Genomic DNA, 144,179 nt, shown 5'->3' on the forward strand with positions numbered 1-144,179 from the left:
CGGGTACTCTGATGTGAGTGTCCCAAGTCTCCCCTTAACTGCTAGGCCCAATGCCTCACCCCAAATATGTATTTCTTATTACACCTCACACTGTCTCAGAAGGCTTCCTGCTTTGGGAACCATTCAATGACTACTTTGAAGCGATGTGTCTGAATTTACTACTTTGTGGAAGGGACTTCAGTTGGTTTGAGCTGGAGTGTGATTCAATTTTTTAAAAAACAAGCAGTCCTTTATCCTCCTGCCCATGCCCCACCCCCGACCAAGGAAAACACTATGTCTTTTATTAGTCATTCCCCAAATGTAAATTACTATGGGATGTGCTGGGGTACATGAGAGATCCCCTCTTCTGTGCTGAGGCCAGCATGTCCCCAGCTGCTGGAGTGGGAACTGTGACTGAACCAGGCAGGCTCAACGCTCAGTGTGCGGAAGACCCAGCTGTGACACTAAGCTTTTGGGAAAAGAAGAGCTTTATCTGCAGGGCCACCAACACGGGAGACAGGTAAAACTCAAACCTGCCTCTCTGCTCAGAGGTCTGGGGGCAGTTTCAAGAGGTCAGGAAATCATATCACGGAGCATTTTCTGGTGGGTGGGGCCCATGGCAGGACCATGTATGGATTGGTATGAGGAAGAATCCAATCAGCAGTGTATGTTGTCATCTTCCTAAAGCTGTCTGGTTCTTCTGTCTCTGTTCCGTCTCCAAGTTTTGGCGTGGGGTGGGGTGGGGGGACAGAGTGCCTTTAGTTCTGGGTGTCATCTGTAGGTCATAATCCTCCTTTTCTGGACATGTGCAGCTCAGCTATTCTGTCTTGATCTAGCTGAGATGGATTTAGGCCAGGTTGGTGGTAAAGCTGGTCAAAACAATGTAACTAGTGATAGAATAACTGGAGTTGGATGCCTGGCAACTGTTGTTAAGCAATTAGGGTGGGGAGGTTTTGAGAGAAGCAACAGGGAGACACAGCAGGAGGCTTTTGAATTTTGGGGCTGTCAAGAGGAGACTCAATTAAGAAGGTAACAACCGGTTACTAAGTTACACCTTTACCTGGGGGTGTGTATGTACAGGCTGCATTCAATGACTAGTCAAGGCCTGGCCAACATGCTTTAGTCTGGGAAAACTCTGAGGGCCCATCTGAGCTCCAGAGCTGAGGTCTTGAGAAACTTTGTAAGCCAGAACTGATGGTAGGAGATGCTGTTACAGAACTGCTTCCTGATAGAGGCCGGCAGGTGCTGCTTACCCCTGGGAAACAAAATGGATATGATCACACAGTAATAAGCAGCAGGGTTGGGATGATAGCCAAGTGGGCTTGAATTCAGGGAGATATGGAATAGTTTAATGGCACACAATGTTACTAAGGTCAAGATAGTTGGCCGTGGACAAGAGTATTGCTTTATTTAGATGCAGGCATACATCAGAGGGATTGTAGGTTCAAACGCAGACCCCCAGGACAAAGTTAATGAATTTGCACAAATACTTTTTGGTTTCTTAGAGCATATAGGAATTATATTTACACCAACTATATTCTATTCAATGTGGATAGATTTTGTCTAAAAAACACTACATGAGTAATAAGACTTTAAAGTCAAAATTACTCTTTTTTCATTTTTAAAGATTTATTTATTTTATTTGAAAGGCAGAGAGAGAGAGAGAGAGAGAGAGCGAGCTGGTCATTTGGGGTTCACTCCTCAAATGGCTGCAATGGCTGGAGCTCTGCCAGACTGAAGCCAGGAGCCAGAAACTCCACCCTGGTGGTCTACCACATGGATGACGGGAGCCCAAGTACTTGGGCCATCTTCTGCTGATTTGTGTTAGCAGAAAGCTGGATGGGAAGTGGAGCAGCCAGGACTTGAACAGGGACGCTGACATGGGATGTTGGCATTGCAGGTGGTGGCTTAACCCACTGCACCACAACACCAGCCCCCCAAATTATTCCTTAATCCATGGGTTGTAGGATGGATGCATTAGCAGACATGAAGACAACATTAATTTCATTGTACACTTCCATCAGAGCTCTCAGTGACCAAGGGCATTGTTAATGAGCAGTAATATTTTCCTTTTTTCTGAGCAGTAGGTCTCAACAGTGGGCTTACAGTGTTTAGTAAACCATGCTGTAAACACATGTGCTGTCATCCAGGCTTTGTGGCTCCATCCATAGAGCACAGGCAGAGAAAAATTAGTAAAATTTGTAAGGGTATTTGGGTTTCTAGAATGGTAAATTAGCACTGGCTTCCACTTAAAGCACCAGCTGCATGAACCTCTAACTAGAGAGTTGACTGTCCTTTGAAGCCAGGCGTTAACTTCTCCTCTCTAGCCATGGAAGTCGGAGATAGCATCTTCTTCTTCCAATAGAAGGTTGTTTCATCTACAATGGAAAAATCTTGTTGAGTGGAGCCATCTTTGTCGCTATCTTGGCTACACTTTCTGAGTAACGTGCTGCCGTTTCTACATCAGCACTCGCTGCTCCACGTGGCATTTTCCTGGTATGGAGATGGTTTCTTCCCTTACACTGCGTGAACCAGCCTTGGCTAGCTTCCAGCTTTCTTTCTGTAGCACTCTCACCTCTCTTGGCCCTTACAGAATTGAAGAGAATTAGGGCTTTGCTGTGGATTAGAATTTGGATTCAGGGAATGTTTTGGCAGGTTTGGTCTTCAAGTCAGATCATTGAAACTTTTCCGGTATCAGCAATAAGCCCGTTTTACTTTCTTCCTTGTGTTCACTAAAGTAGCACATTTAATTTTTTTCAAGAGCTTTTACTTTGCATTCAGCACTTGACTGGTGCAAAGAGATCTAACTTTCAACCTATCTTAGCTTTTGACATATCTTTCTCATTAGGCTTAATCATTCCTGGCTTTAGATTTAGAGTGAGAGATGTGTGACTTTTCTTTCATTTGGACACTTTGAGGCCAGTGTAGAGTTATTTACTGACCTAATTTAATATTGTTGTGTTTCAAGGCATAGGCAAGCCCAAGGATGGGAGAGAGATTTGGGAACTAAAGTTGGGGGAGAAATCAGAATAGATTTTTCTTTTTTGAAAAGTCATTTATTTTTTTTTGAAAGAGTTGCAGGAGTGAGGGAGAAATGAGGAGAGAGAGAGAGAGAGAGAGTGAGAGAGAGAGAGAGAGAGAGAGAGAGAGAAATCCTCCATCTGCTAGTTCATTCTCTAAGTGGCTGCAACAGCCAGGGCTTCATCTAGTTCTCCCATGTGTGTGGCAGAGACTCAAGCACTTGGTCCTTCTGCTGCTGCTTTGGAAGTGGAGTAGCTGGGTCTTGAACCAGTGCCAATATGGGATGCCAGTATCACAGGCAGTGGCTTTACCTGCTATGCCACATACTGCCCCGAAATATATTTTTTCAGTTTAGCTTGCTGTGATATGGGCAAAATTTGTAATGCCCCCAAATAATTGCAGTAGGTACATTAAAGATCACTGATCACAGATCACCATATCCGTGTAATTATAATGAAAAATTATGAAATATTGAAAGAATTGCTAAAATGTGATACAGAGACTTGGAAGGAACCCATGCCATTAGAAAAATTGCATAAATAGCCTTGCTCAATGTGGGGTTGTCAGAAAGCTTCAATTTGTGAGAAAAACAGTACCTGTGAAGCACAATAAAGTGAGATGCAATAAAATGAAGTATGCTATCATCAAAAGAAATCAGGGTGGATGATCAGTTACTATTTTTTCTCAAGTTTCAGACTGAATCACTTCTCAGACATTACATTGAGTGAATGATAAAATGATCCCCATCAGGAAAAATGAAGAAACACCAGAGCCAAGGATATGCATGAATGAACTTTCAAGTTCTTTTTCAGAGGGATCATAGTTATTTAGTTAATAGCTGTGTGCTGAAAAATCCTGTTCTGAGGATACGTCAAGATATTGAAGACTATTGGACATAGGGTCCAAGCTGACATTGATTTCTGTGGACCAAAAGCATTATGGAGCCTCTCAGAATGGTGCTGTTTGAGGTCCAGCTGATAAGTGGGGTCCTGACTGAGTGCAGCTCACACAGGGTCATGAAGCCACTCATTGGTCATTTCCCCATCTCCAAATTATTTCATTAGAATGCAGTCACTTCTAAGTAATACAGGAGACAAAAATGAGATCACAAGGGAATGCTAATGAAAATAAAATAAAACATATAAAAGTTATTAAGATGCAAATAAAGCATTGCTTAGAGGGAAATTTCCATGTTTACATGTTTGTATTAGAAAAGAAAAAGTCTTGTTTGAATGGCCATACTTGGAAGTTGGTAGCATTTGCACATTTTTAAAAAAGAGTTATTTTTATTTTTTTGAAAGACAGAGTTAGAGAGAGAGAGAGCGAGAGATCTTCCATCTGCTGGTTCATTCTCCAAATGGCCACAATGACTGAGGCTGGACCAGGCCAAGACCTGGGCCAGGAGTTTCTTCCAGATCTCCCTTTTGAGTATAGAGGCCCAAGTACTTGGGCCATCTTCCTCTGCTTTGCCAGGCCATTAGCAGGGAACCCGATTGTAAATGGAGCAGCCAGTACTCAACTGGTGACCAGATAGAATGCCAGAGTTGCAGATGGTGGCTTAACCTGCTGCGCCACAATGCTGGCCCCCCACATTGGTTTCTTGGCCTATTGATTAATGGTTATCATATGGGGAGGCCAAGTGGAAGCCTCAGAAAATGTCCTACATCCTTGCCAAGATAGTAAATGAAAACACATCATTGGAAGCTACAGTTATTCTAGATATTAATGTCTCCCGCCTTCCCCAAAAGACATAAAAGAAGGTTTAAGTGGTCAGCTCAATCCTATCCCCATTTAGCTCACCAGTTTTGATCCCACAAAAACTAGGTTTCTGGCGGATGATAGTGGACTACCACAGATGGAATCACGTAGAATGGCAGTAAGTATGCCAGATATATTTTTGTTAGAACAGATAAACACAGCCATGGATGGATGATACACAGGTATCAATACGGTGAATGCCTTCTCTCTATTCTTGTCAAGTGAAAGGTTTAGACCCAGTTTTCATACTCATGTGGATGGACAACAGAATACATTTCTGGTCTTGCACTTGGAGTATCCTCACTCTTTCCCCCTCTGGCATAATCTGAAGGGACTTGGATAATCTGGACCTTCTGCAGAATTTCACTTTGGTGTATTAATGAGATCCTGATAATCAGCAAGAGAATGGGGAATACGTGGCAAATACACAGGAGGAGACATGAGTTCCAGGGTTAGAGATAAACTAGTGGTCTTCATTAGAGGATGAAGCCAATAAGGAAAGACAAGCCCAGAAAGGCAGAACCGAAAGGAAGAATTAGCAGGCAGATGAAGAAGGTGGAGGAAGACGGAGACCTTGAGTGTGCCTTATCTTCTTTTGGAATTTCCAGTTATGTGAATCAAGAAATTGCTTTATTTTTCATCTCAAACTACTTTAAATTTTAGTTACATACAGCTATTGATGGTCAGCGACACCTGCCAGGTTAACTCATTTCCTAGAAAATGTTCCTATGTTCTGGCCTTTCTTCTTTGTGGCTTGTGTGTCTTCCAGACTTCATATGATTTTCATCTGAGGTGGACAAATGCCCCCTTCCCTCCATTCCACTCTGTTACAGAGAAAAGAGTTAAACATTCTTGTTTATGCAGATCATGTGACTTTATCATTACAGGCCAAGATAAATATTAGAGAAATGTGGCTTTGTTTTCTCATTATTGGCAAAAATTCTGATCTCAGATCAACCATTCCAGTTAACTGTGGCAGTTTTAGTAAATATTATCCTGAATCTAAAACTTTATAGCTTAAGCAGTTGAACGAATCCTCTATATAGAGGTTATTTTAGAAGGTTCACCAGAAAAATACAACTCTTAATGTTAGATACGTTTTCAGTACTTTACAGTGATTTCTCTCTCTTTTACATAAGTGAACACTTGTAATACTTGCTTTAAAAGTTTCCTGGCTTAAAATTATTATGACTAATCTCCATGACAGTAACCAGTTAGCAGTTACAAAAGGGATTCTATTCAAAATAGTAACAAAAAGAGAAATATGTCTATGAATAACACTAGAAAGAAATCTGAATCTTTGTGAAGAAAATTACAAAATTCAGCTGAGACCTATAAAAGAATTTGAATAACATAGCCCACTAAAATGTTGCTGAGAATAAGCATGATCGATGGGAAAATGTCAGCTTTTCATAAATTAATCTTATTGCATGTGCTACAAATTATATTAGTATTAACATTTAAATATACTATATACTCAGAATTAATATAAACATTTAAATACAAAGATACTTCAAAAGTTCATAGAAAGAGTGAAATTTAAGTTTATTTTGACACAAACATTTGAAATCTATGCATACTTTTTTATAATGTGCATTTCTGTGACCTTTTTGACCCCTTCCCCATTCTGCTTGTCCTCAAGGTCAAGGGGACAGCATGGCCTTGCACTCAAGGGGAGTACAGCACTCGAGGGGGTCTGCCACTCTTCCTCCCGTGCCATTCACTTCTTCCTCAGGTCTCGCCATTCCTTCCCCACCCCCACACTCCATGTCAGTTCTTCTAGCCTCTCCTTCAGTTGTGACCTGAAAACTCACTTTTGTTGTTGCTGCTGGTTTTTGGTTGTTTTAAACCAAAGTTTTAAAAATTTACCCTAAGGTCATAAAAGCCTAGATCTCCAAAACAGAAAACCCTAGGTATCTCTATGACATTCTTGATGAGTCTACAGTGAAGAAAACAAAACAGAGTTAATTTCTGAATCAGGTCCTCATGGTATATATAGGTGAAAGAATGTTTAAAAGTCATTGCTAGGGCTCATTTGTTCTAGAGTTTAAAGCACCCATGTCTCATATTGGAGTGCCTGTCTTCCGTGCCTATCCCAGCTGCTGTTAATGAGCACCCCCGGGAAGTAGCAGTGATGGCTTGAGTAGTTGGTTCCTGCCACCTACACAGGAGATCTGGGCTAGGTTTTTGGCTTCCAATTTCAGTCTGGCCCAGTTCTGGTCATTGTGGGCATTTGGAGGAGTGAACCAGTAGATGGGAGCTCTCAAACAAACAAACAAACAAACAAATCATCCATAACTCAATAATGAAAATATTATCAGAACTAACATTTGGTGCAGTGGGTCTTGGTTTTGATTGTGCTAAGACCATCAAAGTAGACATGCAGCTAATAGACCATCAAGTAGAGATGCAGAGTACACAATGGTATATACACATATTGAGGCAGAACTTGAAAAATACGTGTGTGAGCACCAGCAGGGAGATGGTATTTAAGGCTGTAGCTGGGTGAGAACACCTGGGGAGTGAGTGTGGCGAGAGAAGATATGTATAATTATAGGTATTAGATAGTATATGTGTCCAAAGAAACATTTGAAAATTCAAGATTGATATAGGATGAGATTAGTACAATGTCCCAAAGCAGAAAGAAACTTCAGTGATAATGACAGAAAATTTGCAAACTTCAGCAAATGGCTAAAATGGAAAAAAGATGTGAGAACCATAGAAATAGTTACCATAGAGACCTCAACATTCCAGGACTGATCATGAATTGTAGATCTGTAGAGCCAACCAAATTGTGACATAGGAGCCATATATGAGGTGCGGATGCACCCCAAACAGATGTACCCTCTAGGACCTGGAGTAGAGAAACAATGTGTCCTCAGGGGAAGGAGCCCCAAGACTTTTCAAAGAACCACCACCAAATCCAAACACACACAGCTTTCCTTTGTTTCGTCTGTTCTAATCAGAATCTGGTGTTGAGGACGTTGTCCACAGAGAAAGGTTAATAGGTCACGATCAGCAGGGTGAGGGAGGAATGGATGCGGGGAGTTGGCTGTGTGGGCTGACAGGAGAACGAACAGGTACATGGGTAGCTGGGAAGAGAATCGTATGGAAGAAAAGTAACTGGTAGAAGGAGATGACGTAAAGGCTAAGGGTGTGGGTGCTCTTACATGGTGGATTGAATACATTGATTTCTCTTTCTGCCCTTCCCAATTCCCACACAATTGATAGCAAAATAAAATAAGCAGAACCATATGACTTTAGAGAATGAGGGAAAAGGCACCAAAGGATGGGAGATGTCAACACATTTTTGCAAGATTGAAAGCAGAATGGAAGGCGATGGAAACCAACAGCTCCGATGAGACTTTAGAATGCTCGGAATGTGGCAGCAGCAGCTTCCATGGAGGACAAGGTTGCGTCTTGGTGCTAACAATGGTGGGGGGAGGTCCCTTGAATGTTTCCTGTTACACAGTCTGGCCCTATCCACTCCCCAACCTGAGCAGCCAGACCACTACCAGGGTCCCATCAGGAGACCATTCTCTGAATGTGGAATGGAGAGGATCCAGCCTACAGCACATGGAGACACAGACTGTCTGATGCATTTGACCACATACGGAATAGTTTTGAGGAACATTTATAAATGTGTGAGAGTCTTTGAGAATTACTGATTAGAAAAGAAATAAGAGGCATTAATGATGTCATGGAAACCCAGAAAACTGCACAAGCAATGTGACTACCATACCTTGCTTTAGGCACTCCTAATGATGGAAAGGGTAGATCTTGATTTAATTTATAGCTGTGCTAGATCTAGTCTAGGGGTAGAAGCAGAGTTCAGCGTGGAGCAGAGATGGCTATTTTCATGGTATGTATTTGCTCCTTAAATCCTGTTCATGGTTTGTTTTGATGACAACAAAATTAGAAACGATGGCCAAACAGCAAATAAAAACAAAACACTCCTGGATAATTAGGGCTTTCAAAATGGCAAAGAGAAGAATTTCATGTGAACTCTGGCCCACGGCACACCCATCTCATGTCTGTATGCTTACTTAGCAGTGTAGCCTTTTTTATTTATTTATTTATTTATTTTTATTTTTTTGCTGTGTAATGAATTACAAAAAACTCAGGGGCATAAACAATAACTTTTTTCAATTTGTTTGTTTGTTTATTTAACAGATAGAGTTAGACAGTGAGAGAGAGAGAAACGTCTTTCCTCCGTTGGTTCACCCCCAAAATGGCCTCCACGGCTGGTGTGCTGCGCTGATCCGAAGCCAGGAGCAGGTGCTTCCTCCTGGTCTCCCATGTGGGTGCAGGGGCCCAAGCACTTGGGCCATCCTCCACTGACTTCCTGGGTCACAGCAGAGAGCTGGACTGGAAGAGGGGCAACCGGGACTACAACTGGTGCCCATATAGGATGCCGGTGCCACAGGTGGAGGATTAGCCAAGTGAGCCACAATGCCGGCCCCTATTGCAGCCTTTTTAAAAAATGAGTACACCGTGTCTTGAGGAACTTCAGGATCTAAAGGCAGGTAGAAAAGGATGAGCCTGAGAAGGAGGAACAGAAGAGAGAAGTTAAAGATGAAACCAGGAGAGCATTTGCAATTGAGAAGGAGGCCATTGTCCACAGAGCTGCCTTCTCCAAATCTTGCTTCTTCGTAAAGACGCTTTGCCAAAGCTTGCTTACTGCTCAGCTCCTCCCATCCCAACCACGGGATGGCCTCACACCGCTTCCTTTCACGTACCTCTGGCTACTTCCATCACAGCACTTACCACATTATTGCTTTAGTCTTACGCCGTCTGCTGCTACAACAATTTTAAGCTTTTTGAGAAAAGAGACTGTATCTTTATACATTGATAGATATTTTTTCATAGTTGATTATTCTGTATATTCAGCTTTGCTCTCCACTTTTTCTATTTAAAAACAGTACGGGGCAGGTGCTATGGTGCAGTATGTTAAGGAACCGCTTGGGATGCCTCATCTCATATCAGAGTTCCTGAGTTTCAGTCCTGCCCCGGCTGAAGATCTAACTTCCTGCTGATTTGCATCTTGGAAGGCAGCAGGTGATGGCTCAAGTGTTTGGGTCCCTGCCACCCACGTGGGAGATGCAGATGGAGTCTCTGGCTGGCGCAGCTGGTGCAGTTGTTGTGGGTGTTTGGAGAGTGAATCAATAGATACAAGATCTCTCACCATATGTCTCTAACTCTCTCTGCTCTGTCTCTCTCTACCACTCAGCTTTTCAAATAAATAAATTTTAAAAAGTAATACTTCATTTTGAAATTGAAATGTTATAGAAATATAACTACAAAAGATCAAAATTACAGTCCTACTCTCTGCATTTAACTATTGTTAGAAATTGATCTTTATTTTCAATTAATCTTAGATATAATATTTATAATAGTATTTCTTCATAAACATTTTAATGTTGTTATTCTATTTATATGATTGTAATACCTAAAATGTATTGTTATTAGAAATTTGGGTTGTATTCATGTATCATGTTATAAATGAAGCTGGATGAATATTTTGTTTATAGGTTTGTTCATGTTTCTGATTTTTTACTTCAAATTCATAGAAATGAAATTATTTGATCAAAATGTGTTCTTTTAATACTTTCAATTCATAATACTAAATTGCTTTCTGGAAGGCTAAACTAAATTTTATAATCATGAACAACAAAAAGCTCTTATTTTCAAAATATTGAATAATCTAAATAACTATTTAATAAGGGAAATATTGTCTCCTTGTTGTTTGTATTTCCTGGATTATCATAGAAGTTGTGTGATTTTTGCATTATTATATTTTCATTATGTTTTATGAATTTTTTTACTCATATATTGAGCAGTTTCTAACTTTGCCATTTTTCACAAAAACTCTTTGTCTTCAGAGTGGAAAAATTTCTCCTAGTTTATCATTCATTTGTCCTTTTATTTTTTCCATGCCATAGTTTGATTTTTTTATTAAATCAACTTGAGATGTGTTATCAACAATAAAATGGAGTATAATTTACATATGGTAAAATGGAGCTAATTTTAGTTTGATGAGTTTTGACAAATGTTTCCATCTGTGTAACTTCCAAAACAATTAAGATGTGAACATTTCCACCTCCCCAGTGTGCTATCTGGGGCCTCTTTGTAGTGGTAGTCATTAGTCCCCAACACCCACTTCCTCTGTACCCCAAGAAACCTTTCATCTGGTTTTTTATCTTTTAAAAATATTTTATATTTTATTTTAGAGGAAGAGTTACAAACAGTGAGATTGAGAGACAGAGAAAAAGGTCTTCCATATGCTGGTTCACTTCCCAAATGTCCGCAAAGGCCTTAGCTGTGCTGACCCTAAGCCAGGAGCTAGGAACTTCTTTCAGGTCTCCCAATGTGGGTTCAGGGACCCAAAAACTTGGGCCATCTTCCATTGCTTTCCCAGGCCAAAGGAGAGAGCTGGATCAGAAGAGGAGCAGCTGGGACTTGAACTGGTGCCCATATGAGATGCTGACGCTGTAAGCGGAGAGGCTTAGCCCACCGTACCAAAGCACCGGCCCCACTTGGTCTGCTTTGTCATTGTAGGTTGCTTTCTGAGTTCTTTCCTTCCTTCCTTCCTTCCTTCCTTCCTTTTAAAGATCTTTCATCTGCTAATTTTTTTTTAAGATTTTATTTGTTTGAGAGGTAGAGTTACAGTGAGAGGAAGAGACAGAGACAAAGGTCTTCCGTCCATTGGTTCACTCCCCAAATGGCTGCAACAGCTGGAGCTGCACTGATCTGAAGCCAGGAGCCAGGACCTTATTCCCAGTCTCCTTCACGGTGCAGGGGCCCAAGCACTTGGGCCATCTTCTCCTGCTTTCCCAGGCCACAGCAGAGAGCTGAACTGGAAGAGGAGCAGCCAGGACTAGAACCGGCGCCCATATGGGATGCAGGCGGAGGATTAACCTACTGCGCCACGGCGCTGGCCCCTCTGAGTTTCTTATAAACAGAATTTTGTAATATGTATTCTTAGGTGGCTTCTTGTATACTATTCCTGAGTTCATTCAGGTTGTTACATGTTGTCAGTAATTGATTCATCTTTATTACCAAATAGTTTTCCACTGTGAAGGTTTATCAGCTATTGTTTATCTGTTCACCTGCTGCGGGACATTTTGGCTATTTTCAGTTATCACCAATTATGAATAAAGCTGTTCCGAACATTTTTGTGCCAGTCTTTTTGTGACCATATGTTTTTGGTGAGTCACTGGGTGAGTGTATGTTTAACTTTGTGAGAAACTGACAAACACTTGTCCAAGTGCCTGTACCCTTCTGCATTCCTGCCGCCAGGCCGTGAGGATTCCAGTTGCCGCACATTCTCACGTACACTTAGTACAGTCAGTTTACCATCATTGATAGTGAGTACACCATTGATAGTGGTGTCTTCTCATGGATTTACTTTGAATTTTCCTAGTGACAGTGATTGAGGAAATCTGGACTTCATTTTTCTTTGTCTAGTTTGTTAGTTTAGAAGCTTGGTTAACATATTTTTGACCTTTCTTTAAAATCTACTGTAAGTATTTTGGTACTATAAATTTCCCTGTAATCACTGCTTTATCCCCATCCTAAAAGTTTGACAAAGTCTTCAAAAAATTCATCAAAAATGTGTATTCTGAAAAAGCTATGCATAGGTTTTAAAAAAATTGCACCACACTAAGCTTATCTTTTAATGCCATTTTTATTAACTTTTTGAAGTACCCTCATATTATGTCTTAATTATTCAAATAATTTTGTAATTAATTTTTGTACTTTCTTCCTTGATCCATAGATAACCAATAGTATATCATTTAATTTTCAAATATTTAGGCCGTTCTAGTTTTCTAATTTTTTTTATACTTTATAATTTAATTTTCAGGGTTTCAATCTTTTTTCATTTATAGAGCTTGTGGAACAATAGGTGGTCTATCCTGGTGAATGTTCTATATTCCCCCCAAAAGAATGCAGTTGTTGGGTGTCTATCAATTAGATTAATGTGGTTGTTAGTGTCTTTCAAATCTTTTATATCTTTCTTGATATTTTGCATAGTCATTTGATCAGTTACTATGAGAAGGGTGTTGAAATAATTTGATATTGTTTTACATTGTCCATTTTTCTCATTTTTGCTTTTCTTTTCCTTTATGTATATTTAAGCTCTGAATTGCTTGCATGTACATTTGCTTTTTAAAATTTTTTTTTAAGTTATACAAGTTTCATGTACTTCATATATACAGATTTAAGAACAGCAATTTGAAAGGCAGACAGAGAAAGAGTGACAGAGTGCCAACATCCTGGCTTACTCCCCAAATGACAGCTATGAATGGTGGGGGTAGGAGGCTATGTACTGAATCCAGGAGCCAGGAACTCAATCCAGGTCTCCCATGTGGATGGCAGGAGCCCAGTCATTTGAGCCTTCCTCCCTGGGTTTGCATTATCAGGAAGCTGGAGTCAGGAGGCAGAGGTGGGTATCCAACCCAGGCCTCTGGTATGGAACATGGGCCTCTTAACTGCTATGTCAGAGGTTCACCTCATGGGTACATATTCACTTAAAATTCTTATATATTTATGAATTATTATGAAATTTTCTTTTTTTTCTTTTTCTTTTTGACAGGCAGAGTTAAACAGAGAGAGAGAGACAAAGAGAAAGGTCTTCCTTTTTGCCGTTGGTTCACCCTCCAATGGCCGCCGCGGCTGGCACGCTGCAGCCGGTGCACCGCGCTGATCCGAAGGCAGGAGCCAGGTGCTTCTCCTGGTCTCCCATGGGGTGCAGGGCCCAAGCACTTGGGCCATCCTCCACTGCACTCCCAGGCCACAACAGAGAGCTGGCCTGGAAGAGGAGCAGCCGGGACAGAATCTGGTGCTCTGACCGGGACTAGAACCCGGTGTGCCGGCACCGCAAGGCGGAGGATTAGCCTAGTGAGCCGCGGCTCTGGCCAAGGATCTTCCTTTTTAAAAACTAACCCGGAAATCTCTGTCATTAGGAACATCTACATTTACACTTGATGTATTTACAAATACTTGAAGTAATAAATACTATAGTTATAAATACTTGATGTATTATTTAGTTCTACAGTTTTGGATTTTTTCTGTTTGTCATCTCTTTTATGTCTTTCTGTTTTGTGTTCTCAGATAGTATTTTATCTTCATTCCTCCTTTAGCCTTTTGGTATTCACAGTAGTTGCCACTTATCCGTGGCTTAACTTTCAACGGTTTGTTACCTTGGGTAAACCATCATTTGAAAAGCTTGAATGGAGAATTCCAGAAATTAACAATTAATAAGTTTTAAATCATACGCTGTTCTGAGTAGTGTGACGAAATCTCAGACCATCCCCTGCCAGCCCAGGACATAAACCACTCCTTTGTTCAGCATGGATACCTGCGCGTTAGCACTTTGTGGCCCTCAGTCGTCGCGGAATCTCAGTGCTTGTTCTGAAGTGCTTGGTACTAGCTGCCGCTTCAGGTTTCCCCTGGGGGTCTTGGAACACATCCTCCCTGGACAAGAAGGGACTACTCTTTGTGTGTCTATAATGGAGAAGCCGTTAGTTCTTTCCCAAGAATTGAGCAAGAGTTATACTTCAGGTTGGGGTTCCTGCTCAACAAATGGGCAACTGCATGTTTTTGGACATTCTCATTTACTCACACATAATCCAGTGCTATATAAAAACCAGGGAATAATAGTTTACTTCTCAGTCAACTTAATGTAGTGAGCTCTTTGCGAGGTCAAAAATTGTGTTGATGGCAATATGACATTGCAGTATAAATATGCATGTTGGAATTGGAAACTCAGGTATTTTTGGTCTTAGTATTTGTTTTTATTCAATCTCATTACCTCTTCCACTTGCTAATGGAGCCCTGCTGGACACTAGTCTTTCTGGATTAGTGGCTCAGCTACCCCCCAATCCAGCATGGGTAGTTCCACTTGCATTTTAATTTGGTGTCCCTTGGTCAAGCACTGACATCCCTCATGGTCTAGTGGCCTCCAAAAATCTTAATTGAAAGAATAATTGTAACAGTGTATACTGAAATCCTACATAATTTTGCTGTAATTATTTTCCTGAGATTTCCAGAATATTTACAGAGAATCTTTATTGACTATGCACTCCTGAGAACTGTTGAGTTTACTGGGTCATAAGTTTCAAATGACAGAGTTGCCTGTCATTGCACAACTAGAGAGCCCTCTCTTACTCTCAGCCACATTTGACATCCTTTTGGGCTGTTTAATGAATAGGTCCACATAGCCCATCCAAATATGGTACATGTTTTCCAGAAAACCTACGTGCACCACAAATATTGATCAATGCTTCATCATTGAGATTAATGTGCAGCAACTTGCTTTAAACATTGAAGGAGCTATTTTAGTATGGTGCCGATCAGAAGACCCCTAAAAACATCCCTGAACTTGCCCCCAAATCAAATTTATTTCTCTTCTGCATGTGTCTGGGTACCTACTGCTTTCTGCTCACCAGATCCTGTTAGCATGAGGTAGTCAGTATAGCAACCAGGACAGTGGGATGGTGAAGCCATCAGATTTCAGAAGTGAAATATTGTGTCCAAATTTTGAAAAACACTTTTGACCTTGCCAAATGAAAACAAAATGTTTCTGGTACTTTTTTGTTTTAGGGGCTAGATAAAAAGCTTTTCCCAGAATTTCTGCCACTAGATGACAGGGCTTTGCTGCTTTTAAAATTGTGATTTGATTACAATAAAGAGAACACATCTGGAAAAGCATTTCCAATTAAAGTTGTCACCTGATTGAGTTATCAATGATTTAATACTGTATTTCAAGCTTTGATTGACTTTTGGCATAGACCAAATTGATTCAAATGGCCATGTGTTAGGGATTGCCACTCCTCTGTCTTTCAATTTATTCATGGTAGTATTAAATTCAAAATTTTTCATAAATTATATTTAGTTTAATATTTTGATAAAGGGAGATTCAGGAGCCTTAAGCTGATCCTTATTTGTGTAATGGTCCGTACTAAATGGGTTAGGAACCCAGCGTAGGTGTCTTTTTGGTTGCTAAGTATTTATTCCTACTGCAAGCACAGAAACTAGGAAAATATAACCAGAACAGGTTTAGCATTCAGGTTTCACTGCATTTGCCATGTGGACCCCATAAATTTCCACCTTGATCTAAAAATTGTACTAAGTGTGTCTTGGGTCCACAGAGGTTATTCTTAGGTCAGAACCAGTAGAATGGAAGACTCAGTTTTACAAAAATGTCAATTATGCCCCACACATATTTGCTTGTTTGGTAGGTAATCATATTGATGGTCAAAGAGTCTTACTGCCAATAAATAGTGTTGGTTCAGTTGGATATTAATACAGAAAATGGATCTTTACCTTTACCTAACAAGATGCATAATGCCAGATGAATTTTAGGTCTTGATATGCAAGGTAAAATAATAAAACTCAAGAAAGGAGATGATTTTCATAATATGGGAAAGAGAAAAAGACTTTCTAAGAAATTTGTCTAAGAAATCTAAGCAACAGTTTATTCAATAGCACACAAAATGGAATACAAAAGGCCCACTGAATTGATAAATTGGATCATGTTAAAATGCATTAAAAGAATTATTAACTGAATTATTAGGCAAGTGGGACTTACATTCATTATATATAAAGAACTCCTACAAATTAATAAAAAGAAAGGCAAAATATCCTATTGGAAAGGTACCAAATAAATGAGTTATCAGTACACCTCAAGGATCAGGAAAAACAACAGCAAACCAAGCCCAAAACTAGTAGGAGAAAAAAAAAATTAAAATTAGAGACTAAATCAACAAATTGAAACAAAAAATATAAAAGATCAGCAAAACAAAGAGCTGGTTTTTTAATAAATAAAACTTATATACCATTGGCCCAACTAGCCAAAAAAAGTAGAGAAAAGACCCAAATCAATAAAATTAGAGATGAAAAAGGAAATGTTACAACAGACTCCACAGAAATAAAAAGAATCATCAGAAATAACTACAAAGGGCTGTATGCCAACAAACTGGGAAACCTAGAAGAAAGGCATAGATTCCTGGACATGTACAACCTACCTAAATTGAGCCATGAAGACACAGAAAACCTAAACAGACCCATAACCAAGAAGGAAATTGAATCAGTAATAAAGGCCCTCCCAACAAAGAAAAGCCTAGGACCGGATGGCTCTACTGCTGAATTCTACCAGACATTTAAAGAAGAACTAACTCTAATTCTTCTCAAGTTATTTAAAACAATTTAAAGGATGGGAATACTTCCAAATTCTTTTTTTTTTTTTTTTTTTTTTTTTTTTTTTTTTACAGGCAGAGTGGACAGTGAGAGAGAGAGACAGAGAAAGGTCTTCCTTTGCTGTTGGTTCACCCTCCAATGGCCGCCGCCGCCAGTGCACAGCGCTGATCCGAAGCCAGGAGCCAGGTGCTTATCCTGGTCTCCCATGGGGTGCAGGGCCCAAGCACTTGGGCCATCCTCCACTGCACTCCCGGGCCACAGCAGAGAGCTGGCCTGGAAGAGGAGCAACCGGGACAGAATCCAGCACCCCAACCAGGACTAGAACCCAGTGTGCCGGTGCTGCTAGGTGGAGGATTAGCCTATTGAGCTGCGGCACTGGCCCCAAATTTTTTCTAGAAGCCAGCATCACCTTAATTCCTAAACCTGAAAAAGGTGCAACAGAGAAAGAGAATTATACACCAGTTTCCCTGTTGAACATAGATGCAAAAAATCCTCAACAAAATTCTAGGCAATAGAATCCAACAACATATCAGAAAGATCATCCACCCAGACCAAGTGGGATTTATCCCTGGTATACAGGGATGGTTTAACATTCACAAATCAATCTATGTGATATTCCACATTAACAAACTGCTCAACAAAAACTGTATGATTATCTCAATAGATGCAGAGAAAGCATTTGATAAAAAAGAACACACCCTTTCACGATGAAAACTCTAAGCAAATTGGGTATAGAAGGAGCATTGCTCAACACAATCAAGGCAATTTATGACAAACCCATGGCCAGCATCATACTGAATGGGGAAAAATTGGAAGCTTTCCCACTGAGATCCGATTCCAGACAGGGATGCTCACTCTCACCATTGCCATTCAATATAGTCCTGGAAGTTTTAGCCAGAGGCATTAGGCAAGAAAAAGTAATCCAAGGGATACAAATTGGGAAGGAGGAAGTCAAACTATCCCTATTTGCAGATGACATGATTCTAAATATAGGGGATCCAAAAGACTTCACTAAGAGACTATTGGAACTCATAAAAGAGTTTGGTAAAGTAGCAGGATATAAAGTCAATACAAAAAATCAACAGCCTTTATATATACAGACAATGCCATGGCTAAGAAAGAACTTCTAAGATCAATCCCATTCACAATAGCTACAAAAAAATCAAATACATTGGAATAAACTTTACCAAGGATGTCAAAGAGCTGTATAATGAGAATTACAAAACAGTAAAGAAAGAAATAGAAGATAAAAAATGGAAAAATCTTCTGCATTCATGGATTGGAAGAATCAATATCATCAAAATGTCCATTCTTCCAAAAGCTATTTACAGATTCAATGGGATACCAATCAAAATACCAAAGACATTCTCAGCTCTAGAAAAAATAATGCCAAAATTCATATGGAAACACAGGAGACCTCAAATAGCTAAAGCAATTTTATACAACAAAAACAAAAAAAGCCGGAGGCATCACAATACCAGATTTCATGACATACTACAAGGCAGTTATAACCAAAATAGCCTGGTACTGGTACAAAAACAGATGGATAGACCAGTGTAACAGAATAAAAACACCAGAAATCAATCCAAGCATCTACAACCAACTTATAATTGACCAAGGAGCATTCAACAAATGGTGCCTGGAAAACTGGATTTCCACATGCAGGAATATGAAGCAGGACCCCAACCTTACACCTTACATGAAAATCCATTCAAAATGGATTAAAGACCTAAATATATGACCTGATACCATCAAATTACCAGAGAACACTTGGGAAACCCTGCAAGACATTGGCACAGGCAAAGAGTTCTTGGAAAAGACCCCAGAGGCACAGGCAATCAAAGCCAAAATCAACAAATTGGATTACATCAAATTGGGAAGCTTCTGTACTGGGAAAGAAACAGGAAAGTGAAGAGACAACCAAAAGAATGGGAGAAATTATTTGTAAACTATGCAACTGATAGAGGATTAATAACCAGAATATATAAAGAGATCAAGAAATTCCACAACAAAAAAACAACCTAGTTAAGAAATGGGCCAAGGACTTAAACAGACATTTTTCAAAAGAAGTGATCCAAATGGCCAACAGACACATGAAAAAATGTTCAGGATCACTATTCGTCTGGGAAATGCAAATCAACAACACAATGAGGTTTCACCTCACCCTGGTTAGAATGGCTTTCATTCAGAAATCAACAAACAGGGCCGGCGCCTCGGCTCAATAGGCTAATCCACTGGGGTCTAGTCCCGGTCAGGGCGCCGGATTCTGTCCCGGTTGCCCCTCTTCCAGGCCAGCTCTCTGCTGTGGCCAGGGAGTGCAGTGGAGGATGGCCCAAGTGCTTGGGCCCTGCACCCCATGGGAGACCAGGAAAAGCACCTGGCTCCTGGCTTCGGATCAGCGCGGTGCAACGGCCGCAGCACGCTGGCCGCGGCGGCCATTGGAGGGTGAACCAACGGCAAAGGAAGACCTTTCTCTCCGTCTCTCTCTCTCACTGTCCACTCTGCCTGTCAAATAAAAAAAAAAAATGAAATCTGGTCATTTGCAACAAAATGGATAAATCTGGAAAACATCATACTTACTGAAATAAGCCAGTCCCACAGGGACAAATACCATATGTTTTCTCTGATCTGTGATAACAGAGCATCTAAAAGGAAAACTGTAGAATGAAATTGACGCTTTGAGAAACAATGACTTGAATAGCCCTTGTTTTGGCTGTTGAGGAACAGTTTTTTTTTTCCTTTTTTTTTTTTTTTCTTAATGGAGAATGGGACTGGGAATGGGAGAGGGAGGAGGAGGTGAGGTGGGAGTGGTAGTGGGAGGAGCAGGTGTGATGAGAAGTATCACTATATTCCTAAAGTTATACTTATGAAATTTGTATTCACGAAATAAATGATTTATTTGGGAAAAAAAAGAAAATGGGTCAAAGATATAACCTGGCAGTTTTTATATACCATAAAATGTACATGTTTTCAGCAAAAACATGAAAGTAATAAACATAATGAAAACTAGTGAGTATATAACATATTTTTTAAAATTCTCAGGGTAGAATTCCAAACCCCACTTTTCCATCCCATTACATTTTTCATCTTATCTAATTTTTACATGTTTTTGCCACATTAGTCATTTTAAATTTCTCATTTTGACCTGTTCTTGTTTTATAATAGAATTTTTTGAAATAGCGAGAATTCTACATGGCTGTCCACAGTTTCCTGCTGGATCCTGTAATGGAGAATTTCTAGGTATTTGTTCTTCATTTGGAGGGAAAATCTCTTTGTTTTGCTTAATTTTCCCCCAGAGCCTCCATGCTATTTTTTTCTTTTTTATTGACAAATTAATCCTTTCAATGTCACTGCATGACAACATAACAGCGTGCAGAGATTGCACTTGGTTTATGGTTAAATTCCCCTGCAGAATCTAACATAATCACATTTAAGTGCTCTTTAAAAAGTTCACAGAATATATATACCATAAAAAAGCTGGATGAATTTCAATGTTTTCGCAACAACGTCTTATCTTTTAATTCCATTTCCCCACACACTTTTGGTTCTCCTCTACCAAGGAGACATCCAAAACCCACTGCTAAACTCTGATACATTGGGCCAGTGTATACAGGATGCACAGCAAGTCCCAGAACGTATAGAATCACCACTGGATTTCTTGTCTTTTATCCATCTTGCCCCTCCTCCTGAAGCAATGCGAGCATGAAATATAGCTAGTAGAACTTCTGTAAAACTCACACTCATGACTATCACTCTGTAGCTTGTAACCATAAGCCTTTTTATTTTGTGGTTGTAGAATAGGTATCATTTTCTTGGCCTTCTTTTTTTTCTTCTACCAGTAGCACTAGCAGGTGGCTTTCCTTGGGGCGTCATTTTTATAATCACTTTTCAGGTGAACAGAACTACAAAGCTATTTTGGGAGAGGAGCACTGGGCTGTCAGCTCATTGTGTAAGTGACTCATTTCAGTTCACCAACTTTGCAGAGCACGCAGTACCGATTTGTGCTTCAGTAAATTTTTAATGTTGATAATTTTAAGAGTAATGTTTTGAAGTCAAAACATTAATTCAATTTTTTTTTTTTACTTTATTGTCTGTTAACCTGAGTTGGTAATTCTCAGTGGAATCCCAAGAACATTCAGGAATAAAAAGGATCAAAGTATTTTGAAATAAAGGAACTCAAAGGAGGAATGCTTGGTAGAAAATTATAACCATTATAACAATGGTTTCTTTAAAATTTTCTTTCTTTGTTTTCATTTTATTTAAAGGGAGAGACACAGAGAGGTCTCCTATCCACTGGTTCACTCCTCAAATGCCCACAACAGCCAGGGTTAGGCCAGGCTGAAGCCAGGACCTCAGAACTCCCATGGGTTTCCCATGTGGTGGCAGGGACCCTAGTACTTGAACCATCATCTGTTGCCTCCCAGGGTGTGCATCAGCGGGAAGCTAGATTGGAAGCAGAGCCGGGACTTGAATCAGGCACTCCACTACGGGATGCAGACATCTCAAGTGGCGCAACTTAACTGCTGTGCCAAGTGCCTACCCATAACAGCAACTTCATTTTTTAAAAATGTTTATTTATTTGAAAAGTGGAGTTACAGAGAGAGAGAGGCAGAGGCAGAGAGAGAGAAGTTTTCCATCTGCTGGTTAACTCCCCAAATGGCTGCAACAGCCGAAGCTGGGCCAATCCGAAACCAGGAGCCAGGAGCTTCCTCCAGGTCTCCCACATGGGTGCAGGGGCCCAAGCTCTTGAGCCATCTTCTGCTGCTTTCCCAGGCCATAGCAGAGCGCTGGATCAGAAGAGGAGAAGCCAGGACACGAATGGATGCCCACTTGGGATGCCAGCGCCACAGGCAGATGCTTAGCCCACTATGGCACAGTGCTGGCCCCTGACATTGCAAATTTTAAAATGAGATAAAATAGGTAAACTGGCCTAAGCACTTCTGCATTTTCATTTGAAATTATAGTTTTACAAGAAACTTCCAAAGAGGTAAGTACATTAAGGCTTCCAATTTACCATGTGCTAAGGCAGTGGCCTAGAGCATCAGACCATAAATATTTGACCATACAATCTTTATTGTTCTTGTAAAAATCTGCTACAGGCAAAATATGCAAATAAGTAGGTGTGGCTTAAAACTTTATTTACAAAAGCAGGTGGCAGGCAGATAGGTCCATAGTCTGTAGTGTACCAATTCCTGACTAAGCCTAAGATTAGCTATACGTTTTGGGCTGTTGCAGTTTCTTATCTCCCGTGTGCTCTAGTTCCTTTAAAATGAAACACTATAAAAATATGAATGTTCTACAGTGTAGGGATGTAACAAAGTTTAACTCTGTGAAATTTTAGGCCCCTTAGGAAATTATTCTCCAGCTATTGAGTTGAAAGCTTCACTTCTGAATGATTTAAAGTTATTTCTAGGCTGCATTTCTAGTCTCTGCATACGACTTCCCGGAACTGCAGACAAGACATTCTCCAGGGGGAACAGATGCCCCCAAATTGTACTCACCATCTGGTCAGGCAGAGTGGGAATCAATTGTCTTGGAGAGCAAGGTGTGAACACCTGTTCTTTCTTGCCCACCGAGGGTTTAGTGTTTCGGGTATAAGGAGGTATATTTGCCCACAGCTATGGAAGTGAAACCTATTTTTAAAGCGTGAGCAAACACATCCTCAAGTTGGGCCATGGTCCTTTGATTTATGACTCAAGAATGCTGAATTCCCACGTTGGACTCTAACCAACAGTTCTATTGTTCTGTACACTGCCTGCTGCTTCCTACACAGATAATTACCAGAGGCTAATTTACAGATGCCAGCGGGAACGGAAATGGAGTGAATGGCTGCCCACAGAGCTAGGAATTGGATTTTATCAGGAGTCAGAGACAAGCATGTTTGTGCTCAGGAAAAAAAAAAAAGTCCAGAAAAGTGACTAGTTAAGAAACAGGAAAGCAGAGTGAGTGAGGAGTTATCTCAAGGGCAGTGCAGTATTGAAGTCATTGCTTTACAGTTAAACAACCTGCGTTAAAATCTTTATTGCTCCACTTAATTGGGGGAATCCTTGAAGGAGTTCCACAGCCACCTTAAGTCTCAAGTTCTCACCTGCAGGGTGATCGTGAGGATAGACTGTACCTCAAAGCTATAAGGAATAAATTAAAAAAAATCCTGTAGACCATTTATCTCAGTATCTGGGACATACAGTGAAAGTTAGCTTCTGTTGTATCCTAATTCCTGCCTCCAATCGTGTTTATGGTGTTTTGTTCTCACATTCTTGTGCACGAATGTGTTACTTTCCTCATTTGTTTAAGGCTGAGGGAGCATATGGTTGCTTATTTTTTAGAAGAGAAACCTGAGATCCATGAATTCAAGTGAGTCACCCAAGGTTAGACGTCAGTGGACCTGGAGTTGAGATCTGCCCAAGGGTCCTCCTATTGGCATAGAACTTCCGGACTTCTCCAGCAGGCTGCCCTCATCCGCCTTGGCCCAGCTTGGTTCCACCAGCCTCAGCACCCGCCCTCAAAGCCATGAACAGAGTGCCCTTTGGCAGAGTATACCCCCTGCTCTCAGTTTTTCATTCATAAAACAGGAAGATTAGCATTTGTGGGTGATCCCCTGGGATTTCTTCCAGTCTTGGAATTCTAAACTTAAATTTTTCATGGATAAGCCGATCATTGAGGTGAACAACTAGCATCATGCAGCTAGGTAGGCTGTGGTTGGGCAGTGCCATCAGGACATGGGAGATTAGAATTAATGGTGGGTGATGGGAATTTGGTGTAGTAGTTAAAATGCCATTTGGAATGCATGTATCGCACATCAGAGTGCCTGAGTGCCTGGGTTTGATGCCAAGATCCAGGTCCTGCTTCCAACTTCCTGCTAATGCAGATCCTGGGAGGTAGCAGTTGATGGTTCAAGTAATTGGGTCCCTGCCACCCGGCAGGGAGACCTGGATTGAGTTCCTGGCTTCCGGTGTTGGCTGTTGTGGCATATGGGTAATGTATCAGTAGATGGGAAATCTCTTAGTTTTTGCCTCTCTAAATAAACAAATATTTTAAAAAGAATCGAAGATGGAATCATGACTACAGCTATTTACCTGCACCTGCAAAATGCCCTTACTAGTTGTATTTGATGGCCAGCCCACACTGCTGCTGGAATTTGCATCATGCTGCCAGGGGAGAGACCAGGATTTAGAATTTGAAGAAAAATTGAAGTTTATAATGAATCAGCTATGCAGATAGCACAGAATGTCAGGTAAGTGCCCTTTTCCCCATTGAACAACCACTAAGGCAAATTTATTTTTATATTAGAAATCGTTAGTCACAATGGTTCTTAAATTAAAAATATGAATTATGTTTTTTTAGAATTTAATTAAATACACACAACATGCACACAGACTAGGTATTTGCTAATTACATTTTTTAGTGTTCAAGACATTTAAATTGAACTATGTTATGCTTTAGAAGGAATTTAGTAATGGATCTAAAAAGGGTTACTTAGTTTCCTAAATTCCAGTATGATACTCAAGCTTCCAAAGACAATAAAATAGCTTGGTGGGGGAGGACCATACAAATAGTTAGCAAGCCTCTTACTACAGAACTCTGTAGAGTTGTTAATTAGAGCTGAGTATTGTTCATGAACTCAAAGCAACACTAGTTTAATGTATAAGTAGTGCTAGTACTGCATATAAGAGAGATCAACATTTATATTTGGAATAGACATTATCCTCAATATGCCAAACTCAAAATCAACAGATTTTCAGAGATTCGTATTTTTTCTCTGTAAAAAAGATGAGCAATTAATTCAAAATATGAGTAATTCTCTTTAATGTGGGATACATTGTTCTAGAAAAGAAAATATCTGAAGAGCCTGAATTAGGCCCAAATTACAGTTTTCTGTATTGGAACTCATCCCATTTAGACAATATAGTGTCGTGATTAAGATAGGAGGCTGTGGCATCAGAGGGACTTTCCTTTGATTTTGTTCACTGCCCTGCGGGGAAAGTCCTTGACCCATCTCAGCCTCAGTCGTCCCAGTGTGAATGCAGAGAGTAACTGTAGCGATTTCATAGCTGGTGGTGAAGGACTGAGATGGTTCCACGTAACTCACTAAGCAGGGTGCTTACTACCTGCCTTAGGCCTTTCTTCCTGGCCGCTTACCTTCCGAGGAAACTTGCACAGTTCCCTCTTAATAGCAGCCTTGGTGCAGTGAGGGCAAGACAGGCTCTCGCATGCTCCTCTCTTCTCAGTTGTCTTTTGTTCCAGATTTTATTTAAGGTCTACAAATTTCCTGTATTTCCTATATACAGATTCAGGAACATAGTGATACTTTCTACCCTAGCCTCCCACCCACCCATGCTCCAACCCTTCTTCCTCCTCCCTCTCCTATTCCCACTCTTAGTTTTTACAAAAATTGATTTTCAGTTTACTTAATGATTGTAAGGTTAACTTCACACCAAGTAAAGAGTTCAAAAAATAGCATGAAGAAAAGGAAACAAAACACTGTTCCTCAATAGAAGAGACAAGGGCTGTGAACAATCATCAAATCTTAAAATATTAATTTTGCTCTAATACTTTACATTTTAGATACTCTATTTGCTACCCCATATCAGGGAAAGCATATGATATCTGTCTTTTTTTGGGACTGGCTTATTTCACTAAGTATAATGGCTTCCAGTTGGATCCATTTTGACGGTCGGAAGCCTAGGGGGTAGTGAGCAAGGGATCCTCATAAGCACACTGTTGCAGTGAGTCCTTTAAAAATGCACAGACCTGAGGTTGGTGCTATGGCGCAGCTGGGTTAACACCCTGGCCTGGGGCGCCGGCATCCCATAGGGGTGCCGGTTCAAGTCCCCGCTGCTCCACTTCCCATCCAGCTCTCTCCTGTGGCCTGGGAAAGCAGTAGAAGATGGCCCAAGTCCTTGGACCCCTGCACCCTCACGAGAGACCCAGAAGAAGCTCCTGGCTCCTGGCTTCAGATCGGCGCAGCTCCGGCCATTTCGGCCAATTGAGGAGTGAACCAGCGGATGGAGGACCTCTCTCTCTCTCTGCCTCTCCTATCTCTGTGTAACCCTGACTTTCAAATGCATAAATAAATCTTTAAAAAATATGCACAGATCTGAGCTTTTCAAGGTTGTGTCTTGATAGGCAATGCTTTCACTTGGGGTGTAGAGAATTCCTTATAGAGTTTCAACATTCTAATGTGAGCCATTAATTAGACACATGCATTTTTGTCTGTTGATATAAAGATACAGCTTTTCCTCGTCACAATCATGCCTTTCTAAGTGGTTTGGGATGAGGAGTTTGTGATGGGGCTGCTAAGAAGTGGTCCCATTCTAGATGTGTTTTCAATGGAGCGCCACTTGGGTTAGCTTGTGGGCTGGGTGTGGTGGTAGAGATGAGTGAAATGTTCAGGGCTAAAGCAGCTGAGTAAAGTTGGTACCATTTGTTGAGACAATGAAAACAAATGAAAGATGAGAGGGAACTTTGATGCTGTGAGGTCAGGCACATGGCAGGGATTTGAAAACTTAGACCGGGAATGCAGAAGAGTCAGGCCCAGAGGTGAGGATTTCAAAGGCAATGATTTAGGATCAGTTTCCAAAAATAGAGTTGCAAGATTATTTCTTGGGGCTGGGAACTGCCCCTCTAACACATCCATGAAGAACGACAGAGGAAAGAAGAGAAAGATGACAAAAAACCCGTTTCCCACCCTCAGTATTGGCTCTTGCTTCTTGTTCCAGCGGGAGTGTTGCTTGGAGAAGTCAGACCAGATAAGATAGAGGCACTGTCTGTCCAGTGGCTTCCTGAAAAGGCCGTCAATGAGGAAACCCCAGCAAGGAGGGAGATAGGGCCAGCACTGCCACAGAAGAGGAATTACTTTTGACTGAGGTTTGGATACACAACAATCTCTGGTCATTTGTGAGATTAAATGCATGTCCTGTGTTTCAGAAAATGCTTGCAAGTTGAACCTAGAAAAGCTTCCACTACCTGCAAAGGTCTCTTGTTCAAGAAAGAAAAAAATTGGCTGGCGCCGTGGCTCACTAGGCTAATCCTCCGCCTTGCGGCACTTGAACCCCGGGTTCTAGTCCCAGTTGGGGCACCAGATTCTGTCCCGGTTGCTCCTCTTCCAGTCCAGCTCTCTGCTGTGGCCCAGGAGGGCAGTGGAGGATGGCCCAAGTACATGGGAGACCGGGAGGAAGCACCTGGCTCCTGGCTTCAAATTGACGCAGTGCACCGGCTGCAGCACACTGGCCGTAGCGGCCACTTGGGGGGTGAACCAACGGAAAAAGGAAGACCTTTCTCTCTCTCTCTCTCTCTCTCTCACTAACTCTGCCTGTCAAAAAAAAAAAAAAAAAAAAAAAAAAAGAAGAAGAAGAAGAAAAAAAAGAAAAAAATTAAGGAATTGAATCATGCAGATGGGGTATCTACATGGAGTTTGTTCACATAATGTGTGACATTGCTAATATTTTGTATTAACTGTCATAATTTTAATGTTTAATATTTTATATTTCAAGTGTTTGTAGGATTCTCTGAGAAAGGGTTGTATGAGTGTGTGTGTGTGTGTGTGAGAGAGACCTATAAAACTAATCACCCAAAAATTAATGAAAAATGGCAAGTGTTTTAATGTCACACATCATAAGCAACATTTGCAGTCCAAGGTTAGATGACAGCATATAGAGAAAAGGACAGAAAGTAAAATTTGCAGTAATGTCCATAGCTGCAGGGCTGACTGAGAAGGAGAGCAAGAGGTGGGATTGAGTAAGCAGTTTCAGGCACATATACTACTTTTTTATTTTTATTTTTATTTTATTTTATTTATTTATTTTTTATTTGACAGGTAGAGTTACAGACAGTGAGAGAGACAGAGAGAAAGGTCTTCCCTCCATTGGTTCACTCCCCAAATGGCCGCTATGGCCAGTGTGCTGCGCCGATTCGAAGCCAGGAGCCAGGTGCTTCCTCCCGGTCTCCCATGCGGGTGCAGGGCCCAAGCACTTGGGCCATCCTCCACTGCACTCCCGGGCCACAGCAGAGAGCCGGACTGGAAGAGGAGCAACTGGGACTAGAACTTGGCGCCCATATGGGATGCCAGAGCCACAGGGGGAGGATTAGCTAAGTGAGCCACAGTGCCAGCCCCCATGCACATACACCACTAGGAGTCATGCCAGTAAAATGTGACATTACAATTGTCATCCCAAATGTTTTCATTCTTCACAGAATTCCTGATTTTGATATGTCTCAAGCACTTCAAATCCAAAATCAACATGAAGAAATTAAATTCGTGATTTTCCTCATCAATGCCTTCCAATTCTGTTTTCTCCTCTTACTCCTCAGTTTAGTAGATGGTGCCATGCAGTTGATCATATTGCAAAGCTCCTGGTCAACTTTACCTCCTTTTTTTCTTGATCCATCTCTCCCCTCAGTCTATCAGTCAGCAACCCAGGCACTCTTTCCTCTCAGCTCCTGCTCTGCCCATTCCTGCTGTCACTGACCCAGTCTGAGCCATCAGGGCCACCTGGCAGGATTGGAAGACCAGTTTTGATTGTTGCAACTGAGGTGGGTGTTCGTAGGTAGTGTCCTGGGTTCCTGCTAACCATCCTTTCTGGCCCAAATTGTCAATAACCTGACTATTGAGAAACTCTGGCCAAAGTATGTTCATTTTCACCATCTGCCTTTTCCCTCTGCTAAAACTTCCACAAAGCAGTGCACACATCTCAAAATAAAGAGATCATTGTCATTATTCATATATGAGAGAGGTTTCTATGCACCTGGAAATCCAAAATGGACATTTGTTTTATACCATCACGACAAACCCTATTGAATTAGCACAATTATTCCTGTAGTTAATGATTGTTTTAATAGCTAACATTGGTTATCATAACATACACTAGTAAATAGTTTCTCTGCATTAGCAACCTGGGTTGTGGTTATGTATCTGTTTTTCTGAATTTCCTTTATGATTATGTTCTTCACGTTGAAGGATATGCTCACTACCACAAATCATGTCTGATACTCAATGCTTAAAAAATCCCAACAAAGCAGTAAATACCAAGGAAACACAGACAATGCTAACAATATCATGTTCACCAAATAAACTGACATCATGGAGGCAAAGCCAAATGAAGTTGTCAGTGTTATAAATCACTTAAATCAGGTTCACACGAACACACTCAACACACAACTGAAAATAACAGGGCCAATTGTGTGATGGGGAAGTTGGGGCAGGGTGGCTCTCCTCTCCTGATGAGAAGGTGTGCACTCCCACCCTGGTGGGCAGGGAAAATGCCACTTAAGCTGAAGAGGGATCGCAAATGGGACTCCAAGCACAGTTGCTCCTAATGATGATGGATTCTGTTAGTGGGTGACTATTTTATATTAAGCAACAGTGTAACATTGAACCTAATCCTGCTGTAGGTCTGTTTAACATTCTTCAGTGGTTGTCTTTGCCATTTGAACTAAGGCTAAATTCTTATCTAAAATTTATTTGAGATGGTGGGAGGAAGGGAGAGAAAAAGAGAGAGAGAGAGAGGGAGAGGGAATAGGAGGAGAGGGAGAGGGAGAGGGAGAGGAGAGAGAAATATGCCCATTTGCTGGTTCACTCTCCAAATGCCCACACCAGCCAGAGCTGGCTAGGCTGAAGCTGGGAGCTGAGAGCTGGGAACTCAATCTAGGTCTTCCAAGTAAGTGACTGGGCTCAGACTCCTGGAACAGTCCATATGATATTTACATTTTTTTATTTGAAAGAGAGGAACAGAGATCTCCCATCCAATAGTTTACTCTCGAATGCCTGCAACCGTGGGGGCTGGGCCAGACCAGAGTTGGGAGTTAGGAACTCAACCCAGGGTCCCCATGGGGGAGGCAGGGACCCCACTACTTGAGCCATCACCTCTGCCTCCTGGGATGTACAGTGGCTGGAAGCAGGAAATAGGAGCAGGGCTGGGACTTGAACCCAGGCACGGTTACTTGGGATGTGGGAATCTTAACTGCTACACCAAATACCTGCCCCCATATTGTATTCTTGATTATATCATCCAAGACTTGCATAAAGTTACTGAGGGCTGATCACTTTCTATATGTGATACCAGTCCCCTGATGGAACAAATTCACGTTATCATCTCCAAGTTAATTATTGCTAGAAGAATCACTTTAACACTAGCTTTTCAGAGGTGAAGTTCATTCTCCTCCCTAGGATAATGCTTTGACCTTTTCTTTAGAAGAAATAAAACGCAGAGATCATCTTAGCGCTTCGTGGTTGGTAGGCTGCTGCAGACTCACTCTGTGATACAGGAAGTCCATTTGGCTCTTTTGAATTCTGATTTCCGGCAGGCCTGTGCCCTTGCTTTGTAAGTCCTCTGAATTTTTAGCTGATCTTCGTAGGGATGAAATATGCTAATACGTCAAACTGTCAATGGACGCTTTCTTTAAATACGATAGGAGTTTTGTGACCAAATACCAACAGTGCTTTTTAAATTTTATTTTATTTGAACAGCAAGACTGCACTTATGCATAAAACATTATGCTGCATATATAAATTATGGTGTCCAAAAAGGGCCAGAAGCTTCTAGAGGTTAGTACTTTAGGAAGTGAATCCTTTATGTGTTAGAGAGGAATATCTTAACTGAGGATTCTGAAGGATGTAGATATTTGAAAGGGTAAAATACACAGTATCAGAGACAATGTATCTAACTTCATGTAGAAGCTATTTTTTAAAAAAATTATTTATAGAAAAAGATATAGACATACACACACATGCACATACACCCCAAATGTCTCCAATAGCTGGGCTGCACTAGGCTCAAGCCAGGAGGCTGGATCTCATTTCGGGTCTCCCACACGAGTGACAGGGACCTACATGTTTGTGCCATCACCTGCTGCCTCCCAGGGTGTGCATGAACAGGAAGTAGGAATTGGAAGCAGAGGACTCAGGACTTGATCCCGGTATCTCAACTGCCCTGCCAAACTCCTGCCCTGTAGCAGCTCATATTAACTGGAAAATGACCCTAGTCACTGAGGGTGTTCACTAATAATTCTGCCTGCCTTCCAGGCACACTCCAGACCCTGAAGTTAGCCGTAGATATTGCTTTCCCTTTGCCTATAGAAGGAGAATTGGGATGATGAAGGCCTTTCTAGGCAGAAGAGTGCTAGAGCCATGGTAGGATTGTCCAGGGGCCTTCATCTGTTCCCCACTGAGTGGTGATGTTCCAGATGACAGCGGCTCTATGAGCCTGCATCCCTAGTGAGGGTGAGGAGGGTCAGTCCGAATAAGAATCTCTCTGCCAGAGTTGTGTGATTTGGGGACTGTTTGTCACAATGGCATCAAGTAGACTATTGGAATGATGGAGTAGGCTATTGCTACCAACAGAATGTCAGAGTACATCTGGTTCTCTGCAATTGTTACCATCTTCCTAGGAGGCCCTGGGGAGCGTGCAGGAGGAGACAAGTGGTCAAATGTCACAGCTATGCTTTTATGTGTGACACTTCAAAAAGATTTATTTCTGGCCGGCGCCGTGGCTCACTTGGCTAATCCTCCGCCCGTGGCACCGGCACCCTGGGTTCTAGTCCCAGTTGGGGCGCTGGTACTAGTCCCGGTTGCTCCTCTTCCAGTCCAGCTCTCTGCTGTGGCACGGGAGGGCAGTGGAGGGTGGCCCAAGTGCTTGGGCCCTGCACCCGCATGGGAGACTGGGAGGAAGCACCTGGCTCCTGGCTCGGATTGGCACAGTGCTGGCCTTAGCAGCCATTTGGGGGGTGAACCAACAGAAAAAGGAAGACCTTTCCCTCTGTTTCTCTCTCTCACTGTCTAACTCTGCCTGTCAAAAAATAAAAAATAAAATAAAAGATTTATTTCTTTGAAAGGCAGAGTGATAGGCTGGCGCCACGGCTCAATAGGCTAATCCTCCGCCTGCGGCACTGGCACCCCGGGTTCTAGTCCCAGTTGGGGCACTGGATTCTGTCCCAGTTGCTCCTCTTCCTGTCCAGCTCTCTGCTGTGGCACGGGAGAGCAGTGGAGGATGGCCCGAGTGCTTGGGCCCTGTACCCGCATGGGAGACCGGGAGGAAGCACCTGGCTCCTGGCTTCGGATTGGCGCAGTGCTGGCTGTAGCAGCCGTTTGTGGGGTGAACCAATGGAAAAGGAAGACCTTTCTCTCTGTCTCTCTCTCTGTCTAATTATGCCTGCCAAAAAATAAAGAAAGGCAGAGTGACAGAGACAGAGAGACAGAGAAATGGATCCTCCATTCATTAGATCACTCTGCAAATGGCCACACCAGCCAGGACTGGACCAGGCTGAAGCCAGGAGCCAAGAACTGCATTCGGGTCTCCCACATGGGTGGCAGGGGCTGAAGTACTTGAGCCATGTTCTGTTGCTTTCCCAGAAGCATTATCATGGAGCTGATCAGAAGTAGAATCACTGGGACCCGAACCAGTGTCCATATGGGATTCTGGCATTGAAAGCAGTGGCTTAACCTGCTGTACCTCAACTCCGGCCCCATATATGACACTTTTAACTGATTAAGTTGAATAAAAACAGAGTTAAGGTTAGTTTTTGCAATTTGTTCTACTAGATGATTATGTTTGATTTAATGATTGCTTAGCATAATGAATTATACATTTACTATTTACTCACAATTTGCAAATGTCAGACCTCCCTATGTGTTTGACTCCTAATAAATTTTGAAATGCCCTGGGTTTTGGTTAGAAATATCCATATTCCTGGAATATTTTCATACCTGGAGGTGCCGTACAGAATGACTATGGCCAAAATCTCTAAAAAACGAATTGAGAATCACAAATTTCTCTCTAATATCAAAGTTTAAAGACTTTTCACATTCTTATATGACAGATTAAAAAATATGCCTGGCTGCTCAACTAAATTATGTATGTTTTTGAGGTCGAATGCTTGTCTTTAGGTAACTACAATAGTTTTTGGTCCGTAGAGTGTGCTCCAAGATGTTTTGAATATTATTGAGAATTAAATGAATTGGCAAGTGATAACAATCACATCTTCTGAAAGGTGATCCACCAAGTGCAGTAAAATTAAGTTGTCAAAGAACTAATCATTTTTCTTTCTGGAATACAGAAAGGGACAGCATAAATCCAGAGCTAGAGAGACAGCTAGTTGTTGGGAACTCATTTGGAACAAGTTCTCATTTAATCACAGAGAACACAATTCTATTTAATACTGTGATTTCGTAAACTCAGAGGACTTTTTGCCAGCCAAGAGAGTTGGAGGGGTGTCAGAATGGAACTTACCAGGATAATTGTCTCTCTGCGATGGCAGTTCCCTAACTCAAAGAGAAAAGAGTGCTCCATCTGGAACAAGAACCGTCATGTCATTAGCATTAGACAGATGGCCAGCCTGAGAGACTGCCCAGAACTTAGGCCTTTTGCCTCGTGAGAAAAACCAAAGTGAATGCTGCGCTAATGTATTTGCTCACAAATAGTGTTGGTTTAGTTTAGGCTGCAGGTCAACACAGAGTTTGGTACCTTATTTATTTATGCTCTATTTTTTCCAGCTTTATTATAGTTGACAAACAGGAATTGTATACATTTAAGGCAAACAGTTTAATGTTTGGGTGTATGGATACATTGTGAAATGATCACCTTGTATAGATACTATTGTCTGTGTGTGTGTGTGTGTGTGTGTGTGTGGAGAATACTTCTGATCATCTCTTTTGGCAAATTTCAAATATACAATAGCCTATCATTGACTGCAGTAACCGCGCAGTACTTGGAAACTCCAAAACACATTCATCTTGCACAACTGACATTTTGTACCCTTGGACCAACACTTCTCCATTCCTGTGCCCCTGGCAGCCAGCATGCTACTCTCTATATCAGCGAGTTTGACTATTTTAGATTGTTCATATATGTGAGATCATACAGTATTTATCTTTCTGTGTCTGGCTTATTTAATTTACCATGGTCTTCTCCAGATTCATTCATCTAATGGAGAAAATTGGCAGGATTTTCCTTGCTGCTTTTTTTTTTTTAAGGCTGAGTAATATTCTATTGTGTGTATCACATTTTCTTTTTCTGTTCATCCATCAGCTGGCAATTAGGTTTCTGCGTCTTGACTGTTGTGAATAATGCTGCAGCAAACATGGGGGTGTAGGTATCTCTTCCAGATCTGATTTCATCTCCTGTAGATATATGTCCAGAACTGAGATTGCTGGATCGTATGATAGTTCCGGCCTATTTTCAGTTTTTTGAGTAATCTCCATACTGTTTTCCATAATGGTTGTACTAATTTCCATTCCTACCAATAGTGTGAATGGGTTCCCTTTTGTGCATATCCTCACCAGCACTTGTCTTTTTTATTTTTTTTTGACAGCTAGAGTGGACAGTGAGAGAGAGATACAGAGAGAAAGGTCTTCCTTTTTCCATTGGTTCACCCTTAAGTGGCTGTTATGGCTGGCACGCTGTGTGGATCTGAAGCCAGGAGCCAGGTGCTTCCTCTTTGTCTCCCATGTGGGTGCAGGGCCCAAGGACCTGGGCCATCCTCCACTGCCTTCCCAGGCCACAGCAGAGAGCTGGACTGGAAGAGGAGCAACTGGGACAGAATCTGGTGCCCCGACTGGGACTAGAACCCAGGGTTCCAGTGCTGCAGGTGGAGGATTAGCCTAGTGAGCTGCGACACCAGCCCCCCCACCTTTTTATTTTGTAATAACTGTTGTAGTAGCTGTGAAGTGATAACTCACTATCGCTTTGATGTACATTTCTCTGATTAGTGAGGTTGAGTACATTTTCACATAACTGGTGCCCATTTGTGTGTCTTCTTTGGAGAAATGTCAATACAGTCCTTTGTCCAGCTTTATTCAGTGTGGCATTTTGCAACTGATTTGTATGAGTTCATTATTTATCTTGAATATTAACCCTTTATCCGATATTTAGTTTGCAAATATTTTCTCCCATCTGATAGGTTGACTTTTTACTCTACTGATTGTTTTCTTTTGTGATCAGAAGCTTTTTTATTTTTTATTTTTTTTTAAAGATTTATTTACTTATTTGAAAGAGTACACAGAGAGAGAAGGAGAGGCAGAGAGAGAGAGAAGTCTTCCATCTGCTGGTTCACTCCCCAGTTGACTGCAATGGCTAGAGTTGCGCCAATCTGAAGCCAGGAGCCAGGAGCTTCCTCCGGGTCTCCCACATGGGTACAGGGGCCCAAAGACCTGGGCCATGTTCTACTGCTTTCCCAGGCCATAGCAGAGAGCTTAATCAGAAGTGGAGCAGCCAGCACTTGAACTAGTGCTCATATGGGATGCTGCCACTGCAGGCGGCGGCTTTACCCACTATGCCACAGTGCCAACCCCTATTTTTATTGATATTTTAAGAAAAATTTATTTATTTTTATTTTATTTGAAAATAAATTCACGCACATGCACATAGAGGAAGAGAAAGAAAATGAGAGAGATCTCTCTACTGGTTCACTCCCCAAATACCCATGACAGCCAGGGCTGGGCCAGACTAAAGCTGGGAGGCTGAAACTCAGCCTGGGTTTTTCATGTGAGCATCGGGGTCCCAAGTACTCAAGCCATCACGTGCTGCCTCCCAGGGAGTGCAGGAAACTGGATTGGAAGGAGATGAACAAGGACATGAACCAGGCACTCTGATATGGGATGCAGGCTTCCTAGGTGGCAACCTAACATTGTGCTAAAGCCTGACTCTGATCAGGATCTCATTGAAAAAGAGTCTATAATATTAAAAGAAAAGATATTCTTTTTAAAAGCACCCAATTGCATAAAAACAGGCATATAGACCATTGGAACAGAATAGAGAGCCCAGAACTAAATCCACTCATTTATAGTAAATTGATCTTCAACGGGGTGTCAAGAACACAAAAGGATCATCTCTTCAACAATTGTTGGGAAAACTGGATATTCATACACAGAATGAAATGGAGTCCGTATCTTAGACTGTACACAAAAATGAACTGAAAATTGATTAAACACTTGAATACAAGACTTAAAACTATAATACAACTAGAGGAAAATGTAAGAGGAAATCTCCTTGACACTGTTTTTTGGCAATGGTATTTTGATCATGACACCAAAAGCACAGGCAATAAAGCAAAAATAGTCAAAGATCTCTGACCCACAGAACTTCAAGAGAATACATTTGTGTTGTTTTAAGCCATTCATATGGTAACTTGTTATGGCAGCAATTGAAAACTAAAATATTCACAGAGCGCTACAGCCAGCATTTTATACCAGATCTGTCTGGAAGATGCATTTATTTTATTATGTGTTTATAAGAAAGTGTCTTTCGCTCTTTGTTTTGACTGAGTGCCTCCATTCCCCCTTCCTCTGGTTGCGACTGCTGACACTGTTTTGAATATCTACCCCTTCCCTGTTGAATAGGGTAGGGCTGTTGATGAAGGGACCCCACTTTGAACCATTCAAGGAGTGATTGTGATGCACCAAGTAGGACAATGGCAGACTTTTTCCTGGGCATTTCAATCTTTGCTGGCATGTTAGATCAAGTACTGTTATATCAGCAGATTAGATGCCCATAGAACCCTTTAGTGACGTAAACTTACAGTAGTTAAAAGTAAAGGCATAACTGTGTTGTCATGCCAGGAACTAAAGGACTTACTATAAGGCATTGTTAGTGCTCTAGAATGTATGTTTCATGGACATATTTGTGGAAAACCAAAGGGAAAGCTCAAGACCAGTGTACGAGGTCTAGGTGGAGACCCCCTTCTCTCCTTCACAACACACTCACAAGAAAGCTGATTTTCTAAAAGTGACACCATTAGTTCATAAAGCAGAAAAACAAAACTCACTCCATGGAGTAGATAGTGGGTATATATGAGGGTACTTCAGAAAGTGTATGGAAAATGGAATGAAAAGCTGAGTTTATTTTGGTGCAAAAATTTTGAAAGCCATGCATATTGTTTTAAAATACACATCTCTCATGAATTTCTTGAAGATCTCCTAATATGCATGGATTTCAGGTTTTTTTTGTACTAACATAAGCTCCTCTTTTAATTTCATTTTCTTTATTTCTTTCATTCTTTTTTTTTAAAGATTGTTATTTATTTATTTGAAAGACAGAGTGACAGAGAGAGGGAGAGACAGAGAAGGAAATCCTGTACCAACTGTTGTTTCACTCCACATAGCTTAGATTGGAGCTTAGACTGGAGCAGGTTGAAGCCAGAAACTCCATCCGGGTCTCCCAAAAGGGTGGCAGGTGTCTACGTACTTCTGCTGCCTTCCCAGCTGCATTAGCAGAGAGCTGGGTCAGAAGCACAGCCATCAGGATTTGAACTGACACTCTGTTATGGGACAGTGGCATTACTGTAAGCAGCTGCTTAAGCCAGCACCACAACGCTGGCTCCTTAATTCCATTTTTCATGAACTTGTTGAAGTACCCTTGTAGGACTGAGTTAGCATTTGGCTCTAGGCTAGTCAGAAAAAGAGAAAAATATGAGATCATGGAGTCAGAATGCACATTAAATGTATGGTCCCCAAAGCAGTAAGTTGGAAATGTAGTTTTAAGTGGTCCCAGGTTTCATGTACTTGTCAGAAATAAACAGCAAATATTCCTTGAAAGAATGTAACATCAGCGAGACCGCAAAGAATTTCCACAGAGGGAATTCCAAGAAATATAAGTTTTTGATAAAAAAAATTGCTAAGTAGGAAACAAGTCGCCTTACCAGTAGAGCAGAAAACCACAGAAACAGACATACAATGACCGTAGATGTTAGAATTATAAAATAACTATATTGGATATATTTATGGAAATAAAAAGATTGTAAGGAAGTGTGATTTGAGGAACTCCACTATCAGGCTTGACCTGGTATGTTAGGAAAAATAAAAACCTTACATACATGAAAAAAATCATTGAAATTAGACACTCAATGGTTGGACTGTACGGGAGATTACATGTAAGTAAATAAAGAATTAGTAAACTGGTAAAAAGAATTAGTAAATAAAATTTTGTCGGAACCCGTGGATTTGGACTAAACATTGCACTGGGCCTGTAGGACCGTACTCCTAAGTAGAATTTACTAATAGTAGTCACTGAGCTTGGGGTGCTGTGGCAGGCCTTGTAGCCCGTTACTGGATTAGGCTATAAACAATTATCGAGTTAATATGTAACCCACTGACTCTTGTCTGACGAGGCTGCATCCAATTAAGTAGTTTCTTACACCTTGTTTTCTGTCTTTCTGTAAATGCTGTCTGATCATGTTGGTTGGAGTTCTTGGAATCAGTTCAACTTTTGGAAGCTGCTTGATTCATGATTTTTTTTTTTTTTTTTGCTTTAGTTCATTCTACTCAATTTAATTGGTCTCAGAAATTTTCCCATTAACAGCTTTGTGTAGTCTCAGAATCCGATGCCAGCCACCCCAGGCACAGCAGGTGCAGCCATTACTGGGCCCACTGCTCACTGCTTTCTGGCTGCATCTGGGCTTCCTGTGCAAGTTCTGTCTTGGATTCCGAAGCTGCGTGGATGCGCGGTTTGAATCATCAGGGAGGGTCTTCTGGAGCCAGTGCTTGATGTCTGCTGGGTTTGGCAGTTGTGAGAGTCACAAGTCTGAACCCCATAGAGAAGTTTCAGGGGTCTGACTGGATAAGACAGAAACTAAGCTGGGTTCATTCAGAACAGGGATGGGGCCTGCAGAGACCTTGAGTATTTGGGGCAAAGAAATTGAAGTAGGTTTGGTGGGTAGGAGTGTGTACAGAACTCAGTTCCAGGCCAAAACAGATTCGGATTCCGACAGGTCAAGAGCAACTCAGAATTGTTTGTAGGGTTTTGCTTCCTTGACTCACAGTGGCAGTGAGAAATATACAACAGCCACACGCCTGAGGTGGCCGTTGGGCCACAGGAGACAACCACCTTTGTGTCTATGGTGGCTGTTGGACACACGTACATAAATATCTACACACATCCACATATCCACCAATGGCTGTATTTGCATGCATCTGCATCTAACCATGCCCCGCCTCGTCCCCACCACCCCCACCCCAAGTTGTTTATACAGGCTTACAGACAATAGTGGCTCATTGCCAAACAGTTACAGAATAGAGTTGCGGCCAGCCAACGAAGCAGGTGGGCCTGTTGGTTACCATCACATCGGGTGCCACAGAAACAGAGATAGGGGGCACAGAGATATGGCAAAAAGGCATGGGAACTTGTTAAGTTTCACTTCTCAGCCTCATCTTCTGTACAATAGGGCTATTGGAAGATGGGGAATTATGGGTTCAGTTAAATGCTGGAGTCTAGAACTCCAGCTGGGGTTAGTTTATGCTGTGAGTTTGCGCATAATCTTGATGGTGCCACTGGTCACCTAGTGCAGTGAGAGGACCTATGACATCTTTGAGGCTCACAACACCTGCCGGATTAGACAGAAACTGCACGGAGTCCAGAGTCGAGAATTCCCACATTTAGAATTCTGGCTAACCTCATGCATGAGAATTCTCAGAACTTGTGCTTCAGAGAAATGGGCAAGTGACGGGACGTAGGTCTGAATCTGATCTAGAGTCATAACTAGGCAGATCAGTCAAGGGCAGAGGTCCCTTCACTCAACGCCCTTGCTGAAATGAGCAAAATGGTCATGGGATGCAGAGAGCATCTCCAGAGTGAATGGCTTCTAAAGAAAGATGAATGAGTCCTCGGGAGAACAAGTGGTGATTTGTGACAAGTTCTGTCTGGGTTGGTGTAGTTCTCTCTCCTGTGAGACGAGTTGACCTTCAGAAGATTGATAACAGTTGAGTCCTTTTGGTTTTTCAAGTGCCCTGAACTTGAAGTAATCAATATGCTAAAGCAATATATTTTGGAGTGGTATTTCCTGAGTCCCTCTATAGGTAACTCTGTTTAAGGAGGACTTTAAGTATAATTGCTAATAACGGAGTACATTAGGTGAATACAGATGGGATGGCCGTTTGTGGATGAACTTATCATTTCAGGAATCTTCTTCAGTGGCTTGAAGTCTTGGAGCCATGTTGTGGGAATTAAGTAGCAGATAACTTATGAAAAATGTCAGAGTTATCTTCAAGGCAGTTAAAATGCTGGAACTTGTTTCTTAACCATTTTAATTTTGTTGTGTGTAGGAAGAGGTGAGCCTGAAGGCAGGAGAAACATGATTTTGACAGCAGAATGTTTCCTGATTACCTTTCTTGATTGGGGTGGGCTACTAGCAACTGTTCTGAAGGGAAAACAGCTGTTTACCGCTCTCCTTGAGAAAACGTGGAACGTGTTTTGACAAAACTGGAGAACACCGAATAATGAACTGCATTCATGTAACAGATACTTGACAGTCTGTGTGTAAAACATTCTAGTAGGGCCCAGGATGTGACAGACAAGGTGGATGCAGTTCCTCCTCTCATGAAGTGTCATGGGAGAAACAGATGCATATGAGAAGTGTAAGTGAGAAAATTAGAGAAAATTCATCACAATTTTGAGTGCAGTGAAGGAAAATAGGATTGTCCACTCTGTGTTACAAGCACATAGACGAATGGTTGAGTACAACGCTTAGTGTCAGCTGTTTTTGTTACCTTTTAGCTAGTGCCAAACATCTAATTTCTAAGATATCCTGAGTATCAAACTCTTGCCAGAAGACACGGAAAAAGTACATGGCAGATCACGTGGGGCATTGCATGAGGGAGGCTGAAAGTGGCCTATCTCACTTCCATCCATATTTATTTGTCAGAGCTCAAACATACAACTATATCTAACTATATCGATATTTAACTGTAAGAAAGCTTAGGAAATAAAAACCCATGTAGGTATAAGGTCAACATTACAAAGAGGAATGGCATTATTATGTAGAATATTTAATAGAGAATTTGGGCTAGTGTCATGGCACAGTGGGTTAAGCTACTGCCTCCGATGATGCTAGTATTTCATATGAGCATCAGCTGGAGTACTAGCTGTTCCACTTCAGATACATCTCCCTGCTAACACACCTGGAAAAGCAGTGGAAGACTGCCCAAGTGCAGCCTGGCCCAGCCTCTGCTGTGGCAGCCATTTGGGGAATGAACCAATGGATGGAAGATCTCTCTCTGTCTCTCCCTCACTCTCTGTAACTCTGTTTTTCAAATAAATAAATACATCTTTAAAGAAAGTTAGATAATTAAATTAAAATTTTTGTATCATTTACAATAGTAACAAGAATATGCAATGCTAGGAATAATTCTAACAAAAGATGTGTAACCATGTTGGAAGAGTTACAGAAGACTCCCATAAATGAAAAAAATATATATATTCATAAAGATTTCAGTATCATAAAGATGTCAGCTCTCCCCAAATTGATACTTAGATTTAAAGCAACTAAATAAAAATCCCCACTGAAATCCTTAAAGAATTTTATAAGCTTACTCTAAAATTTATTAGAGGGAACAAAGAATGAAAAATTGTGCCTCAAGAAGAGGAATCAGGTGATTGTGTTATGGGGTGGTATGTTGGTGCTAGTGAGATTAGCCAACCAGAGCAGGAATTAATATAAAATTACATTGATTTTTTGTGTGATATTGGTACAGAGCATATATAACAGATTGATGGAGGAGAGTTTCATTTCAGAAACATCCAAATGTATTTGGAAAGCTGAGTTAGAACCAATACTGCATCTTACTTGGCAGGATGAGCTAGTCAGTCAACGGTGCTGAGTTGCCCATGAGGGCAAAACATGGCGTGGATGCCTAGAACTGCATTCAACTAAGATCACTCCCAGAGAGATCAAAGACACATTTGTGAGAGGTAGATGTTTACAGTATTTAGAAGGTAATCTAGGAGAATACTTTTATGATCTAAGAATAGAAAATAATTTTTAAGCAATAAAGAAAAAGAATGATATTTAAGGCTGAGTTATATAGAACTCATGTCAAAACAAAGAATCTCTATTCATTGAAAGATAAGTAATGGAGAAAAAAATAATAAGTGATAGATTGGAAGGTAATTTTTACTATATAACTGTGGTTAATGTCATGTAAATATATGTATCTGGGACCCAGTGAGAAAAGGTACATAACCTGATAGAAAAATGGGTAAAAGACATACAGGGGCATTTTATAGAGAGCAAGTGTAGACCTAAGAAAAAAGTTTCATTTCATAAGATATTTATACCAGTATTTAGAACCCAAAACTTAAACGTTAGCTTCATTTTTCATAAAGAAGTTTATTTTTTAACTGTTGCACCCCATCCATCCATTCTTCTTCATTAACCGTCTTCATCCAACCTTAGTTGGTGGACTAGGAAGTAAAATGAAATCTTGAAAATCCCAAGTGGGTTTGCTTTCTTTCTTAGGGTACAGTGATGCTTCAGACGCATGGAGGTCAGTTTCTTAATTTTTACCTGTATCTAACTTGAATGAGTCATACCTGTCAATTAAATAGAGGAAAAATAGGGAATTGATCAGTTTCCTTTGTTTAAAAATAATCAAGTTTATAATTGCACATCTTGAGCAAGTTGGTGTTTAGCAATCGAAATCGTGACTTGGGTTAAGAGAATTATTTGGTTTAGTCTGCTGATTCATGCTTCTGGCCTTTCATACACACGGTTTTATTAGTCCAGGAAACTAGTTTCCTGTGCTACTATTTGCCATTTTCTATCCAGGAATAATCCGTTCACTTCTCCCCAAATACTTGAAATTTTGACACAAACCTGACACCAAGGAAGCCGCTAGGTTTTATTGTCCAAGGGCAAAAAAATTTCTGACTTAAAAGCAAGGAGAAATACCACTTTTATTTTTGCGTACTCAGAGTTCAAGTTCACTAGAGTGTTGCCTCTTATTTGCTCAAAGCCCCTGGAACAGAGGAAATCCTTTGCCTTCCAGAGTGCTCCGTCAGCCCAGAGAGTACAGCTGTGTGTTGTCACCCCCATGCTGAAGAGGAAAGCTGCTCATGTTGAAAAGCTTTGAAAGAGAAAACCCAATAAGGTGATGGAGAAATTTAAGGATTAGGAGAAATGTTGTAAAGCAAGACCTATATGCTAGTTCTATTTGTTCTGTATCATATATTTTCTGGCATTCACAAATTCTGTATTCTGGCTTCTTCTGATTTGCAATATTTATTTATTTATTTATTTTTACACACCTGCTGAGCAGCACTGAGTGCTGGGTGTCTCCTCTGGGTGTGTGTGACGTGTGAGTGAGCAACGCTAACACAAATCCCTGTCATTATGGAAGACTGGCAATACATATGAAAGGTAATGAATGGGTAATGAATGCCTAAGCGGCATGTTGGGCACTGATGCATTAGAGAGGAAAGGCACGGTGTTGTTGATGAGGGGTTTGTAGTATTTTTATTTATTTATTTATTTTATTTTTGACAGGAGTGGACAGGGAAAGAGAGAGAGACAGAGAGAAAGGTCTTCCTTTGCCGTTGGTTCACCCTCCAATGGCCGCCGCGGCCGGCGTGCTGCAGCTGGCACATCATGCTGATCCGAAGCTAGGAACCAGGTGCTTCTCCTGGTCTCCCATGCAGGTGCAGGGCCCAAGGACTTGGGCCATCCTCCACTGCACTCCTGGGCCATAGCAGAGAGCTGGCCTGGAAGAGGGGCAACCGGGACAGAATCTGGCGCTCCGACTGGGACTAGAACCCAGTGTGCCGGTGCCGCAAGGCGGAGGATTAGCCTATGGAGCCATGGCGCCGGCTTGGGGTTTGTAATCTTGAATACGGTTTTCTGGGCAGGACTCCCCTCAGGTGATGTCTGAGCAGAAATGTAAGGAGGTGAGGAAGCAACTCAGGCTGATATCTGGAAAAGAGAGGGAGACAAGGGGGACTAGCCTGGCAGGGGCCTTCCTGGTGCACTTGAGGGACTGCAAAGGGACCACAGTAGCCAGAGTGGAGGAAGGGGAAAGTAATAGGAGAAGAAATCAGAGTGTTAATGGCAGGGATGGAGAGAGAGAAGGTTGGAGTTCTGTAGACCATCAAAACAACATTGCATTTTTAAACTCAGAACCTTGGATATATACAGCAAGAACAGACTGCTAGGATGCAAGTGAGCAAGGAGAGAAACCAGGTAGGATGCTCCTGCAAAGGTGAGAGATATTTTTAGGCCAGGTGCTGACAGCAGAAGGGGTGCTTGTAGAGAGCTTTTTTTGATAGACTGGATAAAGCTTTAAGAGAAAGATCATCAAAGGTCTGGGTTTGAGAGGCGACAGAATTTGCCATGCACAGAAATGGTGGTGACTGCATGCAGTGCAGGTTTTCAGAGGGAGGAACACCAAGAGTTGGGTATTGGAACTCATATCTAGTAGTAATTTATATGGAGTTTTGGAGAGAGAGGTGTGGTCTGGAAATAGATATTTGAGAGCTGGCTTAGACTGCCTGGGAGTCTGGCTGAGATGGCTATGGGAGTGACTAAGGAGAAAAGCAATCACGGAGCATCTGGGTACATAAGAGCAAGAGAGGCCAGACCACCAGCAAGAGACGGTTACAAGGGACCAAGGAAGTGAGACAGAGCCTAGCGAACACAGGTTCTGGCAACCCAGTGAAGTCTGCCAAGTGGGAGAACCCAGCTGTATTTAAAACTACTGAGAAGCCACATACAAAAAGGAGTGAGAATTGGCTTTTGGTTTTGCACCATGTGTGTGTAGGGTTTCCCTGATGACTTTTGATGGGTTATGAAAACTTGAATTTCTAGGTTGAAGTGACATGAGAGGGGAGGAACTGTGAGACTGCAAGACAGTGAGTCCAGACAACTCTTGTGAAGAGTTTTGCAAAGAAATATGGTTTTAGCTGGCAAGGAAGGGGTTTGAGTGTGTTTTTGGTTGATTGATTGCATTGGGAAGAGAGAAATAAGAGCAGGCAAAAGGAGTAATCCAATAGAGAGGGACAATTTGATGTTGCAGGAAGAGTTTTTTAGTACCATTTTCAGTTTCCTTTTCTACCATGAACTTCACTTCCTGTTTCCTTAGGACATTTCTCCTTAACTGCATTAGTTCTTGAGTATATCTGGCTGATACTCCATCAATCAGCATCTCTGTTCATAATAGGGCAATAATGACTTAAACTAAAAAAAGGGAAGGTCCCTCATGTGGGTGGCAGGAACCCAATTACATGAGACATCCCCACCACCTCCCAGGGTCTGCACTGGCAGGAAGCTGGAGTCAGGAGTAGGAAGGAACTGGGAACTGAACCCAGGCACTCTGATGCGGGATGCAGTCACCTTACCCGCAGAGGCCAAGCGCCTTCTTCCCCTGTGTTGTAAATCATCTCTACTTTACTTACAGTGCCAAGTACAGTGTAAATCATTGTTGTACTGTATGCTGGGGAATAAGGACAAGAAAAAATGTACATGTTCAGTATAGACGAAGTTATTTATTTTTAATTTTTTAAATGCAGTTGGTTGAATCCGTGGATTTGGAGCTCAGGCGTAAGGAGAGCTGACTGTAGTAATGATAGTGATTGATAAATTGTAGTACTGATGTGAGTGAATAATGAATAAATGAATTAACAGGGTAGAAGTGAAAGCTTTCCCATGGAGTAGGAAACTGATGTATGCCAAAGGGATGCTTAGCTGACCAGTGTACCATCTGGCAGCCATGACAGTAATGATTGCTTCAGGTAAGAGCCATTCGTAGATGTCAAAACTAGTAGATTTGATGAGAACAGATTTCTGTGGTCTTCAAATATCTTTCTGTAGTCTTCAAATATCTTTCTGTAATATAGTTACTGGTTTTAAGAGGAAAACATATGTCACTAGTTAAGGGCCAGAAATCACGGGTGCCTCCCAGTAGGATGTACTGAGTAGGACACATTTCTTCTGTGATATTCCTGCATAATCTTAGACCCAAATGGAGGGACATTCTACAAAGTAAATGTCCTGTGCTCTTCTAAAACGCCAAGGTCACGAAAGACGAGGACTGAAGAAATTTTCCACATGAAAGGAGACGAAGCAGATGGGTGTGATTCTGGATTGCGTTCTGGATCAGGAAAATGAAGAGGTGTCCTTGATTTTAGGAAACCAACTGAAGTGGAGGGTACGGGGCATCCTCCTTGTAATTTACTATCACACAGTCAAGGGCAAAAAGCTCCACAGCTGTGTAAAAGGAAGAGCCTGCAGCTTTTCTATAAATGACATTACCGAATAAAGCTTAAAAACAGAAAAGACCGACCTCGCTGGCTGGGTGTTGTTCTGCCCCGGCTCTGCTACCCCTCCGTGGGAAATCACGTATTCTAGATCTCTCCCTCTTTTCGTTTTTAAATCTCTAACGGATCTTATCAATTATGACTTTAAGAAATAAAAAGGGGGACAGTGTGGTGCATAGGGCTAAGCTGCCACTCAGGACACCCACATCCCATATCCAGTGCCTAGGATGGAGTCCACCCACCCTTTCTGATCCACCTTCCTGCTAAGGTGCATTGTGGCAGGCAGCAGGTGTTACTGCTCCAGCCCTTCAGTTCTTGCCACCCATGTGGGAGGCCCACATGGAGTTCAGGCTTCTGGCTTTTGGCTGCTGTGGACGTTTGGGGCAGTTAACCAACTGAGATGGAAGTTGTCTATCTCTCTCACTTTCTCTCTCTTGCCCTGTCAATGTGCTTTTCAAATGAATATTTTTTGAAAAAATTATGCATATTTGTTAACATTTCAGACAAAATTGTATTGAGATGTGTACTTGCTGTTCCCCCTCCCCTATCATGAAGGTAACCTCTGTTAACACATTGGTTGTCCCACTATGGCCTTTTCTGGACTTAAGTCCAGAATATAAGCCTAAATATACAGTCTCCTCCCCAACCCCCATGCTACTAAACATTGTTGAATTAAAAAAAAAAAAACCTGATACACTAAAAAGAGGAGGTTCTAGGACGCTGACAGCTGGTAATAGAGGAAGCATTTCAGATTTTAAAAATCAAACTTTTATTAAACATGAAAGCCCAATTTTTTTGAGACTTAAAGAATTTGTAGTTTAAAATTTTAGAGAGAAAGCACAGAAATAACAAGGTGATTTTCTCATTGAAAGTTCTTGGGAGATTTGGAGGGGTCAGAAGAATTCACCTGCTCTGGTCTTTTTTTTTTTTTTAATATTTATTTATTTATTTATTTGAAAGGCAGAGTTACAGAGAGGCAGAGGCAGAGAGAGAGAGAGGTCTTCCATTTGCTGGTTCACTCCCCAGATGGCCACAATGGCCCGAGCTGTGCCCATCCGAAGTCAGGAGCTTCTTCTGGGTCTCCCACATGGGTGCAGGGGCCCAAGGACCTTTTCCATCTTCTACTTCTTACCCAGGCCACAGCAGAGAGCTGGATCGGATGTGGAGCAGCCTGGACTTGAACTGGTGTCCATATGAGATGCCTGCACTGCAGGCAGCGGCTTTACCCACTGTGCCACAGCCCCCTGCGCTGGTACTGTGTAGAACTGTAGCTTACTGTAGTTCAGAGTCACCTGCCAATGCCAGTTGTTTCTGTGGTCATTAGTCACCAGATAGTAGAACTAAGATAGACTCTACATAAGAATTGCCTAAAAATTGGAGCCAGCGCCGTGGCACACTAGGTTAATTAACTAGGTTAATCCTCCACCTGCGGCGCCTGCATCCCATATGGGCACCAGGTTCTAGTCCCGGTTGCTCCTCTTCCAGTCCAGCTCTCTGCTGTGGCCTAGGATAGCAGTGGAGGATGGCCCAAAGTGCTTGGGCTCCTGCACCCAAATGGGAGACGAGGAGGAAACTCCTGGCTCCTGGCTTCGGATCAGCACAGCTCCAGCCATTGCGGCCATTTGGAGAGTGAACCAACGGAAGGAAGACCTTTCTCTCTGCCTTTCCCTCTCTCACTGTCTGTAACTCTACCTGTCAAATAAAAAAAAAAAAAAAAGAATTGCCTTAAAAATTGTTTACTTCTTATTTTGTAACCTCCTCTGTGACCTTGAACAAGGCATTTAACTTTCATGTTGCGCAATCCATCAAGTCTACTCTTAGAATTGAGTTGTTAGAGTTCCTTGTCCCCGTTATTTGACTTCTTGTATCAATGGTGCATGACTTTTTTGCTCTTCTTAGAATTCCAGTGCCTTGTAATCATGACTGGATTTTAATTGTAGAATCTCCAGTGTTTGGGTCATCTGATAAAACATAAAAACCCTCATGGGTCTTATAAGGAGGTTTTAGCTTGGGTGTGGGAGTTTCCAGCTGTTCTGTTTCTCTTAAGGAAAATGAAAAATATCTTCACATGGAGAACTCAACTATGGATGAGTGGCTATTCAGTAACTATATGTTTAGGAGATGCCTTAGAAAGAAATGTTTTGGAACTTTTTTTTAAAAAAAAAATCTAATTTTCATATCGCTTTCAGTGTAAGCAGCTCGAAGTCTCCCAAGTCTCAGAGCATTTGACATCTCCTGGTGCCATTTATTGCATATTGGAGCACATTTTTCATTCTCAAATTTGAGGTTTGAAAGTGCTGATTAAAGAATAATGATGTAAAGAATATGAAGAAATAGGAATAACTCATGCTAATCTAACTATTGCTAACATTATTTTTGTGAAAATAAGTTTAGTGAAGCAGCCATTCAGGTATGCTGGGATCTATGGGGACCTTCAATAACCTTCAATGCTTACTGATTCAGATGCGTATAATTTGATACCAGTGAAATGCATCGCTGGAGAGCCCAGCAGCAGAGCCATAAAACCTTTGATTTACATCATTGGGGCTATTTACAGTACAATTGCTTTCCCTTTGTGAGCTGGCATTGAGAGAGAAAGACTTCATCATTGGTAGGAAAGATATCTGAGCTTTGTTATTTCTAAAGTAGATCAATTTTCATTTATTAATAATATCTCATTATATAGTACTTGAGGACAAATAATTCTTTTTTGTATCATGGATATTGGGTGACACTGTTAAGTGTTTTTGTTAAGTGCTTTCTCATTTAGTTAGAGATGAATAAAGTAGCTGCTGAAGAATCTTTAAGACCTGACTATAAATTGTTGTTCTCCCATAGCTTTTCTAAGTGTGTACTCGGAGAGAGGGAGGGGTGGGGTGGTTAAGGAACAATGCAACTTTATTCTCTTTCCTTGGCTAGGAAGAATAAATATGAAAATTTTCCTGCAAGCTTGATTTTTAAAACACAAGAAAAGCTTTGTGGCAAGACAATTGATTAAGAGCAAAAGTACTAAGGATGGTGACCTTTCCACAATGACAGAGAAAGATGAAATTGTTTTGATGATTTTTTTAAAAAGGAGATTCGTTAGATAATCTAAGGTTGCTGTGAAAGGTGACTTTCTTTCCTAATGATGAAAAAAAAAACCCTTAGCAATTCTTAGAAGTGGTTCAGGTGCTGGAGGATGGCCAAGTTCTGGGGAATTGCAAAGATAAGTTGCTATAGACTGAGTGGTTGTGTCCCCTCAAAATTGATATGTTGAAATCTAATCTCCAATGTTGGTAGGTTAGTATCTAATCTCCAATGTGAGAGTGTTAGGCAGTAAGGAGTCCTTGGGAGGTGATAGGTCATGAAGTGTGAGGCCCTCGTGAATGGGTTAGTGTCCGTGCAGAAGAGACCCAAGATGAGCCTCTTACTTCTTCCACCACGTGATGACTCAGCAAAAAGGTGCTGAGTGAGCCAAGAAGTGGGCCCTCACCAGATGACGAATCTCCCGGTGCCTTGATCTGCCCAGCCTCCAGAAATGTGAGGGATTTCTGTTGTTTATGAGGCTGTGGTGTTTCCTTACAGCAGGCTGACAGATTAAGACAGAGGGAGCATGAAATGACATCTGTGATTTGGTCCAACCCATTGACCTAGTTTAGAAAACCAGACTTGTAGATAGTATGAGGGGTCTTGGAAAATGTATATGGTGGGAAAACTTCATGGATTTCAAAATTTGTACCAAAATAAACCGCCAGTTTCACTTTTCTACAACCTTTTTGAAGTACCTTTGTGCTCCAGGCTGATGGAGGCAACTTGGAATGGATCTTGGTGTCTGCTTGTGTACTGTGAGGGACTTGGGGGTCCCACCAGTTTCAGTGGGAAGAAAGGTATGGTCTTTGTTGGTGAGTGATATCAGGAAGCAAGGGTATTGGTCATGTGTGGGGTGTACACTATCCCTGTTTGAGACCAGGAGTTAGTGAACTTTTTCTATAAAAGTCATAACAGTAAACACTCCTGGCTTTGCAGGGTAGCTAGTCACTGCTGCAACCACTTAGCACTGCCGTGGTAGTGTGAAAGCAGCCAGAGGCCAGACAAAAAGATTCTTCTTTGGAAACAGAATGGAAGTGACTGTGTATCAGTAAATCTTTTTTTATTTTATTTTATTTTATTTTATTTTTTGACAGGCAGAGTGGACAGTGAGAGAGAGAGACAGAGAGAAAGGTCTTCCTTTGCCGTTGGTTCACCCTCCAATGGCCGCCGCGGCTGGCGCGCTGCGGCCGGCACACCGCGCTGATCCGATGGCAGGAGCCAGGAGCCAGGTGCTTTTCCTGGTCTCCCATGCGGGTGCAGGGCCCAAGCACCTGGGCCATCCTCCACTGCACTCCCTGGCCACAGCAGAGGGCTGGCCTGGAAGAGGGGCAACCGGGACAGAATCCGGCGCCCCGACCGGGACTAGAACCCGGTGTGCCAGCGCCGCTAGGCGGAGGATTAGCCTAGTGAGCCGCGGCGCCGGCAAGTAAATCTTTATTAATAAAAGCAGGCAGCAGGCTGGGCTTAGCCCATAATCCTTTTTTTTTTTTGGACAGGCAGAGTTAGAGAGAGCGACAGAGAGAAAGGCAGCAGAAGCTGGACTGGAAGAGGAGCTACCGGGACAGAATCTGGCGTCCCAACTGGGACTAGAACCCGGGGTGCTGGCACCGCAGGTGGAGGATTAGCCTAGTGAGCTGTGGCATTGGCCAAGCCCATAATCCTAATGTGCCAACTTTCCTACAAAACCCCTCCTAAGTCAGTTGCTGGCTCTCTGTTAAAGCCTTCTTGTTTTCTTGAGACACTTTTTTTGTTTGTGTGGATGGTTTACACACTGGAGAATCTACAATGCTTCCGCTGATATGGTTGGACAACACTTTCCCAAGGGGAAGTGCAGCAGCAGAAGAGTTTATGTGAAAGTAAAAGCTGATGTGCTGTCAAGGGAAGTGTGTAGGCTGCAGGACTGAAAATGTACGTGAACAACCCTGGCTATGTTGGAAGCAAATTTCACAGAATTGTCAGAGCATAAAATTAGGTCTAGCTGAGACAGAACATAAGCCCTAAGGTCTGGCTAAACTGACACTACAGGATGAAGGAAATTAACACTGGGATAACTGTTGAGCTTCGAAAGTACAGTATTTTTCATAGGAACCATTGCCTCTTGAGAAAGATATTTTATGCATTTTTCCATCTTTATTACTTGAGTACATTAGAAACTCATCCCATACAATCTGAATAAAATGACTCCAATTACAACAATGTCTTCTATTATTATGCCTCCCAAATTCTGCCAAGTTGCACCTGCACAGGCCTGACTTGGAACACAGTGCCATTGTGAGCATACTGTCTAGATAGGAAACTTTAATCCATTCCTAGTCAAAAGAAACTTCCAGTTTCCTGCCAAGACAATCATACATTTTGGCCTAAGTAAAAAGTTGATAAAGTTCCTATGTTATAAGATTTGAGCAGTGGAGGCCCATCTTTGAAAAATTCTGTCTAAAATTTACTAAAAGTCTTCAGATATAAAAAATTATATTGTCTCTGAAGGAATGTGTTCCAAATATGCAAAACAATGACACAAAGTAAAACAACAAAAGATGTGATAGGATTTTTTTTCTAGTTTTAATCAAGAAATAATGGGTATAATAACATGGCTGCAAATTAGGCACATCAGTTACAGGGAAGATGTCAAGATTCTCTTTGAAAAGGGGAAGACTTCCAATTTCATGATGACTCTGATATTCAAGGTCTTTGGTGTTACTATTTTTATGGCATGATCTTTCCAATCTCAATAATTCACATTTGTGAAGTAGAAATCAGTCCTGATTTGAAGGGAAGGATATATTCGGAACAAAAACAAAGAACAATAAATAGTAAAGGAAATAGAGAAAAACATCATGGAAATATATCAGGGTTTTAATTATTATATTGCAACTTAGGTGTACAAAGAAAGTAACGTCCTGTCGTTGTAAACGAGGTGGCTGGGAAAGGTCATCAGGATCCTTAAAAGGCAAGAGAAACAGTAAATCTATTCCTAAAGTTAACCCAGTCTCCAGTCAACTTAAATGCCAATGTCTTTATCAGGACTGTGTCTCTTCCCTTGAAATTCTCTCCTCATCTTTTTTTCCAATATGGTGGAGACATCTCACAGCCTGTGAGAGAGGACTCCTTGCACGAGTGCTGCCTTCTACTGCTGCTGCCTGCTGGTAGCTGGTTTGTCTTTGGTCTCTGGGTTTTGGCATTGGTTTTTACCTCATCTTCTACAGACATGATTTTTATTTGACCAATGTCCTCCTTATGTACAGAGGTCATCGCCTCTGCTCCACCCTGACTGCTGAGGTTGAGGCCACTTTTGCTCTGTTTTACAGAGAGTTTGTGAGTCTTAATCATATTCTCTCCTAAGCCCCTAACTTAGGCCCTGAACTTGGTGGTACCATCTCCAGAACTTGCCTACACACGTCAACCTGCCATTTATGTTGTGATGCCGCTGTTCCCTGTTGACCCCAAGGTACCTGAAATGTTTTTTTTTTTTCTCCTGAGACACCGAATTAGAAGTAGGATGCAAGTACTTTTATATCTCAATCTCTTTGGAGCTTCTGTAGTCTCTTTTTTCAAATATTTATTTATTTGAAAGGCAGAAGTACAGAAAGAGAGAGAGAGAGAGAGAGAGAAAATCTTCCATCTGTTAGTTTGCTCCCCAAATGCCACAAAGGCCAGAGCTGGGCCAGGCGCAAGCTAGGAGTCTGGAACTCTATCCAGGTCTTCTATGTGATGGCAGTGGCCCAAGTACACTGGTTTCCCAGGTACATTCGTAGGGAACTGGATTGGAAGTGGAGCAGCTGAGACTGGAACCTGTGCTTGTATGGGATGCTGGTGTCACAGGTATGGATTAACATACTGTGCCACAATGCTGGCCCAAGTTCTATATCCTTTAAACCCTGCTCTGCCGTGGTCTTAAAGCAAAAACCCTAGGGCTGGGGATGCTAGATCCTGAGAAAAACCTCACGCCACCCTTAAATCTCCCTTCCTCTTACTACTCATAGTTCTTTTTCACTTACTTTCCTGATAGGGGATGCCCTATGTCCTCCTCCTCTGCCTCACAGCTCAATGTTCTTGTTCTTGTTGTAACTCCCCTCCCAAGCCTTGTAGACAGAGTGAGCAGCTGTGGTGGTTTGCTTGGCACTGTACTAGTTTTAGAACTTAGTGCTCTGTGTCCTGGGTGAACTGGAATGAAGTTAATCTGTTGGTTAAACTTTAGTGACCAAAATGCTTTAGGGGAGGGAAAAGTAGATGGCTCAGAAAGAAGTATTTCATTGGGAAATACAGGAGTGTGAAGTAGTTTCCTTTGCTATAGATGGTAGAGAGTTTGTTTTCTGGACACCTAGCAACGAGTTTGTTGGAAAGAAGCTGCTGTCACTACAGAATTAAAAATTGGCCAGGGACTGGGTTGTTGAAAGTAAAATGGCTGCCATGTTTGTGAACACTTTCCTCTTGTTGTAGTTTTCAGTCCAAAACGCTAATCATATTTACACTTTGAACAACTTGAGTCATGTGAGAAAATGTTTTACCACAGAATAGCTTTTAAACCAAGTTTTAAAACATCTTAAATGTGCACATATAAATGGATATTTTCATTTTGATAAACAAAACCATACCCATTCAGCTTCTACTATAATAATACTTGAAACCGAATTTAATAAATGAGGCAAGAAATCAAAGCTGTTGGTAGATTCCCAAAAGCAATACTTGATGGTTAGCAGCTCCAGGATACTGAGACAGGTCATTCTGGGTGTAGGTGGGTTAACTTTTATTTATTTTTTTAAAGATTTATTTAATTATTTGAAAAGCAGAGTGACAGAGAGAGGAGACAAAGAGAACTTTCATTTGCTGGTTCACTCCCCAAATGGGCTGCAACAGCCTGGTTCATTGCTAGGCTGAAGGCAGGAGCCAGGAATTCCATCTGGGTCTCCTATGTGGATGGCATGGACCCAATCAAGTACTTGGGCCATCTTCTGCTGCTTTCCAAGGTGCATCAGCAGGGAGCTGGCTTGGAAGTAGAGCACCAGGGATTCGAACTGGTACTCTGATATGGAATGCAGGAGTTGGGTGCAGTGGCTTAACCTACTGTAGCACAATGCCAGCCTTGTGTGTTAGCTCTTCACGTTGATACAGAGCAGACAGCGGATGGGCCAGTTACCAATGTGCTGTAAGGACTCAATAGCAGACAACATGGGCCTACATCTCAGGCTGGCCAGTGTCTCAAAGGCACATCCCAAGCTCAGGGATGATTGAGGCAATAGTCAGCTTTGAAGTTTCTGAGAAGGTAGCTGTGTTCCCACGGAAGCTGTGGCTGAAGCCCAGGAGGGAGGCTACAGATACAGAGAAGGATGCCTGTGTCAGCAGCTGCAAAGACTTCATCTGTGACACGGGTTTACTCACTTGGCATCCTTTCAGAATATTAGACAACCATGTTTCAATTCAGTTTTTTGTCTGGACTCTGGGGCTGGGTGAAGGAGCAGGGGAAGGAACAGGCAGGTAGACAGGATTAAGAACATAGCTGCTCAAGTGCTATTTTTTTTTTTTTTTAATTGGTTGAGAGGCTGCCTAAGCCACCAGAAGCCATGTTTCAGCATATGGCTGAAGTATGAACATAAGAGCTGCAAGTCATCCTCCTGTTTACTTATTCACTTTTTTAGTAAGTAAATATTGATTCTCTGTGATTTGCCTATGTTAGACGGTGGGGGCGTACTGGTGAAAAGATTAGAGCATCCTGAAGGAAGATTTGTTTTCTTGAGAGAAGTCAGACAAACACTGAGGCACACATACTGCCATGATAGTGATAAGAGTGTCCAAGTGGGACAAGACACATGGCACGGGCACCCATTTCATCTAGGCTGGGGCACCAGCACTTTATGGTGTAAGAACAGAAAGATTAAATTGTTTATTCCATGTCACATAAAACATCAAGACTTAAGTTTTGGGCCAGTGCTGTGGCTCACTTGGCTAATCCTCCGCCTACGGTGCTGGAATCTCATATGGGTGCCGGGGTCTAGTCCTGGTTGCTCCTCTTCCAATCCAGCTCTCTGCTGTGGCCCAGGAAGGCAGTGGAGGATGGCCCAAGTGCTTGGGCCCTGCACCCCATGGGAGACCAGGAGGAAGCACCTGGTTCCTGGCTTCAGATCGGCACAGTGCCGACCGTGGCGGCCATTTGTTGGGTGAACCAACAGAAGGAAGACCTTTCTCTCTGCCTCTCTCACTGTCTAACTACCTGTCAAATAAGTGAAAAAAAAAAAAAAAGACTTAAGTTTTATGCAGGGATGTGGCTGTCCTGTGGGTAGTCCAGCTACTTGGCCATACGAAGCCTGAGGCTCCACCTTCTCACTCTCCTTGTCTCAACACAACCTCATTGCCTCAAAGCCTGCAGGTGACAGGAACACAGGCCTTCAACTTCCATGAGGGGCAGGTGTGCGAGCTCAGATGATGATTTCTGTATTTGCTTTCTTGTTAGTCTTCTGTGAAACGGGCGAGTTCCAGGGAGATGACAGAGACAGAGAACCCCTTCCTGAGCCCAGTTGGCAACATGTCCTGGTCCCCACAACCTCCCTGTGGATTGCTGATGACATAGATGAGTAGGCATCTCAGACCCTCCGCATCCTGGGGTCCTTGCTTTTGTCCATCATGCCCCAATACTACTTGCGTTTCCCTTATTTCCAATGCACTGGCAAATGATCAGGATTAATCTCCGAGTAGTTGAATAAGGAAACCAGTACAAATCCAGAACTAGACAAGAACTACTTTCCAGATTGGACTTCCACATGGTAACATCCATTGGGAAATAAGCAACCTACAGAGTATGGTGCTGGGTGTTCTGGTCACCTTAGGTGAAAAGAATAAGTAAAAAATGGGAACTCGGCACACAGGGTTCTAGTCCCGGTCGGGGCGCCGGATTCTGTCCCGGTTGCCCCTCTTCCAGGCCAGCTCTCTGCTGTGGCCCAGGAAGGCAGTGGAGGATGGCCCAAGTGCTTGTGCCCTGCACCCCATGGGAGACCAGGATAAGTCCCTGGCTCCTGCCATGGGTTCAGCGTGGTGCGCCGGCTGCAGCACGCCAGCCGCGGTGGCCATTGGAGGGTAAACCAATGGCAAAAGGAAGACCTTTCTCTCTGTCTCTCTCTCTCACTGTCCACTCTGCCTGTCAAAAAAAAAAAAAAAAAAAAAAAAAAAAAAAAAAAAGGAACAGTTATTTTCTTGGAGAGCAAAAGCTATTTGGTGGAACAGGTGTGCAGTGCTGGAAATAGAAGACCTGTGATGAAACTTCAGTTCTGTCACTCTGAGCGAATCACTTCAGCTTTGGACATCTCTAAGATCTGGCTAATACTAGGAGTATGTTAAAGTTGTGATAATGAAACAAAAAGCAAACAGTGGCTTAGCAGAGATCCTGCGACAGAAATGGTGCTTCATAAACATTTGCTGGACTCAGTAATGCTAACGTGCATTAATAACAAAGAATCCCAACAGCAGAGAATCAAGTGCTAAATTGTGTGGAACACAGTGGAGGAAGTCAGGCTGGCTTATTCACAAGTGGGCTTGATGAAAAATTAGCTGTCATTTCGGAGTAATGAATTTCACATGGACTGAGTCACAGCGTGCAGCCATTTGGATGCTGAATCCATAATTCTGGTTTCATGTCAGATTAAAAATTATTAACATTTTTCCCTGACTTTAAAAGTAATATGTACACACTGTGCAAAATATGAGCAAAACAAATGTTTAAAATCAAATCGACCATAAAATTCATTTTAGAGATAACCGTTATGTCAGAAATGTGTACATATTCTGGATACATCTTGCTTGTTTTTAATCTACATTGTGTTGCGAGAAATTTTTCATTTCTTTTAAATTTCTAGAAAAGTGTATATTTTTATATGAAATTCAGTATTTCATTTCTAGATGCACTCTATTACATTAATCTCTTATGTCAGAAATGTTGCTTTTCTCTCTTTTTTTTTTCTTGCCGTTACATCTCCAAGTTTCCATTTTTCTCAGTATTTGGAATCATTTCTTTAGGATGGAATCCTAGAGGAGAAACTGAACTACTGGGTCAGGGAGTATGGGTATTTTAAGGTTGCTAATATGATATCCCACATTTCCTTTCAGAAAAGTGCCAGTGCCTGTCTGTCAGGAACGATTTGTGAGCAAGCCCGTTTCACCACACCCTCACCCAGAAGTATAATTACCTTTTAAGTGCACGATTTGCTAAGTGAAAAGCAGTATTTAAAAATGTATATTTCTTTGGTTCAGAATGAATTTGAAATCTTTTTCTTAGTTTCCTTTGCCCCTTTAAATATTAAGATAGTGCTACTTTTATTTTTGATTTGTAAAATAGATTTACATTAATCATCCATTAACTGATATATTCATTGTACTTTTTCCAGTATGTAGTGAAACTTTATTTTTGCCATATAGCTTTTATTTTCACACAATCAAAACTATTTTCCTTTGTGATATTTTTCCATGCATATCTGTAATTTTTTCTATCTCAAGACAAGTTAAATATTTCTTGTGATTTTAGAGTGAAAAGAACAGCACTTTTGCCGGCGCTGTGGCTCACTAGGCTAATCCTTCACCTGCGGTGCTGGCACCCCGGTTTCTAGTCCCGGTTGGGGCGCCGGTTCTGTCCCAGTTGCTCCTCTTCCAGTCTAGCTCTCTGCTGTGGCCTGGGAAGGCAGTGGAGGATGGCCCAGGTCCTTGGGCCCTGCACCCGCATGGGAGACCAGGAGGAGGCACCTGGCTCCTGGCTTCGGATCGGAGCTGTGTGCCGGCCGTGGCGGCCATTTTGGGGATGAACCAATGGAAGGAAGACCTTTCTCTCTCTGTCTCTCTCTCTCACTAACTCTGCCTGTCAAAAAAAAAAAAAAGCACCTTTTTTTTTTTCTATTTCAGGACTAAAGATATTATAATGTTAATAGGATACACACTTAAATCTTACTATGTACAGAAATTTTTGATTAATGGCATTTTAGTAAATAAAGAGTTCTAATAAAGTCTTTAAAGCAATCTAGCTATTGTTTAAAGTAAGCATTTTTCTTAGTGCTGCTTTGCTTCTATTTCCTGTTTCTTTACCTTCCATCCTTCCATCTTTTTGTATATGGGCCTATTTATTTGCTTATGTTTTCTCCAGTACTTTTAATGTTATACAGTGTATTTTTATCAGTGATTACGTTGAAGGATTAATTTTAACTTTCCATAAGGATACTTTTCTCTGTATTTCTTGTCAGTAAACTACATAATTTTTAAAATATAATAGTCATCCTGATGGGTGTGAAGTGATACATCACTCTAGTTTTGATTTTCATTTCCCCAATGATTCGTCATGTTGAGCATTTGTTCATGTGCTTGTTGGCCATTTATTTATGTTTTTTGGAAAAATGTCCATTCAAATCTTTTTCCCATGTTTAAATTATTTTTCTGTTATTGAATTTTGGGTATTCTCTATGTAATCTGGATTCTAGTCACTTGTCAGATATATATGATTATTTTCTCCCATTCTGTGTGTTGTCTTTTCATTCTTGCAGCCAATAATTTTCTTTTGTTGCATCTAAGAAAGCATTGCCAAATTCAGTGCTACGAGGCCTTTACCCTACATTTTCTTCTAAGTTTTATAGATTTAGATCTTATTTTAGGTCTTTGATCCATTTTGAGCTAAGTTTTTTTTTTTTTTTTTTTTTTTTTAAGATTTATTTTCTTTATTTAAAAGGCAGAGTTAGAGAGGTGGTAGGGAGACAGAGAGAGTTTTTCCTGTTTTTCACTCTACGAATGGCCTCAAAGCCCAGATCTGGGCCTATCTGAAGTCAGGAGCCTCTTCTGAGTCTCCCATGTGGGTGCAAGGGCCTAAGCACTTGAGACCTCCTCTGCTGCTTTCTCAGGCATGTTAGCAAGGAGCTAGATAGGAAGTGGAGCAATTGGGACTCCAACTGGCACCCATATAGGATCCAAGAGCTGCAGGCTGTGGCTTAACTTGCTAAGCCACAGTGCCAGCCCCTTAAGCTAAGCTTTATACATGGTGTTAGGTAAGGATACAATTTCATTCTTTTGCCTGTGGACATCTGTTTTCCCAACACCATTTATTATTATTATTATTGAAAAAGCCATCTTTTTCTCCCATTGAATTGTGTTGGCATGGTTGTCAAAAATCATTTGACCTTGTATGTGAGGGTTTATTTCTGATATTAAGTTTCATTCCATTGATCTGTATCTATATCTGGATCATATATATATCTGTCTTTAAGCAAGTACCACATTGTTTTGATTACTACAGCTTCATGTTAAGTTTTGAAATTATTAAGTATGAATCCTCCAGTGTTTTTCTTCCTTTTCAATATTATTTTGTTTATTCAGGGTACCATATACATTTTAGGATGGGTTTTTTATTTCTTTAAGAAATGTCTTCGGAATTTTAATGGGGATTTCATTGAATTTGTAGATTGCTTTGATTAACATCAACATCTTAACAATATTAACAATATTAAGGTTGTATTTCCCTTTATTTGTCATCTTTTAGCAATGTCTCATGGTTTTCATGCTAACTTAACTTCTAAGTAATTTATTACTTTTGATGTTATTATAAAAGGAATTGGTTTTGTAATTTCTTTTTTAGATGGATCATTGTTAACATGTAGAAATACAATGGATTTTTGTGTGTTAACTTTGTATCATGTTACCTTGCTGAATTCATTTACTAGTTCTAACAGGTTTCTTGGAATACATAGTACTTTCTACATATAAGATGATAATATCTGAGAAAAGGTAAGTTCACCTCATCTTTTTCAATTTGGATGTGTTTCTTTCTTTTTTTTTTTTTTTTTCTTGACAGGCAGAGTGGATAGTGAGAGAGAGAGACAGAGAGAAAGGTCTTCCTTTTGCCATTGGTTCACCCTCCAATGGCTGCCACGGCTGGCGTGCTGCAGCCTGCACACTGCGCTGATCCGAAGCCAGGAGCCAGGTGCTTCTCCTGGTCTCCCATGGGGTGCAGGGCCCAAGCACTTGGGCCATCCTCCACTGCCTTCCCGGGCCACAGCAGAGAGCTGGCCTGGAAGAGGGGCAAACAGGAAAGAATCCGGCGCCCCGACCAGGACTAGAACCCGGTGTGCCAGTGCCACTAGGTGGAGGATTAGCCTATTGAGCCGTGGCGCCGGCAGTGTTTTATTTCTTACTTAATTGCTCTGAATAGAACTTCCAGTCTTACGTTGAATGAAGTGGTGAAATCGGATATCCTTGCCTTCTTCCCAATCTCAGGGGGAAAGCTTTCAGTCTTTCCCCATTGAGTATGATGTTCACTAGACGGCTTTTATTGTAATTTCCTTCTATTCCTAATTTTGGGCGTGTGTGTGTGTGTGTGTGTGTTGTGCTTTATCTTAAAATGGTACTGAATTTTGTCAACTGCTTTTTTCTGCACCCATTGAGATAACCATGAGTTTTCCCCTTCACTTTATGAATGTGTTATTTTACACTGTTTTCATTTGCCTTTTTTTAAGTATGTTGAGCCATCCTTGAATTTCAGTCATAAGTCACACTTTATTACAGTATATAATTCTTTTAATCTGCTGCTGAATTTTGCTTTCTAGTGTTTGGAGGATTTTTGTATCAATGTTCATTAGAAATGTTGGTCTATAGGTTTTTTGGTATGTCTTTGTCTGGCTTTGTTATCAGGATAATGTTGGCCTCACAAAATGAGATAGAGAGTGTTTCCTCTCCTTAATTTTTTGGTGAAAGTTTTAGAAGGATTGTTATTAGTTCTCCTTTAATCTTTGTTACCTATTATTCATCTGTGAATCCACCAAATCCAGTTCTTTTCTTTGTCAGGAAATTTCTGAACACCTATTTTTATTTCTTTACTGGTAACAGGTCTATTCAGATTTTCTGTTTATTTATGATTTCACCTTGATGCATTTTGCATTTCTGGGAATTTGTTCATTTCATCTAGATTATACAGTTTATTGGCATAAAATTTCACAGTACTTGTCGAAAATGAATCTTGATGTGAATGGAAGGGGAGAGGGGGTGGGAAAGGGGAGGGTTGTTGGTGGGAGGGACGGTATGGGGGGGGAAGCCATTGTAACCCATGAGTCGTACTTTGGAAATTTATATTCATTAAATAAAAGATAAAAAAAAATTTCACAGTACTCATAATCTCTTAGAATCCTTTTTATTTCTAGAGAATCAGTAGTAATGCTTCCAATCTCATTTCCAATTTTAGTAATTTGAGGCTTTGTTTTTTTTCTAAGCCCATTTAGCTGAAGGTTTGCCAATTTTGTTGACCTTTGCAAAGAAACAACTTTAGTGGTGTCAATGATTTTCCCCTCCCTCCCACCTTGCACTGTTTTCTTCTTCACTATTTCCTCTATCTCTGCTCCAACCTTTACTCGTCCTTGTGCTACCTTCGGGATTAGTTTGTTCTTTCTCTAGTTCCTTGAGTTATAACATTTGGGCTTTTATTTGACCATTTCTTTTTAAATGTGAAAATTTATAGCTGGAAATTTCTCCCTTAGCTCTGCTTTCACAGCATCTCATATGTTATGATATATTGTGTTTTTAGTTTTATACATCTCAAAAGTATTCCCAATTTCTCTTGTGATTTCTTCTGTGGTTCATTAGTTGCTTGAGAGCATGTTGTTTAATTTTCTCAAATTTGTAATTTTTCCAGTGTTCTTTTTATTATTGATTCTACTTCATGTCACTGTAGTCAAAGAGGATACTTTGCATGATTTTTATCATTTAAATATTATTGGAACTTAACTTGTGGCCTAGAATATGGTATATTCTGAAAAATATCCCATGTTAACTTAAGAAGAATGTGTTTGCTGTTGTCATTGGATAGAGTGTTCTGTTTATGTCTGTTACAGTTACTTGCTTTATTGTGCTATTTAAATCCCCTATTTCCTTGTATCCATTGAGAATAGGGTATTGCCGTGTTCAACTACTATTGTAGAACTATTTTCCCTTCAATTCTGTCAATTTATTCTTCATATATTTTGATGACATGTTATTAGGTGTGCAGATGTTAACATTTATTATCTAATTGCTGAATTCATTCTTTATCATATTTTCTTTCTTTATTAATATAGAATGCCCTTTTTTGTCTCCTGTATGTAACTGTCTTTGACTCAAAGTTTATTTCATCTGATATTAGTATGGCATGAGATATTTATTCCCATCCTTTTTATTTTCAACCTATTTTTGCCTTGGGATCTAAAGTGTGTCCCTTGTAGACTGCATGTATGGGCATGTGTTGTTACTTATTGTACTATTGGAAAATTTAATCCATTTACATCTAAAGTAATTTCTAAAAAGGGAATTATGTGTACTGAAACAATTCTAAGAGAATTGAGGTACCAGCTGATGAAATATGCACAAAATTGTAGGTAACCTACACAAAGAACAATAAATGTTTTTATAAAGTCATTTGAGGCCTTCATCCAAATAAAAATTTTTTGCTTTCTTTCTTTATATCTCTTAATGTTTCTTTATTAAAGTAAGGTCTTGAGTAAATCAGAATGATAGATAACATTGCATTCTTTCAATCCACACATACATATTATATCTACTATATGCCAGGCACTAGACCAGGCTGGTGGGAGAATGAGCTGCCCTTCAGTTGGGCAACACTGCAAAAACTGGAACTGGATTCATACTTAATACAAATGGTTTCCACCATAAGAGAGAGAAAATCTGGAGAGGGATTAGTTTTCAAAACACAAAACATAGCTGAAGTGCAGTTGGAAAACTTTGGTGTCATTTAAATCCCTAAGAGGGCTTTACTTTTTTTGCTTTTGCTTTGGTAAGCCTTAGTACCAAATTAAAACAATTTTATCTTTGGAGAAAAGAGGGAATAATAAGGAAGGTGACTTCTCAAGGTCAGGCAGCCCCATCCTCCCTCCCTAATCTGTGTGGCCTGGGCTGTCAATTATTGAGCCTTGGGAAAGGTGGCTTTGACTTTCAAGGCTGCCAGTCTGGTGCCTCAGAAATTCTTGGGAAACAATTTGGATACAATTGGATTTTTTCCCCCATGAAATAGGAGAACTAACAATCTTGCTAACGAATACATTTTTCTTTGCTGATATTGATTTGTCAATAGATCTGTGTGTCTGCCCTTGAGAATCCCTTTAAGAGAATCCAAGTCGTTTGTAAGAAAATGAGAGAGAAGGGGGGCGAGGGGGCAAATCAAAAGGCCTCTGGACAAAAGTATTTGGAAGTATTGAGTTTTATTCTGTATGACCTCAGCATTTTCTAGCCTTGGTGAGTTGAAATGTCCTGGATTTTTCTATTCTCCTCCTTCTGGTAGTTATGAGAGAGAGGGAGCGAGAGGGAGGAGTGTAAATGGCTGGCTTGTTTTGACATAAAGAGTAATATAATTTGAAGTGGGTTAAGGTGGGTGATACAGGGTGAACATATGGAAGAGCTGTCAGACGCTGGGCTGGGCAGAGGTAGGGGAATAACCCTTCGTGGATCAAAGATAAAAAAGATATAAAAAGTGAGGTATTGTAAAGTCCCTAGGAAGACAAGTTGACACTTGCATTCTTTTCTCAGTCTAGCATTAAATCCGCACATTGGTCTAAGAGAGTCATTTGTTGTGTCTCTGGTGCGTTAGGTTATAAAGCAGGGATTCTGGGCATGTCATTCCACTTTCCTATTGTGGGGAGCAACTGGGAGCAACTCGGACTAGACTAAGTTACTGGAATTAAGACTTATTCTATGCATCTGCTCTCCCACAATATGGCGCTGAGAAGGGAGAAACAGCTTCTACACAGCTGCCTCCAGTTCAACCAATAAACTGTAGGACCTGCTCCTGATTGGAGGAGAGCAGCGTACTCGGCGTGTGGGTAGCAGAGTTGGGATTGGTGGAAGAGGACTATAAAGGAGGAGAGAGACAACATGCACCAGGAACATCTAAGGGGAACATCTATCTGAAGGAACACCTGTGCAGCCCCCGAGAGAGCCGGCCGGCGGTGTGCCGCTCCCCCGCGGAAGTGGGGAATGTGGCAGGGGGAACCGCCCTTCCACGGAGGTGGAAGTGTCGGTAGCCAACCTGGGAAGAACCAGCAGCAAACCCGGGGAGGGCCGAGCAGACAAAAGAACAGCGCAGGGTCCTGTGTCATTCCTCCACGAAGACGGGGAGCGACATAATGGTGCTGTGACTCGGATAGGAAACTTAGGAGGGAAGAAACGGGAAGAAGTGGAAAATACCGGAGAGAGAGAGACTAGCAAAGAGCCTAGGGAAAAGCCGGACAGAAAAGGTGCCGGAAGAAGCTATCGAAAGCCTAGGCATAGACTCGGATACGGACTGTGGGAAAGAAGTTAGGATTTAAAGTGAAAGCAAGAAGAAACTTAGACTCAGATACGGACTGCAGGTTGAAAGTGAAAGTGAAACCTATAAGAAACTTAGACTTGGATACGGACTGTGGGGAGAGGCCAGGAGAAATGAGGGAGGAATATTGTTGGAAGAAAACTTAGGGAAACATACTGGGTAGAGAAAAATGTTAGGGAGGATGAAGCTGTGAGTGCAGGCTGAAGCGGAGACGTAAGCTATCTTGGGATTCTTCAAGTCAGCCCGGGGAGCAAAAGGCGAAAATCTGGAACCAGAGGCAGAGACGTGGGCCGCCAGGTTGGAATTCGCCAGGTTAGTCTGGGGAACTTGGACTGAATGCCGGTGGCGGCAACGTGAGCTACGCTGTGTGATTCGCGGAAGCCGCCGCGTGCAGAGAGAGCACGGGGCGTGAATAGATAGGGAATGCGGGGCTGGCACGAGGCCGTGGTGCGGGCGCGAAGGGCGTGGAGACCGCGGAGTGTGCGCGTGAAGCCGAGCTGCGCAGAGCCGGGAGCCCGCCGCAGGGCGCCGGGAAGCTGCGCAGATGAGAGAAGCACGGGCTGAAGCGGCTCAGAGCTGGGAAGCCGCCGAGAAGCAGCCTCGGGGCGGGCGCCGGGAAGCTGCAGGGATAAGAGAAACAGAAGTTTAGAAGTAAAATGAGAGAAATAGGAATGCTGGCAGATAGAAGTAAAATGGGAGAGATAGGAATGCCCGGAGATAGGGAAATAGAGAAAAATAAGGCCTCCCCTCAACATGGCAATGAGAGAGCTTGGATTCGGTCTGCCTGATTAGGGAGGTAGTGAGCACCTGCGGGCGGCTAGCAGCTTATGCGCCGCAGGTCACCGAAGACAGGCATGAATTAACATCAATAAGTCTCCCCACAATACCGCAATGAGAAGGCTTGGATTCGGTCTGCCTGATTAGTAAGGCGATAAGCACCAGCAGGCAGCTCGACCAGAGTATGAGCTGCAGGTCACCGGAGATAGGCACGAATCAACACCAATAAGTCTCCCCACAAGACGGCAATGAGAGGGCTTGGATTCGGTTTGCCTGATTGATAGGGCTTGTAAGCACCTGCAGGCAGTTCTAGCAGAGCAGAGCATGCGCTGCAGGGCACCGAACACAGGCACGCATCAGCGCCTAAAAACCTCCTCACAACATGGCGAAGAGAGGACCCGGATTCGGTTTGCCTGATTGGTAGGCTTGTAAGCACCTGTGGGCAACTCTAGCGAGCAGAGCAGAGTGTGTGCCGTGGGGCACCGAAGACAGGTGCGTATCATCGCCAAAAATAAAAAGGGGGATCTGTGGGGAGCAACTGGGAGCAACTCGGACTAGACTAAGTTACTGGAATTAAGACTTATTCTATGCATCTGCTCTCCCACAATATGGCGCTGAGAAGGGAGAAACAGCTTCTACACAGCTGCCTCCAGTTCAACCAATAAACTGTAGGACCTGCTCCTGATTGGAGGAGAGCAGCGTACTCGGCGTGTGGGTAGCAGAGTTGGGATTGGTGGAAGAGGACTATAAAGGAGGAGAGAGACAACATGCACCAGGAACATCTAAGGGGAACATCTATCTGAAGGAACACCTGTGCAGCCCCCGAGAGAGCCGGCCGGCGGTGTGCCGCTCCCCCGCGGAAGTGGGGAATGTGGCAGGGGGAACCGCCCTTCCACGGAGGTGGAAGTGTCGGTAGCCAACCTGGGAAGAACCAGCAGCAAACCCGGGGAGGGCCAAGCAGACAAAAGAACAGCGCAGGGTCCTGTGTCATTCCTCCATGAAGACGGGGAGCGACATAATGGTGCCGTGACTCGGATATGAAGCCTAGGCAGGGCTTAGTGTTGCTCCTCCACGAAGAGGGGGAGCGACACCTATGAACACTTGATCCTTCCTTCTGGCTTTAACTGGCCTTATTTAGAGTCCTGTGCTCTGCCAAACCGTGTTAGGATGTTCTCCACAGTGGCCACTGACTGTCCACCCATAGGCTAACCGGTGACCCAGAGCAGGCTTTTAGATACAAGAATCTTCTCACAGACGGTAACTGTTAGTTGAGACAACTGGGTCTGAGTTCTCAGGAATCTGAACTCAAGAATCCTGAGGGAAGTTGTTAGTTGGTGGTGGCTGCGGAGTTAACTTCTGGTAGTCACAGTTGATGTGGTTGTTGGCATAATGTAGGTTAAAGCAATGTAAAGATGCATTCGATGTCTTATCCTTTGTTTCCTATATTGGTGCATACAATTGTTTGCTTATGTGTTTTCCCCTTATTGATATTTTATTAGAGCTGCATTTCATAGCATTTTTAAATCTCAAGACTTTACAGAACAATACCAAAACTGTTGCAGGAATTGATACAGAATCCCAGAACTGGGTCTGCTCTCCTGGAGTACAGTAAATCAGTCAGTGACACTGGGCTGGTGGAATAAAGGAGATTTTTTTTATTGTATGGCGCATAGCAAGGAGCTGGGCAGCTATAGCTTATTCCCTGTATTCCCTGGGGGAGTAAAGGCCATGAATCTTGTAGTCCAAAATTAGGGGATCATCAGTACATGTGTGGGCCTCTGGTTGGTCCCAACCTCTGGTTGGTGGCCTTTCTTTGGTAGGTCAGTGGTAGGGGCCATTGCATTTTCTTTGGAATGGTAAAGGGTAGGTTCCAGTCTGTCTGGGTCTAAAGGTAGATTGGGTGGCCGGTGCCACAGCTCACTAGGCTAATTCTCCGCCTGAGGAGCCGGCACACCGGGTTCTAGTCCCCGTTGGGGCACCGGATTCTGTCCCGGTTGCTCCTCTTCCAGGCCAGCTCTCTGCTGTGGCCCAGGAAGGCAGTGGAGGATGGCCCAGGTGCTTGGGCCCTGCACCCCATGGGAGACCAGGAGGAAGCACCTGGCTCCTGGCTTTTGATCGGCGCAGCGCACCAGCTGTAGCCGCCATTTGAGGGGTGAACCAATGGAAGGAAGACCTTTCACTCTCTCTCTCTCTCTCACTTTCTAACTCTGCCTGTCAAAAATAAAAAATAAAAAAAAGGTAGATTGGGAAATATTTTCTTTAATGGAGTCTTGAGTTCCTAAAAATCTCAGTTTGAGTCTAACAGGAGGATGTTAGTTACTACAAGGTCTGCAGCAGAGAGTTCACGTGAGTTCTTGCACCGGCTCTCAGGACAGAGGCCAGCATTGAGATGGTAACTCAGGGGGCGATCGTGGTATTCCCTTAATTTGATGAATTGAGCTTTACAGAGGAATAGTAAGCTAAGAAAGAGATACTGGGATCCGAAAAATCTACACCAAAGACAGCGAGCCACAGGGCTCAGTTACAAGACCTCTTTATATTCTTAAAAATTATTGAAGGTGTCAAAGAACTTTTGCTTACATGGGTTATGTCTGCTTACTGCTGACAACATTAAAATCAAAATTGATCATTAAAAACGTGTTCTTATTACTTACAAACACGAAGCGTTTTAGCTCCCGCTTGGTACTTCTCGGCCGCAGCGGCGGCAGTGAGTTTGTGTGTGAGGGACCCCGGTCTGCCCGCGCCCCGGGGAGCCCTGCCCGTGCTCGCCTCAGCGGCCAGGCTGTGGCCCAGCGCGTGGCGGCCCGCTGAGGTGGCGGCGGCGGCTCCCGGTCTCTCCCAGGCCCGAGGCTGCGGTGCAGCAACCCCTGGGCGCCCCTGGCCCCGTGGGGGCGGCCTCTCCTCTCTGCCTTTTTGACCTGCCGCTGCAGACTTCTGAGGTGGTAGAGACGCCGCTGGGTCAGGTAAGCGGGGAGGTGGGCTGCTCGGGGGAGGAGGAGGAGTTTGGCCTCAGCTGCACCTCGGCGACCAGGGAGATTTGGGGCACCGTGCCCCTTCCCTCCTGTCAGACAAGGAGGCTTGAACTGTGTCCCTGAGGACTCACGTCTTGTGTGCGCCAACAGTTGCCTTCGGTTTTGGAGGAGAGCCGCCCGCGCAGGGAGGCGTCGGCCTGGGTCCCAGCTACGGCCCCGCTGACTCTCCGGCTAGTCCACAGGGCCCTTCCTGGGGCTGGATTCACGTTAGGCTCAGATTACAGGGAGAGAACTTGGAGGACCTTTGGAAGCTCAGTGCCTCAGTTTCTCTGAGCCCTTTTCTCCAAGTCTAAAGTGAGGACTTTCGATTTGCTTTCAGGCCTCTTGCGTTTTGAATGCGTAGGCGATCATATACAAAGACTTGTAAGTGGACTGAGTGGGTAAATCATTGAGTTTCCCAGGGAATCCGAAGGTGCGGAGTGAAAGGGGGAAGAATTGGAAGTGGGAATGGTATGGTAAGAGACTGCATGACAAAAGGGAAACAGGCCGAAGGAAAGGTGCAGAAAGTCGTTCCAGATAGGAGTGGTTCTTTTAAAAACCATTTTGTATCCCAAGAACAGCTGCGGCTTACCTGCATACATTTAGCATGTTTTTCTTCTACCAAGAAAAAAATAATAATAAACACATTATCTGATCATGTAAATATTTTCTTTAAGCAAATGCACTGTCCTTTACAGAGCAAAGTAATAATGAATAGGCTAGCATTATTTTAGTTGTGCAAGTATTTTTAATACTATGTTTTTGGGTCGGCCCCGCGGCTCACTAGGCTAATCCTCCGCCTGCGGCGCTGGCATACCGGGTTCTAGTCCCGGTTGGGGCGCCGGATTCTGTCCCGGTTGCCCCTCTTCCAGGCCAGCTCTCTGCTGTGGCCTGGGAGTGCAGTGGAGGATGGCCCAAGTGCTTGGGCCCTGCACCCCATGGGAGACCAGGAGAAGCACCTGGCTCCTGACTTCGGATCAGCGCGGTACCACCGGCCGCAGCGGCCACAGCGGCCATTGTGGGGTGAACCAACGGAAAAGGAAGACCTTTCTCTCTGTCTCTCTCTCTCTCACTGTCCACTCTGCCTGTCAAAAAAAAAAAAAAAAAAAAAAAAAAAACCAAAAAAAACACAACTATGTTTTTGTTTGAGAGACAGAGAGCTCCCAACTTCTGGTTCACTCTCCAAATGCTTGCAACTAATCCTGGGAGCCAGGACTCAGTGTAGGTCTCCCATGTGGGTAGCAGAAACCCAACTGATATGGGGTAGGCAGAGAGCTAGTAGGGAACAAGGACCTGAGAGACTCAGCAGTGTCCTTGCTGCAACCCTGCATGGCTTAAAAACCTTACCTCTTCTGTGCTGATCCAGCACGGCTGCAGGCACACCCACTTCCCATGATGCACCTGAGACTCCCCATAATGCAGGAGATGCCATGATGAGCACATGTATGCTGCAGCTCCTCATAGAGGTGCCATCACAGCTTGCCAGAGATCACCCCTTGCGCTGAAGCCCTGCCCAAACTCCACCCCCTTTGTATATTCAGTTATGGTACCTTCCTCCACACATTAAAGGATGACCCAAACTTTAGTGGGTGCAGATGCCACATGGAAGAGGGTTGCCTACACTCATGTGTGTAGTATCCCTTTAAATCCTGTTTTCCTTCCTGTACCTTATCTCTGTTTCTGCTTTGAATTCTTGTCTCACACTGAGATGAAAATTTGTAGTAAACTCCATCGGGGACTCCATACCCCATAACATAATCGCCCAAGTCATCACTGCTGTCTCCCAGGATCTGTGTTACCTGGAAGCTGGAGTCAGGATCTGGAGCTGGGGTCTTGAACCTAAGCACTCTGTGGTGGGACACAGGCATTCCAACGAGGCCAAATGCCCACCGTTAGTGTGTGAATTAATAGGCGGTAGCTAGATTTTCGTGTCTTGGATCTATGTATCTATCATCTATATTTATTTATCTATTTATACAGTCTGTTGTTACTTGTTTGGATTGAAGTATGTGAAAAAAATTCAGATTCATATAGGCTAAAGGTGGAAAAAAGGGAAATTTTTATAAGCTTTTTAGACAGTTGTAGATAGTTTCCTTGAATATCATTCTAAAATTTGATAGGTTGTAGTGCATAATGATAAATTACAAAATAGACTCTAGAACTACATCAAGGAACATTTTGTGTCAATTGAAAACCTACTAGTCTATAGGAAGGGTTTTCAAAAGGTCAGGGAAAATTGGGATTATGAGAAAACGTGCATGGATTTCAAAATATTTTTTTACAAAAATCAACATTTTCTAACTCCAATTTTCCTACAACTTTTTGAAGTCCCCTGTTATTACACTTTGAAAAGTTCTTGGGGTGGCCCTGTAGGGTAGCAGGTAAAGCCACTGCTGCAGCACCAGCATCACATATGGGCACTGGTTCGAGTCCCGGCTGCTCCACTTCCTATCCAGCTCCCTGCTGTAGCCTGGGTGGGAAAGCAGTAGAAGATGGCCCAAGTCCCTGGGTCCCTGCACCTGTGTGGGGGAGCTAGAGGAGGCTCCTGGCTCTTGGCTTTGATCTGTATAGCTCCGACCTTTGTGACCATCTGGGGGGTGAAACAGCAGATGGAAGACTCTCTCTCTCTCTCTCTCTGCCTCTCTGTAGCTCTGCCTTTTATATAAATAAATAAAATCTTTATATATAAAAAGGAAAAGTTCTTTTACATATTGTGTGACTTTGTAACATTATGTCTTAGTTAATGGAAAAATATTGGATCACCAAGTTATGCAAGTCTTCAAAATGTTGACATACTTCGGCCGGCGCCACGGCTCACTAGGCTAATCCTCCGTCTTGCGGCGCCGGCACACCGGGTTCTAGTCCCGGTCGGGGTGCCGGATTCTGTCCCGGTTGCCCCTCTTCCAGGCCAGCTCTCTGCTGTGGCCAGGGAGTGCAGTGAAGGATGGCCCAGGTGCTTGGGCCCTGCACCCCATGGGAGACCAGGAGAAGTACCTGGCTCCTGCCATCGGATCAGTGCTGTGTGCCGGCCGCAGCGCGCTGGCCGCAGCGGCCATTGGAGGGTGAACCAACGGCAAAGGAAGACCTTTCTCCCTGTCTTTCTCTCTCTCTCACTATCTACTCTGCCTGTCAAAAAAAAAAAAATTAAAAAAAAATGTTGACATACTTCATTCTAATGCAAACATATTAGAATATATGCTTCATTCTAAAATATGAAAGTCACATTCATTATCAACTCTGATCTCATCAGAAGGTCTTTAAATAAATTTTCAAACTCATGATACATGTTTTTCATAATACTAATCTTTGCTAGAAGCTTCACATTTTATTATTAGCAAAGGAGTTTTCCTCAAGGTGACAGACTTATTTAATTTATTTTTGAGGAAATATTTTGCAGTATGTCCAAGTCTAAATAACCACACTCTGTTTTGTCAGTCATTTTTTTTCCCCACTAAAAGTGGTGTTCCATGAAGAATTCCCTAGCTCAGGTTACAACTCAGTTGTACGATGCTTTTCCTCGACAACCATTATCCTGAGGTGAACAGCACAAAAGCTTTACGTGTACGTCTCATTTTGTTGCACAGAATGTTGAAAGCATGCCCAAGAATTGAGATGTGACATTACAAGTATTGTTTCATCAATGACATTTTTAAGTGAAACGCATTTTTTTCCCCCTACAAATGCAGGCTGGTGATGAATACAATGACATTAGCACAGTCTGGGCTCGCCATTGCCTTTATTTTTGTAAGGCCCTGGGAGTTTTATCCACCCTTGCTTTTTTGCCTCTGCAAATATCCACACAGCAAAATAGGACATAATGCCTTACTATTATTATAAAAAAGCCTTGACTCTGTGGATCCTCTGGAAGCATTTTTTCAGAATCCCTGAAAGCTTGCTGGGGAACTGAAAGCTGTGTGGGTCACTCTTTGAGAACTGCTGTCCCGGAGGGGAAGTAGAGCTTTTATAGCACATTGGACCTTAAGTGTCATTTTTTAAAAAGATTTATTTATTTAAAAGGCAGAGTTACAGAGAGGCAGAGGCAGAGAGAGAGGTCTTCCATCTGCTGGTTCCTCCCCAGATGGCCGCAACAGCCGGAGCTACACCGACCCGAAGCCAGGAGCCAGGAGCTTCTTCCAGGTCTCCCATGCCGGTGCAGGGGCCCAAGGACTTGGACCATCTTCTACTGCTTTCCCAGGCCACAGCAGAGAGCTGGATCAGAAATGGAGCAGCCGGGATGCAAACCGGCACCCATATGGGTTGCCGGCACTGCAGGTGGTGCCTTTACCTGCTATGCCACAACACTGACCCCAGGCATCATGTTTGATTACTGGAAACTCGATGACAAAATGCAAGGATTAAAAAGCAAACGCTAGTTTTTTTTTTTACAAAAGCATGTTACTAAAAAGTCAAGTTCTGCTAGAAGGCTAAGTAGACTTCCTTGAAGATTCCATGTCTTATTCTTCTCTAAACTCTTACCGTGTCACTCTAACTCAATATCATGTGAAGTGTTCCATGACTAGGGAATATGGCATCATAAGCTTAGGAGAAAGATGGTCTCCCAATGGGAGAAAGAGGATTAGTCTCAAACACATATATTTTAGATTCATGCAGTTTATGCTTTGGGAGAAAAGAGCTACAAAAGTGTGTGGTAGGAATCTAGAAATTAGCCTACGTGTGTGAGAGGCCTAAGGAAAACAGAGGTCCCATGGAAAGGAATGTAGCAGCCTCCAACAACCTGGGAAGCAGCTCAGTATTTTGTACTACTTAGTCCTGCCCGTACCCCAATAAATTTACAGGTGATTCCAGCCTTTCTCCAGGGAAAGCACCCCATGAGAATCCTCTCTGCCCAGTGCAAGCTGGGCCATCCAGTCTGGTAACATTTGGTAATACAGTCGGGGAGAAGTTCACATTTCATACCCAGCAAACTTTTGTCTAGGTGAACAGGATGGGGAGAAGGAGAGATGGCAGGAAGACCTGGACCCCATTCCCATATAAGTCCCAGTCTGAATACAGACAGTACTCTCGTTTCTTTGCTAGGTGGATTTCAACCCTCAGCTTTCAGTTCATGGCTGAAATGCCCATCTGGCCTGTCAGGTGTATTATTTTCATTAAAGTAGGTAACCTTGCTTACCCCATTCTGAATGGTGGGGTACTCTTTCAGATTCCATCAAGAGAAGTGCCCATCCATGGATGCCCTGCCCTTTGAAACCTTGCTACTTTGCTGACCACTCCTCTCTGTCTCACACCTGCGTTGATTTTGTTTTTGTTTTTGTTTTGTTTTGCACAAAGAACCTCTATTCCAGTCATGTCCACTAACAGAATCACATAAAATGTAATCGTATAAAATACTTCTAGGAAAAGCAAATGATTAGAATAAACAGGTAAATAGAGTGAAGTCAAGGAAAATGTTCTCTAAATCTAAGTAACAAAGTCCAAGAATAGACTATAAAAACCTAGCTGGATTCATAAAATTCATAAAATTTGAAAGGAAAGGAAGATTGACTAGATGCCAGTTAAATCCACAATATCAGCAAAAAGGAAGACGTTTAATGAAAATGCCAGAAGAATAATATATTCATTAAGAAAAGTGTCAAATATGTAGCAGTGTTAGCATTCTACTTGAAAAGTGAGTTATTTTAATATATATGACTGAATCTAGACTACAGAAATAGTCATGTTTTTTTTTTTTTTTTTTTTTTTTTTTTTTTTTTTTTGACAGGCAGAGTGGACAGTGAGAGAGACAGAGAGAAAGGTCTTCCTTTTGCCGTTGGTTCACCCTCCAATGGCTGCCACGGCTGGCGCGCTGCAGCCGGCACACCACGCTGATCCGATGGCAGGAGCCAGGTACTTACCTGGTCTCCCATGGGGTGCAGGGCCCAAGTACTTGGGCCATCCTCCACTGCACTCCCGGGCCACAGCAGAGAGCTGGCCTGGAAGAGGGGCAACCGGGACAGACTCTGGAGCCCCGACCGGGACTAGAACCTGGTGTGCCAGCGTCGCTAGCCGGAGGATTAGCCTAGTGAGCCACGGCGCCGGCCCGTCATGTTTGTTTTTAAAAATGAAAGATTCTTGGAGTGACAACCATCCAACTAAAATACTCATTTACTTCTAGAATGTCCTTCAAAACATAGAATATGACATTCATACTAAGTTACCTCTACACTTTGAAAATGAATATACTTTTGGAGACATCTTATTTCATAACAATATTTTGTGTGAGAACACTGTAACCTGTTTGTATACTTTGCTCCATAGTAAAGCATAATTTTCTACTACTTTTGCCACTATAACCATGTAAAAATGTATCTTTTCCCTCCAAAGAACTGCCACAATCCACAATGGTTTCATTGTCCCAAGACTTTCTTACACCATTAGAGAACTGCACACATTATGTTGCAGAATTACTTGTAGACTTAGTGCAAAAATTAAGAGGGATAAGACCTCTACAAAATCCCCCTGGTGCTGGCTGAATGGTGACTTCCTGGTTATCTGATCATTCCTGCTTTAAAGGGATAGGTATTTTATTGTAGTGCTACTGAGGAAACAGAACTCCAATCATAGCAAGGCCTGAGGCAATTTAAGAGTAACAAACTAACCCCAAATAGACTTTACTTGAACTTTGCCAGAAATAGGAATGCCATTTTCTTGAAGCTTGAAGGGAGAGAAAAGTAATTTGGGAAACAGGCAGCACTTTGAGGGAGTTCTCCTTTGCCTTCCTGGGATTTGTATTTCCACTGAGTCCAACAGTGTGACAATTTTTATTTTATTTTATTTTATTTTTTTTTTTATTTTTGACAGGCAGAGTGGACAGTGAGAGAGAGAGACAGAGAGAGAAAGGTCTTCCTTTGCCGTTGGTTCACCCTCCAATGGCCGCCGCTGCAGCCGGCGCACTGCGCTGATCCGATGGCAGGAGCCAGGATCCAGGTGCTTTTCCTGGAGTGTGACAATTTTTAAAAAAATTGATTTATTCTATGCTTCCCCGAAGAGTTTGCTCCCTCTTTTTTATAATCCCTTTTCTTGACCCATACTGAAAAAGTGGAAATCATTGGTACCTTTCTAGAGTGTGGTCCTTTTCTCACAATATTCCCTATCACAATCAAGCCAAAGTGATTCCAGAATCCATCAGTGAGACTAACTGTGAGTGATTTCCAGTTCACATTCAAACGTATGGACCCTGGCTCTGATGCCGATCATCCAGCAAAACAGAACTCAAGTTTTTGTCAATTTATTGCTACTGTTTTCTGACCTGAAAGCTAGATGGACATAATGGAAATGGTCCCACATTCTTTGGGGGAAGAGTACTTTCATTTAGCTGCATAGATTATTTCCATAGAGAAAGATCAGAATCAGAAAATGGTCTTTTTTTCCATGGAATTGACTCTGAAAAAATGGACATAAACACCTAAACATTTTTCAGATCTGATTGTGGAAGATGTGGTCCATTTAGCCCAAAGGTCCTTTCTAAGAAAGAATTTTCTAAGCTGATTTCTAAGCTGATTTCCAGGCTCTGCAACACATTCCTGAGATTTTGTTTTTCTGCTTTAGTTAAAATAAAACAAAACATTTACAATTTTGTATATTCTCTATTTAGGCTTGAGGGGGGATGGTTGTAGAATTGTTCTGTGTTCTGGACTGCTAGTCCAAGAAGATTAAAAATGAAATTCACTTAACAGAATCTGACCAAATACCAGAATATAGTAGGCCAATTGTCACTGTGATAAAGCCAGGTCCTGCTTTGCAGCAGATTAATTTCAGACAAGAAAGTAAGTTATTTCAGTTCTGTTCATTGATTTTTGCAGTGTAAAAGATGGCATTCCACAATTTTCCTAACATTTACAAAAAATTGTTAACATTAGCTATATGTCTATAGCATCTCTGATTTTTGGAAGATAATTATATGACAGATAGAGTTCTGCTAGGTTATCATCAAGACATCAGTAAATGATGACACAATTTCTTGACAAAAGATGATTGTTTAGTAAATTTTCTAAGACAACTAATTCTTGTTCTCTGAGGATCTGAAAATTATTTTTTTGTTTTCAAGTGTTTATTTATTCATTTATATATACTTGAGTAAGAAAGCAACAGAGAGAGACCAACAAAGAGATATTCTGCAGGGCCTGCGCTGTGGCAGAGCAGATTAACACCCTGGCCTGAAGCGCCAGCATCCCATATGGGCGCCAGTTCTAGTCCAGCTGCTCCTCTTCCGATCAAGCTCTCTGCTATGGCCTGGGAAAGCAGTAGAAGATGGCCCAAGTTCTTGGGCCCCTGCACCCGTGTGGGAGACCTGGAAGAAACTCCTGGCTCCTGGCTTCGGATCGGAGTGGGTCCTGGCTTCGGATCGGCACAGCTCCGGCTGTTGCGGCCATCTGGGGAGTGAACTATCAGATGGAAGACCTATCTCTCTCTCTCTCTCTGCCTCTCCTCTCTCTGTGTAACTCTGACTTTCAAATAAAATAAATAAATCTTTTTTTTTTAAAGAGATTTTCTGATTGCTGGTTTATTCCCCAAATGCCTGTAACAACCAGGAGCTCCATCTGGATTTCCCACGTGGGTAGCAGGAACCCAAGCGCTTGAGTCATCATCCACTGCCTCCCAGGGTGCACATTAGCAGGAAGGTGGATCAGAAATGGAGCAGCGATATCTAGGGTTGTGGATGTCCCAGGCAACATATTAAACCACTGTGCTACATGCGCACCTTGGATCTGAGAATTCTTTGCAATTTGTTTGTAATAGATCTAGTCTGCATGATTGCGAAATTGGTAGCCATTTCCTCAAATTGCAGATACAGAGACAAGCAATGTGTATTGAAGTAGAAACTAAAATTATTTTATCTATCAATTCTAGGTGGTTCTCTCTCAAAGTATTTGCCTTTGTTTCTTGCCATCTGAATTTCTCATGGAAATTAGAAATGGGTAGGAGACTGAAATTGAGTTGCTTAATAATGGTGGCAGTAAAAATGTACTGGCAGAGGGAGAATGGAGGGGTCAGGGGGTTCAGAGAGGTAGGAATACGTGAGTGGGTACATCATCTCAATCCAGAAAACCCAAGAGCACAGTGTTGTTTTTGGAGAGTCCAGAAGACGCTCAGTGTAAGCAAGTAATTGTAATGTGCTGGTGTGAGAGCACTGGAATCACTGAGAGTCTGGGAGTTATGTATGGCAGTAGGGGATGCTGTTACAGAACAGGGATCTTGGTAACAATGGAGCTGATAAAAATCTCAACCATTAGAGTCTAGGTGGTAGTTTAATCATCAGAAGAACTATCATAATAGATGACAAAATCAGAGAGACAACCAGGGATCTCAATTTGCAGAAAGCTAGAAAGAGCTGAATGCAATACAGCATTTAGAGGCAAGATAGAACAGGGGGGGTCCCAAGATGGTGGTATAGCAACAGGACAATCTGAGTAACATGGGGGCAAAATAGAGAGTTAAAAAGGAGAGAAAATACACTCTGGAGATAGAGCCATGGGAAATTCCTGACGGGAAGCCCAAGAGGCCAACACAGCATGGGCAGGCCCATGCTGAAAGAGTAAGTAAGAAAGGGAAGCAGCAGAGGTGTGGCAGAGGTGCAGACCAGGCTGGCTGGCACCAGCCCCCAGTGGACCAAGTTAGATGGGAAATCACAGATCCATGGAGCTCCGAATGGAAGTGGTAGGGGGAGCTTGGCGAACTGTTTTTGAAGTTCCATGTGGGGAGAAAAAGAGAAGGTATAGAAGAACAAACAGAGAGGTCAGGCACTCCCCCCGCCCATCTCCATCTCCCCCCTCCCCACCCGGACCGGACCTGCAGCCATTTGAGAGAAGCAGTCTTGTTTGTTTACATTTTTGAATGTAAACAGGGGACTGCGCCTTAGCCTCCTTTGCACATGCCCATCAATGGCAGAGGCCACTTCACCATACGCCACACCCAGGAACAAGGGCCACAACGTTTCAGAATAATTTCTTCCCCACCATGCAAGCTGTACAACCAAAAGTCCTGAATATTGAAAACTAGAGCCCATTCCATCCACCACTGAGAAGCCAGCTATGTGCCCTTACCTGCCTCCACTACCATTGAGAAGTGAGCAGGGCTCCAGTAGGTGGCGCTCTGTGCTTCCACTTGCAATGCACAAACACATAGCAGCTCATAAAGGAGGGAAACCTCACCACAAGAGAAACTCCACAGACAAAAAAACAAAAACAAACAAACAAACAAAAACCCACAAATGCCAAAAAAAAAAAAAAAAAGAAAACCCTAAATAAGAATAAGGAAGACACTATGAGCCCCCCAAAGGAACACTACAACTTTTCAATAATAGAAGGTGAAGATGAAGAGATTAAGGAAATGCCATAAATGGAATTTAGAAAATTAATCATTGGGTTGCTTAGAAGCAATCAGAAGCAAATTCACAATCTAAATGAAAGTGCTCCCAAGAAATTGAGATATTAGAGAGAAGTCAGAATGAAGTACTAGACATGAAGAATTCAGAAGATCAAATAAAAAATGAACTGGAAAACCTTGACAATGATAGGTGAGAGAGAAGAAAGAATATCAGAACTAGAAGACAAAAAAAGAAGAAGTTAGAAAACTAAAAAACACAGTTGGAGATCTCCAAGATACTTTCAGTGATCTGACATACAGATCCTAGGAGTTCTAGAAGGCATGGAAAGAGAGAAAGGATTAGAAGGCCTTCTTAATGAAATAATAACAGAAAATCTCCCCAATCTGGAGAAAGAAAGAAGTACTAGTACAGGAAGTACGCAGAACTCCCAATAGACACGACCAGAAAAGATCTTCACCATGACACATTGTAGTAAAACTCTCCACAGTAAAATGAAAAGAAAAAAAATCTTAAAATGTGCACAAGAGAAATGCCAAATGGCATTCAGAGGAAACCTAATTAGACTCGCTCCAGACTTCTGATTGGAAATCCTACAGGCAAGGAGAGAATGGCAAGATAGATTCCAAGTCCCAAGAGAAAAAAATTGTCAATCCAGAATATGGTACCTTGCAAATCTCTCATTTATGAATGAAGGAGAAATAAAAATCTTCCACAACAGAAATTGAAAGAATTTGTAGCTACTCGTCCAGCCCTACAAAAGATGTTCAAGGATGTGCTACACATGGGAACACACAAACAGGAACATAACTATGAAAGAAGATGAATGCAGAAAATGATCCAGTGAAAGTCAAAGGAAACCCAAAATACAAAATTAGGATTATTTATGGAAACATGGCAGTGCAAAGTGGGTACATAACAATAATCACCCTGAATGTAAAGGGTCTCAACTCCCCAGTTAAAAGACACAGACAGGCTGAATGGATTGAAAAAGAAAATCCATCTATCTTCTGCCTACAAGAAACACATCTTACCAGCAATGACGCATGCAGACTGAAAGTGAAAGAATGGAAAGAGATAACCCAAGCTAACAGAAACCAAAAAAGAGCTGGTGTAGCCATCCTAATATCAAACAAAATAGACTTTAACACAAAAACTATTAAAAGAAACAAAGAAGTACACTATACAATGATTAAAGGATAAATTCAACAGGAAGCTGTAACTATTATAAATGTGTATGCACCTAATTACAGGGCACCTGGGTATCTAAAAGAAATGTTAATGGATTTAAAGGAAGAGATAGGCTCAAATATAATAGTAATGGGGGACTTCACAACCCTACTGTCAGCGATGGACAGATCAACCAGACATGGAATCAACCTAAATGCCCATCAACTGAAGACTGGAAAAAGAAACTATAGGATATGTACTTCATGGAATATTATACAGTAGTAAAAAATTAAATCTGCTCATTTGCAACAAAATGGATGAATCTGGAAAATATCATACTTAGTGGAATAAGCCAGTCCAAAGGGACAGATATCATATGTTCTCTGTGATCTGTGATAACTAATAGAGCACCTAAAATAAATGGGTAGAAATGAAATTGATACTTTGAGAAGCAATGACTTGAATAGCTCTTGTCTTGACTGTTGAAGACCAGGTATTTTTTTGTTTGTTTGTTTTTCCTTCTTAATACCACTGGTCGAACTCTTTATCTAACATAGAATTAATCATATCTGTATAAAGTCAATTGAAAATAAATCCCAGTAAAAAATAAGAGTGAGAGGGAGAAGGAAGTTTGTAACTGTAAAACTGTATAGTTCTGAATGCATTCATACAGACTTACTTCTAAGGGTACACACTCATAGGATGACAATCACTCTAAGTAGCACTCTGACCTCAGAATCAGTACTTAAGTCATTCTGGTCTGGCTGAAAAGCCCACGAGAGCATTTCAGACATGGAAAGCCAATACATTGTGGCAAAAAAATGTCCTACATGACGGATCTCTGTGAGTGAGATCCCAGTGGAATGTAGAGGTCATCAGCGAAGGATGTACTTTGTTTCTGAAGGGAGGAGAGAACTTCCACTTTGCTTATGGCCTTGCCTAAATACTGAAGGAGACTGTGGACTCAAAAGGCTTCCATAGCCTTCATAGTTCATGTCAAGAGCCTCAGGTGATCACTGACGTCATACATAACTGTTAATTATTAAATTAACAACAGGAGTCACTGTTCACTTACTTCCCATACAGGACCTCTGTCCTTAGTGAGTTGTACTATGAGAATTAACTGTAAAACTTATTCTCAAACAGTTTTTTATGTTTTTTTTTTGTGTGTAAATTGTTGAATTTTTTACGTAGTATAGAGTTGGTCTTCTGTGTGTAAAGTTAATTGAAAACTAATCATAATGGAGAGTGGGATTGGGAAAAGGAGAGGGAGGAGGAAGTGGGGTAGGAGTAGGGGTGGGAGGGCATGTATGTTGTGAAGAATTATTATATTCCTAAAGTTATACTTATGAAATTTGTACTCATTAAATAAAAGGTTTCTAAGAAGAGAGAGAGAGAGAGAGAGAGAGAGAGAGAGAGGGCAACCAGAGAGGATCCTACTTGATTTATACCATCAGTGTAACCCAAGGGAGCCAAGCATATTCATCCCAACAAAAGTCATGATCTATTGTTCAGTTTTTGTGCTTGGCGCAACTCTTGGACTTTAAGCTCATTGTTGAAGCAGAGGCCTGAGAAAGGACCCTGCAATGCTATAGAGTAATTCTTTGCATCAGTGATACTGCTCTATATCTTTCTTCAAATAGGTCTATAGACATTTCCTATGATGGTGCTCTGGGGGAAGGGGAACACTCACATTTTTGAGGAATGTCAGGTACAAATTCTGACTTTCATTAGTACCTAGAGGGATATAAAATGCTATCATTTCTCGCTCCTTACCCTCACTGACAGGGGTGGTGAATGGAGTCTTGGCTCACAACCAGCTTACTGTGAGTCCACCTGATTCATGGACCTCAGTAGATGTTATGTCCTTAGTCCTCTAATGTATAATTGGAAGGGACAGACTTAGGAGTTGAGAGAACACGCACCCTGGTTCCTTGACTTGTGGGTTAAGAGATCTTGGAGAAGAGAAGGCAAAAGGGAAGCCTCTGAATTCGACCCCTATCTCACTGTATGTCCTCGATAAGGATAGCAAACCAAAGTAGATAAAATGATCCATGGAGAAGATTAATGCACTCTTTTGGGTACTTAAAACAGAGATCATGGTCCCTGTTAAACCTAGTGAAGCCTGGTTCACTAGTCTGATCTGTACAGAATCCACAGGGTTCATGTTGAATTATAGTCAACTACTGCAGAAAAATAAAAAAGTAGTAATTTTCAATTGCAGCAGCTGTACTGGATATAATATTTTTGGTGGAGCAGATTAACACAGTCTCTGGTGTGTGGCAAGCTGCCTTTTACCTAGCAAATATGTTATTTTTCATTCATATCATAAGGGAGATATGGAAGCAGTTTTCACTAATATGAGAAAGAGGATATATGAGTATATCAAATACTTTGTAAAAAGATGGAATTAAGGTAAATTTATTTTGATGCAAATTAATCTGGAAATCTGCATACAGAAATCTTGAGGGAGTTCATGGAAAAAGCATATTATGAAAAATCTATGCATGGATTTCAAAATATTTTTGCACCAAAATAAATCTTTTTTTATAATAATTATTTGACAGGATTTAAAAAAAAGATTTATTTTATTTATTTGAAAGACAGAGTTACAGAGAGGGGAGAGAGAGTGAGAGAGAGGTCTTCCATCCACTGGTTCACTTCCCAGATGATGCACTGGCCAGAGCTGGGCATATCTGAAACCAGGAGCCAAGAGCTTCTTTTGGGTCTCCCATGTGTGTGAAGGGGCCCAAGGACTTGGGCCATCCCCCATTGCTTTCTCAGGCACATCAGCAGGGAGTTGGATCATAAGTGTAGTAGCTGGGAGTCGAACTGGTTCCCATATGGGCTGCCAGTGCTGCAGGCCAGGGATTTAACCTGCTTCACCACAGCACCTGCCTCCAAAATAAATCTTTTAATTCCATTTTTCCACAAACCTTTCGAAATCCTTTCATATCTACTATTTCTGTGTACTTTAAAGTTCTTTTCAGTCCTGAAAAGCCAATTCTGTTAATCTGATTTCCTGCTATTTGATAACTATGTTAAACTTCTGTTCAAATTGCTTTTTATTTCTCTTCCAATCGGGCTTATTATCAGTAGGGGCAAGGCTGCTGCTCCACAGCAGAGCGGAATGTGTTTGCATTCAACTGATCAATTGGTTGATCTCTTGGAGCACCTATGCCCAGCTCTATTAGTATCCAGGTTGTCAAACCTCATAGGAACCAGATCTGGGGCTACCACATCAGAAAAGCTGCTCAGAATAGCAGCTGATGGTGAGGGGAGCCGGCAGTAGTTGGAAGAGGAAAGAGATGATGACTATCCGTGATGGCCTGAAGCTCAACAATGACATCTATTGCAATGTGCTCCATTCATCCTTCATTTTTAGATTTCCCCAGTAAAGACAACCAGAACCCTGGAGAAGGCATTCCCAGAAGGGGTGTGTCGCTCCCCCTCTTCGCAGAGGAACAACACAGGACCCTGCGCTGTTTTTTTGTCTGCTCGGCCCTCCCCGGGTTTGCTGCTGGTTCTTCCAGGGTTGGCTACCGTCCCTTCCACCTCTGTGGAAGGGCAGTTCCCCCTGCCACTTTCCCCACTTCTGCGGGGGAGTGGCACACCGCCGGCCGGCTCTCTCAGGGGGCTTCTCAGGGGCTGCTCAGGTGCTCCTCAGGTGTTCCTGGTGCATGTTGTCTCTCTCCTCCTTTATAGTCTTCTTCCACCAATCCCAACTCTGCTACCCACACGCCGAGTACGCTGCTCTCCTCCAATCAGGAGCAGAATCAGCTCCTGCAGGTCATCACTCAAGTTGGTGAGAGGCAGCTGCGTAGAAGCTGTTTACTCCTCTCCCAGCGCCATATTGTGGGAGAGCAGATGCATAGAATAAGTCTTAATTCCAGTAACTTAGTCTAGTCCGAGTTGCTCCCCACAGGGTAAACTTACTAAAGTAAGAAGTGGATGAGAGCGTGGTGGGAAGTGTGCCTTGAAGTGCTTGCTGTGGTGCCCTGCCCAGATCCCCTTCCAGGAGTGGGAGTCCATCCTCTGACTGCTGCAAATGTGGGCTGCTGATAGTTCATCTCTCCTTGGGACTTGCTCTCAGCCAGAAGTAACTGCCTCAGCTAGGTTTATACCCCATTTCAGATGCTGACCAGCAGTATATTGCTGGTGGTTTAGAATTACAGAAGCTCTGCTCCACGTGGAACATATCTATAGGGTCATGCTGGTTGCAATGTCCACACAAGATCAGCTAAGGTGTTACCTTCACACCATGGGTCAGCTTCTCCCTCTGCCCATTCCCAGCAAAACTGCACCTGTCTCCAGCTCAGTCTGTTTCTAGGGAACCCAGTGTGGCATGTGTCAGTGCTTCACATGTTATCCCATTTTGTCGAAAAATATTCAGAATTGTCCCTGGCTATGTTTTCTCCTGTTCTTCAATTCATTAGTGATTTGGCAAATAATGAGAGAGTACAATTACCCCTGGGATTTTAGAAGAAATACTGCTGCTGCAGCTATTTGCTCAAAAGTGCCGCAGGATCATGGCTATGGAAAAGATCAAAGTTTCTCTTGGTTTTGATCAATTAAGAGAAGCTGATTCAGTGAGGGGCTAATAATTAGAATGGGAGGGAGGGGTCTGCAAACGGTGGTTAAAACAGTAAGTTACATGCAGTAACAGGGTACCTGGAGTCATCAGAGCCATGAACAGAGTCTTTCTCTGTGAGGTCTGGGAGAAGCTCGCCTGGTTTCTTTGAGTATTTTCTCCCTCAATTCACCTGCCCACTTATTTGCATGCTGATGATATGCTGGCAGGAAGCCATTCTCAATTTACATCTTAGAGACAGTGTACCAGGCATTACTGCCATCATGGCTACGCCAGAACTTAATAGTGGAAAACATTATGCTCAAGTCTGTGACTTGGGCAGAGTACAAAAGGCATAACTCATCTCTAGTTTTATTTTTTGTGGCCTAAGCTAAGTCCCTCCATGCTGGGGGTACTCAATAGCTGGAGGCTGCAATTACCTGGAGTGCCCCATTCACGTGTCTGGTGGTTCTGGGGACTGTTCTTCTCTGTTGCCTGGGACTTCAGCTGGGCTGACCAGGGTGAGTACACAATGGCCTCTTTTTTTTTTTCTCTTTTTTCTTTTTTTTTTTTTTGACAGGCAGAGTGGACAGTGAGAGAGAGAGACAGAGAGAAAGGTCTTCCTTTTGCCGTTGGTTCACCCTCCAATGGCCGCTGCAGCTGGGCACTGTGGCTGGCGCACCACGCTGATCCGATGGCAGGAGCCAGGTACTTCTCCTGGTCTCCCATGGGGTGCAGGGCCCAAGCACTTGGGCCATCCTCCACTGCCTTCCCAGGCCACAGCAGAGAGCTGGTCTGGAAGAGGGGCAACCGGGACAGAATCTGGCGCCCCGACTGGGACTAGAACCCAGTGTGCCGGCGCCGCAAGGCGGAGGATTAGCCTAGTGAACCGCGGCGCCGGCCCCACAATGGCCTCTTGATTGAGACTCCCTGTGGTCATTTGATCTTCTCCATGGCATGGAAACTGAGTTTTGGGAGACAGCATCCCAAGAGGGCAAGGTGGATATGTGTGATACTTCACAGAAGTCATACAGCTTCACTTTGGTCCCTGCATTGTTGTACCCTCAGAATAAGCTGTTGCAAAGTTTCACCCAAATTGAAGAGAGTGGGAACTGACAGACTTACCACTTAATGGAAGAACTTTCATGGTCATGTGGTAATTTTAGAGTCTAGTGTTGCTTTGTATGTGGTTATTGTCTCCCGTGATGTGGACGAGAATGAGCAAAGAAGTATGCTTTCTAGAAATTCAGAGTTTCATGCTGCTCAGGAGAGGATCTCCAAGGGAGGATGATATAAGGCAGTTGTCCACAGAGCACCCTTTTATCACACTAAATAGAAAACTTGGTTTGATTGGTTGTCCGGGTTGTTAATGATGTGTTGAAATTCTGCCTCTTTTGATTGGCATTTAAAGATGGGGTTCTGAGAAAGTAATAGAATGAAATAATAACCAATCAGCAGGGGAAAATAACACTCAATCGATTGGCTGGAATAACAGCCAATCAGTAGCTGGTTAGTTATTCATTGATGAAATTTTGTTTGCACAGGACTGTGGTTTGTTGAGGTTTGGGGCAATGTTCCTCTGTCCCGTCAGAGGATGACAGGTATTTTTGCATCTAGTTGTAGTCTGAGACCTCTCTCTGGAGGGGCTAACTTTTGCAAACACTTGGTTCCTCTTTCCAGCAGGGACCTTTCCTGACTGCCTATTAGCACTTTAAACTTCTCACAGTAAGAAGATGGGATAGAGTAACAAAATATGGGGGAGGGGGGTTAATAGGATTCCACATTTCACACAAGTTTCCTTTTAGACCAATATTTTAGTTTTATTTCCCAGGAAGCTCATTCACTGCCCTTTCTTTGTTGCTACACACACACACACACACACACACATACATTCATACCACAGTCCATTTGATTGCTTGGAATGTCCAAATGTATAATTTTTATTTATTTATTTTTATTTGAAAGGCAGAGAGACAGATACAAGAGAGTTCTTCTCTCTGCTGGTTCATGTCCCAAATACTTTCAGCAGTCAGAAGTGGGCCTCACTAAAGCCAGAAGCTTGGAATTAAATCTGGAACTTCCATGTGAGGGGCAAGAACCCAAGTATTTGAGCCATTGTCTGCTTCTTTCCAGGGTGTACATTTTCAGGAAAGTGGATTGGAAGTGAAGTAGCTGGACTTGAACCTGGCACTCTGATATGGAATGTGGGTGTCCCAAGCCATTACACAGCTGTGCCAAACACTGCCCCTTCAGAGATATTTTTAATAAAATGGAGAACTGGGATTAAATGTGGTAAAATGGAGAATGATACTGATGGTTTGTGGCTTTGGTGAAAAAAAATGTTGCACATTCCTGGGTGCAATGTGATTCTGGACAGCTTTTGTGATTTACAAAGACCCCGAGTCTTTGATCACAATGAATATGTTATGTTTGGGGCCTGCAATGACTCATAGGCACTGCATTTTTTATTTGCAAATGGAAGGTAGAAAGCATTTTAGTTTTAGGCCCTAAAACAATCTTGTCTTGAGGTCAGCAAGGTAATAAACCCCACCAAACATGCTCTGCTATCTTTGGGATTACCCATTGCAAAGTTACGTGGTCTGATCCTGATGCAAGCATCTTTTAATGGCTTTATAGTTTTGTTCCATTTAGAACATGTGTGAAGTGACATTTCTCTTTATATAATCCTTTGAAAATTCCCACTGATTTTTTTTCAGGACATAATTATTTCTTCATAGTAGGAAGCAATTATTTGATAACTGTACATTTCACAGATATCAGCAGTATGTTAAAATTTTTGGTTAAGGAAAGTGAAACATGTTAGGTTGTACTTCTAATTCAAAAAGTTCTCTCATTATTTCTGATATAAATAGTAGCTTGTATTTTTGGAACATTTACATTGAGGCAGGTACTTTGTTATGCTTTTAAGTATATTTCACTTAATTTTCATCTCAGTGCCTTTAAGTAGAAACTATGAAGGTATTTGAAAAAAATAAAAAAATTAATAAAAAGGTAAGATTATTTTTTGTGTAGATGTTTTAAATTATACCTACTTTTCCCATAATATGCATTTCCATGAACTTTTTAAAGACCCTGTATATTATGAATTTCAATTTTCTTGTACTAAAATAAATTTATCTTTTAATTCCATTTTCCATTAATTTAAAAATGTTTTCTATTTATTTGAGAGAGAGATAGAGAAAGAGAGAGAGAGAAACCTACCCACTGGTTTAGTCTCCAAATGTTTGTAAGGACCAGCAGAGCTGATGTTGGGAACTCAGTCCGGTTTTCCAACCTGGGTGGCAGGAACTTAACTACTTGAGCCATCACTGCTGCCTCCCAGGGTCTGCATTAGCAGGAGGCTGGGATCAGGAGCCAGAACCAGGAAGGGAACCCAGATATTCTGATGTAGGGTAGATAGACAGGCACCTGGAAAGGTCTAAGTGAGCTGGATGTAACATTATCCCTTTACCTGCTAATCAAATAACTCCCTTTCCCAATATGCACCTGTCTCATCTGGGACCTTGAATTGGGGGACGCCATAAAAATATGTAAATTAAGCTCCCCATGGAGCTTCATGTATGTAAAGACACCACTCCCTACCTCATAAAAGAGGCCCAGAATGGGGGAGAGTTCTCTTTCTTTCTCTCTTTTGCCATGGAGCATTATTGGAGCTGCTACTCAGGTGCCCTCTCTCTCTTCCATCACCCTCTTCTTCCCTTGGGCAACTCTCTGGCCCACTCGCAACGGATATTTTTCCTGGCAATCTGCACTCATGCATTAAAGTGTGTTCACTTTTTCACCTTTTAAATAAATCTTACCACTTTGTGCGCCTTAGACATGTCTCAACTTAGAATACTTATCTTTGTATGAGACAAGGACCTGGAAAAAGATTAGAATATACTCATACACACAATAGGATATGGGCATCTTAACAGCTAGACTAAATGCCTGATCCTTCATTTACTTTTTGAGGTACCTTGGATCATTCCATTTTACAGCTGGAGAAATAAAATTCCAAGGAGGTTAAGAAAATCCATCAAAGTCACATACATAATAAGTGGCTGCGCTTAGGTGTAAGCCTAGATTTGTCTAATGTCAAAGGCCAAACTCTTTCTGTTTTAAGACATTGCTTATCAAATCACCAAATTATAAATTTGATTACAAGTCAGTTAGTCACCGTATCAATGACAAAGGTGATAAATTCCTTTTCCTTCTGTGCCACGGCCAGTAATTATTATGATTGGGTAATAGAGTCCGGGCTGACAGACTTGTATAACTTTTCAGTTATGGTCCATAAAATCATCTACATGATTGTCTGCATTTTCTTTCCCCTGTTACAGGGAATGACGATACCCAGGGCAGTCTTAGAAGCCAAGAATGGCGTGTGTAGAAGATGGCAGAGCTTCTGCCTGAGCCCTAAATGATTAGTGGAATAGAGTTGTCTCTTGGCCACTAAAGGATTTCATGTCAATGAGAAATAAGCTCTTGTAGGGAGATTTTGGAGTTTATAGGTGAGAGCAGTGTCTTAATCCATTTTTGTTGGTATAATGAAATACTTGAGCCCAGGTAATTTAATAAAGAATAGAAGATAATGGGCATGAGTTGTGATGCAGTGGGTTAAGCTGTTGCTCGGGATGTTTTCATCCCATATGGATTCCAATTTAAGTGCTAGCTTTTCTGCTTCCAATCCTAGCTTACTCCTAATGCATCTTGGGAGGTGGCAAATGATGGCTCAAGTGCTTGGGTCCCTGTCAGTCATGTGAGACCAGGTTGGAGTTCTTGGCTCCTGACTTTGACCTGGACCAGCTCTGGCTGCAGTAAGAATTTGAGGAGTGAAGCATTGGATGGAAGATTTCTTTCTCTGTATCTTTTCTCTCTCTCTTACTCTTTCTTATGAGTAGATGGTTGTGGATGCTGGGAAGTCCAAGAGTATGGCGCCAACACCTGCCTGGCCTTTGGAGAGAGACTTCTTTTTGTATCATTACGTGGTGGAAGGCACCACATGGCTAGAAAGCAAATGTTCTATCTCAAGCCTCTTCCTGTTATAAAGCCACTAATGCCACTAATAAGAGCTCCAGCCTCATGACCTTATCTAATTACTAATTACTACCCAAAGGTCCTAATTAATTGCTAAAGGCCATTGGCACATGAAATTTGGGATTGGGTTTCTAGTATGTAAACTTCTGGGAAACGAATTCAAACCATAGCAAGTAGCCAGTGTTATTTTTGAGGTACCAATTCCTATATTATATAAGTGATGTACTATTGTACAAGTGACATTAGCTTAATAGTTGAGAGATAGGAGAACTGATGTCATAGGCAGGAAAACTGGAGTTCCATCTTACTCAGTGACAGTATTTTCAGTAAAACCACCACTCCAAGAACACTTATAGTCAATATTGTGCTTATTTAGCTTGTCACCTCAGGGTGCAAGGTTGGAAAGCATTATTTTAGGGCTGTGTGTGGTGGTTACCAGCTGTCATTAGCAAGATACTGCAAGAAAGAGATGAGCTTAGCAAAGAAGTGACTGGTTTTGAAGGAGAGACAGAGAGGAATGGTGAATGTTCAGAGACTTAAGAGCCTGAAGGGCTGAAGGAATTTTACTTTGCTAGACCACAAAAGTAAAAGATAAGACAGAAATGCTTTGAGTGACAAAGACCCATTAAAATCCAGCCTTAGGTAAAAATTCTTTCAATTATTGCCATCATTTGCATATCTAAAAACTCACTAATGTGCTATGCTAAATTTAACTAAATTGACTATTAGCCCTGAGTTATCTTTAATGGCTTAAAGAACTGCCAGAAGCTATGAAATTTGAATTTTATAAATATATGTCCTATATCAAATTCTTAGGCAGAGTCCCCAGTCTAGCTAGTAAAAACCATAATTGTGTTTAAGGGCAGAAATGGTGACTTTTTTTGCCCCACTTACCCAAGAACACATAAGCTTAATAACGCAGTTATTGAGCACCTACTGTAAGCATGGTATAGAAGTGCCAAAAAAAAAAAAAAAAAAAAAAGTGTGAGTACCAAAATGCACCTATCAAAGTTTCCAGCTACCCAAATGCCTATGTGTTATAAGGATGGGATATTTATTCTGGTTCTTGTTTCAGCCTAAAAGATGAATTCAAAACAGAGACATCGATAAAGTGCAAGAATGGGAAATGCATTTAAAAAGAGATTGCACACACTTTGAAGTGACTTAGGGCAGCCCTATGAGGAGACTTACTCCTGCCCCAGTTTAGCTGCCTCCTTTATCATATAGGATGAGGTACCCCATTTAATATACAAATGGCATGGAGTTTATGCTGTTTATGATGATCTTTGGGAAAATTCCATGGCATCTCCATGTGGAGCTCGGCATACACATGTCCTTCTTGGCATCTTCAAACCTCTCAGTTCTTTTGTTCATTAACTAACTCCCTGCCTAGCCCGCATTGTTTGGAGATGACATGATTTTCAACCTTTCAAAGAGCTTGGGAGCTTATACAAAACTTCTATTCTCTGTGATCTGTGGTATCTCTCTTCTTTTCAGTTATACTACATATTTCCTTTTCTTCTTGCTGATAAAAGACTTAGTTGTTTTAAAGGCAGAGTTACAGAGAGGGAGAGAGAGAGAGAGAGAGAGAGAGAGAGAGAGAGAAAGAGAGGGTGATCTTCCATCTGCTGGTTCACTTCTCAGATGGCCACAACAACCGGGACTAAGCCAGGCCAAAGTCAGTATCCTAGAACTCCATCCAGGTTTCCCAATGGGTGGCAGGGACTCAAGTACTTGGGTCATCATCTGCTACTTTCCCGACACATTAGCAGGGAGCTGGGTTGGAAGTAGAGCAGCCAGGACTTGAACCAGCACTCACATGGGCTGCTGGCATTGCAGGTGGCAGCTTAACCCATGGTACCATAATATTGGCCATATACTGCATGTTTTCTAACTCTTCATCAGAAGTCCAAAAGAATATTCCATCAGCTCCTGTTCTGTACAACATTTATGTAGAGACAAGAGTGTTGATGTGCAATAAGAAAGACCTGGGAAGGTTTGAGTGCCAATTGTGAGAGCTATCTGAATGTTAATTTCCTCTTCTTGCAAGTGGGGAAAATGATAGCCTCTACCCTGAAGAGTTTTGATAATTGAATGAGTTAATGCATTACAAGGCCTGAAAGTCTAATAAGATCTTAGGAACATGTCAGTGTCAGTTATTACTACTGCTACTCTTACTACTCTTGCTACTGTTATTGCTATTGCTACTATTACTAATGTAGGCTTTTTTTTTTTTTTTTTGGCTCTTCAAGAGTAGGAAAGTTCTAGAGAGATGCCTGCAAGTGTATTTGATTTGGAGGTCATGCAAACACAATTATATGACATGAAGGATAAGAATATCCTTCTTATTGAAGACCCAAATCTGAGTTAGGTCACCAACTTATGTGGCTTTTAGCAAGGAGTTTCACTTTTGTGGGATTCATTGATAAAATCTGGGGTTTTCATGATATGATTTCCAGCTTCATTTTTATGTGACATTATTTCCTGATCCACCTACTGGATGAGGGCAGGACTTGTGACAATTTTATTTGCCATTCCTAAAATGTAGTACTGTACTCAGCTCTTAGCAGGCCATCAATAAATGTTTGCCCATGCATGAATAGTGCAGCTGCACCGAAATCTAACAAAAGAACCCTCTAGGTTACTATTTTGGCTACAAGGTAGATTTTTGTGACTTCAGTATATATTTTATACCTTAAGTTCCTTTTCAAAAAAGTATTTTTGTTGTTGGACAGTTTCTTTAAAAAAAGATTTATTTATTTATTTGAAAGTCAGAGTTATAGAGAGGGAGAGACATAGAGAAAGAAATCTTCCATCAGCTGGTTCACTCCCCAAATGGCTGCAATGGTGAGGCCTGGGATAGGCCGAAGTCAAAAGCCCAGACTCCATCCATCCAGGTATCCTATGTGGATGACAGGGTCCCAAGTATTTGGCTGTCTTCTGCTACCTTACCAGGTATACTCTCAGGGAGCTGTATTGGAAATGGAGCATGTGGATTGAAACTGGAGCTAATATGGGACGCCAGCATGACAGGTGGCTTAACCTACTACACCACAATGCTGGCTGCTGTGTTCCTTTTATAAAAGGGAAAAGGCTAATGGTACCATTGTAACACCACACAACAATCATAGGGGTGACTCACTCTATTGTTAAGTAAGTCTTTGGGCAAAAGTGCTGCATGAAGATTAATAACAATCAGGATTATTTTTCAGTTAATGGAATGAACTGTTACTGATGTTTGCATATGACAATGCATTTATAAATACTTCTCAAGCTAAAATTTGAATGACAGTTTCTGACACCAACAGCCTTGTTTTAGCTGTTCTTGGTGGCAGTGAAGGAGGGAGTGTTTCCATGCTTGGATGAAGGGTGAAGGCTTCAGGGAAAGAACCTGGATGACAGCAGGTGAGGAAGAAGGACGAGCTAAAGAGGAAGCTCGTAGCTGGTCCTCAAAAGGATGCATTTGAAGTAGCTTCAGAAGCTATGGAAGTCCTTGCCACTGTAGAACCAAAAGAAATACCTGATACGGGTCTGGGCCTTCTGGAGTCATGTGAAATAATACCTTGAGTTATTTCATTGGAATAGCAAAGTAGTAAGTTATATGAGGCTATGGGACACATAAATGATTGTATTTGTCCATGAATTTCAATATAGTAAACCCTGTTTATGGACAACGACCATTGTTTGAATACTTGCTGCAAATCAGGTGTTACTATATCTACCTGAGGATGAGAAAATTATAATTCTTGGAGTTGAACTGTTGAATTTATTTTAAAGAGCAAAGTACTTAATTTTAAAATTAATTATGTTTTCTTGATTTTAAGTCCTAAAATGTTTCCCTTTTGTTTTCTTTGTTGTGACAGTGCCACTCAGTGGGAGGCATATCTGGGCTCCCTATGGAAAGGCCACAAACAACTTCTGATTTCCATACTTCAAAATGCAATATTTTCAAGTGTGGTAATCAGTGATAATATTAAGGACACCATACTTGAGAAATATTAGAGAATATATAGTTACTAGATAAGTTGCATGGTTTATTTCTTAGAAGAACATACAACTGTTTTAACTTACATACACCATTGTGTCTTTATCCAGAAATTATGTTTATTATAGTTTTTTTGTGCCCTTTGGGTGCTAGGAAATTTCAGGGAGACCATTTAAAATGTGGAGAAATTTTAAGGGCTTGTGATGAAGTAGAGTAGAATATTTGAAATAAAGATAATTATAACAATCAATTTTTTTTCCTAATTCAAACAAAAATTTCCCAAAACAAATGCGATTAGAGACTGGACGCATACCTCCTAGTTCCCTCATCAGTTTTTTTCTTAAACATGAAATCTAAAGTTGTAGAAGTTCTGGATTTGGACTTCTGAGGCAAGCATTTTCTTTCATATTGACTATTTGCCCATCTAATCAAGCACTGAAATAATGTCCTCACTAATGAGCTAATTGTGAACATACACTTGTCGGGCAATTGAGACACTTCTCTCTCGATTTTGAGGGTGAAACTTGCTGACTGCGTTTCTAATTAGCCAATTAAGGGTGGATTCTCCTCATTGACCATTTTTAGGTCAATTTAATTTCCAAATGCTGAATGAGAAATGAGTGTGACCCAATAGTGGCTCTATTTCCCAGCTGTGCCTTTAAGGTCAGTTTGTTTCTAAGTTCTCATTTAAATTCTGGTGTGAGAAAATGTTAAACTTTTTTTTTAAAAAAATCAACTCATGGGGCCCACACCGTGGCGCGGTGTGTTAAAGCCCCAGCCTACAGCAGTGGTATCCCATATGGGTGCCGGTTTGAATCCTGCTGCCCCTCTCTGATCCAGTTCTCTGCTATGGCCTGGGAAAGCAGTGGAGGATGGCCCAAGTCCTTGGGCCCCTGCACTCATGTGAGAGACCTGGAGGAAGATCCTGGCTCTTGGCTTTGGATCTGCTCAGCTCTGGCCATTGCAGTCATTTAGGGAGTGAACCAGCGGAATGGAAGACCTCTCTCTCTGGCTCTACCTCTCTTTGTAATTCTGTCTTTTAAATTAAAAAAAATCAATTTGTAAGAAAATATCCATAAACATTACACTTCAGTATGACTAAGATATTTTAGCTTGAAGACAGATTATGTATAATACATATGTATAAGAAGAATATATATGAGGAAATATTGATAGATGTGATGTGACAACATGAAAATTTGTTTTTGCTTTTTTTTCTCCCCATTCCATGAATGTGTAATTGAGGTACACGTATTTAAAGTACACAATTCGATTAGTTTTGATATAGGTATGCACTCAAGAAACCGTCAGCATAATAAAGATAATAAATGTTACATTGCTCTAAAAGTTTCATTGCCACCCTTTGTAATACGTCTCTTCCTCCACCCCCATTATGATCTAGTTTCTGTTAGTATAGATGAATTCACATTTGTTGTCTGCGAGGCCAATGGCTAAGCTTGGTGCAAGTTTTACCTCCACACAAGAAAGAATTCAAGGAAGAGATGTGAGTAAAGATGAACAGAGGAGCAAGACTTATTTATAGGTGAAGGGGAAGTACATGCTCGGGAGACACACACACACACACACACACACACACACACACAGAGAGAGAGAGAGAGAGAGAGAGAGAAAGATTGCTGTCCTTTCCAAAGTTCAAGGTCATCCTTTTATAGGATCCAGGATCCGGTGACATAGGGAGTGTTGTCTGGGGTGGATTTTAATTGAATATTCAAATGGGGATGGAGTTTGGAGTGGATCTGGAGTGTTACCCATTTCCATGCCCTTTTTTGGGGGGAAATCTCACAAATGTCATGACATCAGGTACATGATGGGAGTAGGTGTTGGACATGGTGATTTAATATAATGACATTCTAATGTCCTACAGGTCACGTTACAGTCATGTTGGATGTTTTTAGCTGGCAAAACCTTGACCAGTGCAGTTGGCCCAGAGGGGATGGGGTTTGGGTGGTGCCCACAAGGCTGCTATGCAGGGGCTTGGCAATCCTCCGTTCCTCTGTCTCTCTGTCTTTGCTATGACCTTGCCTGCATCACATTGTTGGAATTTTACATAAATGAAGTCACATAGCACACACTCTTTTTGCCTGCTTTTTTTTTTTCATATTTAAAAGCAAGATTTATTTAAAGTCAGAGACCTCCAGCCAGAGTGGCCTAGAGGGGTCTTCAAGAGAGGAAAAACCAGAAGCGGCTGGTGGTGGCGGCATTTTTTTTTTTTGGTAGGCAGATTAGACAGTGAGAGAGAGAGAGAGACAGAAAGGTCTTCCTTCCGTTGGTTCACCCCCCAGATGGCTGCTATGGCTGGTGCGCTGTGCTGATCCAAAGCCAGGAGCCAGATGCTTCTTCCTGGTCTCCCATGTGGGTGCAGGGCCCAAGCACTTGGGCCATCCTCCACTGCACTCCCAGGCCACAGCAGAGAGCTGGCCTGGAAGAGGAGCAACCGGGACAGAATCCATTGCCCCAACCGGGACTAGAACCCAGGGTGCTGGTGCCGCAGGCAGAGGATAAGCCTAGTGAGCCGTGGCGCCGGCTGGTGGTGGCATTTTTAATCACAGTTTTGGGGAGGAAACTATCAGTCAGTACAATGCTGGGACAAACCCATAAAAAAGACCTGATTTGGGGCTGGTGCTGTGGCATAGTGGGCTAAGTCTCTGCCTGCAGTGTCAGCATCCCATAAGGACACCAGTTCATGTCCCAGATGTTCCTCTTCCCTTCCAGCTCTCTGTTATGACCTGGGAAAGCAGTAGAAGATGGTCCAAGTGCCTGGCCTCTGCAGCCACGTGGGAGACTGGGAAGAAGCTCCTGGCCCCTGGCTTTGGATTGGCCCAGCTCCAGCTCTTGTGGCCTTTTGGGGCCCCTGATACCCACGTGGGAGACCCAGATGGAGTTCAAGGCTCCTGGCTTTGCCCTGGCCCAGTGCTGGCCATTGCAGCCATCTGGGCCATGTTCTGTTGTGTTCCCAGGCCATGAGTGGGGAGCTGGATAGAAGTGGAGCAGTCGAGACTTAAACCAGCTTCACCACAGTGCTGGACCCTCAACTTTTCTTGCTTAACAGCCTTCCTCCTTTTGGGTCTTTATGGTTTCTATTTATTTTCCTGAGAAATCACAATGGCTGTGACCCCCAGTATAAGTACAGTGTGGAATAGAAATGAAGAAAGTAGGTAACCTTGTTCTGCTTTCAATCTTATGAGACAAATAATTCAAGTCTATTACTTTTGTTTTTTTTTTTTTAAGTTTATTATTATTAAGTACAACCATGATAGTAAGATTTTTAGTAGATGTACTTTAGAAATTTGAAAATTCCTGTGATTCTAAATTTGCTGAGAGATTTTCATTAGGAATAAATATTAAATCTTGTTAAAAGCTTTTTATGTATCTGTTTAGTAAGGAATTTTGCATTATCAATAAAGAGTCTTGGTCATTGCCCTGGCTTCTGGGAGTTAAAGTTCTAGAAGCTTAAATTTTCCCTTGGGGCCAGCATTATGGTGCAATGAGATGCATTGTTGCCTACAGTGCCAGAATTCCCTATCAGAGTGCCCATTTGAGTCCCAACTGCTCCACGTCTGGTTCAGTGTGCTGTTAATGCACCTGGGAAAGCAGTGGCGCATGATCCAAGTGCTTCGGCCCCTGCCACCTACATGGGAGACCTGGATGGAACTGTAGGCTCCTGGCTTCTGGTTTCAACTGGCAGTTGTCAATCTTTTTGTTTCTCGCCTCCCTTCAAATAAATCAATCTGAAAAAATAGAGCTTGGAATTTGCCAAGTGTTAAGAGTGTCTGTCTTGTTTATCCTGGTGGACTCTTTGGCTGCCACCTGATAGTTCTGCTGGACACTTCAGAAAGACCAACCATGTGATTGGAGGATTGGGGATTTAAGCCATGCTGTTTCTGTCCCATCTCTGGGAGGGAGAGAAGCTGGAGATTGTGTTGAACCACATCAGCAAGGATCCAGTCAATGAGACCTAGGTGTTGAAACCCCAGAGAAAACTCTGGACACCAAAGTTGAAACATCTTCTTGGGATGGCTACTCCAAATGTGTTGCTACACATGGACACTGGGAAGCTGATGTGTCTGTGAGGACGAAGGAAGTTTTGTGTTTGGTACTCTACCAGCCTCTGTCCTATATGTCTCTTACATTGGCTAGTTCTAATTTGTATCCAGATTTTGCCATAATGAAGTATAATGTTATATATAATGTTCTGCTCTTCTGTGGGTAGTCACAGAGAATGATAAAACCAGAGGAAATCTGTCAGGATCCACATATTTATTGCCAGTTGGTATAAAGAGAGCAGCACTGTGGACTCCTAAACTTGTTGCTGGTGTCTGAAGTGAGGGAAGTTTTACATGTTCCTTTACAATTTATAGTTGGCCAGACTCCTTGCAGTTGGTGTTAGAAGTTTTGGACAAACTAGGCAGTTTGGAACTTTGTGTCCTTAATCTTGAGTTTGCCTAGTTCTACGTAGAATCTGTTAAAATGATCATATGATTTTTTTCTTTATTATACTGTAAGTTTGATTAATTTTATTTGTGGATTTTTGCTTGTTATATCAACTTTGCACTCTGGGGATAAAAGCTACTTGAGAATGATGTATTGTTCTTTTCATACATTGTTGGATTTGTTTAATATCTTGTTAAGAGTATTTGCACCTTTATTCATGAGAAGTACGTGTGATATCTTGGTCTGGCTTTGGCATTATGAGTATGCTAGCTTCATAAGGTTTTCTGGGCAATAATCTTCTGATATATGAAAACGTTTCTATATGATGGTATTATTTTTGAGGTATTATTTCTTCTTGAATGTTTGATAGAATACACTAGTGAAATAATTTGGTCCTGCAGTTTTTTGGGGGAGAATTTTTTTTTTTTATAGGCAGAGTGGACAGTGAGAGAGAGAGAGACAGAGAGAAAGGTCTTCCTTTTGCCGTTGGTTCACCCTCCAATGGCCGCCGCGGCCGGTGCGCTGTGGCCGGCGCACTGCACTGATCCGAAAGCAGGAGCCAGGTGCTTCTCCTGGTCTCCCATGGGGTGCAGGGCCCAAGCACTTGGGCCATCCTCCACTGCCTTCCCGGGCCACAGTAGAGAGCTGGCCTGGATGAGGGGCAACCGGGACAGAATCTCCCATGGGGTGCAGGGCCCAAGCACTTGGGCCATCCTCCACTGCCTTCCCGGGCCACAGTAGAGAGCTGGCCTGGAAGAGGGGCAACCGGGACAGAATCTGGCGCCCCGACCGAGACAAGAACCCGGTGTGCTGGTGCCGCAAGGCGGAGGATTAGCCTATTGAGCTGCGGCGCCGGCCAAAGGTCTCACTCAACTTTTTATGTGCTTTATCAGTTCTTTTGTTTGGTGGTGGTATTTAGACCATTGACTTGAGTATAATCATTGATAAGGATGAAACCAAGCATACTGTTTCACTATTTGTGTTCCCTCAGGATTTTGTTCCTTGTGGGGAGCAACTGGGAGCAACTCGGACTAGACTAAGTTACTGGAATTAAGACTTATTCTATGCATCTGCTCTCCCACAATATGGCGCTGGGAGAGGAGCAAACAGCTTCTACCCAGCTGCCTTTCACCAACTTGACAAGCTGCAGGAGCTGCTCCTGATTGGAGGAGAGCAGCGTACTCGGCGTGTGGGTAGCAGAGTTGGGATTGGTGGAAGAGGACTATAAAGGAGGAGAGAGACAACATGCACCAGGAACATCTAAGAGGAACATCTATCTGAAGGAACACCTGAGCAGCCCCCAAGAGAGCCAGCCGGTGGTGTGCCGCTCCCCCGCGGAAGTAGGGAAGGTGGCTAGGGGGAACCGCCCTTCCACGGAGGTGGAAGGGTCGGTAGCCAACCCGGGAAGAACCAGCAGCAAACCCGGGAAGGGCCGAGCAGACAAAAGAACAGCGCAGGGTCCTGTGTCGTTCCTCCACGAAGACGGGGAGCGACATAATGGTGCTGTGACTCGGATATGAAGCCTAGGCAGGGTTTAGTGTCGTTCCTCCACGAAGAGGGGGAGCGACATAATGGTGCCGTGACTTGGATATGAAGCCTAGGCAGGGTTTAGTGTCGTTCCTCCATGAAGACGGGGAGCGACATAATGGTGCCATGACTCGGATAGTAAACCTAGGCAGGGTTTGTGTCGTTCCTCCATGAAGAGGGGGAGCGACAGTTCCTCTGGTGCTCCTGTCTTGCTTTCTCTATATTATTTTAATAACTTTTAATATTGCATGTTAAATTTATATATTGACTTTTGGTCTGTATATTTTCTTTTTGTTTTTTAGTGGGTTTTCTCAGCTTAGGCTGAAATTTGCAGGTGGTTCAAATCTCAGTTCAGTTCTCTGAGCTGTTGTTAATCCTGGTTTGAGTCTATCTCATGCATGCACAGTTCAGGATTTAAGCCAAGACTTGTGTGGGTGCAAACACAGAACTAGGAAGTCCTGTGCTCTATTTCTCCCTTTTGGAACCCACTCCATATTATCTGGCCTTCAGGACCTTTTTTCTGGTTCTCCTCGGAGGCACATGGGAGTTTCTCTCAAGATGTTAGTCCTTGGTTCTCCTGCCACCATTGTCCCTGGGCCACTCTGCAACATCAGCCTGCTCCCCGTGTGAAGTTTGGGGGGAAAAACCCAAAAAACAGAAAAAAAGGAAAGCCACCTCCATCAAAGTGACTGTTTTTAAAGGTTTGATTCTTCTTCATAATATGCTTGTTTTTTTTCTTTTTTTTCTGGTAGTTGCTTGTTGATGTTTTGTGCAGAATTTTTGACTAACAAAGGGTGGGTGGTTGTATCCTTTGCCACCTTAATGGAGCTGAAGTTTCTCAATTACATTTTAAATGGGCCTTCATGTGACGGCTGCATCATAGATATTCTCAGGTATCAAAAGCCAGTAAGTCACTCTAACAGCTTTACTGAGATGCAATTCACATGCCTTAAAATAAACTCACTTTTTTTCAATAAATTCAAAATGTACAACCCTCACCACACCAATTTTAGAATATTTTTATCACCCCAATAAGAAACCTTCAAAAATCACTTTTATTACGCTGCTTGGTGTCTGTTGATATTCTTTTATGTGTATATTAGTGTGTTTTGTAAAATATAGGAAGTTTTCAATAGTATTTTTAATTCTCACTTTTATCCTTCTCTTCTATTTTGCCTAGGCTGGTGTGCTTACTGATGTTCTACATTTCTTTGGGGCTCTGTTAGTTTGTCTAAGTTCATTTTTTCTCACTTTTCATTGAATTTCCTTTCCTATATTGATGTATCTTCAAGTTGGCTTATTTTTTTGGCTTTTTTTTCCTATCAATTGCAATCTACTAAGGAGCTATTCTAGTAATGTTTTCATTTTAATTGCTGTCTTTTTCGATCTACAATTTCCATCTTTTAAAAACTAGTTTTTTTTTGACAGGCAGAGTGGACAGTGAGAGAGAGACAGAGAGAAAGGTCTTCCTTTGCCATTGGTTCACCCTCCAATGGCCGCCACGGCCGGCATGCTGCGGCTGGTGCACCGCGCTGATCCGATGGCAGGAGCCAGGTACTTCTCCTGGTCTCCCATGCGGGTGCAGGGCCCAAGGACTTGGGCCATCCTCCACTGCACTCCCTGGGCACAGCAGAGAGCTGGCCTGGAAGAGGGGCAACTGGGACAGAATCCGGCGCCCTGAACGGGACTAGAACCCAGTGTGCCGGCGCTGCAAGGCGGAGGACAGCCTAGTGAGCCGCGGCGCCGGCCCATTATTTCTTTTTTTCTTTTTAAAAAGATTTGCTTATTAATTTTAAAGGCAGAGTTACGGAGAGAGGAGAGACAGAGAGATCTCTTGCATTTGCTAGTTCACTCTCCAAGTGGCTGCAATGGCCGGGGCAGGGCCAGGCAGAAGCTAGAAGCCTAGAACTTTGTCTGGGTTTCCCATGTAGGTGGCAGACACCCAACAGTTAAGCCATTTTCCACTGTTTTCCCAGGTGCAGTAGCAGGGAGCTGGGATGGAAGTGAAGCAGCTAGGACTTGACACAGTGCTCACAAGGGATGCTGGTGTCTCAGGCAGCAGCTTAACCTGCTGTGCCTCAATGCTGGTCCCATCTATTTATTAGTATTTTCTGTTTGATAAAATACAATCCATTGCTTCCTTAAGCACAGTTGCCTTTAGTATTTTGAACATTTTTGTAGTGGGTTGCTTTGAAATCAGACGTCTAGGACTCTCACAGGCAATTTTTGTTGTCTGCTTTTGCCCGCACTTTCCTGTTTCTTTGTATGTCTTTGTTGCAAGTTTTGGTGAAAAGTGGACATTTTAAGTAATATATTGTAACAACTCTGAGTAATGATTTTCTTCTCCATTTGGGAAGCTTGTTTTTGGTGTTTATTTATTTTTTGGTGACTTGGCCAGATTTCTTCAGTTGCATCTGTTTCTTATGCAGTGTGAGTCTCTGATGCTGCCCCCAGGGAGCCACATCTTCGGATATGGATGCAGTCATCCTGGGATGGCACTTTTGTTTCTTTTTAAAATACGGTCTTTCATTGAGTGTCTCTTTTCCTGATTTTTCTGGTTATCTGTCTCAGCTGTAAGGATCCACTAATTCATGGTTGATTCCTTTATTGTTTTAGACAATGCCTTGGAGACATAAAATAGTCTACACTCTGATCCAATTAAACTTGGATTGGAGTAGTTTTTGAGGCCATTCTTTGAGTCTTGTTCTGTCACCTTGGTCCCTTTCTCTTGTTGCATTTGGTAAATTAGTTGGGCTGTAAACAGTTCCATTTATTTCTCTCATACAGCTACAAACATTGATTGCTTACTTTACCAAAATGTCCATTGTTTTTGAGAACACTCTTAGGTTTGAACTTCCCCACACTCTGTTTCAAATAAAATCAGTTACTTGGGGAACACTTTGAGCTCTACATTCTTGTGGACTTTCCTTTGTCTCTGCAAAAAAAATTTCTTAGCTACTACTTCAGAAGCTGTCAGGCAAAGTTGTCCTGGAGTGTTATTGTTCCAAGAAGTACAATGAACAATAAAGGCATTGCTGTAATACATTGTTTAAAAGTTAAGATGATTTTATTTAGTGCTATTAGCTATGCCTCAATATTTTAGTTACAATTTCATATAGGACTCCAGTCCATTTAATGGAGTAAGGATATAATACATTGCTCATAACATAAAAACAGGTCATAAAACACTAGGGGAAGCCACATTACAAGATCTTGAGGTGTCAATGAATTAATGTATACTTTTTCGAAAATGGTTTTCTGACTCAAAAAACCTCTTGTTTACAAATACTTATAAAAGACTCAACTTAAAAAAAGATTTTATTTATTTATTTGAAAGTCAGTGTTAGAGAGAGAGAAGGGGATAATTAAGGGGAAAGAGAAAGAGGGGGAGAGGGAGGGATGGAGAGAGGGAGGGATGGAGAGAGAGAGAGAGATCTTCTGTTGGCTGATTCACTCCCAAAATGGCCGCAATGACCAGGGCTGGGCCAGGCCAAAGCCAGGAACCAGGAGCTTCTTCCTGATCTCCCACATAAATGTGGGGTCAACCACTTGGGTCATCTTTTGCTGCTTTCCAAGTGCATTAGCAGGGAGCTGGATTGGAAGTGGAACAGCTGGGACTTGTACGGTGCCCGTGTAGCAGCTGGAGCCAGGGCAGGAAGCAGCCCTGACAAGCTGGATGACTAGAGTTGCTTACCCTGTTGCATCTGCCCACTTGACAGCTTTGACTGACAATTTTTTTTCCTCTCCAAACTCTAAATCTGATTGTTGTGCCTTTAGAAATATCTAAGAGGAAAAAAAATCTATGCAACCATACACTTGATACTCCCATTGAGATCCTTATATAGTGTTTGATGGTGAATAATACTTGATTTCAAAGTTCTAATTTTCCCCCTCTTCTTTAGATTGCTTTGTTTATGGAAGAATTGTCTTCTATGAGTACTGTTACTATTGTTAGGGTTTTTGTTTTTAATGTAGTCTTTGGGTCAGGATTTACTTTAATGTGTCATTACACAAAATAGGATGTTGTCTAAGGCTGAGTTCCCCAGAATCATATTGAAGTTAAGGAGGGTTCATTTGAAAATGATACTAAGAGTTTTTCCAGGGAGAGAGATGAGAGGCAGCATTGATAAGGGAAAGAAACTGAATGAGAATGTGATGAGGCAAAGTCCAGTTGACAGTAACTTCAGTTTATCCCACAGGAGAATTTTGGACAACATTGGAAGTCACATCCCATGGTCAAGAGAGACTCTGAGTAAATTGGTTAACCAAGATGTCACCCTTCTGGAGGTCCTAGCAGTTGTTTCCAGTCTAAATTTCAGGATCTCACGTCTTCTCAATCAATCCCTAATTTTCTTTCTTTTTTTTTTTAATAATTATTTTATTTATTTGAAAGGCAGAGTTACAGGGAGAAGTAGAGCCAGAGAGAGAGAGGCCTTCCATTCTGCTGGTTCACTCCCTAAATGACGACAATGGCCAGAACTGAGCTGATCTGAAGCCAGGAGCCAGGAGCTTCTTCCAGGTCTCCCACACAGGTGCAAGGGCCCAAGGACTTGGTCCATCTTCTACTGCTTTCCCAGGCCATAGCAGAGAGCTGTATTGCAAGTGGAGCAGCCGGGACTTGAACTGGCACCCATATGGGATGCTGGTGCTTCAGGCTGGGTCTTTAACCTGCTGCGCCACAGCACCGGCCCCTCAAGCCCTAATTTTCATGTGGAAAAGATTCAACTCACAAGATTCAACTCCTGTAGCTCAACAACACATACTTTTAACTTTGTGTTTCATTTTCAAAAACATTAGCCCAGGAAATAAAAGGTTCAGTTAGGGATGCCTTATTTTCAGACCTTGACTTGAGTGAGCTAAAGGAACTGAGCTTATCATTGCCTTTTTGTAAGGGATGCAATCCATTTCCGATTGTCCATCTTACACCCAATGTATGGGAGTCACCATTACTGCAATATTTAACAACAATCAAGTGCACCCTTGTTTCAGTTATTCGGTATTCTATTGGATCTCTCATAGGGGTGACAGGGTCTCAAGACCATCAGCTGCTTTCCCAGGTGTATTAGCAGGAAGCTGGATCAGAAGAAGAGCAGCTGGAACTCCAGTCAACACTCTGATACGGGATGCTGGCATGCACATCATGGCTTAAGCTGCTGTGATACAACACTTGTTGAGAGTCTGGTCATAGCAATTTAACAGCTTCCTATGAGAATATTAAATCATCAGTTTTAACTATGAAAAGCTGAGCTGGCTTATAGTTAGCCGTTACATCACACCAGCAGATGGGAAACAGGATGAAAAGAATCGACAGAGTATGTCTTTCTTTGGAAGCTTAGCTGTTCTTTGCTGTGTGCATTTTTCATCAGGTTTTCTTACATGCAGTTACATAGAAACAATGTGTCTACAGTGAGACTTACAGAAGGGAGAACTGGAAAACACCAATAGCAATCATGATCCTAAACGAATAATACTTTCTTTCCACTTTAGTTTTCTCATCTTTCAGGTAAGAACAACTTTCACTCATTCACTTATTTGTTTATCCATGCTATGAACATTTTTTGTGCTCACTTTGTGCCACTGTGTTAGAACTGGAGAAGTGTAGTCTGCTACGGCCCTCCATTCCTCAGGGAGCTACCTCATGGTCCTTAAAATGAAATACAATGTCCTATGGCAGAGAGTCCTCATAAAAATCAAATGAGATAATGGATCACAGGCACTTTTGAAACGGACCAAAAAAAATCACTCTTCATATGTAAGGGGTTGTACTGATATTAATACCACAGTTGTCACAACCCTAGAATGGCAATTAACTTGCTGTATTTTTTATTCATTGGCATTGGGGCTAAGATCAAGATTGTTAAGTAATTCAGATAAGAACAGAGCATTTGTATTCCTAAAGAATGTTTCCTATAAATTGACAATCATTAAAATTAACCCGTAGAGTTAATTACGGTGTCTGACATGGATGGCTTTCGGCTCTGTGCAGTTATGTTCTCGACCAGATGAGATCTTTCTTTTATTAGTTTATGAGTCACAGGGCAGGTGCACATGTTGTACTATGAATGCAAAATCAGGAGCAAGGAGCTGGAGTTGCTTCTGGCCTTGGAGGAGGGGGTCCTTTTTGGCATATCCAGTTTTGTCATTTATTGGGAACAAAGGCATCTTTTTTGCTGCTCATGGTGCAACCAAGCCCTCAACTATCGGGGCTGTAGGACTGCTCTGCTGTGACCTGTTACCCTTCAGCTCAGATACTTTGACTCCGAGGCCACTGAGAGGTGCTGGATCTCCCTCATTGCTTCTGGCTCCTCTCCCTTTCCTTTTCTTTTCCCATCATGCAGGTCTTCCGCACCCCTGAGAGGAAGATTGCATCATCCTTACCACAGCCTGCCCAGAGCTGTGAGGGCTCCCTAGCCTCTGGTGTCCTTTCTAGGCCCTTCAACCAAGGAGAAGGGTGACAGATTGCTGGCTGGGAGTGTTAGAGTGGCTGTGGCTAATGATTGCTATAAATTCTGATAATAACAATAGCAATCATAAATAATATAAAGCAATAGCCCTGCAGCAGCTGGTACTCATGCTGCTCAGACTCTTATTTGAAGAATAAAAAAAAGTTCAGAGGAGACTTATGAGAATGTTGGGTCACCGGGTGCCATTGGTCACCATGTGGCAGTGAGCTGGGTATTTCTTGAAGGGCAGAATGACAAGGACAGGTGTCCTAGAGAGTTACCAGTCCCACATAAGAAATTTGTCTTGAGAAATAAACCTTTGTTGTGGTCTGCCACCAAGATTTGGAGTTGATCATATTACTATAGCATAATTACCTTCAATACAGCTGCGCTTTTTTTTTTTTTTTCATAAGCTAAGGACTAGACACCGCATGGCAAAGTGAACTCTGGTTAAAGACATCTTTCATCCACTGTGCTTTCCTATCAAGATAGGGTCTGTGTTCTGAAATACTGAGTCACTTTTCGAAGCTTAATCTACAAGCTTCACAGGAGTTCCACACATTGTAATTCTAAATTTCACACAGTAGTTGTTGTGCCGAAAGAGTTAAGTCGCTTCCCGACTCTGACCAAAGTTGATTCCTGGGGACTTAATCATACATAAGAGACAAAACTTATTGACCATGAAGCATGACTTATAGGTTTAATATTTATAATCGACTTAAATTTAGCAAGCATAAAAATATATATAGATATTGGGTGGTTTATGTATTTGCATTATAAATGCTATAAAGCACTGTTTTATAAGTCAGTTTTTTTATGCTAGGGAAAACCAAATGTGTGCATTACTTTTTATATCTGCAGTGAGCAGTCTGGGGTTCTTGGCTATGAGTAGCACCCTCTCTACACCTGGTTGGATGGGCCCATGTGGTCATGTGGCCACCAGAGATGGAAAGGATGCATCCATCCATTGTCTCTCATAGAGGGAGGCGGGGCACTGTCCTACCAATTCTGCACACAGTGGGAACATTTCTTGAAAATGGGAGGCAAAAGAGCCTCACAGCAAAGCTAGCTAAGCAGCAGATAAAAGCTGCCAACAAAGGCCCATACCTCCAGAATACAATCCCTGTGGTGGAAAGCTAATCCAGTATATATAGCAGGAATTTGCAGGCTATAAAGATACAGAGGAAAAGCATGAATGCCCTAGCATAGCCAATGGAGGAGCAAATCTACAGTAATTAGCACTTAGTGGGTCTATAAAGATGGTGTTACAGGGGCTAGTGCTGTGGCGTAACGGGTAAACCTGCAGCCTGCAGTGCTGGCATCCCATATAGGTGCCGGTTCGAGTCCTAGATGCTCCACTTCCAATCCAGCTCTCTGCTATGGCCTGGGAAAGCAGTGAAAGATGGCCCAAGTCCTTGGTCCCCTGCACCCACATGGGAGACCTGGGAGAAGCTCCTGGCTCCTGGCTTCAGATTGGCGCAGCTCCAGCCATTGCGGCCAATTGGGGAGTGAACCAACAGTTGGAAGATCTCTCTCTCTCTCTCTCTCTCTCTCTCTCTCTCTCTCTGCCTCTCCTCTCTCTGTGTAACTCTGACTTTCAAATAAATAAATAAATCTTTAAAAAAAAAAGATGATGCTACAATACAAGGCAACTGGTTTTCAAATATCACAGTAGCAGTGGGACTTTTTTGTCAAGCAAATCCTTTGTAGAGTTCTGGTACAGTACTCAGCTGCTTGCTGTGCTCATCCCACTTCCCAGTGCTGTGAGACCCCCGACTGGAACTCCAGGGCTCCTGGATCATTGTTTAAAATCTCTTCTTCAGAGTGGCTGCTTTGAATCAGGTCTTGACCTTCTGATACATTTAATATTTGGCCTCTCCTCTTCATCCATAGCGTTTACCAAATGAATTTTAAAAAATACACAGAAAAAACATGCCAGGAAGTTCCAAATGGAGTGGGTGTGTGATGGTGCTGGGGTGACATTTGGTGCAGTGGTTAAGACATTTTGGGGGGCACTTGCATCCTATATCAGAGTTCCTGGATTTGAACCCTGGATCACTCCCAATTCCAGTTTTCTGCTAATGCAGACCCTGGGAGGCAGAAGGTGATGGTTCAGTTAATCAGGTTCCTACCACCCATGTAGGAGTCCTGGCTTCAGTCTGACCCTGATCCAGTTGTGGACATTTGGGTAGTGAAGCAGTGGATAGGAGATTCATTCTCTCTCTCTCTCTCTCTCTCTCTCTCTCTCTCTCTGTCAAATAAGTTAAATACATAAAAATTAAAGCAAAGCTGTGTTCTCATGCAGTCAGAATATCAGGGCGCCCCAAAAGATAAAGGAATGTAATCCTGAGCAAAGCAACTTTCAGTTGAGTTTCTAAGTGAGATCGCTTCTTGTTTTGTACATGTTAATTGCAATTACGATTTGTGACCTGCAATATGATCATCAATCAGTCTTAACTGCATTTTGCACCTGTGGATATGAGAGCAGCGTTTGACGTCGCCAGCGATTATGTCATCTCTGGCAAACTCCACTCAGACGTGCTTTGAATGATCTGGTTGTTCTTTGCTAAGCCGATGTGTCTCCCACCTCAAGCACAAGTCCTGCTCAAGTTGTTCGTCCACTAAGAGGTCAGCATCCTCTGCAGCCATGGAAAAGTTGAGGTTTTCAGTGCCTTCATCTCCCCACTTCACCCCAGTTCCACATTTCTAGAGGCTGATTGCAAAGTGGGAGGCAAGGGGCTGATGTTGTGGCCTGCACAGTGCCACATCAGGGCCAGCATTTAATACTGTCCCTGGTTCAAGTCATGGCTGTTCCACATCCGATCCAGCTCCCTGCTAATGTGCCTAGGAAAGCAGAAGAGGAGGGCCCAAGACCTTGGGCCCCTGCACCCATGTGGGAAACCCAGAAGAAGCTCCTGGCTCCTGGCTTTGATCTGGCCCAGCCTTGGACATTGCTGCCAGCTGGGGAGTGAACCAGCAGGTGGAAGCTCTTTCTTTGTGTCTCTCCCTGTTTCAATAACTCTGACTTTCAAATATAAAAGATGAATCTTCAAGAAAGTGGGAGACAGGGAAATGGTAGAGAAGGGGCTGCTGGTGTAAAGGAGAAGGCAGAAGAGCCTAGTGGAATGTCACAGCCATCTTGAGTGCTACTGTCCTTGGGAAAGACATTGCTGCAGCTTGGGAGTGGTTTGTTCCCATCAAAGATCATGCTGAATTTTTTTAAAATAAAGCCAGTGTTATAAAGAGAGAGGGAGAGGCAGACACGGAGAAAGAGGTCTTCCATCTGCTGGTTCTCTCCCCAAGTGACTGCAATGGCTAGGGCTGGGCCAGGCTGGAACCAGCAGCCAGGAGCCTCATCTGGGTCTCCCTAATGGGCGCAGGGGCCCAAGGACTTGGGCCATTTTATCTGCTTTCCCAGGCACATGATCAATAGCTGGATGGTAAGTAGAGCAGCCAGGACTGCTGGGATGCTGGTGCCTCAGATAGCAATTTAATTGAGCCATAGCACTTGCCCCTCATGTTGAAATTTGAATCCTAGTGTAGCATTGTTGTGATGTGGTGGGATCTTTAAGAAGTCATGGTAGCTCCATCATCATGAAGGCATTAATGTAGATCCTACAAGATGGATTGGTTATCAAGAGAGCTGTTATGAGTGAGCCTGGCTACCTCCTTGCAATCTCTCTCTCTCTCCCCTCCCCTTCTATCTCTCCCTCTCTTATGTCCACTTGCTCTTCTACCTTTCTGCCATGACTTGAAGCACAGGAGGCCCTCTCCCAATGTGGTTACCCAATCATGACCTTCGCTGCCTGGGTGAGCAGCAAAGGAGGCCACCTGGCTGCCGCAGCATGACTGAATGAGGCTCGAAGGTGCATGGCTCAGATGGGAAATCACAGAATGTGGGAAGAAGGCCAGGTCACTCCTACAGGGCTCTGCACTCTTTTTTAAGGTTTTGTGTTTTTACTCTGCCCAGGATGGGAAGGTTTGAGCAAAGTTGTTGCTGTGGTTTGAAAGGGAGATGGCTCCTGAACTCATTCAGGTGGTAAAAATCCCGAAGTTGTAAGCTGGTGATGCAAAGAAGATGGAACCTTAATTCAATTATGGCATCTAAGAAGGGGGCCTGGTGGGAGGTCCTTAGGACTCTGGGTATATACCCTCAGAAGGGAGTTTCTGTGAGAGGGTGAATTATAAAAGCCAAGGTGGCCTCCACTGCTCTCCCATGATCCTTCCTTTGTACACACAACCACCATCACCAGAAAGCTGAAGGAATAGGACCTGTCCAGTCTTGGGCTGTGAACCTTCAAAGCCATGAACCAAAGTAATCCTTGTTCTTTCATCAGTAACCTGCATCAGGTCTTTAGTAGTAGTAATAAAAAACTGATCAACTAATAAACAGCAGAAATTATTGGATCTTACAGGTGATGGCAAATGATTGTGTGAACATGTCAGCCTTTGCTCACACCTCCTATCTTGCCCTCTTTATCCCATTCCCCAAGAGGGGAACATTTAATTTGTTTATCTGTTTAACATTATTTTAATACAAAAAATTGGAAATAGCTGAATGTCCAACAATATGGTAACATTTAACTCTAGTCCATTCATGTAATGGACACTCTGGGATCATTAGAAATCATGTTGTTTTTCCCTCTGTATTAGTAAACTTAATGTTTAATTGTTTCTTTTCAACTGACATAATGATTGTATTTGTGGAGTACAGTGTGATAAATCAATCCATGGATCCGATGTGGATTGATCAAATCAAGGCAGTCAGCATTTCCATCTCATTTATTTGTCTGGAACCTGCAGATGCCTCAAAGTGGGCTAGAGTTGTGGTGCAGCAGGCTACACAGCAGCTGGCAATGCTGGCATCCCATGTTGGAGTGCTTGTTCTGGTCCTGGCTGCTCTGCCTCTGACCCAGCTTCCTGCTAATGGACCTGGGAAGGCAGTGGAAGGTAGCCCAAGTACTTGGTTCCCTGCCACCCGTGTGTGAGGCACAGATGGAGTCCCAGGCTCCTAGTTTCAGCCTGGCTCAGACCCAGCCTGACCTTGGCCATTCCAGCCATTTTGGGGAATGAACCAGTGGATGGAACCTCTCTCTCTGTCTCTCTCTCTCTCGTGTGTGTTGTGAAACCCACATGTCTTGAGGGGAGCATTTCATTTAGGGCCTTGATGTTACCCACTTCCTGCCCAGCTGGAGGACTCAGAGTTACCTGGGCATAGAGCATTGCCCTCAACTTCTCTAAACACTTTTTAAGTGATGTTTTTCAGATTAAAAGACAAAATGAACATCATAAGCTTTTTTTTGGACACAGTAAAATAAACCTGGGCATTTCTCTCCCTCGATGAGTCTTAGAAGCTCTGTGAAACACACTTTGCATTCATCTGCCCTGTGCTGGAGATCAGCACATTTTGGAAATGATAGTGTCCTACAGGTAGGTTAGGCTGTGAGGGAGATGAGGATGCAGCGCCCTAGTGCATGCCCAGCTGACATATTGATTGTTTCAGTCTGAAAGTGCTCGAGAAGCTATAGGTGCACAAAGAGCCATGTGGGCTGTGTCACCCACTGGATCAGGCCACACAGATTCCTTGGAGAGGGGTGCCTTCAACATACGAAGAGGCGAGAATATTCTTTATCAGTGGCGACTAGGAATTGTTGCTGCAATGAGCCCTAATAAACAGACTCAATAAAGCCACCCTTATCTTCTGCTTACACTGTCCCCTTCCCTGTAAATATCTCCTAGCAATTTCCCTAGAACTTAATAACCCTAGCTCAGATCCCTTTGCCCTGTCACTGCTTCACAAATGGCACATTCTTTGTATAAGAAGTATAAAAGCTTTTTGCTGTGGTTATTTTTTTTTTCCAGGTCTTCACTCCCTTGTGGGGGTCTTCATGTGCCTGCAAATAATAAAAACATTCATACTTTTCTCCTGCTCATTTATCTTGTGTGAATTTGGATCCTAGACTCAGCCAATGATCCCACTAAGAAAATGGGTGAAGCCAATATTAGTCTCCCCTGCAGCTGTTGGTTGTAAGCACTAGGGACTGATTTCACTGACACAATGTAAGTGACCTCTATCAAGAAGCAATAACGGAAGAACTGGTATTCAAAATGAATGGGAACCAGAGACATCCCAGAAGAACCAGGTTATAGTAATATAAATTAAGAGCCTGGCCGGGGGGGTGGGGTGGGGTGGGGGCAGCGCCATGGCTCACTAGGTTAATCCCCTGCCTGCGGCGCCGGCATCCTATATAGGCCCTGGGTTCTATTCCTGGCTGCTCTTCTTCCAGTCCAGCTCTCTGATGTGCCCTGCAAAGGCAGTGGAGGATGGCCCGAGTGCTTGGGCCCCTGCACCCACATGAAGACCAGGAGGAAGCACCTGGCTCCTGGCTTCGGGTCGGCGCAGTGCCAGCCACGGCAGCCATTTGGGGAGTGAACCAACGGAAGGAGGACCTTTCTCTCTGTCTCTCTCTTTCATTGTCTGTAACTCTACCTGTCAAATTAAAAAAAAAAAAAAAAGTCTGAGAGTCTACCATACTGGGATGAATCAGACCCAATTATTTTTGTTTTTTTTTTTTTTCTCTGTCTCTGCACAATTTTACTCAAAATTCAAAGTCTTGGCAGGTCTCTAGCCTCATTAGGGCCATGCTCAGTGGGATAGAGCAAGACATAATAAACAAGCAGTCCCACTAGACTGCCTACAATGAGAGAGAATCCCTTCTAAGAGAACTCCAGTACTGTCACCAGAGAAATATGCAGTAGATGCTGAGCAGCCCCAAATAATAGATGAATGTAGCACATAATTGTAGTGGATAATAGAGAAAAATTAAAGAAAATAAAATATACCCATGATCCCATCAATTAAAGACTGCTGATTTCTTTTTTTTCTGAGCAATGTGTGTGTGCCTGAGTGTATATATTCATCCATAAATAGCATACTTGAAAAGAATCGATATCATATATTTTAAAAACATCTTTTTTACTCTCTTTAAATAATGACCTTTCCCTTGCCTGAAACTGCAATTTTTCTAATGACCAAGTCAAGGAAATACTATCTTTTCAATTTTACTTATGTTAGATGAAGGCTTTGGTACACCGCTCACTACTCCTTTCTTTATGGCAAAGTCTTGAGTTTCAGAGGCTTTACAGGCTGTGATTATTATTCTTGAAAAATATATGTACATAGGAAACATGTAAACCATGCATTTTGTCAGAAAGGATTTAAGTTAGCAATTTTTCTACATTGTACTAATTGTCTTCACAAGGTAGAGACACGAGATTGGCTTGGATCCTGAATTCCTAGCATCCTCGGTAAGAGCACAGTGATTTTTTTTTTTTTTTGACAGGCAGAGTGGACAGTGAGAGAGAGAGAGACAGTGAGAAAGGTCTTCCTTTGCTGTTGGTTTCCCCTCCAATGGCCACCGCGGCTGGCGCGCTGCAGCCGGCGCACCGCACTGATACGATGGCAGGAGCCAGGTGCTTCTCCTGGTCTCCCATGGGGTGCAGGGCCCAAGGACTTGGGCCGTCCTCCACTGAACTCCCTGGCCACAGCAGAGAGAGCTGCTGGTTCCTGCCAAACACTCTTAAGTCTTTTTCTCTTTCTGAGTCTTACACTTGTTTCTCCTTGAGCAAGGTGCATGTATTTATAGGAGGGTCTTAAGCCATGTGTTGCATTGCTCTGTTGTACTATGAACCTTTGACTAATTTGTGTTAGAACTGTGGATCTATCTGAAAAGTGTGCTGTTGCTTGAAACACTGAACTAATGGACTGTAGAGGACAGCTTCTGTGCTGGAAATAGGAGCATGAAGGGTGGTGGCACCACTGCAACTTGGTGTCAGAGAGGTAGGTGCTTAATGGAAAACGTGAGGACTTTGCCTTCTGAAAGCATGGCTCTGGCTATACAGAGGTGTTTTTTGTTTTTTTTTTTTTGTTTGTTTTTTGTTTGTTTGTTTGTTTGTTTTCTAATTAGCACAGGGCAAGTGTTTGGCCTAGCAGTTAGGATGCTAGTTAAATGCCCACATCCCACACTGAAATGCCTGAATTTGATATCCAGTTCTGGGCCCTGATTTTAGCTTCCTGCTAATAGAGAACTGTGGAGGCAGCAGTGATGGGTCAAGTCATTGGGTCCCTGCTTGGAGTTATTACATAGCTTCAGCCTGACTCATACCTTGTTGTTGCAGGCATTTGGTGAGTGAATCAGTAGATGGGAGCACATATTCTCTCCCCCTCTCTCTGCCTTTCAAGTAAATAAAAACATTAGTAAATAAAAAATGGGAAGTAGCACAGTGTGACTATCTGAGCTGTGCAGTAACTAGATGCTCTCAAAGACTGTGAGGCATTGTCATTCTCTGGTGGTGTTTGGGTTGTGATTATTCCTGGCTTGTTTATTGTTAGTGTTTTTTGACTGCCAAAAATTATGGCATTCAAAAAGTGTGGGACAAAAACAACAAAATTAAGAACTACTGATCTGGAAATTTCCTACTGTTGCAAGTCCGAGACCATAGGCCAGACATCCTATTGTTTCAAGAAAGGGATGGGCAGAGAAGAGAGCAAACCCACATAGAGGAAAACAACAGCGCTTTATGGCTTCAGCTTTGCTGGGCCAGCCGCTCTGCTTCTACAAGGAGAACTCTCCCATCAATAAGCTATTTGTGATACTACGATTTCTGAATTTTGGAAAAGCATTCATTTATCCACCATGCAAACCGCCTTCTCTCAATATGGGGATCTATGAGTGTGAGGGCTTTTCTGAGGATCCTCTCGTTCTTTCATTGACCATCTAATATATCTACAACTTCCCAAGTTATCTTTTTAGGCTTCATGATCTCAGAGCCCCAGTTTGGGCTTTTTCTAAGAGTACAGATTTCTAGGTGTGCAGATTGGGAGTGGCAGAGTACACCCCATTTACTATGACCTTGGATTTTCCAACTCCAAACTTTCTTCTTATTTCTATACATCTCAAGGCCTGCAACCTTGCAATGTATTCTGATTACTGAACTTTGCACTTCATGTTTAAGGAGGATACTTCCAAGTGCACAACAGGAGGTGATTCATCTTCTTATGTCTTCTCTTCCTTACATTTTCTCCAGTTAAAGTCTGTTACCCCAGGCTAAAGTTTCTACTCTGATGTGTTGATGGAACAGAGAGAGCCATTCCTTTCTTATTTGCTGAAGAGTTTGGCTCTTAGTAACTTCAGATAGCCTGCCTGTCAGTTAGCCACATCTAGATCATAGATGGTAGGGGAAAAGAGAATCTAGAATATTGGCCACCAACCAATGCCTTTATCAGTTGATAAAAACCTGCCCACTCAAATTCTGGACCTTGATATGCAAACTGGTCAGGCTTGTCCAGTTCCATAAGAGCAGTCCCTGCTAATCCCACAAAGCTTGCCCAAAGGCCCTGCAACTGGTCTCCTTGGTCTCCAGTGGTGTAGCACAAGGAGCCATGGATTATACTTTTCCATTTATTTTCAGTGGTAAGATTTGGTAAAAAAAATCTTTTTAGTTTTATAATTTCAGAATCTCGGTTGTGACATTCTTGGCTCTACTGATGATGACTCTATGATTTCTTGCCTTGCCTGTAGTAAAGTGATTAAGCCATTCACTCAGCGCAAGATTTGTGGTTTCTTTATTTTTAGATGTTTACACTATGCACAAATAGTTACCTAGATAACTATTTGATTTGCTGGCCTCTCTGCTCACTTAGAAGTGAAGACATAATTCTTTCTTGGAGTGTGAGAAATTATTGATGGATAATGCTACCTTCCAGTGCTATTCTGATTTAGTGCTTGCTTTATCCAGCTTTTTTATTACTTTGGCTAAACTGACCAAGAGGAGCTCCTTGGGAAGGAAAAGGTGTAATGCAGCTTACAATTTGGAGGTTTACAATTCAAAATCAGGCAACCCCAATAGGCAGGCATCTAGTAGAGGCTGTCCATGGTGGAGTGTCTCGAGGATCGATCATGTGGTGAACCAGGAAGCAGAGAAAGAGGCTGGACTAAACTCAGCTTAAATAACGAAACTCTTGGGAGAATGACCTCCTGAGGGCAAGCCCCCAGTGACATAGGGATCTCCAGGGGTGGGGAACATCCCACCTGCAGACCTTAGGAGGCCTCCAAAATCATTTGGGGGGCCAGTACTCTTGTATAGTGGGTAAAGCCGCTGCCTGCAGTGCCAGCATCCTATATGGGTGCTACTTCAAGTCCTGGCTGCTCCTCTCCGGATCCAGCTCTCTCCTATGGCCTGGAAAAGCACTAGAAGATGGCCCAGGTCCTTGGGCCCACGCACCCACGTAGGAGACCCAGAGGAAAGCTCCTGCTTCCCGACTTCAGATGGGCCCAGCCCTGGTTATTGCAGCCATCTGGGGAGTGAACCAGCAGCTGGAAGACCTCTCTCTCTCTCTCTTTCTCTGCCTCTGCCTTTCAGATAAATAAATCTTTAAAAATATCATTTGGTCTGGCCCTGCCAAAGCAACTGCAGGTGGGACTCAAAATTCGATAAATCCATAGCAGGCTAATTTTTAAGTTGATCATTTTGTATGGCCTGTGAATGATGTTATGAATCTGCACATGATTTTGGTAGAAAAAAAAAATGTTCCCCACCCCTACACTGTTAACAAAAGACTTTGGAGTCTAAACATCTGCATGAGTTTGGGGAGCCAGGTCCTGTTCCATCTGTAACTGTTTTTTCCAAACCTTCCTAGGCAACCTGTGGACAAGAATCAGGAGCTGCGAGCCATCCGGCCATCTCAATTTGGGTCTAGTTTCATTGCTATGAAGGGCCTTCATTTCAAAGCACTCTTAAAAGTGATTCACTGTTGGTTAAGTGGGTCTTTGCCTGAAAGACATTTAGACCACTTGGCTAAAAGCAATTAAGACATCCTTGATATTTGTGACTTGGTAGAAAGTCAAATAAGCCAACACTTTTCAGAATCAACTTAAAGTTTCCATAGCTAAGGAATCTGGAAAGCAACTATGTAGCTCATTCATCCAGGCAGTTTGATAACTACTCCATCAGGGCAAGTAACATGAATGAGCACACAGTAACCAGCTGCATTTTAAATCCTACTTTGTCTGAAGGTACCTCAAGAGAGTACCCTCATCTTCAGATACTTCGTTCTGAAATCATTTCCCATTAAAGTGAAGAGGAGGTCTAGTCCAATTATTAGTACAAGTAATTTCTCATCAAAGTGAAACCATCCACTTTCAGTTAACCCTTTGGAGAAGGGAGTTAGGGTCAATAAAACAGCTACAATTTATAGACCAATTTTAGCCAAAAGTGAGGATGTTCTTTCAGAACTATGTTAGAAGCTGTCTATGCTTTGAAACGAGTCTTTCCTCCATTTCCATGTTTTCTTTTGGATCTGCTAAGCAGCAGTGGAATAGACCAGATGTGCCTAGCAGAAATAGACAAAGTGTATTTATTTCTTTTTTATCCTATAGAATGCATATGAGTTCGTGGTATAGAGTAGATGCTCAATAAATTTTTGTCACATTAAATAAATAACTAAATACTCAGAATTAGACTCTGGAGATTTTTGACTTGCCTGAACTTACGAGCCTGACACCTAGAGAATTTGGCTGTTGAGTGGAAACACTTGAAGTGCCTTGGGGAAAATACAGAACTGGTGATATAATGCTTATGACTAGAGGTTGGCAACCCAATGAGAGGCATAAAAGGGCCAGCTTGAATCAGTGATGGATTTGGAGAATTCAGCGGTACACAAAAAAGGAGCTGGTTTTTTGAAAAAATAAACAAAATTGATCAGCGTAGCCCTGACTGTTAATGAACAACTTAATACATTATCCCTCTTAGTAGTTTTTTTTTTGTCTGTTCTACTTAATATGACTGGTTTAATTCTGTAATTTATACACAGTTATTCTTAAGTGAAATGTGATCCCTGTTAAACATAAGAGTGGGAATAGGAGAGGGAAGAGATGTACAATTTGGGACATGCTTAAGCTGACTTGCCCCAAATGATAGAGTTAGAAACATACCAGGGGACTCCAATTCAATCCCATCAAGGTGGCATGTACCAATGCCATCTCACTAGTCCAAGTGATCAATTTCAGTTCACAATTGATCATAATGAAAGGACTAAGAGTCAAGGGGAGCACATAAACAAGTCTAGTACCTGCTAATACTAACTGATAGAATAAATAAAGGGGAGAGTGATCCAACATGGGAAGTGAGATACTCAGCAGACTCATAGAATGGCAGATGTCCTAAATAGCACTCTGGCCTCAGAATCAGCCCTAAAGGCATTCGGATCTGGCTGAAAAGCCCATGAGAGTATTTCAGGCAAGGAAAGCCAAGACACTCTGGAAAACACACACACACACACACACACACACACACACACAAAACCTAAATGAAAGATCTCTGTGAGTGAGTTCCCAGTGGAAAGAACAGGTCTTCAAGGAGGGGGGTGCCTTTCTCTGAGGGGAGGAGAGAACCTCCACTTTGACTATGACCTTGTCTAAACAAGATAAGAGTCGGAGAACTCAGAGGGCTTCCATAGCCTTGGAATCTCATGACTGGAGCATAGGGAGATTACTGATGCCATAAACAGGAGTGTCAATTTGTAAAGTCAGCAGCGGGGGTCACTGTGCACTTGCTCCTCATGTAGGATCTCTGTCCTTAATGTGCTGTACATTGAGATTTAATGCTATAACGAGTACTCAAACAGTATATTTCACTTTGTGTTTCTATGGGGGTGCAAACTGTTGAAATCTTTACTTAATGTATACTAAACTGATCTTCTGTAAAAAAAAAAAATATCAATTCCCAACTTGACTCTCACTGGGATTAAACATGACAATAGGTCTGATCTGATTTCATCATCATTTAAAAAATCATCATTATTTTTCACTTTATGTTTCTGTGTGGGAGCAAACTGTTGAAATCTTTACTTAATGTATACTAAACTGATCTTCTGTGTGTTAAGAGAATCAAAAATGAATCTTGATGTGAATGGAAGGGGAGAGGGAGTGGGAAAGGGGAGGGTTGCGGGTGGGAGGGACGGTATGGGGGGGAAGCCATTGTAATCCATAAGCCGTACTTTGGAAATTTATATTCATTAAATAAAAGTTAAAAAAAAGAAAACAAAAACTAAAACAAAAAAATAAACAAAATTGACACACCTTTGGCTCAACTAAACAAAAAAAAAAAAAAGGAGGAAGATCCAAATTAATAAACTTAGAGATGAAAAAGGAAATATAACAACAGACACCACAGAAATAAAAAGAATCATCAGAAATTACTGCAAAGAGCTGTATGCCAACAAACTGGAAACCTAGAAGAAACGGATAGATTCCTAGACACATACGACTGACCTAAAATAAGCCATGAATACTTAGAAAACCTACAAGAAACACACCACACCACCAATATACACACAGACTGAAAGTGAAAAGATGGAAAAAAGATACTCCATGCTAACAAAATAAAAAATGAATATGAGTAGCCATCTTAATATCAGACAAAATAGACTTTAATGCAAACATTGTTAAAAGAGACAGAGGCATCATTTAATTATTAAGGGATCAATTGAACAGGAAGATGCAACCATAGTAAATATATATGCACCCAATACCAGAGTGCCTGGCTATTTAAAACAAGTGTTAATGGATCTAAAGCATAGGCTTCAATACAATAATAAGGAATAAGGCAGGGGGAAGACTTCAACACCTCACTTTCATCAATGGACAGATAAACTAGACAAAAAAGAAAGAAAGAACACAGCTAATGTACTGGACCTAATTGATATCTACAGAATATTTCTTCCTACAAATGAAGAATAGATATTCTTTTCATCAGTGCATGCTAAAATTCATATGGGAACACAAGATATGCTGAATAGCTAAAACAACCTTATATAACAAAAACAAAGCTAGATGCATCACAATACCAGATTTCAAGACATACTACAGGGCAGTTATAATCAAAACAGCCTGGTACTGTCACAAAAATAGACAAGTAGAACAATGGAACAGAATAGAAATCCCAGAAGTTAATACACACAGCTACAACCAACTAATCTGACAAATGAGCTAAGATCAATCCTTGGAGAAAGGAGAGTCTCTTCAACAAAGATGCTGGGAAAATTATATTTATGCATGCAGAAGTATGAAACAAAAACTCTGCTGTACATCCTAAACAAAAATCAACTCAACGTGGATCAATGATCTATATATTTGACCTGATACCATCAAATTACTAGAGTAAAACATTCAGAAAACTCTGCAAGACATTGGCATAGGCAAAGACTTCGTGGAAAAAAACCCAGAACACAGGCAATAAAGCAAAAATAGATAAATGGGATTACATCAAGCTAAGAAGCTTCTCACCCCAAAGGAAACCTCAAGAAAGTGAAGAGGCAATTGACAAAATGGGAGAAAATATTTGCAAACTATGCAACTGATAAAGGATTAATATCCAGGATCTACAAAGAGTTCAAAACACTCAACAACAATAAAACAGTCCAGTTAAGAAATGGGTTAAGACATAAACAGGCATTTTTAGAAGAATGAAATACAAATGGCCAACAGACACATGAAAAAATGCTCAGGATCACAAGCTATCAGGTAAATGCAAATAAAAACCACAATAAGGTTTTACCTCATCCCAGTTGGAATAGCTATTGTTCAAAAGTAAAAAAATAATAAATGTTAGCGAGAATGTGAGGGAAAAGTACCCTCATACACTAATCGTGGGAATGTAAACTAGTACAATAATGATGGAAGACACTATGGAGGTTCCTCAGAAATCTGAAAATAGACCTACCATATGACCCAGCCCATATCCTTCTGGGAATTTACCAAAATGAAATGAAATCAGCAGATGAAAGAGTTATTTTTACCATCATGTTTATTGCAGCTTAATTCATAATAACTGAGACATGGGATCAACCCAGATGTCTATAAACTGATGAGTAGTTATAGAAAATTTGGTATATATATATTATATAGAATGCTGCTCAACCACAAAAAAAAGAATTAAATTCTGTCTTGTGCAACAAAATGGATGTAACTGGAAATCATTATGCTTAGTGAAATAAGCCAGTCCTCAAAAGACAAATATTGTATGTTTTCTATGGTATGTAATAGTTAATATAGAATAAAAAAATGTATAGGAATGAAATGAACACCTTGTGATTTGATTGTTATTTTTAGTCCTTGCTTATAATCTTGTGGAACTATGGTTTTTCTACTTTTTACTTCTTTGAATATTATTTTTGTGGTGCATTAAACCTGTTACTATAGAGTGGACTGAAATTATATTTTGCAAAAATCAAAGAAAAAAATAAAAGGAAGAAAGGAGGAGAATTGAGGGAGGGAAAGAAAAAAGGGAGGGAAGTATGGCTATCTTCTTAGATTTGTACCTAAGAGATCTGTTCTCTATATTAATAAAAGAAGTATGACTATCTTCTTAGATTTGTACCTAGAGATCTGTTTTCTATATTAATAAAAACTTTTAAAATGGGTACTCAGCCTAAAGGAAAAAACAAAACTTCATATTTCCAGACAACATGGTTATATATAAAATTCCAATGAATTTATAAAAAAACTGTTAGAATGAAAAGTAAGTTTATTAAGGTTGTAAGATACAGGTCAATACACAAAAATCAGTTGCACTTTATATGCTAGCAAAAATCAGTTAGGAATCATAAAATCATTCATAGCTCGGCCGGTGCCGTGGCTCAATAGGTTAATCCTCCGCCTGCGGCACTGGCACACTGGATTCTAGTCCTGGTCGGGGCACCGGATTCTGTCCCGGTTACCCCTCTTCCAGGCCAGCTCTCTGCTGTGGCCCAGGAGGGCAGTGGAGGATGGCCCAAGTGCTTGGGCCCTGCACCCGCATGGGAGACCAGGAGAAGCACCTGGCTCCTGGCTTTGGATCAGCGCGGTGAGCTGGCCACAGCACGCTGGCTGCAGCAGCCATTGGACGGTGAACCAACGGCAAAAGGAAGACCTTTCTCTCTGTCTCTCTCTCTCATTGTCCACTCTGCCTGTCAAAAAAGAAAAAATCATTCATAGCTCAAAAACAATGAAATACTTGGAAATACTTGGAAAGAAAAAATCATGTAGGATCTATATGCTTAAACCCAGAAAATGATAATGAAGGAAGTTAAAGATGACTGAAATAAATGGAGATGCATACTGTGTTCATGGATTGGAAGACCTATAGTAGTAAAGAAGTCAAATCTCCCTCAACTGATTCGTAGATGTAACTCAGTACTAACCAAAACCCCAGCAGGATTGCTTGTAAAGATGGATAAACTCAGGTAATGGAACTAGAGTAGCTCAAACAACTTGGAAAATGAATAAAATAAGCTCATCCTACAACTTATATGTCAGGTAATGGAACTAGAGTAGCTCAAACAACTTGGAAAATGAATAAAGTTGGAGAAATTTCATGACTAGACTTTAAGACTTTCTATAAAGTGACAGTAAGAAGGCAAGGTGGTATGAGTGAAGGGGTATTCACATAGATCTGCAGAATCAAGGAGATGCCCCAGAAACAGACCTAAACACACAGGAAAGATCTTTAAGAAGTATATGGACAATGTGCATTCTCTTTTATTTCCATTTTCCATAAAGTTTTTGAAGTACTCTCATATGATAATTTGATTTTTGATAAAAAAGGTAAAAGTAACTCAGTGGAAAAAGGATGCTCTTTTGGACAAATGGTATTGGAACAATTTGTCATTCATATTCTCTTCAAAAAAAAAAAAAATCCCTCCAACTTTACACCTTACAAAAACATTAACTTAGTTGGATCATGGATCTACACGTGCCATGGGAACTATAAAGCTGTTCAAGGGAAGCACAGGGCCACGAGGATCCCTCTTGCCAGCCCTTCGGGAGCTTGCTTCCAGAATTCCATGCCCACGTTGCTGCTCCCTGCCTCCATGGCTGCCTTGGGGCTTCCTTCAGGGAGAACTAAAAGCGGAACAAAAATCAAGGTTTGGGGGCCAACACTGTGTTGTAGTGGGCAAAGGTGTGCCTGTGAAGCCACATGGGTGCAAGTTGGAGTTCTGGCTGCTTCACTTCCAATCCAGCTCCTTGCTAAAAGCCTGGGAAAGCAGTGGAAGATGGCCCAAGTGCTTGGGCCCCTGCACCCATGTGGAGACCAGGAAGAAGCTCTTGGCTCCTGGCTTTGGTCTGGCCCAGCCCCTGCCATTGTGGTCATTTGGAAAGTCAACCAGTGGATAGAATACTCTCTCTCTCTCTCTCTCTCTCTCTCTCTCTGTTACTCTGCCTTTCAAATAAATAAAATAAATCTTTTTAAAAAATCAAGATTTGTTTCCCATGTTCTCAATCCTGCAGGAGTCTTTCTTCCCAGTCTCTAGCTAAAAAGAGATGGTTTCTCTTGGAGTTCTTCCTGTCTGTAATTGCTATGCAGTTCCTGAATTTGTACTACCCTCACCTGAGCTGGGAGATTTGGAAGGAAAAGTCAGGAAACCACTGCCATCTGGATGGTTCTTCAGGATTTGATTTTCTTCTCAAATGTGCTTGTTACTATTGGCTTCTCAAAGTCCCCGCATTGTTGCTGAGATGCATATCGACTGATGACTGTCAATGGCAAGTCAACATAAGGATGTATGTTTACAAGTAGCCTGATTTTTCTCCCCAAATGTTTTTAGGTCCTCTCTATCTGTGTAGCACTGATATAAGTCTTTTTCTTTTATTCTGTTCAGTTCTTAATAAGCATTTCATTCTGAAGGCTTGAGTCTTCTTTCCATTCTAGAAATTTTTCTGTATGTAAATATACATACACAACTCTGTGAAAACATAATACAATATATAATCCTTTGTATGCAAATTTAATACATGCCATAGCATACATATACACACATAAAGACACATATCTTTTTAAAATTTGAGATTCTCCTTATGCCTCTTGGTGGTTCTCGGTACAGAGTCCTGTCTCAACCCATGTGGCCTGGGGACAGGTGGGGGCGTTGCCATGGTTGTTGTGTGAGGCAAGCTAGTGGAGGATGGCCTGACTGGTTTCACTGGTTTCTCACACAGATGCCAACCAGGAGTCCCGAAGACCAGATCTCCCACTTCAGAAAGCAGTGGCCACTGTTTTTACTTAGAGACTTAAGCCGAAGTCTTCTGCTGCCTTTCGTTTTTTTTTTTTTTTTTTTTTTTTTGCTGCCTTTTTTTTTCCATGCAGAAGTTTAGTATCATTTTGGTCTTGACTTTCTTGTCTTCAGCTCCAACATTTCTACTAAGCCCATGTCCTTGGCCTTGACTGCATGTGGGCATCACCTGTGTAGCTTTAGAAACCACTGAAGCCTTTGTCCCACCCAGAGATCTTGGTTTATTTGGTCTGAGAAACAGTCTGGGCATAGGGATATTTCCCTCCCAGCTGATTCTAATTTACAGCCAAGAGGGCTACCCAAGGTGCTAGGGACTGGGCTCAGGCAGATCTTTCACCTAAGTCAGGAAACATTCCAGGAGCTAATCTGAGCACAGGAGCCATCTCTATGGGCTGCTGGCTGTGAGAAGTGGAGGGGAGGGGTGAGAAGGAGGCCGCCTGTGTGCACAGCTTTAGTGACACAGCTCCTTCGTGAGTCATCTGGTTTGCCCCACAGCCCTTCCTTCCTTTGCATCCCTTGAAGTAGCCAGAATCGCTTTTACTTAATCATTGGCTTTAATTTTTCTTAGTTGCTGTGGGCTGCAGTTGCTTTTTTTCATTTCTTCCTCCATCTTCCTATCAATGTTGTTCCATTTTCTAAGATTATTCAAAAATTTCAGCAAAGTTGTAAATTTATTATTTTAATTATGATTTTGTTATTTCATTGGATTTGAAGAAGAAAGGAGGGACTTATCTGTGTTCCTACTACCAGGTTTACTCCATCTCCTGGTCCTATTCTCCATTAGTCTGCTCTGCCCAATAGACCTATAACATGTTTAAGAAGATGTTTGGGCAGGCGCTGTGGCTCAATAGGCTAATCCTCTGCCTGCGGCGCCGGCACACTGGGTTCTAGAACCGGTCGGGGTGCTGGATTTTGTCCCAGTTGCCCCTCTTCCAGTCCAGCTCTCTGCTGTGGCCTGGGAGTGCAGTGGAGGATGGCCCAAGTTCTTGGGCCCTGCACACGCATGGGAGACCAGGAGAGGCACCTGGCTCCTGGCTTTGGATTAGCGCGGTGCGCTGGCTGCAGCGCACTGGCCGTGGCAGCCATTGGAGGGTGAACCAACGGTAAAGGAAGACCTTTCTCTCTCTCTCTTTCTCTCTCACTGTCCACTCTACCTGTCAAAAAAAAAAAAAAAAAAAAAAAAGATGTTTGACTCTCTCTTGGCAATCCTACTTTTGTTTTAAATAATTTGATGCTTTTATAAAAAGCATAAAGTTTCATGGCTCTTAAAAATTTTATGTAGATTTTTATTTTTATGAATGTAAAACAGCCTTCTTTTCCAAGGAAAACTTTTGGCCTTCTATTAAATTTTGTTTGAAATAAAAAGAGCCACACTTTCTTTTTTTAAAATTCCATTTATCTGATAAGCCTTTGCTTATGCTTTGAAAACATTTCTTGTCAACTAAATATGTTTCTGTAAGCTTAAACAGCATATGTCTAGATTTAAAAAAAACTCTTAAATGGGGAGTTGAAATAATTTAAATTTATTATCATAACTTACACGCTTGGCCTGGTCTCTGTCATCTTGTTTCATATATTTGTATTTTATATTTCCTTGTTGTTTTCTGGGTTTGTATTTTTTAGTTTGCATATCATGTTTTGTTTGCTTTTACTTTTCCGAAGTTACGAAAGATAAACATTCCTCTTAAAACTTTTGCCTTTCAGTGTTTGGAAGATAGTAGCTAATCTTTTATTAATCTCTTTGTTATTGTTGTAGTCAGAGTTCTTAGTTTTTCTAGAAGCATAAGGAGGTGTTCACAGAACGGAGGGGCAAGACGGGCAGGTGCATAAGGAGAAACCACAGCAGCTGTGTCGTAGGAGAGATGCTCCCCTCCCCACTACCTGGAGCAGCAGCTCCCTGAGTGATCTCTGTTTTAGATATGCCACTGGACAGGCTGCCACCCTGGACCCTGTAGGACCCCAAAAGCGGTGTCCTTTTGTGACGACCCCAGAAACACAGACTCCAGACCAGACAATGCAAAAGAACAGGAGGCAGTTTTATTTCATTTGCGCAAATGGGCCCTCTGCTGGCTGCCGCAAGCAGCGGAGCAAGAGAGGCGCGCCGAGCAGCTATCTCACACAGCTTTTAAGGGGCAAAACCACAAAATTAACATACCATAGGGTGGCGTAAGTTTATTGGGCAACTACAAGGGGAGGAGGTCGTCGAGGAGGAGGAGAAACGGGGGGCTACGTGCCCTACGTGTCTAAGCTTGGACAAGGGGAGGGGGTCCTTGAAGAGCAGAAAGGGGTGGCTACGTGCCCTACGTGCCTCGTGGTTTCTTTGTTAAGCTTGAACAAGCACAGGGGAGGGGGCTTATGTGCGTACCAGGATGTTCTGTCGCCCTTATCTCTGGGTAGTAGCTATCTGCTTTCTCTGTGAACTTAGTTTACTCCCCATTTCCCAGGACTGTTTCTGGAATTGCTCGTCTCAGTTCCTGCTTTTCTATTTCATTAAGGCCACTTTTATGGTGGCTCACGGCCGCTCCTTTCAGACCCCAGGCCCCACAGTGCCACTGCCAGAATGATTTCTGATTGGCCTTTGCTTCTAGGCATCCCTGGCTTCACCTTAATATCCACGTCAGAGCACACAGTGGGCCGAACTGAAGTTTCCAGCCTGTGGCACAGCTGGACGGTAATTCTGAGAAAGAAATTTCTGGCTGTCTGCTCAGAGGTGGGCCAGGGGACTGACTCCCAGCCCTTGCCCAGTACCTGTTCCTCCTCTGGTTTATAACAACCACTTCTCAGTGTTTCCTAAATGATGACAAAACCAGAAAGTTAAGCATCCCTCGCTGATATGATTGTCTTGGTCTGGTTTTTGCTGCTAACACTGAATGGCACAGCGTGGGTAATTTATCCAGAACGCAGGTGTATGAGGCTCACAGCTCTGGAGGCTGGGAAGACCAAGAGCACAGCACTGGCATCTGGTGAAGACCTTCTTGTTACAGCCTCACATGGAAGAAGATATCATATCATCTTGTGAGCAATACACATGCCAGAGAGAGCTAGCTTTTATACAGAGCCGCTCCCTTTTAAAACCATGAATGGAAGGATGAATTCTTTCCTGAGGACAGAATCTTCATGACCAAATGATTCCCCATGGTCCCATCTGCAAATGTCATTAACATATGAATTTGGGGATTGGGTTTTCAATATGCGAGCTTTGGGAAATACATTCAAACCATTGCAATCATGCTGTATACAATATAGGGATAGAGAGAGAAGAAAGGGAAGTTGATTAAAGCCAGGAGCGAGGTACTTTTTCCACATCTTCCCACATGGGTGCAGGGGCCCAAGGACTTGGGCCATCTTCTATTGCTTTCCCAGGTCTTAGCAGAGAGCTGGGTCAGCAGAGGAGCAGCCTGGACTTGAACCAGCGCCCATGAGGTTTGCCAGCACTGAAGGCGCCAGCTTTACCCACTATGCCATAGCACTGGCCCCTAGATGCTATTTATTTTAAAAACATGGAAGCGACAGATTCCTGGAGAGAAGGATCATTTTGGCCCTGGTGGTCGGGTGCCATATTTCCTACAGGACCTCTGCTGAATCATGCAAGGGTCTCCTTATGCAGGGCTCAGTTGGCCCTCTGTTTTCATCCAGAATTTTGGCATGCTTTGGGGAGCTACTCTTTTGTTGTAGATCTCAAATTCTAATCTTTCTGCTTTCACATGGACAGAAGAGCTGCTTTGCTTTTCAGTGGCTTTGCACTTGGTGCTTGTCTTCCGCTGCATTCTACTTCAGTTGTGAATAAATATTTGGGGGGAAAACTTGCCATGTGCCTGAAACCTTTCAAGTCTCCACCAAAGTTTCCAGTTTCTTGCCCTGCAGCAGCTCTTCCAGGGGGTCCCCTGGGCTTTGCCCTAGATTCTCAGCTTCTCCAAGCCATATTCAAATTCACTGATAGCCCTAGGGAAAAAGCAACGGCAGAAGCCAGTTCAGCTCTCTCTTCTCTCCTTTTGAGGTATTAGGTGGTTTAGTTCTTGTTGCCTCAGTGGCTCTCTTTCTGCCTTCCAAAAGATGAGTTTTTATTCCAGTTCTGCATGGAAACCCTGGACTTTGGACAAGTATTACATCTTACTGCAAATTAGTCAGTCTTTGCATAGTACATGTTGTAGAATATCTTTCTGTTTTTTCACACATCATTTACACTTTAGTTGATTTCAGGATTTTTGGGGACATAATATTTTTCTTCTAACCATAAATATAATACTTCATTGCCTTTTTGGAATTTATTTTGTTGAGAGACAATTTTTATTGCTTTTGTGAGTAAACTTAAAAAATCTCTGGATGTTTAAAGGTTTATTATTTTGTAAAAATAACATTTTTAGGATATCTCTTTAATATGGTTTCCATTTTGGTGAATTCAAGTTTTGACAAGCCTTTTATGCTGAGTGTCTCAACAGGCTAGACAGGTAGTTTCCTATCAGGTGTTAAGTTTTTGCTGTAGTTATTGTTACATCTTCCTAAGAATACCTGTCTTGGTGGCACGTTTAATCTCTATTTCCTTTATTCTTCTCTATCATCTTCTATATCAGTTGTTTTTGCCACTTTGGATTTTTACATTCTGAAAATTTATCGAGTTATTTTATTTCTGTCTGATTACATTTTCCAAGTATAATCTTATGCATCACTGAATGAATTTGCATTTAAATTCTAATGTTATGATAGTTTTCTTAAAATTATCTCTCGCCTTTCTATTCACATTAGTCTCTTACTTTCAATTGTTTTCTTTTACTCAGACTTTCGGCTGCTGTTTCATGGAAGTCATGCATACTAATTTGTTTGACAAACTTATTGAAACTTCTTTTTCTTCTAGCAGATCACTCTCAGAGATTTGTTATCCTAGTGTATTTTTAGAATGATCTTTTCTTATGCTTTCATTGCAGCACCTTATATAATGTTTATTTTATTTATTTGAAAGGAAGGCAAACACACACACACACACAGAGAGAGAGAGAGAGAGAGAGAGAGAGAGAGAGAGAGATTGCAACTGTTGATTCACTCCCCAAATGCCCACAACAGCTGGGCTGGGCTGGGCTGTCTTGGTGCTGCCTCCTAGGAAGCTTGGAATGGGGAGTTGAGCTGGTGCTTGAGCCTTGATAAGGGGTTGTGTGTGTTCTAAGCAGCGTCTTAACCACTAGGCCAAATACAGGTCCCCATTGCAGGATTTTAAAAATTAACTTTATTGAGGTATAAGCACATTTATTAAAATACACTTCTTAGAGGAACGCTTCATGACCTTTGTGCTTATATACAGCAGCATGTTCACCACCACAGACAAGGAATGGAATCATTTCACTTCCCTAAAAAGTTTTCTGTACTCTTTTTGTAATCAGTTTTCTTAACATCCATCTCCTGATTTCTATCACTGTAGGTTAGCTTTGGCTGTTTAGGAATTTTATAAAAACTGAACCATCTGATATATACTTTTCTTCCTAGTTTCTTTTGTTCAGCTTAATATTTTAAACATTCATTAGTATTGTTATACATATCAATAGTTTGCTCCTTTTGTCTCTGAGTAGTGTTCTGTTGTCTGAATACAAGGGGTTCCTCCAAAATTTCATAGAAAATGTATATTATGAAAGTACTATGCATGGATTTCAAAAACATTTTTGCACTAAAATGGACATATTTTTAAATCTGTTTTCCAATGATTTTTTAAAGTAGTCTTATATACTACAATATATTTATCCATTCTTGCTGTGGATTGAGTATTTGTTTCCCAAATCCATACGTTGGAAGTTCTAACTCTCAATGTCATGGTATTTGGAGGTGTGGCTTTTGGAAGGTGAGTAGTTTTAAATATTTTATTTATTTATCTCAGAGGTAGAGTTACAGACAGAGGAAGGGTGAGACGAGAAGAATGTCTTCAGTCTGCTGGTTCACTCTCCAAATGGCCACAATGACTGAAGCTGAGCTGACCCAAAGCCAGGAGCCAGGAGCCTGGAGCTTCTTCTGGGTTTCCCATGCAGGTGTGGGAGCCCATACACTTGGGCCATCTTCCACTGCTTTCCCAGGCCACAGCAGAGAGCTGGGTCAGAAGAGGAGCAGCTGGGACATGAACTGGTGCCCACATAGGATGCCAACACTGCAGGCTTAGCCTACTATGCCACAGTGCCAGCCCTAGTGAGTAGGTTTAGATTCAAGAAGGATGAACTATTTTGATCACTACAGACAAAGAGGGCATTGCTGAAATAAACTCACAGGCATTTAGAGTATGCCAACTGGGTGACTTGAGATTTAGCTTTGGAGTCAGAAAATGCTAGAAAGCATCTTTCATTGTGATATTTTATTCTACTGCTTGAAAACATTCCAAACAAACACAGTTTTCTGTGAGGCCTAGGGACATGGCCTATATTGGAAAAATTGAAATGGAAAGTGGAATGATGCAGTCTCTGTGTTTTGTGCCTCAGATTGTTTGCCTATTAAAGTTAAGAAGTAAGTAGTCAAAGTATAGTTCTCAGTTTGTGTCTCAATTAGCTGGGCTTTAAAATTTGAGGTACTGTGGTCACATGTCCAGCTTTAGAAGGTGTTGTTTGTATCCAGGCCAATTCCTTTATTGTTTACTATTGTAGGTATTTACTTTTATATAAATAAAGCATGTTATAGAACTCACCATGTAAAAACATTGATTCAAATATGCTTATAGGCCTAGTCAAGGTCCAGTCTTTGGCAGCAAAGTTCTAAATTGAAATGCAGGAGATTATGGTTTGAATTCCTCCCTAATATTCACAGATAACGTTAGTCATTTACTGTTCCTTATAAAGACTGAAATTTTCCTCTGCTTATAATTTGTGGTTTATGTTTTCACATGTGCAGGGTTAGGGAAACAGTCTACAAGACTCCCTGACTTTTTTTTTTAAGATTTTATTTATTTGAGAGATAAAGTTATAGACAGTAAGAGGGAAAGACAGAGAGAAAGGTCTTCCATCCACTGGTTCATTCCCCAAATGGCTGTAACAGCCAGAGCTGAACTGATCCAAAGCCAGGAGACAGGAGCTTCTTTCAGGTCTCCATGTGGGTGCATGGGCCCAAGGACTTTCCCAGGCCATAGCAGAGAGCTGGATCAGAAGAGGAGCAGCCAGGGCTAGAACTGGCACCCTTATGGGATGCCAGTGCCGCAAGCAGAGGATTAACCTACTGTGCCACAGTGCCGGCCCCTACCCTGACTTCTGACAGTAATTAAGTTCGGGGGCTTCTCAAGACCACCCTAACTTCTGACACCAATTGCAAGAATGGTTGTCCCGAAGGCTACCCTCCTGTTTGATAATTTGCTAGAAGAATGCAGAATTTATTCAGAGTGAGTGTACTCATGGTTATAGTTTAGTACAGTAGAAGAACACATACTAAAACCAGCCAAGGGAAGAGACACTTGGGGCAGAGCTCAAAACGTAAAACTTCTAGTAGTCTTCTCCCAGTGGAGCCAGGATTAGTGTCACCTCTGCCTGGAATGATGTAGCTTCATGCTGCCAGCCATGTATGTGTTGGTCTCACTGTGTAACATCTAGCCATTGTGACCAGGGCTTATATTGGGACCCAGTCTTCATATGTGGTTGGCTAGCCTCAGTCCCCAGCCCCCTGGAAGAAGAAATGATGAGCCTGACCCAAAGCTTCTGTGATGGATCATATTGGTTGCCCATCTTGCATAGCCCAAGGTTCCAAGGTGAACTGAGACACTGTTATCAGGCAGAACACTCCATCGGTTTAGAGTTTGCCTCCTGAGAGCCCTGGGCTCTCTTGGGGAAAGGTTAAATTCTTTATTACGCAGTGCCATATGTACCAGCTGCCTTCTGATTGCTTTGAATGGTTCGTGGAGGACATTCAATACATTTGAGCAGGAGTCATGATTCTGTCCTTTCAGGAAGTCCCTGGGGATATGGATTTGTGGCTCAGTTGAGATGAGACAGAGGCTGTTTGTATTTGTAGGTGGTGCTGCTGAAGTCACCATCAGGGAGTATCTCTCCTTTGTCTGATATCACATTGATTTCTATCAAGATTCAGCAGCAGCCAGTATCCTGTATTTTCAAAAAGACAAAAATAAATTCTATACCAAGAACACATTAGAGCAGTATATTTGCTTAAGGAATAAGAAAAAAAAAACTCTAGAAATTCTACATTCCACTTAAGTACATTTTCATTTACTTGAGAAAACTTTTATTATTTACTTAGGTATTGACTTCTTTGGGTAAGCAGTGAAGGAACAGCCAGACAAGTATCTTTCTGAAAGCTTTCCTGAGTAGAATTCTTTTTTTTTTTTTTTTTGACAGGCAGAGTTAGACAGTGAGAGAGAGAGAGAGAGAGAGAAATGTCTTCCTTCCGTTGGTTCACCCCCCAAATGGCCGCCACGGCCTGCGTGCTGCACCGATCCAAAGCCAGGGGCCAGATGCTTCCTCCTGATCTCCCATGCTGGTGCAGGGACCCAAGAATCTGGGCCATCCTCCACTGCCATCCTGGGAGGAGCAACCGGGACAGAACCGGCGCCCCAACCGGGACTAGAACCCAGGGTGCCGGCGCCACAGGCGGAGGATTAGCCAAGTGAGCCGCGGTGCCAGCCCTGAGTAGAATTCTTAAAGAGACTTATTTATTGCTTACTGGATCCTCCTTGTCCGCAAGGATTCTGTCCTCTCTCCTAGAGTTGCCCTCTCGTTTCTCCTGTTCAGAGACCATCTCCTACAGTCTTCCCACTGGCATAATTACACTCCATCCTAGCAGCTGCTCAGGCTAAGAATCATGTATTCATCTGTATTAGTTATTATTTCTGTGTAACAAATTAGCAGACTCTGTGACTTAACACCTGTATTAGCTAACGTTCTGTAGGCGAGCAGTCTGGGCATGCAGGTTGTCTGCTCCCAGGGTCTCACAAGGCCCAAGTAAGCTGTCAGTCAGCAATATTCTCAGTCAGAGCTTGGGATTTCCTCCAGACTCATTCAGATTGTCGGTAGAATTCTGTTACCAGAGCTTGTAGGCCTGAAGTCTTCATTTTCTTCCTGGATGTAGACCAGTGTTTGCTCTTAGCTCTAGAGGGTTTTCCCAGGTCCTAGCCACACGTGGACGTCTCACAACGTGGCAGATTGTCTGAGCCAGCAGGGTGATCTTCCTCCAGGCTGTGGCTGTTATGTGATGTTTCCTAATCAATGGAGTGGCTCCCACATCACCTTTGTCACTACATACAATCTAATGGAAGGAGTGACAGTCCTATCCTAGGTACAAGTCCTGTGCACACTCAAGGAGAGGGGATTATACAGGCTGTATATGCTGGGGCTGGGAATCTGTAGTATCTCAGAATTCTGCTTACCACTACATCTTTCTGTTATATTATTTAATAAAATAGTCATGTATTGTTTTTGTAATCCAAAAAGAAAATGGAATGGATGTATGTTAAAGAAGAAAAATGAGATTTTAAACATCCAAGTAAGTGGGGGAAAGCAAAAAACAATTTCAAGTCCATTACATTTAACAGTTAGGAAAGGAGAAAAAGAAAAGCAGAGAAAGATGGTTAAAAAATAAGATGGTATGGAGTGGCGCTGTGGCATAGCGGGTAAAGCCACCACCTGCAGTGCCGGCATCCCATATGGGCACCAATTCGAGACCCGGCTGCTCCACTTCCTATCCAGCTCTCTACTATGGTCTGGGAAAGCAGTGGAAGATGACCCAAGTCCTTGGGCCCCTGCACCCTTGTGGGAAACCTGGAAGAAGCTCCTGGCTCCTGGCTCCAGATTGGCACAACTCCAGCAGTTGCACCCAATTGGGGAGTGAACCAGCGGGATGGAAGACCTCTCTCTCTCTTTGCCCCTCCGTCTCTTTTCTGTGTAACTCTGACTTTTAAATAAATAAATAAATCTTAAAAAAAAGGTGGTAGAAATGAATCCAAATTTATCAATAATATAATAAATGTCAGCTAATTAAACCCATTGTCACTAGGAAGAGATTCTCAAGCTAGATAAAAATATAACCCAGATACATGCAGTTTAAAGAGTGCCCCTGATGGCAGCTCATGACAAGAGCCTCGGGTGATTACTGACGTCATAAATAAGAGTATAAGTTGTTAAATCAACAATAAGAGTCACTGTGCATTTACTCCCCATGTAGGATCTCTGTCCTTAATGTGTTGTACTATGTGAATTAACAGTAAAACTAGTATTCAAACAGTACTTTATTCTTTGTGTGTCTGTGTGGGTGCAAACTGTTGAAATCTTTACTTAGTATATACTAAGTTGATCTGTATATAAAGATAATTAAAAATGAATCTAAATGAAGAATGGAAGGGGAGAGGGAGTAGGAGATGGGATGGTTTGCGGGTGGGAGGGTGGTTACGGAGGGAAAAACCACTATAATCTAAAAGTTGTACTTTGGAAATTTATATTTATTAAATAAAAGTTTTCTAAAAAATAAATAAATAAAGAGTACCCCTGAAATATAGTGATACTGAAAGGCTTATCCACTAATTATTCAACTAATATAGTTTTAGTTTCTAAGGACTCTACAGTGAACAAATCAAAGTCTGTGCCCTCACAAAGCTTATATTATAGGATGAGATGTTGACTATAAACAGATAAGTTGGACAATGTAATGTTGGAGTGTGATAAGTGCTCCTAAGAAGGAAGCATGATAAAGTGATAGACAGTGGGGTGGGCATTTAGCACAGCGTTAAGATGCCACTTGACATGCCTACATCCGGTATGGGAGTGCCTGGTTTTGAGTCCTGGCTCTGCTTCCAATTCCAGCTTCCTGTAGACGTGCACCCTGGGAGGCAGCAGGTAATGGTCCAAGTGCTCGGGCGCATGCAGACCCATATGGCAGACCCAGATTGAGTTCCCAGCTCCTGCCTTTGGACTGGCCCAGCTCTGACTGTTGCAGGCATCTGGGAAGTAAACTAGCAAGATCTCGCAGTCTCTTGTCTCACTGCCCTTGCATTAAATAAACACACTTTAGAAACATGGGACAGAGAGTAGTTCTGATCAGAGTACTGATGTTTCAGATGGGTTGTTCAAGGGTGCCCCTCTGGGAAGCAGATCTGAATGGACTGAAGGGATAGGCTGTGTGGAGATCTGTAAGCAGAGTCAGAGAGAAAGATGTGTTTAGCCTGCCTGAGAAGCAGAGGGCTGGTGAACATGGTTAAGCAGAGTGTGCAAGGAGGAACTGTGGGAGGAGCAGGTGGTGGGGGATAGATTACGTAGGCCTTAAAATGAAAAATTATGCTATGTGAAATAAGCCAGACTCAGAAAGACAAATGCCGCATGATCTCACTTATATGTGGAATCTAAAAAAGGCGAACTCAGAGGCACAGCAATGGTTGCCATGGATGGGGAATTGGGGAGGTGTTGATCAAATTCTCAGTTACAAGATAAATAAGATCTGGGGAGCCAGGGCACAATATGGGTGGTGATGGATGTGTTAATTTGATTGCAATCACCATTACACAATGTAGAAGGAATCTTCAAAAAGTTCATGGAAACTTTGTATTTTGAAAAAACCATGCATGGGTTTCAGGATGGTTTTTCTTTTTTCTTTTTTTGCACCAAAATAAGCTTACCTTTTTAGCAATTCATCTATTTATTGGAGAGGCAGAGATAACAAAGAAAGAAAGATCACACACACACACACATCTTCCATCTGCTGGTTCACTCACCAAATGGCCATAATGACTGGGGCTGGGCCAGACTGAAGCCAGGAGCCCAGGAAGCCATCTGGATCTCCCACATGAGTGTCCAGGGCCCAGGTATTTGGATTCTTCCACTGTTTTTCCAGGCACATCAGCAGGGAGCTGGAGCAGAAGTGGGGGAGCCAGTACTCGAATTGACACCCATATGGGATGCTGGCATCATAGGCAGCAACTTAATCCTCTGCACCTCTGCCCTGGCTCCCAAATGTACCTTTTAATTCCATTTTCTTGACGAACTTTATTTAGAGTAGCCTCCTATGCATATATAAAATCATCATCTTATACATCTTGAGTATATTTCATCTTTATTTGTCCACTAAATATTTAGAAATAAAACAGTGGGTGGGGAAACACATTCATTGAGCACTTAGGGAACCTCTATCTGGGAATGCAAAATGAACAAGAGCAACTCTGTTCCTGCCCTCCCAGGTGTTTTGCTGCATCGTCTCCCCACTGAAATGCCAGTTCAGGTCACTAACGAGGCCTCTCTCCTTGAGTTAGCTCCAGACAGGCTCCTCTCAGCTCTCTAGGTATCAGCCTTGTTCATTGCTGTGGGTTCCAGTTGCACCAAGAACCCTCATCCTTGGTATCCTAACCTTTTGATACTGAGCACCCTTGGGACTGGATCCAATTCCTCCTCTGTCACTGCCACCCATGCCCCCATCCCTCAGGTAATATCTGAGCACCCTAGAGTTACATTTCGATTATCACACAGCTGGGCAAGTGTTGGGCTGTGTTTCAGTGAATGAATTACTTGCTGTTCAGCTACCCCACAACTTCTGGCAGTGTTGTGTGGCCCGGCAGCAGGAGTTTGCCAAACAGCACTTTGCATGACAAACTGCATTTTATCTGTCTATGTCAGGGCTTTCCAAGTTCTCTTTGGATGCCATTTATTATGCCATGCAGCTTCCAAATGTTTGTTTGAATTGTTTAGGGGAGAAAGTGTTGGCTTGGAGGGCGGTAGAATTGGTTGTTTGCCCTGACCATTCTCCATCAAGTCTAGGCTTGGGAAGTTTTAAAGAGGGTTTATTTGTCACCATCTGATTACTGATAGGATATTCCCCTATAAGTGTTTTTAAAAGTGTATGGCAGTCCTTTCAATGTCTCATTTGTGTAGAGATCACCCAGTGCCACAGGTTTTTGCTAACACCATGGAGTTGTGCTAAATGCAGTCTGGAGAAAGCCCTTTTATTCCTGAACGTTTAAAACTCATGAGAAACAGTTGAAAGCCCCAGAGGCTCTGTGCAGTTTGTTGGGACAAGATCCAAGCCAGCAGCAAGCACTTCTCTCCCAATCTCAAGTCGAAACAAGTGACAGCTCAGAAGACAGAATATACCAGTATTTACGTTGGCTGCCCAATGATGGTCTCACTACCTCATTAAATATATTGAATGGTGTATGCAAATAGAAAATGCAAGTAATCTCTCTCTCTCTGTATTTTCTTAGAGGTAGTGCTTATAGCAGGGGATTTTTCTCATTCTTGGTAACTGATAGAAGCTTCTTCCCCAATTTGGAAGTTTGTTTTTTCTGTTAAAAGAGTTCAGTTAGGTAAATTTTGCCCCTTACTTGACTGTTCTGGTGATAAATCTAGTGTAACACCTGCTTAGCAGATTAGATTAATTATTAGTGATTGGAGTGATTGTACGTACTCCATTCCACTCATCTTCCTCTTGGAAAGGAGGCTTGGTGGGAGAGAAATATCCCCTCTGTTCCTACTGTCCGCCAGGAGAAGCCTGCCAGCTCTTCACCAGCACCTGTGACTGGGTCAGAAGTGTACCTAATGCTGGGATTTAGGAACCTGTCGTCCTAGCTGACTGTGTTCTACTAAAGGTTGCCATTTTGGCCTTCATCTTTAGTGTTTTATTTTTATTCTTCAAATTGTTCAGAAACCCATTTGGGAAGAAGGATACTTTTATAGCGGCCAACTCAGAGACCTCAACAGTAACCCAGAGAGCAGCTCTATGGCTGCATCCATCCAGTTATCCACCATCACCGCAGAAAAGAGGCAAGTTCAAGCCACACAGCTGAGATAGTTAAGCCCAATAAGGTTTCGTCCTTCAAAACAATTTCTACATGATGAGGCCGGAAAATCCACTGGTCAGCATTAAATCTACAGAAAGATGTCTGAGCAGGAAGAGACCTGTGTGTCAGTGACAGGGAACCCTGACCTCTTTCTGAGACCAAAGACTCTCATCAATCTCTTGATTTCCAAAACTGTTGGTTCTGTCTTGCTCCAGCAGTGAGCTGATCAGAATGACAATTGCTTGCTCAGTTTGGACCTCCAAAGGGGGAGGTTGCAATGATTAAACCTTACTCTTAAGTCTTCGTGCTAAGTTTCAGCCTGGTTAACCATCATAGGGTTGGATGGTTGGAAGCTGTGACATTCTGGGGTTCTCATGACACAGCTGTGTGTATATGATAATTTGTTGTCTTCTGAATCATAGTTCCCAGAAAGATGTCCTGCCTGGTTTGGCTCTGGGTTGAGGGAGGCTGCTGACTTTAAATTAACTTCTTGTACAGTATTTCATAAGAAACTATGGCAGATTATAAATACTAAAAAATGACCATAGGGGTAGGTGTTTTGTGCAGCAATATGGTTGCCTTCCATATCAGAGTTCCTGGTTTGAGTTCTGGCTGCTCCACTTCCAATCCATCTTCCTGCTAATGTGTACCCTGGGAGGCAACCGAGGATGTTTCAAGTATCTGGATCCTTGCCACCCATGTGAAAGCCCCAGGTGGAGTTCCAGGCTCCTTGCTTCAGCCTGGCCCAACCCTGGTTGTTGCAGGTATGCATTTGGGGAGTAAACCAGTGCATGGAAGGTCTCTTTCTGTCTGTCTCTCTTTCAGATAAAATGAAAAAAAAATTGAATTTTATTAAAAATAAGTATAAAAATGTCCACAGAGATATTTCCAGTATGACCTACTCTTCCAGAACCTTGCCACATCCCGTGACACATGGACTCTAAGCTCCTCACCCTGTATCTAGGCAGGGCTTTGCTTTGATGAATAAAGTGGTGAGAATGGTGCTGGCACATAAAAAATGATGTGGCTGTTCTTTAGCTCTTTCCTCCTGGAGTGAATTTGCTTTAGACCCTAGCAACCATGTTGTGAAATGACAGAACATATAGATGTTGGTCTTCATCCCAGGTTCCTGAGCCAGAGTTCCTAAAACCCTTGTACATAGAGGTGCTAGGAGAATCTCTTGTTATGATACTTTGTCTTTGACCCTGGTACTTGATGCAGGATTCCTTAGACTTTGCAATATCCTGAATGATAGGAGTGTCTTTCACAGAGTTTCTTAGAATTTCCTGGGTGCTAGGAGTGTGTTTTGACCTAGTGGACTGACCTTTGGCCGGTCTTGGATGCTGAATGGTCAACAGAAAGATCAAGCCATAATTAGAAACTTGGAAATTTAAGCTCCACCCACCCCCTATCCTCAAGCAAGGGAAGAGGAACTAGAGATTGAGCTAATAATTGATCATGTCTACATGATAAGGGTGGTACATCCTAATTCCATGGAGACTGATCTTGTGCTTGTGACTTTTCCAGATCTTTCCTTATGAATTTTTTAAATCCAGCTTTCATCTGTATTTTTAAAAATTAATTTTGTATTAGCTTTGATAATAAATTTGTAACAGTGAGTAAACTATGAGTGTTTTCCCGGGTTCTCAGAATTACTCAAATTATCAGAGCTGAGCAAGAGTTGTGGGAACCTCTGATTTGTAGCCAAGTGAGAAAGAATTTGTGGATAACTTGGGAACCCACTATTTGTGATTGGAATCAGAATTGGGAGTGGAGTCTTGGGGAACTAGCCCTTACTTTAACTTGTGGGGCCTGTAGCAATGCTACTTAGTTTCAGAACCTATCTGAATGGTGGGACACTCATCTTGTATTGCAAGTTGGTTGGTGTGATGTGGTGGTGATCTAGAGTTTATACTGATGCTCCAAACTCAAATTCAGTGCTAGAATTTTTATGTACATGTGTTCAATTTATATCCCCAATTCCTTTCCATCAGTCACACAATAGTTTCAGAATTAATAATGTCATATGTCTATAATAATATGAGAAGTGAAAATTACTTGAGTTTTGACCTATATATGTGAAAATGATTTTCTGGCCAGTGCCACAGCTCACTTGGCTAATCCTCCAGTACCCCAGGTTCTAGTCCTGGTGGGGTGCTGGGTTCTATCACGGTTGCTCCTCTTCCAGTCCAGCTCTCTGCTGTGGCCCGGGAAGGCAGTGGAGGATGGCCCAAGTGCTTGGGCCCTGTACCCGCATGGGAGACCAGGAGGAAGTACCTGGCTCCTGGCTTTGGATTGGTGCAGCATGCCAGCTGTAGCAGCCATTTTGGGGGGTAAACCAACGGAGGGAAGACCTTTCTCTGTCTTTCTCTCTCTCACTGTCTAACTCTGCCTGTCAAAAAAAAAATATGGTATTTCCTTAATTCTAAATGAAATGAATATTTAATATGGACAAACTGCAAAACAGAGAAACATGAAGAACAAAAATATATAATCTAACACCCATGTTATCAATGTGAACATTTTAGAATATTTGTCACTATTAAAAGTTATGGGTTTTTTTGGTTTTGTTTTGTTTGGCAGAACTAGCTGAGCTTTTATGCTGGAAAGGAGAATTTAATTGGTTTTTGTTGGGGGCATGGGCAAGAGTACCCCAGCCAATAGATTCCCCAAAAGGTGAGCTAAGTGTTACGGCAGAGACTCAGGTAGGTTTCTTGTTCTCTATGATGCCTGTAAACCTGCATCTCCCATGGGCTACGGGGAGGCCACAGGTGGGGTGAAGGTTGGGAGGGGTGCAGTGGGCATTCACTTGAGCGTCAGAAGACTTAGACCAAGCTTCCCATTACTGGTTTCAGTCTGCTTCTTATTTCTTTATTTTTAATTGAGAGACACATGGCCACTCTGAAGCTGCCACCACTGCTCAACTGGGAGAAGCTGGAGGAGCTGGTGTGGGCACCAGGTGCACTCAGTACTGCACTGGCACACAGTATCAGTGGCTGTTGAAGGCCCCAGGGCTGGAGGCGGACACCTTGTAGGATTTCTGGGTCACGCTGATGCACATCTTGGTGGCTACAGGGGAGGTGGGCATGCTGAGATTCAAGAAGAAGCTGAGGAGTTGGTTCTGGATAGTGGAGAATGGTTTGATAGTAAGCTTTTGGATGCAATGAATCCATATCCCCATTATTGTAAATGGGAAAATGATAACGCATCCTCAGCCAGAGCAAAAGCTCCGACCAGTTTTTCAAATACTACTTATGTATTCTTAAGCATCTATAGCAAAATCAGCTGGAATTTCTGTGCATTTGAAGGCATTTTAAAGACTACTTATTTATCAGTTGCTAAAAGCACTGTGTGTATATTTGTATGTTCTATGAAACAATGGTGTTCAGTGTTAGAAATCAAAATTTTCTTTGAACGCAAAAAGAACATGTAATATAAAATAAATCACACCATTAAATATGTTAAGGGTTCTTAAGGACTTCAGATAATATTTAGCAAAGTGAGATATATCAAAAAGACAATTGTTTAGAAATTATTTGTCAATTGTGTAGCTGCCTGAGTGAGTTTGGGTGGTAAAGAGAAATGAAATCCACAGTCACTATAGCTGTTTTGGGATATAGGGTTGATTGGTGGCAGGTTAAGGGACATGTAATTGACCTGAAGATGAGGTCAGTGAGACAGTAAATATGTGAGATTTGTTCTTATATACATTCAGGGAACTTTGTGTTTAGTCTTCTCTTGCTGCACTCAAGACACTGGAAGTTGGTGTCTATATTCTGCAACTCATTGAGGAAGAAGGCTTCACCCTCACTGTTAGATTTGTAGCATATTTATTCCAGAGAATTCTATTTCCCTGATGGATACATGCACTTACAATTTCCCCTTTGTGCAGGCTATGAAATCAGGGCCAGCCAGGTGGTCAGCATGACTTATTTTACTCCATGTGCAAGTAGCAATAGCGGAAATGAACGCTTGGCCTTTCATTTTAGGCAGCACAGATGTTGGCTAGTTAAGCTTGCCTGTAAATCAGTTGATCCATAAACTCCAGCATATACTACTTAGAACCATGGAGCCAAAAAGAAACAGTCCAGTTAAATCCTTAATATATATATATATATATATATATATATATATATATATAAAGTTCAGAGAGGTTCTCAGTTTTTTTGCCTGACCAAAGTTGTATCCGTATCTTTTCTTCTCTCTCTCTCTCTGTCTCTCTCTCTCTAAATATTTATTTGTTTGTTTGAAAGAGTTACAGAGAGAGAGAGAAAGAGAGAGAAGGAGAGATGGAGAGAGAGAGGGAAAGAGCTTCCATCCACTGGTTCACTACCCAAACGTCCGCATTGGCCAGGGCTGAGTCAGGTTGAAGCCAGGTTGAAGGCAGTTATCAGGAGTTTCCTATGGATCTCCCACGTGGATTCATGGGCACGAACAGTTGGGCCATCTTTAGCTGGCTTCCCAGGCATATTAGCGGGGAGCTGGTTCAGAAGTGGAACAGCTGGGACTTGAGCCAGAACCCATATGGGATGTTGGCACACAGATGATGGTGGCTTTATCCACTACTCCATATATCTTTTTTTTTTTTGAGAACAAGTTTTACAGTTAATTTTCATTGTACAGCTTCTTGAATACAGAGATCCTGCATTGGGAGTGGGTGCACAGTTACTCTTGTTGTTAAATTAACAATTAACAGTCTTATGTATGATGTCAGAGATCACCCAAGGCTCTTGACATGAGCTGTCAAGGCTATGGAAGCATTTTGAGTCCATAATCTCCGTCAGTATTGAGGCAAATTCATAAGTAAAGTGGAAGTTCTCTCCCCCTTCAGAGAAAAGTACATCTTTCTTTGATGGCCACTTCTTTCCACTGGGGTCTCACTCACAGAGATCCTCCATTCCATTTATCTTTTTCTTTCTCCTCTCCCCTCCCCTCCCCTCCTCCCCTACCCTCCTCCCCTCCCCTCCCCTCCTCTCCCCTCCCCTCCTCTCCTCTCCTCTCCTCTCCTCCCCTCTCCTCTCCTTCCCTCCCTCCCTCTCTCTCTTCTCTCTCTCTCTTCTTTCTTTCCTTCCTCCCTCCCTCCCTCCCTCCCTCCCTCCCTCCCTTCCTTCCTTCAGAGGCAGAGAGACAGACACAGAAAGTGAACTCGTATCCATTGGTTCAATCTCCAGATGCCTACAATGGTTGAAGCTGAAGCCAGGAGTCTGGAGCTCAATACATGTTCCCTATATAGGTGACAGGGACCTAACTACTTGAGCCATCACTTCTGCCTCCCAGGGTTTGCATCAGCAGGAAGGTGGATTCAGGAGCTGGAGCTGCAGATGGAACCAGGTACTCTGATAGGATCCGTAGACATCCTAACCATTAGGTGAAATACCTGCCCTTTGTAGCTGTATCTTAATGACTTGTTTGAATTACCTATGGATTAGGAAATATATATATGATTCATAAAATGAAAATTCCATAGGAGTTCTGATTTTCTGAATGTGACACTTGTAGTATAAAACATAAAGACTTGGACTTGGTATATCAGGCTTCTTTGTCAGCAACGCTGACAATAAATAGATACCTATCCAGGCTGTATGTTACTATTCTTACTACTTAACTTTTGGATTGGGGTGATATCGAGTTTGAAGTTTTAGTGGGGAAGAGCTACTGACGTAGCTCGGAAGGAACAGGCGTAGTCGAAAGTTTTAATAGGATGGGCTGTTATTCCTATTTCTATAAAAGAATACCCCTAGGAAAAAGGATCAGAGTCTGGTAACCTAATCACCATTTCCACACTGTGAGAAGAAAATAGGCTTTTATTTTTTATTTTTTGCCACAGTGATTAGTTTAAGCTCTCACACTATGAGTTTCTGAGAGCCAATGGCTGTTTCCATGGGAACCAGGGTGGCAGGCAGCTGCTGAGTTGTCAGACATATCTCATAATCTGCGGAAGCTCCTGTCCGAAGTTCCTCCAGCATCTCTGGTCGTTAAGTCACCAGTGATTCTGCATCCTGTAGAGACACTTCGGGATATGTGTAGTTGAAATACTTGTTATATTGAAAGGAATGTCTACATACTACATTCATATGTGTACTGTAAAAAGTTCATATGAAATGGAATTAAAGGATAAGTGTGGTTTTTTCATAGTACACATTTTCCATGAACTATTTTTTTAAAAGATGCATTTATTTACTTTCTAGTCAGTTACAGACAGGGGGAGGAGAGAGAGAGAGAGAGAGAGAGAGAGAGAGAGAGAGAGATCTTCCATTGACTAGTTCACTCCCCAGATGGTCATAATTACCAGGACTGTGCCAGACTGAACCCAGGAACCAGGAGCTTCATCAGGTCTCCTATGTGGGTGGCAGGGGCCCAAACACTTGAACCATCTTCTGCTGTTTTTCCTAGGCCATTATCTGGGAGCTGGATCAGAAGTGAAGGAGCCAGGGCATGAACTAGAGCCCATATATCATCGTAAGTGGTGGCTTTCCCCATTTCACCATAATACCAGCCCTTTCCATGAACTTCTTGAAGACCCCTAATATTTAGTGGAAAAAAGAACTGAGTAAGACGTTATTTGGGGGTAAAATTGATTTAAAGAAGGTCACAGAGTATAACTGAACTCCTGTCTTCAAGAAACTTAAAATCTATTTGGATGGTTAAGTGTCCTGGACCGCATGCTCAAAATACAGGATCCTGGTGGTGCCCTGCGCTGATTGAGTGTGATGGAGTCCCCG

This window comes from Oryctolagus cuniculus, chromosome 2, assembly GCF_964237555.1.
Source record: "Oryctolagus cuniculus chromosome 2, mOryCun1.1, whole genome shotgun sequence".
In the NCBI taxonomy this organism is placed as follows: Eukaryota; Metazoa; Chordata; class Mammalia; order Lagomorpha; family Leporidae; genus Oryctolagus; species Oryctolagus cuniculus.